Below are 144,179 nucleotides of genomic sequence, written 5' to 3'. Positions count from 1 at the left end.
GTTTCTGGCTCCCGGACCAGGGCAGCTTTTCCATCACAAACTCTGACCTCCTGGGGCAGCTCCCTGCCTTGCCTTTACTGAGCCCCCTGCCTTTCATCATCCCTAACACTCTGCCGCTGGTGAGCTCCTGCTGGAGCTGGCCCGGGTGACCGCTGAGGCCACGGTCCCAAGACCCCCGTTGCCCAAATGGAGCTTCTTCGAAGAACTCGGGAAGGGTCTCAGTTTAAATGACTTTCCTCCAAGCAGTAACTCCAGGAGAAGCTCCAGTCTCGGTTTGAGGGTTTCCACCACGCACCCCAGCCTCAGAGCTGTCCACCTGAGGACCTTGCGGTGGAGAAGGACAGAGCTGTGTGGCCTGTCCCCGTGTTGCTTCTATGACACGCGAAGAACTTCCTCCGATTCATCTCCGACCTGAGCCAGCCTACGGGGCTCTGGAGTCAGAAACCAACCCTCTCTGTCCTCAAATAAGGCAGCTTCTTTCACCCACGTCACCAAGGCAGCCCCCCACCACCAGCTTGGAAGGAGGTTCAGCAGCTTTGCTCTGGTATTTTATTATATCTACAGAAAAATGTGGGGACAGTTTATAAACCCGAAAGACTTAAATTGGGTTTTTAGAGATTCATTAGCTCGTGAAATCTTAGGTTATGTCAGTGTTGAATGAAAGCCAACGGAAAAGGATCGGAAATGTGCACCTCTGGTGACCACATGGTGTTTCATAGCGAGTCTCCTCTACAGCCAGAGGCCAGCAGATGGCCAGGTGGGGGAAGTTCCAGTGCTTATTTCTCTGTTTGCCAACAGCATACTCAGCTGTCCAGAATTCAGCTGGGAAGCGTCCCACCGGAATCTGGCAGTCACATCAGAGCGAGGGAATTTGTTCAGAGTGATCAGAATGGAAAGTTAGAGCAGGAACTTTCTAATATCACTAATTCACAACAGAGATTTGCACTCCTTGGGGGCTTACTAGGAAGGAAAGACATAAGGCTCAGTCAGAGGAATTTGGATCATCTCAGTACAACAGGATTTGAAGGCTGAAGGCATATCTGCCGTTGCAGCAACAAAAGAGAAGATGGGACCCTCAAGGCAGCCCAGGCAAACAGCAAGGCGATGAAATGACAACAAGGCGGCCGTCACCGTCCTCTGGCTCTGAATTCCCACCCCAATCAAACTTGCCATGGAGACACTGGAAGCAGGGTGTCCGTCTCCGGAGCCCGCATCTCCCACACCGCTTCACCTGACCACACAGTCAGGTCCCTGGACAGGTCATCTGCCCTTGACACTGAGTGGTATCAGGCGGTGGCCTAGAGGGACAGCTCAGAAGCAACTTCGCTTCGAACTCCAGAGCTCATGTTAAATTACGGTTCGCCTGCATTCCTCAGGCAAGTGCTGAAGGCTGATGCTGGAGTCTGAAAGGGCAGAAGAAGGGAAAGGAGGTGAGTCGGGGAAGGATGGGAAGTAAATGCGGGTGAACGTCTTACTGCGGTCTCCACTGTTTCCCAGCAAGTCTTTACGAGATGTAGCCATTGCGCAATAGATGTACCTTCTTGGCCACACAGAACATCTCTCTGCTCAGGCTATAAAGGGGGAAAAAATTCAGGACTGTCCATCAAGGGGAAAAGAGAGAGAGAATTTATCTACCTATCTCCAGTCTTATTGGCCAACATGCGCCCATGGCTTTGCTTCCCTGCGTTTCTGAGTTGTATCGAGTGGCCCCTGGTCCTGAGGAAGCCAGAGCCCCCCCTTGTGGTATGATGCTCACTCACGTCCAGGAATGCTGGGAGGAGGCAGAGACTCTGGGCATCAGAACCACCCAGCGCCGTGCCAGTCGATCCCTACTGAGACAGAGTAAGCAGCTGAGAATAAGGGACACCTGAGATGTGTCAGATAAAATGACACAATATTTGGTTAAAGGAAATCGTTACTCCTTACTCCTAATTTTCAACATAGTCGTCATCAATTCTGAATCCATGCCTGGCCTGGGCAGAAGCTGAGGCTAGGGAGCCTAGTGCGAAGCGAGGGGCTCTCTGCCCTCCGGGAGTGGAAGACGCCGCAGGTCCCACTGCCCCTGCTCCGAGACAGGCCTTCCCCTCTCCACCCACAAACATGTTATTGACCAGATGCAAACAGTTTGGGCCCATTGGGCAACTGTGGGACTCCTCGCTGGTTCTTGGTCTGATGAAGCACCTCAAGAAGCCAGCCCTGGCCGGTTTGGCTCGGGTTAGAGCATAGGCCTGCGGACCAATGAGTCACGGGTTCAATTCCGGTCAAAGGCATGTTCCTCAGTTGCGGTTCGTCCCTGGCCCTGGTCGTGTTGTGCGGGGGCAGCCGGTCGATGTGTCCCTGTGGCATCGATGTTTTTCTCGCTCTCTCTCCCTCCCCCCTGCTCTATCTGATGATTAAAAAGAAGAAGAAGGAGAAGCCAAAAAGAACTATGCATGCACTTTTCCATGTTTTGAAACAGCATAGCATCAAGCTGAGGGGTTTAGGTGGGGCTGTGGAGTCTGACTGCTTCATGTCACTGGGGCCACCCCATCCCCAGTTATGTAACCCCCTTTTCTCTGTTGTCTCATATGTAAAAATGGGCATAAAGTTAGAAACTCTTCACAGAGCTGCTGTGAGGACAGAAGACACTCACTGGCAAGTGCCTGGACGGTGCCCGGTACCTAGAAGTCATGGAATAGTCGCTACTAGTGGTAGTAAATAGAAGTTCTCTTGCCTTTTATTATACTAAACTTTTTGTCCTACCTGCCAAAAAGTTGGAAGGTACATTGCAATGCATTGTTTACAAACGTGTTTATTTCTCCTGCTCTGTTGTATTTGCACCGTCATGGGAACAGCCTCTGTAAGAAGCTGCATCTTCACGCCCTTTTCATCATGCTGTCCTCTTATATTTATTCATTTTTTCCTTCATTGATTTTAGAGAGAGAGGAAGTGAGAGGGAGAAAGAGATATAAACATCGATGAGAGAGAACATAGATTGGCCGCCTCCTGCATGCCCCCATTGGGGATTGGGCCCACAACCTGGGCATGTGCCCTGACTGGGAATCGAACCAGCGACCTCTTGCTGCACGGGTCGACGCTCAGCCACTGAGCCACACCAGCCAGACTCATGCTGCCCTCTTTTAACCAGCCCCCGCCCCTCCCCCCCCCCCCCCCCCCCCGCCAGTCCCCATGTCCCAGATAAAGAAACTGGCAGCTGGCTTGTGTCCTGTACCTAACACCCTTTCCAGGGTAGGGGCCTGGCTGCGCACTGACCCTTCGATGTTTTGTGTCTGGAAAGGGCTTCTCCCTCCATTAAAAGGTGGGAGCAGCCGGGCAGGATGCAGCTGCCACCATCTGGAGTGATAGGGACGGCGGAGCGCTGAGGAAGAGGAGCTGGAGTAAGAGTCCTTAAAACACACAAATTGCTCCTCAGACCGCTGCAGCCTCCCAGCCCATGGCCACCCCTGAGCTAGTGAGTGCCAGCCACCACTCCGGAGGTGTAGGGGCGCCCGCCCCATCTTCTCCTCCTCAAATGGTGCATTCTGTTTCCTGGAACAGCGAGCCTCTCGGGTACCGGACAATTTATTACTCGAGCTTTAAAACTCAAAGCTTCAAGATACAAACAACTGCTGTTTCCTCAAGGCCCCTACAGGTACAGATTGCTTCATAAATTCCTGGGGACCCCAGAGGTCACACTCACCTGTGTGATCCCTTCACGGCCATCAGAAGGTGACCACAGCTCTGGCCAGCGGTTTCCCTGCGCGGCAGCCTCCAGCACGGCCTTTCCTGCTGTCGCGAGGCAGAGGGATCCGACAAGGAGCTGGGAAAGGGGGGAGGTCACGGCTGCAGGGGATGCCTGTCACCCCGGCGCTCCGTGCTCCCTGAAACTCATCCCAGCTGTCTCCAAGCCTGACCACAGCATCAGCGGGAAGTTATGTGGGTGGGTGGCTAAAAGGTAAATAGTGGCAAGTGGCCCTGCCCTATGGAGTGGGAGAGAACCTCCTGTTCTTAGGAACTGCTGATGGGCGTCATGTCCCCAGGGCCTGGACAGGCATCATCATCTCGGGCCACAGGGCGCAGGCTGAGGGTGGGAGGTGAGCCCTGAAAGATGGAGGAAGAGTCACGGCAGACCACCCAGGCCCTCTGTGTCAGAAATCCCAGATGGACCAGGAGCACTGGGCTAAAATAAAGGGCCTGGTGGTTTCACAGTCCTGGGAAATCATTTAATTCAAAATAAAACAAGCAGCCCAGCCAGTGTAGCTCAATGGTTGAGCGTCAACCCATGCACCAAGAGGTCGCCGGTTTGATTCCCAGTCAGGGCACATGGCCAGGTTGTGGGCCTGATCCCCAGTGGGGTGCATGCAGGAGGCGGCCGATCAATGTTCTCTCTCATCGATGTTTCTCTCTCTCCCTCTCTCTTTCTCCCTCTGTAAAATCAATAAAGAAAAAAGAAAAACAAAAAAAAGAAAAGAAAATTCCATCACCATCCACTCTTGGTAACAACAGAACAAGGCCTGCTCATTTGTTTAGGCCCAGCTAAGCCCAACACAATATGAATAGCCATTAGAATTTTACCATCTCTGACTCGGACGGTCAAGATGCAACACTAATTTTATATAAGTCGATTTAATTTCTGTATCTGACCCCTATTCAGCTGATGGTAGCAAACTTGGTAAATTTAAATAAATGTCCATGCACACCAAACTTCCCCAGCCCCACTCCGGGCCTCGCTCCGCCTCTCCTTGCCCCTCCAGGGGGCACGGGCCTTTGCATGTCCTTTCTGTACCGAGATGGGGGCCAGGACGCCGGCAGGCTACCTCACAGGCCCCTGCTGTCCCCAGTTGCTGCGACCTCCCCTCTCTGTGGACCCCACACACAGTAACACAGTCACTCATGCTGTGGGGTCACCCACACTTATCTGAGATTTCTATCAACATCTCCCCAACCTGGTGCTTGGCTCTGGTGATTTGATCCTTTCTGTGAAATATTCCTGACATTAAATTTCATTTATCTCCTTTTATAACTAAAAAAAAAAAAAAAAAAAAAACCAAAGACACTCTCCAAAGCCAAGAAAAGTTTGCATTTGGCAGGAAAGATTGTTCTTGTTTAATTATTCATTCTTTCCAATTCTATTATTTATTAAGTCAACCTTATGTTCCTTCAGGTTTTTTTGACTTTGGGAACTCAAATAACAATAACAGCCATAATAATAATAACAATGATGATGATAATTTTTAAGAAACAACAACTTTTCTCCTCTTGGCAAGGAACTGTGGGCTTCCCGCCCGTGGCGTAGCCCGCGGAGCCGCACCACCCACATGGCCGGCTGAGGGAGCCTCCTCGGCCCAGGCGCTGCCCTGGGTGTTGAGCTAGAAAGAGCAAAGAAAGGAAGTGCTGTGCTTTTCAAATAAGCACTGTTTAGGACCCAGAGGAAGTAAAAACGTCTAACCCCAACCAGGTCTGTACAAGCACTGGTCCAACAAAAACAAACAGCCCCTGCCGTCCAAGGCTGTGGCTGTCCTGCCGTTGTCCCAAAGGGAAACGCCAGCTAACCATGGTGCCCTTCAACGGCCATCTGTCGACTACTCTCTGTCTTCTTTGTGAGATCCCTCAAACTGAAAAATAAAGGAAAGAAAATTGAGAAAGAAGTCCTGTAAGGATCACAGGACTATTTACTGGATCATAAAATTTGGAAACTTCGAGAGAAACATAGAGACTATTTTTGTGAGACATTCATTCATACATAATAAATGATATTTTATTTTTATTCTAATGTCATTTTCATTCTAATGTCTTTTTTCTTTATTGCACAAACTATGATTTCTAACATTGATGCACTACCATTACCATCTATAGTAAAATGTCCTCAGTCCCCTAATGCTGTCCTTCAGAGTCTGATTTCCCCAATATCCAGGATCCCATCCAGGACCACACGTTGCATTTAGTTGAAATGTCTCATTAATTTCCTTTACTCTAGTTCCCATTTTGTTTTTTATGACATTGGATTTTTTTAAGAATCCAGGCCAGTTGTTTTGCAGAATGTTCCCAGATCTGGATGCTTGATTGTCTCTGCTTGATGAGACTCAGGCTCAACATTCCTGGCAAGAGTCCCGCGCAGGTGGTGCTGTGTCCTCGTGCGTCACCTCAGGCCACTGTGTCCATCACATTCTCAGTGATGTTGTTGGACCACTAAGTCAAGGTAGTGTCTGCCAGAGTTCTCCATCACAAGAGGACCTTTTGAAATTAATAAGTAATCTAGGGGATGATACTTTGAAACTGTATAAATATTCTCTTCCCTCAAAACCTTCTACCCAGTGGTTTCGGCATTCATCTTACCTGAGCCCAGCTGGTGTGGCTCAGTGGTTGAATGTCGACCCATGCACCAAGAGGTCACCTGTTCGATTCCCAGTCAGGGCACATGCCCAGTGAGGGGCATGCAGGAGGCGGCCAATCGATGTTCTCTCTCATAGATGTTTCTATATCTCTCTCTCCCTCTCCCTTCCTCTCTCTCTAAAAATCAATAAAGAAAAAATAATTCTTACCTAACATGGACACTTGGCTGGGGAAGGCAGGAGGGGTGTGGGAATGGGGAGGAGGGGATCAATGGGGAAAAATAGGGGCCTCTGTAATACTTTCGACAATTTTAAAAAATTCTTATCTGAACTAATTATTACTACGGTGATTGAAAAATTATGGTTTTGTATCATTCCTTTGTGTTTATTAATTGGAATTCTTCTAAAAACAAAAAAACTTTTCCTTCTCCCCTTCCACTTTTATTTAGTATAAATGTAGACTGGTAGATTCTTTTTTAATGCAATGTGTTACTATTCATTGCTGTTATTAATTTTGATGCTCAAGTTGTCCCAAACTGGGTTAGGAGGGCCTCTTGAAACAAAGCCTGTGTCACTTTGACATGTCCCCTTTAGTTTTGAACACATTATGATGGTATTTAAAATGAAAGAAGGTGATTAAAGGAAATGTAGAAGAAGGAAGAACCATGAAGGACTGGACAAGAAGGTAGTCATGGTGACAATGGCAATATTTTTTTTACAACTAAAACAGAGACCTCGTTTTTGGCCAGAGCTTCCCATTGTCCACCACTGAGGTTCCAGCGTGTTCAGCAGGCTCAGGGACGGGCCTGCCAATAGTCCATGTGCAAGAAAAGTCTTTGGGGATAAACTCAAGATTTGCCCCCTGATGGGTCAACGATGTTGTTATGCCTGGCAAACAACCTGTTTTCAGAAGGGTGTAGAAAGGCAGGCCTCGTCCTAAAGGAGGGGCGGCCAGCACAAATCACTGGTCCTTGGTCGTCAAAGGAGAATAGAGGTCCTCAAGGTGAAAGTGTGGGGGCTATTACATGAATCCACTCCCAGCCAGTCCTGACTGTGAGAGAGAGGCAACTGAGACGGTTGTAAAACTGTCACCTTGGAGGCTCAGACAACACTGCTTTGGGCCCCTCCCAGCAGGTGGTAACACAGAGGTAAGGGAACCGCTCTTCCCTCTGGCAGTAGAGCCCCACATGGCACTGGTCTGCTCTGGCTGCGGGGTCATCTCTACCTGGCGTAGCAGAGCAGGCTCTGCAGGTGGAGACTTCTTCATGAGTATCTGGACACTGACCCCAGAAATCCTTCAAGTGGTAGAGAAGATGGACTATTTGGATAATTCTGCATGCTCACAAGAGGCCAAAGCCAGATTAATAGTCTAAATAAATATACCTGGATCGTAAACATGGAAATTATAATTATCCCTGTAAACAAAGATTCAGTAGGATTCTGCTGTCTCAAGGCCAACTAGCTAGATGGTGATATTTATAGAGCTTGACTTCCTAGTCCAAAATTCTTTGCAGCTAGCAGAAGGAAAATGAAGAATTCTAGAAGAATGGAAAGAAAAGAAAACAAATCACCATCGGGGGAGAAATGGAGATGAAAATGACCTAGAAAAAGCCATAGAATGATTGGTGTACAATAGCCCAACAGGCCAGCTCAGGAGGACACCATGGAAGGGAAGCAAAGGGTCAGGAACATGCCTTACCAGCCCTGCCTCAGATGAACAATGAACATGATTTAAAGAGAAAAGACGTGGAAAGCATGAAGGAGAAACTGAGCTGCAACAAACACAGAAATGATCACAAAGCAAACAGAAGACAAGAAGAACAATGAGAAAGAGTCCACGCTTAGTCTTGAGTCTCTTCCATTCCTTTGTTGGGCATTGCCCACTATCCAAACTACTCGTGACAGACTAAGATGCCTTCATGGAAACGTTTCAACAAAAGCATAACATCAACACCTCGAAGAGAATGGCAGCCAGTCCCTACTACAAACCTCTGCTTTTCTATTTTAAATCCCTGAGCATCATTTAGAAAAAAACACGCTCTTTCCTTCCAAGACCAAGTTTGCTTATATGCATTGTCTATTGCCTCCCCCTAGTGATGGCATATGTGATGTACACTAAGAATCCATTGCTACAGTTGGGAAATTGAATGACCCAATGAAAATTATAATAATAATGCCTCTTGATACTTGCACGGCATTGTACGTCCGCAAAGTGCTCTCCACGTGCACCGCTGTGTCCTGACAACAGCCCTGTGAAAAGCCGACATTGCTTTGGAGCCTATGAATCAAAACTGGAGAAAGAGAACAACCTAGAGGTTTGGAGTCAGACCTGTATTTGAAGCTTGGCGCCTTCAAGCATCCCTTTGCGATTTCCAACTGGTGGCTTCAAAGCTGTACCTCTCTTCCAGGGGAGTGAAATTGGGTTGAGACTGCGGGACAAACTCAGTGAGTACGAGCTCAGCTCTGTGCCTGGCGTGAGAGTTGTCGCTGCCACCGTTACTGTTGTTCATGGCATCTGTGAAGAGGGCTGGCCACTGCCTTAGAAACACAGTTATGGTTTCCAGACCTGCTAGAGGCATTTTTCCTTGTATCTAACTGAAAAACATGTTGCTATACCTACTTAAATCTACTTTCTTTTGTTCAGTGATCTTTGTCTTCCAGGCTTTTGACCTGTTGTCCAGTTCACTTCTGAAGGAGAACCTTGGCGTTACAAGAGAACCATCCTGCCGTCCCTCTGCTTGGGTCTCAAACCCAGAACACATGCAAACTCACAGGACGCCCTTCCCTGGGGCTTCCTTGGTTCCTAAGAGCCTCTCTGTCTACCCCCAAAACCCAGGGAGCTGAGCATGACCAAAAGAAAATGTTCACGACAGGCTCATTCAGAATGAATTCTCTTCCTCAGAGACTTTAATCCCCTGGTGGCTAAAGAGGAACTAGTGGTTATGAGGAAGGGCAGAAAAATCCATAGGGAGCTCCTTAAGACTTTAAATCAGACTTATTGTCCCTGAGCAAGCTTATAAAGTAGGTGCACACACACACACACACACACACACACGCATGCACATAAACCCACAGAGGTTCAAAGCAATTATAGATCATGAAATCTGGTTGGGGGAGGTGGGAAGGAATTCCTGTAGTCAGCCACCAAAAATAGCTCCAGCACCTGGAGCAAGCAGATGTCAGGATGAAGAGCAAGCAACTTGTTCCTGAGCAAACACCTTTGACACAACAGGAGTCACCCGGGCCACCCTTATGACAGGTGCTGGTCTCTGTCTTCACTTCATGGAGGAGTCAAGAATCAAAAACTCTGCCAGGGGCCTTTGGGGTCAAGAAAACAAATGAGGGAGAGGGCGAAAAGGGAAATCAGAGACTGCAGAAACTTTGTTATCCGGATGCCTCCACTGCACTGCTAAAGAAAACACCACCCTTGCCACCTCCGAGGTGCAGAGGACCGGAATTCTCTGCAGTGAAGACCTCGGACTCCAGTCCTGAAAAGGGTAGTCTCGTTCCTTCAGCCATGAAGTCCACACCAATGGCGACAGAACATAACAAACCAAGGACCCACTCTACAGACCCAACCCCAGGAGCCAGGGACACTTGGGAATCAGAGATCATCATATTCACACTTAATAAATGTCTGTTAATTGGACTGAAGGGTTCTATTCGCATGTATTGGAAAAAACCTAAGCTGCCTCCTAGTGTTAGGTGATGATGGATTAAGGATGCAGGACCAAGTTACAGCTCTTGCTTTGGGAGATGAACAATCACTGAGCACTAAGTGCCAGGCACTGTCAGATGTTTACCCTCATGTATCCTTAGACCTCACAATGATCCTTTGAAGAAGGAGCTAGGGTCCCTGCTTGAGAGATGCAAAGATCAGGGCTCTAAAATTTAGATCACTTACCCATGGCTGCACAGCTGAGGGACAGAACAAGGATTTAGAACCAAAGCCTGGTTACTTTGAAGTGATTTAATTACAGTGCTAACATCCAAAGAGGCAATAAATGTTGCTGTTGGTGAGAACTGTCACCCAAAAAGATGGTACACCCTGTCAAGAACAAGCTTGGCTAAGGCAGCATTTGATAGGCCAGCTGCGCACCTGGTCAGCCCAGTCTTGGCCGCAGCTGTTAGGTTGGGGGCCAAGCCGTTCAGAATCTTGGAGGGGATCTTTAACTTTATGAAGCCATGTAAAAGAACCAGATAAACTACATGCACACTAGAGAATGGAGCTAGGAACCTAGGCTCTGCCTCACAGTGCCTGGGCAAAACCTTGGTTGGGCCACTCAGTAGCTGTGTGATCCTGGGAAAGTCAATGAAAGTTAAATGAAATTATGTACTTAAAGTATTTAGCATAGCAGCTAAATAAATCATTCAATAAATTTTCACCACTATTATTACTAGTACAGTTCATGATCAGAATTACACACAGCAAAATATAAATACTCTACAATGGGGTGGACCCTGATATTAACTTCCAATCTCGCCTTGCTGGGAATTGATGGACAGCTTTAGTCAGGTATGGCTAGCAAGTGTCTTCTTTTTCTTCGGTTTTGCCTTTTATGCAGAGTCTGTGACACATGCCCCCCTCCTTCCCTCACCCCGAGCCTGGGGGAAGGCAGAGCTTCCAGACTGGTCAGTGGACACCAGTATGATCATCAGAACATTCCCAGGGGCTGCCATGGGGTCTGGTGGTAGTACCTCTGGGCTATGAGCAAGGGAGCCAACTGCCCTGCTATTCAATGCCTGGCCACTGGGACTTGTCCCTATCCTGGAGTCAGTCCTTAATACTAATGTAAGGAATAACTAATACAGGCTCCAAGTGCGCAGGGTACTACAGTATCCGTCAGGGTGACAGAGACACAGAACAAATAGGGAGTGTGTTTGTGTGTGTGCGTGTGTGTGTGTGGTGAGAGGGAGAGAGAGACAGATTATAAATAATTGGCTCACATGATTATGGAGGCTGACACGGCTCAAGAGTCAGCAAGCTGGAGACCCAGGAGCCTGATGGTATAGTTGCAGCTCAAAGTTCAGCAGGCTTGAGACCAGGAAGCGCTGATGCTTCAGTCCAAGTCTAAACACAGAAAAAAACCCATGTCCCAGCTCAAAGACAGTCACCTAAGAAGTGTGTATGACTGTTATCCCTATTTGTCCCAAGAGGTGACTAAGGCGCCAGCACGTCTGAGTAACTCGCCCAAAATCACAGAATGACCCCTGGCCAGTTTGGCTCAGCGGTTAGAGCGTCAGCCTGCGGTCCGGAGAGACCCGGGTTCGGTTCCCGCTAAGGTCCCCGGCCCTGGTTGGTCGTGCGGGTGGCAGCCACTCGATGTGTCCCTTCACGTCGATGTTTCTCTCTCTCCCTTCCTCTCTCTTCCTCCCACTCTATCTGTACAAAAAATGGAAAAATATCCTCGGGTGAGGATAAAAATAAATAAATAAATAAATAAATAAATAAATAAATAAATAATAATAAAATCACAGAATGAGTAGACGTCCACGCCCCCCACGCATTGACAAGCTCTCAGCCATCCTTGAGCCTTTCTTCTCCCTTCATCTCTTCTCCAAGCCCATACCAGGTCCTGTCCCTTCTGCCTCCTAATCCACCCCCAAATCCATCCCAAGCTCTCTTCTTTGTGGCCCTGCTTTAGCTCAGGCTCTCACCGCCTCTTGCCTGGATCCTCACAAAATGGTAAGATAGTCCCTGACCACAAGGGGCTCACAGTTTTGGGGAAGTCAGACAGACACACCAAAATAAATAAATACTCAGTGATAACGGAGTGGAAGACAGTGCAAAACCTAAGATGGAAACTCGGAGGAAGGAGTACAAGATTCTGTCTAGCATGGTGTAACCATTAGGATTGATTCTGGCTGCAAATCACTGTAAAGGTTTAAACAAAATTATAGGTTTGTTCATTTCATTGTCAGTTTCACATAACCATAATTTTGGAGGTGGGAAGTTGTAGAGGTAGATCAGTTACAATGATTTCAGGGCCTATTTTCCAGCGATTCATTTGGTTTGTCCTTCATGGTCACAAGATGGCTGCTCTACCTCCAGCCATCGTGTCTGTGTTCAAGGCAAGAAAAAGAGGAAAGGCAAAAGAGCTAGACCAACTCATGCATTCCTTTTCTTTTTTTTCTTTTTTAATCAAGAGAGCTTTCACTTTCCCAGAAGCCTCTCCTGTGCACTTCTGCCTAGGGTTCATAGCCCAAATCTGGGTTACATGGCCCCCTTTTGCTGCAAAGGAAGCTAAAAAAGTAAGTATTTGACTTTTCAGCTTCAATAGCAGGAGGCAGCAGAGGAGGCTGGTATGGCTTTTGAATAGCCAGGCCACACACAATCAAGGTTGCAAAGCAGAGATGATGCCTGCTATGGTTTGAATGTGTCCTCCCTAAATTCGTGTGTTGAAACCTAACCCCAACATGATGGTATTAGGAAGTGAGGACTTTGGGAGGTGATTATGAGGGATAATGCCCTTATAAAAAAGAACCTGAGAGAGCTTCCTTGTCCCCTTCTACCAGGTGAGAGATACAGGAAGTCTGCAGCCTGGAGGCGGGCCCTCCCCCCACCATGCTGGCACCCGGGTTTAGGGTTCCAGCCTGCAGAACTATGCAAAATAAATTTCTGTCGTTTATAAGCCCCCCAGCCTGTGGCACTTTGTTATAGTGACCTGCACACACTGAGACGTGCTGACGCTGAGTGCTGACTCCTAATCCCTCATCCATGAATGGGTGCCACGGCTGGTTTCCGTTCTTACTCAGAAACGCGGCGAGTGAAAGCCCATGTACAGCGCTGCAGTGCCACCATTGTCACACGCCTGCTCGACACACCTAACGTCACCCATCGCCCTCTCCTATACCTCCTTTCCACCCCTCCTCCCACTCTGCCCCTCAACACTTTGTTCTTTGCCTTCACCTCCCACCTCGGGCCTGAGCTTGGACGTTGTGTCCTCACAGGAGCCACTCCTCACTCAGTGCCCCTTTCACTGGACTTTCCGTGATCTGTACCCCCGCCCACGGACCCCGAGCCCTGTGGAGGCACCATCATGTCTCTTGTTCTCTGCTGTGTCCCAGCCCCAGACTTTGTGCCTGGCTGCTGGAAGATGTATGATAAAAACTTGTTGAATGAGTAAGAGTTATACATCCTCCAGAAACCGATTAGCATACCCGTATTTTTAGGGAAGGGCCTGTATTCCTAGCCAACAAGCAAACAAACAAAACCACCCTAGAAATGAAGTCCAGAAGGAATGGGCTTGACCTTGACACGGCCCAATACCAAGATGCTACTTCATGGTAGATCCATAGATAATTCTGATACTGGAACCCAAATTAGACAGAGTAAGACACACCAAGAAATTAGGCTGAGAGATGGTCCTCAAAGAGCCTAACTCGGCTTCCTGGCAACAAGGTCCCAGTTCCCCTGCCACAGACCCGCCTGGGCCACGTGCTGGCCCCCGGAGGGCTCGCCGCATGAGGCCGCTCTAGTTCCCCATGGGAGGAGTCACAGGAGCAGGGCTCGACAGGTGCCAGGCACGTCACATATGTCTTCTCATCTTTCTTACCATGGAAACATGCTAAAAGGCTGTAACATGCTGTGGCAACTGATGACCCCAGTGTGTGCTGTGGGCTGGGCACTGTCCTGCACAACTGTCCTCCCAGCAGAGACCCTGGGCCCTGAGCTCCTGGGCGTGGCTCCCCCAAGCCTGAGTCCTCCAGTCCCGGCTGGAGAGACCGCCCACCTGCACTTGCCTTAGGCGAGGACAGCTTTCTTCCAACCTCTGCTCACTCATTCCTGCACTCACAGGTGTCTCGTGGTACCTTCAGCTTTTATCTGTTGGGGTCTTGTCACCTCCTAGATGGTCCTTCTGGACAGAATCCAAGACAGTCCCACTGGCTTCCTCCTCACATGGCTCAGGTCCGGTCCATGGCAGACATCCACATGACCTTTCTTCTGAAGAGTTGGGGTAATGCGAGCCATCTCCCTCACCTGCCATCAAAGTGTCATCGCTCTCGGCCTCTGGATTCTCCAGGAGGGAGTCAGTCCCCAGTCCACTCTGTCTGCCAAATGCAGCGAAGGCCCTCCCAGCGAAGGCCCTCCCTCTTGACCCGAGATGGAAGATGTCCCTTTCTCCGCTTTGGTGGGGGTGGGACTCAGCACACAAGCAGCCACCTCTGAAAAGTCACGGTCCGGCCGGCCGCACGGCGGGAACGAAGAGCAGCTGCAGGGTCCTGCCTGTTCCAGAACCGCCTCGCGTGCAGTTTGGTCTCTTACACCGATTTGGAGCTCTTTGCCAAGCACGTGTGAAGGAGAAGGGGTAACAGAATTTAAGATATTCTGTTATGGGAGAAATGTAGAAACGACGGAACCAAGAGAAAGGGATAACATCAACAGATATTACACGTTTTTGTCAAAGGCCTAAAACCTCCATGAAAACGTACAACAGGAACAGTGGGACTTAGAGGCCGAGAGACATGGAATGATGGGAGATTGAATCAGAGCTTAGAACAGTGGAGAAAAAGGACCAGGGTTCAACATGTAGTATAAATGTGAAAGAGACAAAGGTCTTTGGAGTTGTAGTCGTCTGAATAATGGCCCCCCAAAGATAGCCACACACGGGTCCCTGCAACCTGTATGTCGTTACATGGCAAGGGGGACTTGCAGGTGTGATTTAAGGCCTTGAGACAAGGTTATTCAGGTGGGCCCCACATATAATCCCAAGGTCCCTGTAAGAGAGCGGCCAGAGGCCGAAGCAGGAGTTAGAAGTGATGAGGATGGAGTGAGAGAAGGGTCCGCCAGCCGAGGCAGGGAGGAGGCCTCCAGAAGCTAAACAGGCAACAGAACGGGTCCTCTTCCAGAGCCTCCAGGAGGAGTGAGTCCCTGACCCCTCATATTTAGTCTAGTAAGATGGGTCATGCGCTTCTGGCCTCCAGAACTGTAAGAGAATGAATGCGTGTTGTTATAAGCCACAAAGTTGGTGAGAGTTTGTTGCAACAGCTGTGAGAATCTCTGTGATCAAGGTCTAAATAGTGTGAGGCCAGAGTGCTGGGTGGGAGACCCAGACGTGAGTCACCTGTGCTGGTTGTGGACCGTGCACTGGGGAGAAAGCGCAAGGTGGCTGTCCTTTCTAACAAAGGCGAGGGGTGACTAGGAGGCATCTTGTTGGAGCAGAGGCAGTATTTCCAGATAGCAGGAGTGTCAGTGGAGGAGGGGTATGGGTTTCCCAAGGGACAGGGTTTTCAGAGGGAGGAGTGGAAAGGTTCAGGTGAAAAGAAAGCGAGGAGAGAGACTGAGTCCTGGTGAGGAAGCACAGGGCAGTGTGAGAATGGGAAGCTGGGATTCAAACAGGGGAAGTTTAATACAAAGAGTTATTCATTATAACAGGGGATGACCTGTAACAGGGTAAAAATGACCCTAAAGAATGCCGTAGGGCTGAGGGAAAGTTCCTAGGGAGGGACAGACTCAGGAGGGGCGGCGGTGTGGTCACAGCCCAGTGGCAGCTGTTCTCTGGGTTGCTTGCACCACCCACCGGTCTAGTGGCTGGAAAGCAGCCGGCCCATCCGGGTGCAGGGCATGGGAGTCAGGCAGGAGCAGTGGTCAGTTCCCAGGGCTGCCCAACAAATCACCACAAACTACTGGCTTCAAACAACACAAACGTATTCTCTTACAGTCCTGCAGGTCAGAAGTTTGACATGGGTCTCATTGTAGCAAATCTAGGTGTTTATCAAACCGGGCTCCTTCTGGAACCCAGAAAAGAGAATCCTTTTCTTTGCCTTTTTCAGCTTCTAGAACGTCTAGCCTTTGAGTTACCTAAAACTCCACTTGGCACTGGAAAACTCTGTAACAATCCCAAAGAATATACTCCCACAGCGATACATCTTTCTAGATAAACTTGGAGTCAGTAGTGAAATGAAATATGCACTCAAAACACTTAGCATGGTACCTAGAAAACAGTCCTCAGTAAATGTTTGCCGTTATTTTGATTCCCACTATTTTTTGTATTATTATTATCATTAATAAGATGACCCAAAGCACATGGTTCATTAGTTGCTTTATATATGGGCATCAGCCATAATCTAGTTAAAAGGTGGGTGAGGCCAGCATAATTCTAATTCCAAACCAGAAAAAGACACTTCAAAGAAAGAAAACTATAGGCCAATATCCCTGACAAACATAGATGCCAAAATCCTGAACAAAATACTAGCAAATCAGATCCAGCAATACATCAAAAAAATTATTCACCATGACCAAGTGGGATTCATCCCAGGAATGCAAGACTGGTACAATATTCGATTAATGTGATATACCACGTAAACAAAATGAAAGATAAAAACCACATGATCATATCAACAGATGCTGAAAAAGCATTCAACAAAATCCAGGACCCATTTCTGACAAAAACGCTCAGCAATGTGGGAATAGAGGGATCATATCTTGACATAATGAAGGCCATATATGAAAGACCTACAGCCAACATCATACTCAATGGGCAGAAACTAAAAGGATTTCCCTTAAGAACAAGAACAAGCCCTGGCCAGTTTGGCTCAGCAGTTAGAGTGTCGGCCTGCGGTCCGGAGAGACCCAGGTTCGGTTCCCACTAAGGGCATGTACCTCGGTTGCAGTTTGTCCCCGCACCTGGTTGGGTCGTGTGGGTGGCAGCCACTCGATGTGTCCCTTTCACGTCGATGTTTCTGTCTCTCTCTCTCTCCCTCCCACACTCTATCTGAACAAAAAATGGAAAAAATGTCCTCGGGTGAGGATACAAAAAAAAAAAAAAAAAAGAACAAGAACAAGACAGGAATGCCCACTTTCGCCACTCTTATTTAACATAGTACTGGAAGTCATAGCCACAGCAATCAGACATGAAGAAAAAATAAAAAGGATCCAAATTGGAAAGGAGAAAATGGAACTGTCATTATTCACAGATGACATGATATTATACGTAGAAAACCCTAAAGACGCCATCAAAAATCTTCTATACTTAATAAATGAATTTGGCAAAGTAGCAGGATACAAAATTAACATCAAGAAATCAACAGCATTCTTATACACCAATGATGAACTCACAGTTAGAGAAACTAAAAAACAATCCCATTTACCATCATGGCAAAAAAATTAAGATACCTAGGAATAAACTTAACCAAAGAAGTAAAGGATCTATTTGCCAAAAACTACAGGACATTGAAAAAAGAAATAGAGGAAGATATGAAAAAGTGGAAGCACTTGTTCATAGACAGGAAGAATTAACGTCATTAAAATGTCCATACTACCCAAAACAATCTATAGATTCAATGCAATCCCCATCAAAATACCAACGACAGCCCTGGCCGGTTTGGCTCAGCGGTTAGAGCGTCGGCCTGTGGTCCTGAGAGACCCGGGTTCGGTTCCCGCTAAGGGCACGTACCTCGGTTGCAGTTTGTCCCCGGCCCTGGTCGGTTGTGTGGGTGGCAGCCACTCGATGTGTTCCTTTCACATCGATGTTTCTCTCTCTCTCTGTTCTTCTCTCTCCCTCCCACTCTACCTGAACAAAAGATGGAAAAATGTCCTCGGGTGAGGATAAAAAAATAAATAAATAAATAAATAAAAAATACCAACGACATATTTCACAGAATTAGAACAAGTACTTCAAAAGTTCATATGGAGCCCTGACCGGTTTTGCTCAGTGGTTAGAGCATCAGCCTGCGGAACAGAAAGACATGGGTTCGGTTCCCGCTAAAAACACATACCTTGGTTACAGTTTGTCCCTAGCCTTGGTTGGGTCGTGCAAGAGGCAGCCACTTGATGTGTCCCTTTCACGTCGATGTTTCTCTCCCTCTCTTTCTCTCTTCTCTCTCTCCCTCCCACTCTATCTGAACAAAAAATAGAAAAATGTCCTAGTGTGAGGATAAAAGGGGAAAAAAAGTTCATATGGAACCAAAAAAGACCCTGAATAGCCACAGCATTCTTGAAAAAGAAGGACAAAGTTGATAACCTGATACAATACCGGGTATCAGGTTATACTACAAAGCTACTATAATCAAAACAGCCTAATACTGGCACAATAACAGGCATATAGACCAGTGGAACAGAACAGAGAACCCGGAAATTGACCCAAGACATTATGCTCAATTAATATTCAACAAAGGGGCAAAAGCATACAATGGAGTAAAGACAGCCTCTTTAATAAATGGTGTTGAAAAAATTGGACAGCTACATGCAAAAAAAAGAAACTAGACCATCAACTTACACCATACACAAGAATAAACTCAAAATGGATAAAAACTTAAATGTGACTCATGAATTCATAAAATCCTAGAAGAAACTGTAGGCAACAAAATTTCAGACATCATACGCAGCAGAATTTTCAATGATACATCACGTAAGGCAACAGAAACAAAGAAAATGAACACATGGGACTACATCAAACTCAAAAGCTTCTGCACAGCAAAAGATACAATCATCAAAATGGAAAGGGAACTCACTGTATGGGAGAGCATAATTGCCAATGACATATCAGATAAGGGGTTAATTTCCAAAATATATAGAGTGCTCATACAACTCAACAAAAGGGAGACAAAGAACCCAATTAAAAAATGGGCAGAGGAACTAAATAGACACCTCCCCAAACAGGACATACAAATAGCCAAGAGACATATAAAGAAATGTTCAACATCACTAATCATCAGAGAGATGCAAATTAAAACAATGAGGTATCACCTCACACCTGTCAGAATGGCTGCCATCAACAAATCATCAAACAACAAGTGTTGGCAAGGGTGTGGAGAAAAGGGGACTCTAGTACACTGCTGGTGGGAATGCAGACTGGTGCAGCCACTACGCAAACCACTAAGGTGTTACCACAAAAAATTAAAAATTGAACTGCCATTTGACCCAGTGATCCCACTTCTAGGAATATACCCTAAGAAGCCTGAAACACCAATCAGAAAGAATATATGTACCCCCATGTTCATAGAAGCACTATTTACAATACCTAAGATCTGGAAACAGCCCATGTACCCATCAGTAGACAAATGGATAAAAAAAAGCTGTGGTTTTTTTATAACCACAGTGGAGTATTATGCTATCCCAAGCAAAACAAGCCAAGCAGAGAAAGACAAATATCACATGATCTCACTTATTTGTAGAATATAATGAATATAACAGTCTGAGGAACAGGGAAGACCCAGAGATGTGGAAGTAGGATACAGACTGACAATCCTCAGAAGAAGGGGTGGTGGGGGGAGAGATAAATTACACAGTTTAGCCCTGGCCGGTTTGGCTCAGCGGTTAGAGCGTCGGCCTGCGGTCCTGAGAGACCCGGGTTCGGTTCCCGCTAAGGGCATGTACCTCGGTTGCAGTTTGTCCCCGGCCCTGGTCGGTTGTGCGGGTGGCAGCCACTCGGTGTGTCCCTTTCACGTCGATGTTTCTCTCTCTCTCTCTGTTCCTCTCTCTCCCTCCCACTCTACCTGAACAAAAAATGGAAAAATGTCCTCAGGTGAGGATAAAAAAAAAAAAGATTAAAACTACACAGTTTATATGCATGTATGCATAACCGATGGATGTAGACAACAAAGCTGGAGATGGGGTGGGGGAGCAATGGGGAAAAAAGGAAAAACATCTGTAACAAAAATAAATCAATAAAAAAAGTTGGGTGAGATATCCTAAGTCAGTATTATTCTAGGCTGTGGGGTGAGATATTCTAAGGTAATGAAACAGGTGACACTGCACTCCTAGCTGCCTGAGAACGATGAGAGGGAGGCCAGGTGTCTGTTAAAGCTACTTAAACACTCGAGCTAGGTGCTCAGCGCAAGTGAAAGGAAGTTTTGTATTTCTTGTGCAGATATGAGTAGGAAATGCAGCTAACTTCTTCAAAATAGGTATCAAGTTATGGGCAAAAAGTTACCAAGATTGGTTGTTAGGAAAACAAAAAAGATTGGTTGTTAGAAAAACCATGTTCCACCTGCCTGGACATGTTTGTCTAAACAAGGAGCAAGTCTGTAGACTGTCAGGTAAGGGAACCTGAAGCAGAGTTCGTAAGTCTTCATACCTGGGTTTTTATGCTGTCCGCACACTGATGAGTGCACACATCATCCTGCCCTTGGTATCAAAAGTGAGCAGAGCTTGTGTTTTTTTCCATCTGATTTTATCCCAACTATTCTTTCTTCAAGGGGACAAAAAATCGTAACATTGGTCAATGGGAGAATAGCATTCATGCATATCCAGGTGGGGGAGGGGGCATAAAGAAATCCACCAAAGAGGGGAAAAGCTTACGATAACCTTGGTTTGGTTTGTTTTGTTTTGAATACTCCTAATGGCATAACGGGAAATATCAAGAAACACAAAGAACACCAAGAAAACCACCAGTTAGCACTACTTTTTTTTTTTTGGTTTATTTTGGGAGAAGTTAGTTTTCAAGGAGTTAGTTTTCACACCTCTCTTTTCCGCCAAATCTGTAGAAGTTTCAGGAATGGTATAAAAATAATTAGTAAATATTAAGCAATCTTGAAAACCAGAATGGTTATTTAACAAGAAACTGAAGAAATTACAGAAGAAAAGCAAATTGAAAACCATATGCATGATTTTCAGTGTAGTCCTCAAGCATCCGCGCCCCTTTGAACTGGTTTTAACTGCAACTTCTTGAGCCCCACCCCAGGCCTAAGGAATCAGAAACACAGTTGGGAACTGTGGGAATGTATCAATTGACAAATTTGAATTAAACAACTATATAATATTCAATCTTTTCAATTGCTTGGAATATTTATAAATAGTGACCATGGACTTGGCAACGAAGAAATTGGTGAAGAAAACTCATTGTTGCATTTGGGTTGGTATTTGAGACACGTTCTCATTTTACTCAAATAGCTAACAAGAAGAAAAACTGAATGTAGGGGTCAGAAGAGCCTACACAATTTAGGTGGTGTCGAAACTTAAAACAATTCATCAAAATAAGTAAGCGAATTTCCGTTTTCTACAACTACAGTGTATGGTGTATTGATTAGATCTGTAATAATTATTTCAGATTTTTTTTTTATCCTTACCCGAGGACATTTCTGCATTTATCTTCAAACAGAGCTGGAGGGAGAGAGGGAGGAAGAGAGAGAAACATCGATGTGAGAAACACATCAAGTGGCGACACCCCAACCAGGGCCAGGGACAAAATGCAACAGAAGTATGCACCCCTAGCAGGAACCAAACCCGGGCCTCTCTACTCTGCGAGCCAACGCTCCAACCACTGAGCCAAACCAGCCAGGGCTACTTCAGATATTTTTTAATGACTACTATATTCAGTAGAAAAAACAGAAACCTTGTACTTGGCATTGAATGAAATCCCAAGAACTTTTGTATTGAATAATAGCTCAAGAAGAACCTGCTTGTAACTAAAAAACTTTTAACTTCCTAATTCTTCATATCAAAATAAACAATGCATTAAATGTATATGACACCTTTTCCCACCTGTTTGACTGTTTCCTAAGTTCTTTAATCACCAAAAATAAATATTCCCTATTTTCAAAAAAAGCAAATGATAAAAATTGAGTCAAAAAATAGAAAAACCTGCCAACCAGTTGGTAAAACAGCCTGGACTTGGTCTCATTCCCATCATCATGGTCTTCAACCACTCTGCAGCCATCCCCTCAAAGCACATCAAGAGCAGATCCCGTAGCTGCCCTTGAGTGAGTGGAGCCCAGTTTAATAACCCATCTCCCATCTCCTCCCAGTTCAGGCTTGACTACTGGCCTTAAGTGTCTGTTAACTCCTCCTTTGCCCTCTTTTCTCTGGGGACCCAGATGACAAAGGGGGTCAAGGAACAACTCTTTACTCAGCTGAGGTTACAACTACAACCCTTTCCTGGTAGTCACTTTTCCTATACACGCCAGCTAGGGAAGATCCCATGAATGGCAGGTGCCCATATGCAGTCTGTCCTGGGATGCAAGACATGTGGAAAATCCGGCCCTGGCTCAAACTTCAGGCAATACAGCTTCTGCCTACTGATGCACACCCTACAACCTCTTGCTGTTGGGGTGAACACCTGCAAGCCACTCCAGCCTGGGTGCTTTACACGTCACTGACCTCCAGGAAACTTACCAGTTTTGCCACACCAAACAAGGTCATAGCCCCTCACTCTTCTTTCAGCTCTCTCCATTCTGTTTTGGGGGAGCAACAAGTATGCTCCCAACTATACTGTCATTCTCCCTGTAGGTCCTTCCTAATCTGAGTACTTTTCTTAGGGCTTCCTGCCTCCGTCAGCTGCAGTCGTGGCAAGAGGAGCCACTAGAGACAGGATACATGGCTCCGTCTTAGTGTAGATGCTCCCTGTCTCTCCCAGTAAACTGCTTCCAGTACCCTGGGTAAAGGTGGGCAGTTGGAAATGGATGAGTAGGCTAGTGTGGTCTTTCATCATTCAGGGCAACCAAGAAACTGGGAGTACTTCACCTAGAGGGGAATGGACTTTGAGCAAGCACGGAGCTATCCTGGCATATCTGAAGATTAACTCAATGGGAGTGTGATAAGCTTTTCCTATTTGATTCTGGAGTAAGGAAGAACAACAACTGATGCAAGTAACAGGAACAGATTTTAATATAATTTAATAACTATTAACAATTACAACTGTCCTAATTGGAATAGGCAATGTTATGAACATCCTGCCACTGCAGAAGCAAAAAGATGAATATGTATTTTGGTTGGGATGTTGAGGAAGGGGACACAAATAAGACAATGGACTGAGTCCTCTGTCTCTTGCAATTATTTTATTTCTTAACCTGTTAACCGAGCGGGACGTATAAATGCGTCAAACGTTGCATACAGTGAGATACAAGACTTGCTGCATAATTAAAAAGGGAATTCCCCGGTTAACAGGTTAAAAATTCCAACATAGAGGGAGTTTGAAAAAAAATACAATTATACAATTCTTTTCAGGAACTAAGCTCTGACGAGAGAGAAGAGTAGTAATGAAAGGTTGTAAAATAGAAGATGGAAATGGTTTGTCTGTTTTTCAGGTGGCAAAGACATAAGTATCTTTACAGGCAAAACGGAGGGAAAAAAAGAAAGATGCTGATCCAATGTTCGGCCTTCAGATCAATTTCCCAATGGTTTGCCGAAAGCAGCCAGGTAAGGCCTGGGGAAGCCCAAATCCCCAGAGCAGACTCTTTACTTATCTATATACACCATAGAAATACCATTTGATACGTGTGCTGTGAGGTGAAAAGGTTGAGAGGCAACACACTAGATAATCTTTAAGCTATAAAAATAAATTTCATCAATTCACTGATTTAAATACTTGAGCACAATTGTCAAATACTTTCTCAGGGCTGGGGATAAAGCAAAGAACAAGAGATGATTTCTGCCTTCATGGAGCTTACTCTCTGGTGGGGGCCTGGGAGTGACCAAATATATACTTGAAGATTATCAACGTTATAGACAAAAACAGGTAGAGGCCAAGAAGGCAAGGGGATATTGATGATCAAGAAAGATCCAATGAGAAAGGTGGCATCTTAAACGGATCTCAAGATGGTGACAGAGCAAGCCAAGAAAAGAAAGTCTTATGCAGAGGGAACAGGAAGTGGAAAGGCTCCATGGTAAAAACATGACTGAAAGAGCAGGGAGGCCAGGCACTTTAATGCTGCAATACTCAATGGCACAGATATTTGTCAGTGGTTTTTTAGCATGTGAAGGGCTGTTTTTCATCCGGTTATTTTTTTTTTAAGTTTCTTCAACAACAATAAAAGATAACACATGACCCTGGCCAGGTGGCTCAGTTGGTTGAAGCATCAATCTGTACAACTAAGTGTTGCAGGTTCGATCCCTCTCATATCGATCTCTCCCTCTCTCCGTCTCTGTCCCCCACGCCCACCCCTCTGTCCCTTCCCCTCTCTCTAAAAAATCAATAAAAACATGCTCAAGTGAGGATTTAAAAAATAGATAACTCGCAAGCTGTAACACAGTACCTGGCAAGAAGGAAACTAAAAAGTTAATTATTATTACATAAAATAATAGTAACAGTAAAAATAAAGTAGAAGTGCTCAACCTGAAGTGGGAGTGGTTAAGTCTGAAACCCTAAATGTCTGCCTGTCCTGTCTGTCACCCACAGCTCTTCTGGACAAGACTATGTCACAAAGAACCACAGAGAAGACCAGAGCTCCAGCAGAGAGGTTGTATAAGCAACAATACCTATCTTATCTTGTTTGAAGGTTGAAATTACGAATTGTGTTCCATACTATGTTGGTCTGCAGTGCTAATAAAATCTGCTAAAGCTCAATGAAATTAGAACAAGTCTGAATAATAAGCATCCCTTTATTTGCTGACGCCATTACAAAAACCGATTACATTAGCAACAAAAAGTGTTTTTTTAAGTTGAAATCAGAGGCAGTTACTCCCCAAAATGTTAAGTAAAACAGTGCACAATATCAGTATTAAAATGTTAAATTTTACATTGTCTTTACCACTTTTGATCTTCCGAACAATTTTATTGAGCAAAATAAGATAAAAGATTACATGTTTATTTTATCTTCAGGAATGTAAAGGTGTAATTATTCAAACATTTTTTATTATAAAACTAAACTCTGAAGGTGTCTACAGAGTTGGCTTTTTTCTTTCTTTATATCAGTAGTCTAACAAGGATTAGAAAAGACAAAACTCTGTTCAGTGTTTCTGACGAAGTAGAAAGGGTGAAAACATAAATAAGGCTTTAGTTTGGCAAAATATAATACAATGCCTCCTGTTATCCATGAATGAATAGTTTCCCAATTACTTCACTCTGTAAAAGACCAGAAATAAATAAAGTCATTTTAAAACAAAGAAACAAAAGGCAATCAGAAACATTTGTCAAGCACCAGAACAGTCCACTTGATCTAGTATGGTCCTTTTGACTAGGATCAAAGCAAATAATATTAATGGTAATCTAAAACAAGAAAAAAAATCTCAGAATTCAGAAAAAGCTTGCTTTTAGATGGATTTTAAAATATGTGGCCCCAAACCTCAGACCAAACTGAAAGTAATGTAAGGATCTTAATATCCTATTAAAAAACATTTAAGAGAACAAAACTGAAAATCCACTTTTATTAGTTTTACTAAAGAGAATTATAAAGCTACTAAGGGGAGTGAATGGCAGTGAAGAGAGAGACCAATATTTACAACTCTCCACCCATAAGTAAACAGTGTCAGAGATTTTCTAAGGTCATATGAAGGTTTTCAAGTCAGATAAAGTGATTCAAGAAATTAAACTTCAAAGGACTTAACCAAATACAGCATGTGATTTTGACTGGATTCTGGTTTGGGAAAAATAAAAAGATATTTCGGGTAGAAGTGAGAGAATTTAAATATGGGTTTAATACTGGATGATATTCTAAAACTACTGTTTCATTTTTGGACTGTGATAATGATATGTGGATTTGTAAAGGAATGTCTTTGTTCTTAGGAGATGCATACTGAAGTGCTTAGGGATAAAATGTCAATATGAATCATGATACCTGAAAGGAACTTTCAGATGGTCTAACATCAACAAAACACATGTGCGCGCGCACACACACCCACACCCACACAGATAAAGTAGTTAAGGTGTGTGAAGGTACTAATCATTCAATACTTCTTTGTGTTAAATTTTTCAAAATAAAATGTTGAGGGAAAAAGCAGCAATTCAAAAGTTAAAAAGCAAAGTTATCAATGGCTATCATGTTCTCTAAAACAAGATTAACAACTTATCAGAAAAAGTCTACATTAAACTATGAAGTGCGAAGTAAACACATTACAGAAAATAAAAACATGATCCATATGATAGTCAAGTATAAAGTATAGAAATAAAAGCTAGTTTTTTTTGTTTGTTTGTTTTTTGGCATTGATTTATTTTCCATTTTATTTATTAATTTATTTTTATTAATTAATTTTTGTTACAGATGTTTCTCCTTTTCCCCCCACTGATTCCCCCCTCCCTCCCTGCCCTGTCCCCAGCTTTGTTGTCCTTCTCCATTGTTCATGCATACATGCATATAAGTTCTGTGGTTTATCTCTCCCCCACCACCCCTCTTCTGGGGATTGTCAGTCTGTACCCACTTCCACGTCTCTGAGACTACCCCATTGCTCAGACTACTATGTTCATTATATTCCACAAATAAGTGAGATCATATGATACTTGTCTTTCTCTGTTTGGCTTGTTTCACTTAGGATGATACTTTCCAGGTCCGTCCATGTCGTCTCAAAGGATAAGAGGTCTTTCTTTCTTACAGCTGCGTAGTACTCCATTGTGTATATGTACCACTGCTTTTTTATCTATTCGTCTACTGATGGACATTTGGGCTGTTTCCAGATCTTAGCTATTGTAAATAGAGCTGCTACAAACATGGGGGTACATATATTCTTCCTGATTGGTGTTTCAGGCTTCTTGGGGTATATTCCTAGAAGTGGGATTACTGGGTCAAATGGAAGTTCAATTTGTAATTTTTTTGGGTAACACCATATTGTTTTCCATAGTGGCTGCACCAGTCTGCATTCCCACCAGCAGTGTACTAGAGTCCCCTTTTTTCCACACCCTCGCCAACACTTGTTGTTTGATGATTTGTTGATGGCGGCCATTCCGACAGGTGTGAAGTGATACCTCATTGTTGACTTAATTTGCTTATCTCTGATGATTAGTGATGTTGAGCGTTTCATCATATGTCTATTGGCCATTTGTATGTTCTGTTCGGAGAGGTGTCTATTCAGCTCCTCTGGCCATTTTTTAATAGGGTTCTTTGTCTTCCGTTCATTGAGCTGTATGAGCACTCTATATATATTGGAAATTAACCCCTTCTCTGATATGTCATTGGCAATTATGCTCTCCAATACAGTGGGTAGCCTTTCCGTTTTGATGATTGTATGTGCAGAAGATTTTGAGTTTGATGTAGTCCCATGTGTTCATTTTCTCCTTTGTTTCTATTGCCTTAGATGACGTATCAGTGAAAATTCTGCTGCATATGACGTCTGAAATTTTGTTGCCTAGTTTCTTCTAGGATTTTTATGGATTCATGAGTCACATTTAAGTCTTTTATCCATTTTGAGTTTATTCTTCTGTAGGGTGTAAGTTGATGGTCTAGTTTCACTTTCTTGCAGTGATTGGAAGACTTAACATCTGTCCAATTTTCCCAACACCATTTTTTTTTTTTCCATCCTCACCCGAGGACATTTTTCCATTTTTTGTTCAGGTACAGTGGGAGGGAGAGAGAGGAACAGAGAGAGAGAGAAACATCGATGTGAAAGGAACACATCGAGTGGCTGCCACCCGCACGACCAACCAGGGCCGGGGACAAACTGCAACCGAGGTACGTGCCCCTAGCGGGAACCAAACCTGGGTCTCTCCGGACCGTAGGCCGACGCTCTAACCGCTGAGCCAAACCGGCCAGGGCCCAACACCATTTATTAAAGAGGCTGTCCCTACTCCACTGTATGCTCTTGCCACCTTTGTCAAATATTGAGCAAATTGCCTTGGTTCCATTTCTGGATTCTCTGTTCTGTTCCACTGGTCTATATGCCTGTTCTTGTGACAGTACCAAGCTGTTTTGATTAGAGTGGCTTTGTAGCATAACCTGAAATCTGGTAATGTGATCCCTCCAACTTTGTTCTTTTTCAAGATTGCTGTGGCTATTCGAGGTCTTTTTTGGTTCCATATGAACGTTTGAAGTACTTGTTCTATTCTGTGAAGTATGCCGTTGCTATTTTGATGGGAATTGTATTGAATCTATAGATTGCTTTAGGTAGTATGGACATTTTAATGATGTTAAGTCTTCCAATCCATGAACAAGGTATGTGCTTCCACTTTTTTATATCTTCCTCTATTTCTTTTTTCAATGACCTGTACTTTTCTGCGAATAGGTCCTTTATTTCTTTGGTTACGTTTATTCCTAGGTATCCTAATTTTTTTGCTGCAATGGTAAATGGGATTGTTTTTTTAGTTTCTCATTCTGTGAGTTCATCATTGGTGTATAAGAATGCCATTAATTTTTTGACGTTAATTTTGTATCCTGCTACTTTGCCAAATTCATTTATTGAGTCTAGTAAATTTTTGATGGAGTCTTTGGGGTTTTCTAAGTATAGTATCATGTCATCTGCAAATAGTGGCAGTTTCACTTCCTCCTTTCCAATTTGGATCCCTTTTATTTTTTCTTCCTGATTGCTGTGGCTAAGACTTCCAGTACTATGTTAAATAAGAGTGGCGAAATGAGAAAGTTGGCATCCTTGCCTTGTTCCTGTTCTTAAGGAAAATGCTTTTAGTTTTTGCCTATTGAGTATGATGTTGGCTGAAGATCTTTCATATATGGCCTTTATTATGTCGAGATATGATCCCTCTATTCCCACATTGCTGAGTGTTTTTATCAGAAATGGATGCTGGATTTTGTCAAATGCTTTTTCGGCATCTATTGATATGATTATGTGGTTTTTATTCTTCACTTTATTTATGTGGTGTATCACGTTTATTGATTTGCGAATATCGTACCAGCCTTGCATCCCTGGGATGAATCCCACTTGGTCATGGTGGATAATTTTTTTGGTGTATTGCTGGATCCAATTTGCTAGTATTTTGTTCAGGATTTTGGTGTCTGTTCATCAGGGATATTGGCCTATAGTTTTCTTTCTTTCTAGTGTCTTTATCTGGTTTTGGAATTAGAATTATGCTGGCTTAATAAAACGAGTTTGGAAGTCTTCCTTCTTCTTGAATTTTTTGAAATAGTTTGAGGAGAATGGGTGTTAGTTCTTCTTTGAATGTTTAGTAAAACTCCCCTGTGAAGCCATCTGGACCTGGGCTTTTGTTTGCTGGGAGAGTCTTGATTACCTCTTCAATTTCTTCTGTTGTTACTGGTCTGATCAAGTTTTCTATCTCTTCCTGGTCCAGTTCTGGGAAACTATGTGTTTCCGGAAATTTGTTTATTTCGCTTAGGTTGTCGAATTTGTTGCCATATAAGTGTTCATAGTAATTGTTAATGATATTTTGTATTTCTGTGGTGTCCGCTGTTACTTCTCTTTCATTTCTGATTTTGTGTATTTGGGTAAAAGCTAGTTTTATCTGAAATGTTAACTCTGTACTTCAGTAACACTAAAAACAAATTTTTTTCTTTCAGAAATGAGATAATAGCATCATAAAAGAATCTACTTGTCAACAGGATTAGGGAGAACACATACATACAAAACACATACACAAACCTTCACCTCAATATTTTCTGGATATTATTGAGAGCCTCTCCAATTCACTATTGATAAGCCAAATACCAACTTTAGGAAAAAGTCGGAACTGACCGGAGAAACTCTTAAGAAGCTGGCGACAAAGGATTCGACAAAATGAGGAGAAAAGAAAAAAATGTAAAAAGGGATCAAAGGACCCGGTGCCCAAATCAGAGAGAACAAAAATACTGATTAAGAGCATAGGCCCTGAGCCCAGACTACCTTGATTTAAATCCCAGCTCACCCAGTTACTAATTGTATGACTTGGGCAACTTACAAAACCATTTGGGGTCTGTTGTAAAACAGAAATTAGCCCTGGCCAGTTTGGCTCAGCGATTACAGCGTCGGCCTGCAGTCCAGAGAGACCCGGGTTCGGTTCCTGCTAAGGGCACGTACCTCGGTTGCAGTTTGTCCCCGGCCCTGGCTGGGTCGTTCGGGAGGCAGCCACTTGATGTGTCCCTTTCACATCGATGTTTCTCTCTCTGTCTCTTCCTCTCTCTCCCTCCCACTCTATCTGAATAAAAAATAGAAAATTGTCCTCGGGTGAGGATTAAAAAAAAAAACAGGAATTAAAAAATTAACAATACCTACCTTCCTACCTGCTGTGCTAGGTTGTTGTGAAGATGTAATGAATGACAATGACTACATGTCAGAAGCATGACTCATGCTTAGAGGCATACTCATGAAGTGTCAGATATTAAAATTATCACTCTCCCTCCACAGGTTTCCACAAACTCGTTCCAAGGTAAGGGAACCTGAGTGTTATGGTCTGCATGTTTGTGTCCATCTAAAATTCCTATGTTGAGATTCTAACTCCGAAAGTCAATGGTATTTGGAAGTGGAGCCTTTGGAAGACCCACTGTCATGAATGGGATCAGTGCCATTAAAAACAGGACCCAGAGACCTCCCTCACTCCTTCTGCCATGTGAAGACACAATGGGAAGATGGTCATCTTTAAACCAGGAAGCAGATTTCATCAGAAATAGCATCTTCTGGCACCTTGATATTGGACTCCCTGGCCTCCAGAACTGTGAGAAATAAATTGTTATTTAAGCCACTTAGTCTATGGATTTTTGTTATAGTGGTCCAAACAGATCAAAACACTGTGGTGATGAAGTTTTCTGATATGGTCAGGTGCACACTTAGAACACTAAGAAGGCAGGCAAATATGAAACAAGGAAAAGTAGGTATCTGGGAACAAAAAAGTATACTATAAACCATTAGTATGCCAATCCAAAGCTACAAGCAATTACCTTAATGTTTAAAAAAGCAAGGGGATGCCCTGGCCGGTTTGGCTCAGCAGTTAGAGCGCCTACCTGCAAACTAAAGAGTAGTGGGTTGGATTCCAGTCAAGGGCACATACCCTGGGGTCAGGGTCATGCAGGAGGCAACCAATTGATGAGTCTCTCTCACATCAATGTTTCTCTCTCTCTCTCTTTCTCTCCCTTCCATTCTATCTGAAGATAAATGGAAAAATATCTTCAGGTGAGGATTGAAAAAAAAAAAAGCAGGGGGTTGACAGCCTTCTTTTTTGGAGGTACAGGGGGGAGGGGATAAGAGATGGGTAGAAAGACTTCCAAATGAAAAGAAAGGTTAAGGTTTTACAAATTAAGGATATAAGATAAATATTCCTATCCCTACAGAAATGCTAAGTACTGTGCATTAGAAATTAGGAAACTAAATTATCACATATCCCCTCTCAAATTTTTGTCTTTTAAAAACAGCTTTTCCCATCCTGGCCTGTTTGGCTCAGTGGTTAGAGCGTCAGCATGCAGACCAGAGTCATGAGTTTGATTCTGGTCAAAGGCACATACCTCGGTTCAGTCCCAGGCCCTGGTCAGGGTTGTACAAGAGGCAACCAATCGACGTGTCTCTCTCACATCAATGTGCCCCCCCCCCCCCACGCTCTATCTGAAGACAAATGGAAGTATATCCTCAGGTGAGGATTTAAAAAATAATAATAAAAAAATAAAAATAGCTTTTCCCTTACTGATAATGTATAGCATTATATTAAACAATTCACATGTACTTACAGTTTATACTAAAAACAAGAAGTCTCTTGATATCAGATATTAACCTATTACCTACATCCTGATTATTTAAGTATATTTACAACTTAATCATCCAGTAGTTTTAAAAGATTCACGATGCCCTGGCCGGTTTGCCTCAGCGGTTGGAGCATTGGCCTGCGGTCTGGAGAGACCCGGGTTCGGTTCCCGCTAAGGGCACATACCTCAGTTGCAATTTGTCCCCGGCCCTGGTTGACCCTGGGGGGGGCAGCCACTCGATGTGTCCCTTTCACGTCGATGTTTCTCTCTCTCTGTTCCTCTCTCTCCCTCCCACTCTACCTGAACAAAAAATGGAAAAATGTCCTCAGGTGAGGATAAAAAAAAAAAAGAATGCTGTAGATTTCTTGATATTAATTTTGTATCCTGCTACTGTGCCAAATTTGTTGTTAAATCTAGTAGATTTTTGAGAGTCTTTACGGTTTTCTATGTACAATATCATGTTAAATGCGAATAATAAGTTTCACTTCCTCCTTTCCAATTAGGATCCCTTTTATTTTTTCTTCATGTCTAATTGCTGTGGCTAATACTTCCAGTACTATGTTAAGTAAGAGTGGCAAAAGTGGGCATCTCTGTCTTGTTCATGTTCTTAAGGGAAATGCTTTTAGTTTTTCTCACTGAGTATGTTGGCTATAGGTTTTTCATATATAGCCTTTATTATGTCAAGACATGATCCCTGTGTTCCAACACTGCTAAGCATGTTTATCAGAAATGGGTGCTGGATTTTGTCGAACGCTTTTTCAGCATCTATTGATATGATCATATTTTTTTATCTTTCACTTTATTTATGTGGTGTATCACATTAATTGGTTTGTGAATATTGTACCAGCTTTGCATCTTTTAAATGTATTGCTGGATCTGATTTGCTAGTATTTTGTTCAGGATTTTGGCATCTATGTTCATCAGGAATATTGGCCTGTAGTTTACCTTCTTTGTAGTGTCTTTATCTGGTTTTAGAATTAGAATTATGCTGGCCTCATAAAACAAGTATGGAAGTCTTCCTTCTTCTTGAATTTTTTGGAAAAGTTTGAGAAGAACGGGTGTTAATTCTTCTTTGAATGTTTGGTAAAAGTCCCTGGTGAAGCTGTCCAGGCTGGGGCTTTTGTTTGCTGGGAGATTCTTGATACGTCTTCAATTTCCTTAGTTGTTACTGGTCTGTTCAAGTTTTCTCTCTTCCTAGTTCAGCTTTGGGAAACTATGTGTTTCTAGAAATTTATTTCACATAGATTGTTCCATTTGTTGCTGTATAACTGTTCATAGCATTTGTTAATGATCTTTTGTATTTCTGTAGTGTCCGTTGTTACTTCTCCCCTTTCATTTCTGATTTTGTTTATTTGGGTCCTCTCTCTTTGTTTCTTGGTGAGTCTAGCTAAGTAAGGGTCCATCAATCTTGTTTATCTTTTCAAAGAACCAGCTCTTCATTTCATTGAACTTTTGAATTATACTTTTAGTCTCTATGTCATTTATTTCTACTCTGATCTTTACTATTTCTTTCCTTCTACTTGCTCTGGGTTTCTCTCTTGTTTGCTTTCTAGTTCTGTTTGTTTGTTTACTTTTTTAATCCTCACCCAAGGATATTTTGCTATTTATCTTCAGACAGAGTGGGAGAGAGAGAGAGGGAGAGAAAAGGAAAGAGAAACATCAGCGTGAGAGGGACACATTAACTGGTTGTCTCCTACACGACCCTGACCAGGGCTGGGGACAAACTGCAACCAAGGTATGTGCCCTTCACCAGAATCAAACCTGTGACTCTTTGGTTCGCAGGCCAATGCTCTACCGCTGAGCCAAACTGGCCAGGGCTGCTTCCTAGTTCTTTAATTTGTGAGGTTAGTCAATTAGAAAATTTTCCTGTTTCTTGAAGTAGGCCTGTAGTGCTATAAACTTCCCTCTCAGAACTGCTTTCACTGTGTCCCATAGATTTTGTGTTGTTGTGTGTTCATTTTCATTGGTTTCCACGAAGTTTTTAATTTCTCCCTTGACCTCCATGGTAACCCATTCATTGTTTAGTAACATGCTATTTAGCCTCCAGGTGTTTTTGCATGTTTTTGTTGTAATTGATTTCTAGTTTCATGCCACTGTGATCTGAGAAAATGCTTGATATGATTTCAATCTTCTTGAACTAGTCAAGACTTAGTTTGTGTCCTAACATGTGGTCTATCTTTAAGAATGTCCCATGTGCACTTAAGAATAATGTGAATGCTGCAGTTTGGGGTATAATTCTCTGTAGATATCTATTAAATCCATTTGATCAAGTTTATCATTTAGAGTCTCTTGCTCATTTTTTGTCTAGAGGATCTATCCAGTGATGTCAGCGGGGTGCTGAAGTCCCCTGCTATGATTGTATTGTTGTCGATTTCTCCTTTGAAGTCCTCCAGAAGTTTTTAAAGATATTTTGGTGTTCCTATATTGAATGCACATGTTTACCATGGTTATATCTTCCTGTTGGATACATTCTTTCAATATTATGTAGTGCCTTCTTTGTCTCTAGTTATAGCCTTCATTTTGAAGTCTATTTTATCAGGTATGAGTACTGCTACCCCAGCTCTTTTTTCCTTTCCGTTTGCTTGGAAGATTTTTTTTCTATCCTTTCATTATCAACCTCTGTGAATCTTTTGTTGTGAGGTGGGTCTCTCGTGAACAACATACATATGAGTCACGCTTTCTTATCCAATCAGCTACTCTATGTCTTTTGATTGGAGCAATCAATCCATTTACATTTAAGGTTATCATTGATTTGTACTTATTTATTGCCATTTTTACTTAGTGTGGTTATATTTTTTTCCCTATTTCTTCTACTAATTACAGTAGTTCTTTTTACATTTCTTGCAGTGCTGCTTTGGTGCTAATATATTCCCTTAGCTTTTTTTTGGTCTGGGAAGCTCTTTACTTCACCTTCTATTTTGAATGATAGCCTTGCTGGATAGTCTTGGATTCAGATCCTTATTTTTCATGACCTTGATTATTTCATGCCATTCCCTTCGGGCCTGTAGTGTTTCTGTTAAGAATCAGCTAATAGCCTTAGAGGGTTCCTTTGTAGGTAACCGGTTGCTTATCTCTTGCTGCCTTTAGGATTCAGTCTGTTTTTAATTTTTAGCACTTAAATTATGTGTTTTGGTGTGGGCCTCTTTGAGTTCCTCTTATTTTGAACTTTCTGTGCTTTGTTATACTTGTATGCCTTTTTCCTTCACCAAGTTAAGAAAGTTTTCTGTCACTATTTCTTCAAATATATTCTCTAACCCTTGCTCATTTTCTTCTTCTGGAACTCCTATGATGCAGATGTTGTTACGTTTTATGTTGTCCCACAGATCTCTTAAGCTGTCTTCCTGTGTTTTGGGGTTTTTTTAATCTTCACCCGAGGACATTTTTCCATATTTTGTTCAGATAGAGTAGGAGAAAGAGAGAGTGAGAGAAACATCGATGTGAAAGGGACACATCAAGTGGTTGCCACTCGCATGACCCAACCAGGGCCAGGGACAAACTACAATAGAGGTCCATGCCCCTAGCGGGAACCGAACCCTGGTCTCTCTGGACCGCAGGCCAACACTCTAACCGCTGAGAGCCAAACTGGCCAGGGCTCTTCCTGGTTTTCAATTGTTCTTTCTTTTTGGTTCACTGATTGGGTGATTTTTTTCTGCCTTATCTTCTAATTTACTGATCCGATCCTCGGCTTCCTCTACTCTGCTGGTTATTACTTCCAATATGTTCTTTATGTCTTCTATGTCATTCTTCATTTCTGCTTGGTGGCTTTTCATTTCCAATTGGTTTATTTTCAATGTTTCTATATCTTTACTCATGCTGTTAAGTTTCCTCATTATCATCACTCTGAACTCTACCTCTGATAACCTGCTTAACTGCATTTCATTTATCTCCTCTTACCCATAGAAAGACAGTAACTTAATTTCAGTTATTCTTACCTACTACAGGGCAGTGTTCTTTCTCCTTTGTGAGCTGTTGGTTTACTGCCTGAAGCAACTGTTGTAACTGTGTTACAGTCTGATTTAAACTTACAGACATTGTCTCCTTCTCAGAAGACTCCTAAAAAAAAAAAAAAGATGGAAGTAGTGAAAAATTCCAAACACAAGAAAAGGCCATTTGCAACCAAAAATAGAAAAATTTTGTTTTGTATACAACATAAAAAATCTGAAAATTGACATGAAAGTCAACAACAAAAACCAGAGAAAGAATGTTTGCTACCTCATGACACAAATTAGTCTGCAGCAAAGAAATCTGTCATAAATGTAATCACTGGGCCACAAAGAGAAAAACTTAAAATATATAAATTCATTTCTCCTCTCAGAACAAAATTTGCAGGCCATCAAAGAAGAGATCATTCATAACAACAATAAAAATAACAGAAAACATATATTGCATTCTTACTAAGATGGTAAGCACTGCTGTGTTAGTATTTTAAGTGTATAATATAGTAACTCATTCCTTTCAACAATCTTACAATATAGGTACCATTATCATTTAGTTGCCTTTTACAAATAGGACAACTAAACCAGAGAGAGACTTAGGAATTAGCCCAGTCACACAACTGCTAAGTAGCAGGACCATGATTCTAACATAGGCAGTCTAATAGTCTATAGTATTTTTTTTTCAATACGTTTTTATTGATTTTTTTTAGAGAGAAAGGATAGGAGAGAGATAGAAACAATGATGTGAGAGAAACATTGGTTGTAGTCTATACTCTTAAGCAGCATATCATAGTACCTCCCAACACAAACCTTAAAATTAACATAATATCTCACTAAGGTAAAGTGAAAACATACATTAATAAACACATTGCATTTCAGAGATAGAACGTCAGTTAAGAAAGCAACATGACTGATGGAAGCACATCACAAAGGCATTTTTTTAAATCCTCACCTGAGGATATGTTTGGTGGTGTGTTTTTCTTTAAATGATTTGGGGGCAGGGGGTGAAGGGAGGCAGAGAGAGAGAAAGAGACGGATCGGTAAGAGAGAAACATCAATTGGTTGCCTCCAGTGTACAGGCCCTGACCAGGGATCAAACCTATAACTTAGGTATGTGCCCTGACTGGGAATTGAACCTATAAACTTTTGTTTGTACAAGATGATGTGCTAACCAAATGAGCCACCCATCAAGCCAGGGCTACAAAGGCATTTTTTAAGTCATAAATGGATCTTGTACATGTTTTATTCTTCACATAATTTATAAGGTAATTAACCCAGAGATGTGAAGTTAAAGAAAATATAGTCCAGCCAGTGTTGCTCAGTGGCTGAGCATCAACCCATGCACCAAGAGGTTGCTGATTCAATTCCCAGTCAGGACACATGTTCAGGTTATGGGCCCAATCCCCAGTGGGGGACATGCAGGAGGCGGCCAATCAATGTTCTCTTTCATTGATGTTTCTATATCTCTCTCCCTCTTTTTCCCTCTCTAAAATCAATTAAAGGAAAAAAAAAATGTATAAAACAAAAATAAAGAAAGAAAAAAATGCATACCGTTTCTGGGGAAACATCACTATTCTCAATAACAGTAGTGTCTCCAGCAGCTTTTACTATTTTTGACTGGATAAGATCCAGAGACTGTTGAGCCTGTGAGGAAAGCAATATGGTAGCTTCACATAATACAACTGACAATTAAATATATATAAGAAAAAAAATGAGTGATTTTCTTACATCTTTTATACAAGAATAAAGGTCTTCTAAAAACACAATGTAAAAGCAATCTATTCAGTTTTTTCTCCAAAATAAAATCAGCTTCCTCCCCCACCAGATTATAAGAACACATGGCTCACTATCTTAAAAAGTTCAAACAATACACAATTGATATTTAGGTTAACATTAGTCCGGATTAGGGGATCAGCCAAGTCTGGCCACAGCCTGTTTTTGCACAGCTCACAAGCTAGAAATGGTATTCACATTTGTAAAGGGTTATATTAAACAAACAAAAAATAGTATGTGAGAGAAATCATAAATGGCCCACAAATCCTGCAATAGTTTGTGGTTTTGCAGACTTCTGGTCTAGATTTCTCTTCTGTACATATTAGGGCAAACATGGCATTATCCATTATCTATGAATACACCTGTTTCATGTCCTTAAAGTATGTTCTGAGAAACTAAATTGCCAGGCTAAAACTGCATGTTTTACATATCTGATCAAGAGGTCCAAAATTAAAATCACATATCAAAGTAAATTGGACTGCTCAGCCCCGACAATGTATCGTGTACCTAAGTTTTGAAGTCTAAAACAAACTTCCTAAGTTCACATTTTATCAACTGGTAATAATAACACCAAAATAATTTGAAACAATTCTGGATTCCTAGATTTTTGCATAACATCATACAGAACCAACAAAAACATTTCTTTCAACTTTTGAAAAAGTGACATATTTGTTTTACTAATGACTACATGTCCCATGAACACAATCATAGCTCTAAAACAGCTTTGATAATAAACACGTAAATTACACTTTGAAAAATATTTCAAAATTACAAATAACCTAATGCAAAGAATAAAAAACGTAGCCCTAAAAACTGCCTGTTTATGATATTAAGAAAAATGTATTTCTACAAAAAAATAAATGAAAGGAACAAAATTCTGAAACACAGAGGTCTATATACATCTTTTATATCCATGAAGATAAACAACTACATAAGGTAACCCCCGCAAATATATAGATGTAAACAAATTTTAAAAAAAGAACTTCAATTAAAGATTATTCTATACTGTATAAAGCAATTACACAAATGTGATGAAATGATGAAGCAAATTAAGAACAGAAAAACAAGCCATAGTTCCAAAAACTATATAATTTAAATTTATAAACAAATTAATGTAATAACGCAAAAAACAAATGCAGAATTAGCAGTATGCTTGCTTAAGATTCAAGGCACATCACATGATGATATAACATCTTCTGGACAAGCAGTGTCTTCCTTACCTTGTGCAAGTCACCAGCTACCTTCTGTCTTTCACTTTGTTCAGTTCTAAGTTTTGTGCGTGTTTCATTTAACTGTGTTTTTAACTGTAAAAATAAAGCAACACCATAATTAACTTTATTTTCATCCTTCTTTGATTATGTTTAGACCTCCAGGACCGAAGAATGAATAAGAAAGAATGGTATCTGTAACAGTTATTACGCACAGTGGGTTAGCCAAAATACTGCACCAGATGTATAGAAGCTAAGCATTGAAGGCTCCCATCTGTAAAGTTATATGTAAGAAAAGCTATAGAAACAAACTACCATTTAGAGGAGAAAACTGCAAATGTAAAAACAAAACCATCAAATTCTAGCCAAGGGCCTTTAAAAAGTATTACTATTCACTGTTCATAAAGTAGTTCGTTCATATTTTAGTTATTCCAAATCAAAAGGCAAGTAGTCAGAAATTTTACTAGTTTTTAAAGATTTTCTTGACTATACCGTTAAAAAAAAGTCAATGTGTAATATTTTAAAAGACACTGAACAGAAGATTACAAATCCAATAAAATGAAAACTTCAAAAACTTAAATGTTGATTATCCTTTAAGATGTCACTGAAGAGATCAGTGCAAGACCACACTGGCTTAATAATACCAAGAAGTAATGTCTTAAGATATACTTCTCAATAACCAACTTGGCAAAACAGTAATAAAGCTCTATAAAACTCTAGAGCCAATGTAGAATGCCTCTAGTCTTAATAACTGTTCTAATTAAATATGAATAAGGGAAATGGACTACACTGACAAAAAAATAACTTTCTTATTTAAACTCACCAAGTTAATTGATTTAGCCTCCCACCCATAGGCATGACATTCCAAATAGGTCTGGACACCCAAAAGGGGGAAATACAAGATGATGACATTTTGAACTGGAGGGAGAATCAGTGAGCAACATTCATTTGGAAATGTTATTTATAACATTCATTTAAATACTCAACTTCTTCAGTTTTTGCTCCTTTCCTTAACTCTGGTTTAACATACCAGAGAGATTATTCTTTTGGCCCAAGAACACACAATATATGTGCAGGCAAACATTGTGTTAATTTATCTTAAGATGTGGCAACAGTTCTCCTGAGCAAACAAACAGAAAAACTAAAATAAAAATTATAAACTCAAGACAAAAAAAAAAAACCCATGGCCAGTTTGGCTCAGCAGTTAGAGTGTCGGACCGTGAACCAGAAAGTCCCGGCTTCAGTTTAAGGGAACGCACATCAGTTGCAGTTTGTCCCGAGGTCCCGGTTGGGGTCGTGTGAGTGGCAACTACTCGATGTGTCTCTCTCACATCGATGTTTCTCTCTCTCTCTCTCCCTCCTGCTCTATCTGAGGATAAATGCAAAAAAAGAAAAAAAAATGTCCTTGGGTGAGGATTTAAAAAAAAAAAAAATTCAAAATGGCCTCCTGACTGATGTCAAGAAGCAAAAAGTACAAAGAGAACATCAGGCTGAATGAAGACTCAACCATAATCCTGTGGGTTTGATGCCACTGCTGGAGTCAGCCTCCAAGTGCCAAAGTAAAAAGTATTATCTCCAACAACTGTAGAAGTTAATGTCTAAAAACACATTATAGAGTAAGGCTTATAGCTGTGGCATACCACAGTCCTGATCTGTGCAATGTATAACAAACATATGTAATGAACTAGTCTTCCACTGCAGTGGGAATGATTCAATTAAGATAAAATGAAGGTAAATAAAACAAAAATTTTATTTAAAAACTAAAGATGTTGGGGGAAGGCTCTATGTGCATATTCCGTAGAGCCCAATTCGGAAAACTGATTTCCATAAATCACTACCATAACAATTCGGAAAACTGATTTCCATAAATCACTACCATAACACAGAAGACCAACCACAAATGAATGAGTTAATAAGTTTTCTCTGGTACATACAGCAGTACTAGTAAGAATATTCCAAACTGGGCAGGATTAACGTGGGGGGAAGGAGAAAACTTACTATCATCTTCCTAGAGTTTATTCAAGTACTTAAAATAAATCTCATCACATGCTATAACAATTTTTAAGTCATGGAAAAATGTAAGTTTAAGATAGTTATATTTATCTAACAACTAAGCCTGTCACAATCAGTATGCATTTCTGGAAATTTAAGAATGGGAATGAAGAATATTCTATGTCGTTATAGACATTTATCTAACTTTAGCTAAATCTTTAAGTCTATAGCTTTGTGATTACTATGCCCTAAATGATATATTGATGATGAAGAACTGCACAAGCTTTTTGTTATCTATAATCTATACAAAGACCAGCAAAATAAGAACCTGGATTGGATTATCCAGGTTAAATAATAAGAGGTCTAGTTAATCATGGTAACTCTGTGAAGGGAACCTTCACAACTCAGTCAGCCTTAATCAGCTTGTTTCATTTCTTTATTCATAATGCTGCTCAATAAATTAGGTTTTATAAAACACAGAAAATATTTTTGAGAAAGAGTTGCAAGCCAAACATGCCATTGTTAGCAGCTAAGAAAAGAAGTATCATTTTAGGAATCAAGAAAAGAAAGATCATTTTAGGAGTCATCAGAATATGAAGATGATCTTAAACTTACAAAAATGGCAAGCTAAAGATGTTAGCAAGGAGAAAAAGTTTTGATGGTTTCTCCACATGTCAACACAAGTGTTTTCAGAGCCTACTTGATACCCAGTGGAGAACAAGCTTCTTACCAAATTTAGCTCTTCATTCTGTCTTACTGCTTCAGAATATGAATCATCAAGTTTTTTCTGCAATTCAGTCAACAGATCTTTCAGCTGCAATGAAGTTTAGAGTTTAAGATTGATCTCCTTATGGTAGCCCATGTTATGTATGCTACTTGGAAGCTCTGCCACAAACAACTTATACTGAAATATTTTATCACTCTGTTATAAACTTAATTTAAATTGAGAAGCAAAGTTGAAAAAATTCTACTATAAGTACCTCTCTGACTTCTGTGACATAGGTAGATCGTTCAATTTCTGCCTTCTCTAGTTCCATTTCCAAATTCTCTCGTTCTCTTCTCAGCTAACAATGCAACAAAGAAAAAAAGTTAACAAACACATTTAAGATTTCCTTTCATGATGCTTCCCCACAGTGGAGAGTTATGACACTTACGAATATAAAACTATTATCATCTCAAAAACTATGAAAATATTCTTAAGCGCACAACTGCCATCATCAGTAAAGAAATCTTAAAACACAGATCTTAAGGAAAACCTTAATACTAAAATAGAGTCCATAGGTTCCAACTCAAACAATGAAATAACATACATTTTCAACATCTTTATTTTCTCTTCTTAATCGCTCTAGCTCTTGTTCCAAAGATGTAAATGACAACTGCATCTGAAATGTGAAACAATTATTTGGCCAAGTAAACCATCAAGAATACAGAGGCTTTTATCTTCTAGAATTTTAATCCATTAGATACTTCAGAGGTCTTGAAATGTATCTCATTTAAAGCCATATTGAATTTTAAAAGACCTTAAAAATTAGAGTGGCACACTTAACTTGATTTAAATTGCAGTCAAAATCCACCCTATTTGCATGCCATTACATTAGGCCCTGCTAGAAGTGCTTAAATTTTTAAACAACTGATAACTGGCTGTATTTAGTCCCCAAATGCATTAACATAGAATACCATCAGCATCCTTAATTCTGCGCAGGCTGGCCCAGGAAAACAAATGAGTAAGAGATGGCACTCTTTACCATACCCAAGTAAATGGGAGAAAAATTAAGATTGCACACAGAAATTCAGATCCATGAAGAAAAGTAGAACTTATTAAATTTTTTTTGAATACTATATCATGGGTCACAATACAATGTTTTAAAAGTCATTCTGTGTGGGAGACTTTTTGCATGGCATCCATTTTGTTAAAATCTGTTCTGCCATCTCCTGCCCCAAGGCAGAATATCTCTGCATACTATGTTTCTGCATTCCTTTAAGTAACCATTTACTCAGCCAGTTATACTCTGTTTATCTTTTGTTCCACCCCGTGATATTTACTTGAAATTGCTTCAGGGTGGTTACCACAAACTTATCATCGCTTGGCAACAAATGTTCTTGTTTTTCTGCTTCTTGCCCTATATATTGTGTGGATTTCCCCAGAATAAACAAGACTTGATCAGAGCCCTGTCTTGTCTCCATTTCTCGTGTCTCTTGTCCCTCCTCATCCTCACTCCCCCTCTAGAGTCCTCGTTGCTCGACCTGCAGGACGGGTCAAGTGGCGCCCAACGTGGGGCTCGAGAACAGGGGATCCAATGAAGGACACCATTCGAGTGGCCAGCAGAAAGGAAAAGAAAAGAGGGAACGACGTGGGAACCTGCTGCGTCTGCATCCCTCGGGTAAGTGAACAGCGATTATGGGTCAAGAAATGAGCCAACATAAGATTTCATTGAAGGACTAGGAAAGGCTCTCAAGGCACGAGGAGTAAAGGTAAAAATTAAGCATTTGTGTCAGTATTTTGATTATATTAAGGAAGTTTGCCCTTGGTTTCCTACAGAGGGAACTATAGATCAAAAACGATGGAAAATAATCGGTGATGCTCTTAAAGATTACTACAGGACTTATGGACCTGAGAAGGTCCCGGTAACTGCTTTTTCTTATTGGAATTTAATAGATGAAATTCTATCTCAGAGACATTCTGATCCCCTCATTGCCAATGTAGTAGAAAATGGTGAGGGTATATTAAAGAAAGAAAAAAAGGAAATAAAGAAAAAAAAGGGGAATGAAAATGAAAGTAAAGAATGTGAGGACTTCATGTCATTCGATAGTGATAATGAGGAAGAAAAAACCAGGAAACCCTTGGGAATCAAAAACCACCCATGAGGGGAGCCGCCCCAAAGATCCCTCCCCGCGCGCAGCCTGCACCGGAGCTAGATGATATAGAGGCTTTTCCAGTAACAGATACAGTGGACGCGCAAGGACAGGCTTGGCGCCACCACAGCGGGTTTGATTTTAAATTAATAAAGGCTCCGTAGCACAATACGGAGCCACAGCCCCGTATACTATGGCAATTTTAGAATCAGTAGCCGAGAATTGGCTTACGCCTGGGAATTGCCAGATGGCTACCAGAGCGTCTGGTTAAACAGATTGATCAAGTTAAAGGAATAACAGATATCCATATAGATAACTCCAGGGACGAAAATTCGCCCTGAGAGCCTTTTCCTGTTTTTTCTTTATTTCAGGAATGGACCGGGAGGCTGAAATCTTACTGCTAGGGATACTACTGCATCTTTGCCTGCTTGTGGAAGGAGGTTTTGGGCCTCCTCCAAACCCTGACGAGCTCCTGAGGGCCTTATTTGACCCCCATGCGACTGCCTTGCAGGAACGTTGCTGCTTCTATGCCAATAAGTCTGGTATCGTCAGAGACAAGATCAAGAGGTTACAGGAAAACCTAATAAAAAGAAGAAAAGAACTTTTCGATAACCCCCTTTGGAGCGGGCTATATGGGGTGCTGCCTTATCTTCTCCCTCTGTTGGGCCCCTTACTTGGCCTTTTACTGACTGTGTCACTAGGACCTTTCCTCTTCAATAAGGTGATGGCTTTCATCAAGCAGCAGATAGATGCCATTAAGATGCAATCTATACAGGTCCATTATCATAGACTTGAAATGGCCGACAGAGAAGCTCACTCTAGCTGTGAGTCGGTAAGCTATGACTATGCCCGAGATGGCAAACAGTGAGTCTCAAAAACCTTGTTACCTTGGTGCGCTGGACTGGATAGCCAGAGACGGGCAACTGGAACTCACACGCATCGCCAACCACCACCTAAGACAGGAACAAGGCTTTATGCTGCCTTGCTATTCCGATGACGGGTTCGGACAGGTTGGCACCGTGTGAAAGTTTCCTGACCTAAGACAGGCACAGTCCCCTCAAGGTATTATTTCGGCCTTAAAATTAAAGAAAAGGGGACCTGTGGGAGACTTTTTGCATGGCATCCATTTTGTTAAAATCTGCTCTGCCATCTCCTGCCCCAAGGCAGGATATATCTCTGCATACTATGTTGCTGCATTCCTTTAAGTAACCATTTACTCAGCCAGTTATACTCTGTTTATCTTTTGTTCCACCCATGATATTTACTTGAAATTGCTTCAGGGTGGTTACCACAAACTTATCACTTGGCAACAAATGTTCTTGTTTTTCTGCTTCTTGCCCTATATATAGTGTGGATCTCCCCAGAATAAATGAGACTTGATCAGAGCCCTGTCTTGTCTCCATTTCTCGTGTCTCTTGTCCCTCCTCATCCTCACTCCCCCTCTAGAGTCCTCGTTGCTACGGGTCAATTCTGAACTCCAAATTCTTTACTTCCAAAGTACTATACATTCTTTATCATTATCTTTTAGTTGTACTCTAAACCAGTGAGTCTCAATCTTGGGTGGGAATCATAATTGCTTGAGAAGCTCTTTAAAACAAACTGCTGGCCCCACAGAGCTTCAGATTCAGTGAGACCCAAGAATGCATTTTTAATAAGTTCCCAGGTGATACTAATGTTGCTGGTTCAGGGCACACATTTTGAGAATCACTGCTTTAAGCTCTTCCTTTTTAAATACCTGTTTAATAGTCTTTTGTGATTCATCGACCTTAACTTTCCATTTATTTTCTTCCTGCTCCACACTTCTCTGTAGCTTCTGTAAAATACCTTCCTATGGACAAAAGTATAGTTGTTTAAAAAAATAAAATAAAATACCATGTTCTTTTGCTAAAATAAACTAAGCTACTAAGGAATAAGTTAATGATTTTTAAATAAAACCAAAATGTAGATTAAAAATCATTTCCTACTGTTTCCGCAAGGACGGATTTATATTTTTCACACTCTAGCTGTAACAATGTGTGCATTTCATCAGCTTCTTTCAGCTTGTGCTCTAGAACCTGCAAAGAATGACAAAGAAAAATTCTCTAGTTTTACCAGAAAATTCTGTGCTTCAAACTTGTTTCAGTACTTACTGGTATATTATGACAAATGGTTTCTAACTGCTTTACAATGAAACACTACATTTCAACCTTCTTAAAGAACAATAAAGTTCAATGACCTTTTTGGTCATTTGGTTTTGCCAATAAAACTCTCCCAAGTCAGCTTACTATAAAATATATGACACAATTTTATAATAAATAGGCTTGTCTACTCTTTAGCAGGATGGTAAAATCAAAGCAAATCCTCACATGAAGTAAAGTCGTAACACCAAGCTACAAACGTGGAAAAGGGGATTTTAATTATGTCGCTTGACATACAAGGAAGAGTTAATCTCCCAAAGTTCAGCAGTCAAGGATAAAAACACATCTAGGTTCTGAACACTTCTAATGATGCATTTGGAGATACTTTAGCAAACCAGTCAGTTTCTACCTACCTACCTCAAATGAGCTTTACTTTTTAAACTAAGGCTAAAAAGAGAGTAAGAGATACTCAGTTTTAGAAATGAGCTGTAAAGAGTTAAAGAAATGGCAAACATTAATTTTGTATACAAATCAAATGTAAGGAAGACTTACACATTTTCACCAAAATGTACACAAAATGAAATCACTTCATATTTTCTCCAAAATCATTAGTCTACTCATAATACATCTTTTATCTTTACCAAGCTCATAAAGACAAATTCTGTTTACTTCTTTATTTAACTTCTTAGTTAAAATACAGATAACGTCACTTCTTAAACTAACCTTAACCTCCTCTGAACCAGGAGTTCCAGTCATACATTCTTTTGCCTTCTTTTCAAATCCACGCAACCATTCACTATAACTCTGTGGAGAAAAGTAAAAATAACTAATTTCCAAAAATATCTTAAGTAGGTAAAAAATTTTAAATAACTAAGTTAGATGGTTATAAATGAAAGCTACATAGATAAATACCAACCCTCTGGAAATTTCAAAAAAATATATAATGCATAAATTGTGCATAACAGCTCTGGCTGAGTGGCTCAGTTGGCCTGGAGCATCACCTTGTACACCAAAAGGTTGTGGGTTCAATTCCAGTTAGGGCATATACCAAGGTTGTGGGTTCAATCCTCAGTTGGGGCAAATATGAGAAGCAACCAATCAATGTTTTTCTCTCTAAAAAAAAAAAAATCAATCCGGCCAGTGTGGCTCAGTGCTTGAGTGTCAACCCATGCACCAAGAGGTCACCGGTTCAATTCCTGGTCAGGGCATATGCCCAGGTTGTGGGCCCGATCCCCAGTCTGGGGCATGCAGGAGGCATCAATGTTCTCTATCATTGATGTTTCCATCTCTCTCCCTTCCTCCTCTCTCTCTAAAATCAATAAAGAAAAAAAAATTTTTATAAATTGTACATAGCCAAGCCTTGAAAACAAACACTAAATATATACCTATGGGCGTGTGCTCTCCCTTCCAGGAGCACAAGCACTTTTCCCTTCCCCTTTTTCTTCTCCTACAGGTATGCATCTCCTAAACCCTAAGGGACCCCATGACACTTGCAATAAGGGAGCAATGGGCAGTGGCAGCTCATCCCAGGGTAACCCCCTGACCTTGTTCCCAAGGCCCCCTTTTCTCTGACTTTCCAGTGAGCCACAGCGGCCCAGCCTATACTCATTTTCCACCTAGTACCTCTCCTGTTGCTTCTTCTATCCTAGACCCTTCCTTGTTTCACTATCTCCAGCTTTAATAAACATCCTCTAAAATTGTTTTAATTACACACACACACACCTATGTACTACCATCAAAATTTAATTTCAATTGCCTGGCTGGTATGGCTCAGTGGATTGAACGTCACCCCATGGACTGAGAGGTCCCGGTTTAATTCCCAGTCAGGGCACATGCCCAGGTTGTGGGCTCGATGCCCAGAAGGGGGCATTCAGGAGGAAGCTGATTGATGTTTCTCTCTCACAGCAATGTTTCTATCGCTCTCCCTTCCTTTCTCTCTAAAACAAAATCAATAAAATCATATTTAAAAAAAATTAAATTTAAATTGTATCTACCCAGACCAAGAATATTTGCAAGTAAATTATAGATGTATAGGTAAAATATCTGAGCCCAAATCCAGCCTTCAACACTTATTAGCACCAGGACTAAGAAATTCAATCTTTGCCCTGGCCGGTTTGGCTCAGCGGTTAGAGCGTTGGCCTGCAGTCTGGAGAGACCGGGGTTCGGTTCCCGCTAAGGGCACGTACCTCGGTTGCAGTTTGTCCCCGGCCCTGGTTGGTCGTGCGGGTGGCAGCCACTCGATGTGTTCGAACACATCGATGTTTCTCTCTCTCTCCCTCCCACTCTACCTGAACAAAAAATGGAAAAATGTCCTCTGGTGAGGATAAAAAAAAAAAATTCAATCCTTAAAACACAGAAATACTAGAATGAATGACTTTTCAAAACATTTTTTTCAAGTAAACCATTTCCCAAAAACTAAGTATTCTGAATTTATAAACTAAGAGTTTAACTGAAGATACTCTATTCAGAGGATTACAAATTCTCTAAAGGTGCTCCAGGAATTTTGAAAATATTTCAAAATAAATATGTATTATGAAAGGCTTTTAAAATCATAAGAAATTATAAAAATACACAAACATTTACTTGTTTAAACCAACAAAAACTATTTGACAGGTTAGCTGATGCAAACAAAGGCATGTATTATAGTTTTAGTCATTATTCTAAATTTTAGAACAAGTCATTCTATATTTGTTATGTTTATCTAAATTTTATACTTTGATAGAGTATTTATTTGTTAGATACTTTAAGTCAAATTTACTCTTAGTCTTCTTTTAAGTCTTTGGTTTAGTTTAATCTAAGAAAAAGAGAACACAAATGAAATCTCTATTAACTGCTGTAATTTAAAGCTTTATTTATATGGCTGAATTAGGATTCTCTGTACTCTATCAAACAATAAAAAGTGGGGGGGAAATGGCATGCTGTGATCACCCCATAGTACAATAATAGTATACCCACATAGCATAAATTAGTAAAAAAAAAAAAAAAAAAAATTACATTCTCACATTATAAATTTTTACCAAGACTAAATGAATACTATTAAAATCCTCCTTAACTACAAATACTGGGATTCAATATAAATGACAGTCAGCTGAAAAAGTGATTTGGTTGTGTCAATATTGTAAACCTCCATCCAGCTCAGGTCTCTCCTATGCTGATCAAGTGCATGCACTGTCTAGGAAGTCATCTTGCCCCCACCCCATCCTACTCCCAAAGTATTGAGCCTGAATCTAATCGAGCCTCTACTAACTACCAATTAATGGAATACACAAAGGACAGAGAAACATTTTGGGATTCAAACTACAGGGATTCATTTTGTCAGCTAAATCCAGAGTGGGAAAATGCATATAAAACCATCAGGGTGTGTTTGTTTTTTTAAAAAGGGGTGAGAATTGGTTAACAAATAGAAGGGAACCAATGGAATAAAAAAGATCTAAGAGACATCTTAAACGAATCATATGTTGACCCTTACTTGGGTCCCAACTAAAACAAACTACAATAAGTAGTTATTATTTCATTAAAAAAGACAATTGATATGACAACTAGAGAGATATACTGAGACTAGACAGACATAAAATTAAGGGTTTTTTTTAAGATGTAATAGTTTTAATTTAAGAAATCCTTCTTTTATATATATGTATACTGAAATATTTACAGATGAGATGCTCTGATGTTTGACTTCCTTCAAAATAACCTAGGAAGTGCGGGGTAGGAGGTCAAACAAGATGGTATGTATTATCAATTCATGCCATGTACTAATAATTGTTGAAGTGTTATGTTGGGTACATCAGGTTCATTATGCTATTCTCTCTACTTCTGGGTATGTATACAATTCTCCATTAAAATAAAAAGGTCTACACCAACATTTTAGGAAACTATGTGCATTCAGTAGCTTTCTCTGCTCAAATATTCATTCTATTAATTCTCTGAATCAAAACTACTTTTCTCTCCCACTTAAAACATACACAACCTCAAATAAGGTTGTTCTATATATTTTCAAGACTTACTTGAAAATCTTAACAGATGACCAAAATCTTGAGTTTTGAAATAAAAAGAGCTTGGTTCACAGTACTAAATACATTTAATTAAAAAATAAAATGCTCCTGCCCAGCCGGTGTGGCTCAGTGGTTGAGCGTTGACCCATGCACCAGGAGGTCACCAGTTCAATTCCTGGTCAGGGCACATGCCCAGGTTGTGTGCCAAATCCCTAGTGGGGTGCAGGAGGTGGCCAATTGATGTTCTCTCTCATTGATGCTTCTATCTCTCTCCTCTCCCCTCCTCACTAAAATCAATAAAGAAAATAAATAAATAAATAGTTCCTAAATCTAAGAAGCAATCACTTAAAATTACGTTCTATTTTGAATAAAGCCATTAAGATTAATGGCTGATTAATCATAAGAAATCATTCTTTCCCAAATAATATTATGTTTATGATCTTCTAAATATGTCTCATATTTAAACTTTATAGAATACAACAAAAGTATCAGGTGAATAAATAGAAATGAGTTTTGAATCATGTAACTGATCTTCACTACTCAAAAGCACCCTAAGGTTAAAAATGGAAATGAACTGGTGCACTACTGAAATCAAGTACAGAGTGCAAATGCTGCTTATTCACAACTTCCTTGAATAGTAATAAAAATGTCATGTTTTTAAAAATAATAAATTAGGATAAAACAAAGAATGTGGGTCATTTCATTCTTTTTTTTTTTTTATCCTCACCCAAGGACATTTTTTTCCATTTTTTGTTCAGATAGAGTGGGAGGGAGAGAGAGGAAGAAAGAGACAGAGAGAGAAACATCGATGTGAAAGGGACACATTGAGTGGCTGCCACCCACGCAACCAACCAGAGCCAGGGACAAACTGCAACCAAGGTACGTGCCCTTAGCGGGAACTGAACCCAGGTGTCTCTGGACCGAAGGCCAACGCTCCAAACGCTAAGCCAAACCGGCCAGGGAGGTCATTTCATTCTTCGTTTTATTCTAAAGTCATGCTTTCTGGACCAACTTAATTACTTTCTCCCTACCCCTTCACTCTCCTCTCCCTTTCTCTCTGTTTCCCTTCCCCCACTTTCTACTTCATCCTCCATTTTTCCTCCCTCCCTCTGCCTTCCTTTCATTTAATAAATATTTTCTATGCACCTACTTGTTACCAGATATGTAATAGTAAAAATGACAGCCAATGTCTCTCCCTTCATGGTGCTTATATTAACTTTCCACAACAAAATGAAAGTTATAATTTCAGTAAATAAATAAATAAAATAAAAAATAAATCTTACCAAATTAGAAGGAACAGACACCTTTGGAAATAATTTTTTAAGAACTTCTTTAGCTTCCAATTCAATAGCTTCCACATGTTGTTGTCTTTCCTAAAGCAGAAGTTCAAATCAAACTTACAAGTTTATAGAATTAAAAAAAAGAAAAAAGCTACAATCTTTTAAGCTTTAAGGGAGGAAAAAGTCAAAGTATTTTTAAAAATTCATCTTAATACTAACAAATGTCCAAATTTTCCCACTTTAAAATGTCAAAATGCTTCCATAAAAAAATTTGCAAAATCTCTAAAGCATCCCAAATAACAAGTAATATCTTATATTAATAAAGCCAAGGCAGTATCTGACAATGTGGATATTTTCCTTGCCATTAGAAATCAAGTGATTTGCCCTTCCAGGAACACTTCAAAACCCAAAAAACAAAATATACTTCCTGTAGCTAAACCTTTAAACTCCATTTACAAAAAACACTTTCTATAGCTGAAACAAACTACATGCAAAAAGTATGCATGTGGGCAACATAATTGAGGCTTACTGTCTGGCACTTCTCTATAAAAAAACACATCACCAATGAACTATAATGCCAGGGGATTAAAATGCCAACTTTCATATTCCCAGCTGCAAGGTCAGGTGAAAATACTTATTCTAAACAAAGCAAAAGAAATAAATAAAAATTTGATGGGTGGTACACATGAGAAAAAGAGGACGAGGCAAAACTGATGTCATTATTACTTCACCAATGCCAAACATCAGGAAGACTAATCCTGACACTTGTGTATACTCTGTCAGCTATAAATTTAAAGTATTACAAATGCATGCCTAAGTCTGGTGAATTTAAATCCAAGTCTAATGGATATTAATTAACATAAAACCATGGTTTGTCAAAATTAGGGTAATGGCTTGATCACACACAAATAAAAATCTACAAAAGATAAAAAATGAGTTATAAAAATGCACATCTAAACCAAGCCAAGAAAATCAAAACATTTGTCAAGTTCAACAGGTGACAAAAATACAAGCAAGCTAGCAAGATCTCAACTCTACCCCCACCATTTAAATGTGATCTTTGAAATCTATTACAGATTTAAGATGTATAAATTTCAATTTAAGAAAATCTAATAACATAAAAATCTAAAGTCACACAATAGAAAGCTAGAGATTGCCCAGTCAGTGTGGCCAGGTTCAATTACTGGTCAGGGCACATGCTCGGATTGTGGGCCAAATCCCCAGTGGGGAGCATGCAGGAGGTGGCCAATCGATGTTTCATTCTCTCTCCCCCACCCCTTCTTCTCTAAAATCAATAAAGAAAAAAAAATGTTTAAGTTATTTAAAGAATATTAATCATATTCTCTATACCTATACACATAAAGCTATTACTTTATTCAGGATTAGTTGCAGGATTTTAAAAATAGAAGTTTTTATGGAATATTTTAAATAATTCAATAAAAATTGACTATTTTTCAGGAATACACTCACATAACTGCATAAAATAAGGTATATTCATTCAAGGAAAATGTTTAACTGGCAATTCAAAGACAATTAAAAAGTCATTTTTACCATCTGACCACAGAAATGGTAGAGCAATCTCTAAAGAAAATCACTTAGAAAAAGAGACACTGTGGAAGAGAAGTTTTTTGGAAAACTTCCCAAGAAGAAAAAAAATCTAAAAAAAATAAATAAGTGTGTAACTTTTAACCAAGAGGCATAAAGATAAGTTACTTTTAGTCTGTACTAACAATTTTAGCTAAAAAGTTTTCATTTGACAAAGTAGTTTGGTTGTGCATACAATTTCCATTCCTCTGTAACACCTGGAAAATATCCGATAATGGAAAGTTACACCATTTTAATTTCCTTACTATCTTTACCTAAGTGTACTATATATAATCTTTCATGTGAACCTAACATTTATAGTAACTCCTCAAGAATATATACTCCTTACAGCACAACTTGTGGTCCTAGGTCAATCAATATCACTTTACACTTATGCTATCTGAGGACTAGATTCCATTAAAATAGAGAAAGATTATAAATTCTATTCTCTGTACATTATTAGCTATGCAAGAAGCCATCATGCACTTGGTGGTGAGTTTGAAAACATGGATAAATTCTTATACTCACTCATCACCAAGCTCATGATGAAACATGCATAAACTCTAGCCAGAATGCCTATGACAGTAGCATATATAACTTCTTGCAAGATTAAGAGATTAGTACTTCGTGGATACCCAGTCTCATTACCAAAACAAAAGCTAAAAAGTAACTCTTAACAGTGAAAAGCAGTTATAAGAACAACCAGAAACTATGCCAGAAACAATGTCCTACCTGGCCTAGATTTTTCTATTCCCTGTACTAGATTTCTCTGGTCCCAATATCTGCCAAAAGTCTCTAGTTTAGGTTTTAGTGAAAATTAGGGCCAGGTGAATAAGTATATACATACATTTCCATTACACTAAAGAAAATATAAATACAAACATATACTTGGATTAAAATATTTGTAAAAACTTTACTAAAAAGAAGTCCTTTAAATGTCACTAAGATTTATATTTAAAAGTCAGCAGATTACCTTGGCACACAAAATACTTATAGAATGTTGAACTGAATAACATAAGTAATGAGTTTTATTAATAACCCATCTGTAAAATTCTATATTTGTTCCACATACTAGGAATTTTCAAAATGCCTGACTGAACTGGCACATTCCTTTCTCTCAGTCTTTAAAAACAACTTCTTATTTATAATTCATTAAAAATCTTCAAACCCGCCCTGGCCGGTTTGGCTCAGCGGTTGGAGCGTCGGCCTGCGGTACAGAGAGACCCGGGTTCGGTTCCCGCTAAGGGCACGTACCTCGGTTGCAGTTTGTCCCCGGCCCTGGTTGGTCGTGCGGGTGGCAGCCATTCAATGTTTCTCTCACGTCGATGTTTCTCTCTCTCTCTCTTCCTCTCTCTCCCTCCCGCTCTATCTGAACAAAAAATGGAGGAATGTCCTCGGGTGAGGATAAAAAAAAAAAAAAAATCTTCAAACCCATGGAACAACTTGAACTCAGGGAGAATATCCTTTATCACATTGAAGACAAGGAAGATATAAGTTTCCGGAGTACTGTACATACTCAGGTCATGAGAATTAGCCCTTATATTAATAGTCCACACTAAACATAACACATGCATTACTGTCCAGCCACTTCAAAACCTCAAGTTTAATTCTAATTTCACTTTTTCTAAGGAACCATCCCCAATTACACACCAAGAAGTGATCCCTTCCCTGCACTTCTTTAAGACTTACTATTTTCTACCTTGTCTGAGTTATCTTGGTGTGCCCCAAAGAACCTAGGAGAGTTCTCTGGGCACTGTAGGTACATCCTAGGTATTTAAATGTGTTTGTTAATTCAGTTAGATTTTTCTGGCTCAGGGTTTTCATCCAAGTTTTCTTAACCAACTCAAGAGGCACACACTGACTCACAAGAGCTTACATACATCTCCTGAGACTCTTAAGCTTAAAGCAGTCATCACCAAATCTCAAACAATCAGGTAATCACAACAAACCAGCAAGCCCAAAATTAAAGCTTCAAAGGAGTAGATGAAAAAAGCAGAGGTGGCAGAGATGATAAATGTGGATGGATAAGGAAATTTTTATATTTAAATTGCAGTATAATTAAATGCTTTAGTCTGATTTTAAGACAAGCTGCAGATTTTCTCTGTTCAGTGGATTGATTCTAGGAGTCAGCATTACAACCTTGGAAGTCTTGTTCACTTTGTCCTGCAGCATTTTTTCAGTTGATGCCAATGCTTCCATTGCTTCCCAGTTTTTCTCCCGAAGGTCCTAATCATTTTTAGAAAGAATGATTTCAGTTTATCCATTATTGAAAGATTTTTGCTTTTTACTTCATCAGTATTTTGCACTGCATTTAAATGCTGGTTACTGCAAAATTATCTCAATGGAAAAATATGTATATTAGCAAAAAATAAAAAGCAATGTTTAGAAATTTGAATGAGAAAATAAAGATGCCCACTTTGCATGTTTTAGTATACACGCCAAATATGCCAGCTTTAAAGTAATTACTGTGCACGTGTGACAAAGAAGAAAGCATTCGAAAGTAAACACACATACCAAGATTTTAAGTATGATATCAGGTACACTGAATATTAAAGGATTAAGGACAGAGCAAATACACAAGAATTGCAAAAAGCTTTACAGGTGATTTTTAAGCAAGGCCCAGTATCACTTGTGGGACTTTCCACTGAAGCATAACATTTTTTTCTCTAAATATGTTTTATTGAATTAACACATTTCAAGTCTACCTAGGAATGACATAGTAACTCACTGTGCTTCTGTATCTTTCTTGGCATGGTCAAATGTATATGCCATAAAGCAACCTGACATGAACTGTATGAGCTACTTGATCCAGGCAAACCAGGAGGCAGGAAGGCTATAAAACACATTCTCTTGGAAGAGAAACAGAGGTCATTGGAAACTGAACTCTGAAAGATCTATTTAACAGCATTTCATTAGCAAATACAAAAAAAGAACAATCTGCTATATTTCAGTCTTTGTTCAGATTTAGAAATCCAAACAGATGAAGAACAAAAAGCCAATAATCACCATTATTGAATGCTTACTTGTGTACCCCACACTGCGTTTGGCACTTCACATAAATTCTCATTAATCCTCACAACAACCCTAAGAAGTATTTATTCCCATTGTAAAGATGGGGGGGAATCCACAGCTCAGATAGGTTAAGAAATTTGGTCAGGTGAACACAGCAAATGAAGTGGCAGAACTAGCAATCTGCTTGCCTCTGTGTGGCTCTTTTCACACACATCAGTGCCTCCAGCGCTGGGCTGCTGCTGCTGCATTAGAATGGCATTTACTATGCCCTCCTTATCTCAGAATCCCGATAATAAAACACAGTTAGGGTGTTAGCAGTATAGTGGCAAATTCAACTCAGGTTTTGTGGCCAAGCGATGCTGATGCTGTTAGTAACATTACACAAACACATAAGGGCAGTTCACATACCTAATTTTGACAAACTCAGGGGTGCAGGAACATTTCAACTTGTTAAATTAACAAATTAATGCAAACTGAAAATTTTTACTTTCATTAGAAAACACATACTGATTTACTATCAATATCGCCTTAGATTTCAATAACATTTTTAACCTTGCTTAAGGCTTAGTTAGCAATCATACTTTTGTGTGCAAAAATTCCTTCTCTATCAAAATTTTTTTTTTCTCACAGGTGTCACCTGGTCAGAGAGAATTTAAGAAATTCATCTTAATTCATTATTTTTCTTTTTAATAAGAGTATCAGGATTTATATGTCTTAGGGCATACCATCCCTTCCCATTTTAGCACAAAAGTATTCAGGTCCTGAGAGACCTCTAACATGTTTAATTTCCAAAATTCAAACCACCTCAGTTAAAAAAGAGAGGTTCCAGAAGGCTTTGGAAGACCTTTCATTATTGAAAATACTTGGTTTGAATACTGGCATTACTTTTAGCTTACAAAGAGGTTAGCCCAATCAAAATAAGAGAAAAATACCTTTGATTTTAAAATGATGAACTGAAATTATAAGTTTCCCAAATAAAAGTTCATTTGAAAGTCAGCTGCATTTTATAATTTTAAAAAATGTGTTTCTATCTGAAGCTGTAATAATTATAGCTTCAGTATTTTAAATAATATTCACAAGTATACAAATTGGTCTTTTCATTTAAAGAAAATATTTTCTCCAATAAAATTACCCCAATAATTCTCCCCAAAAAGGCTACACAAAAATAGCACTTAAAAAGATTCAGAAAAAAATCTGAAAAGATTTTTTTTTTAAATTCTGAATCATGATATTTCAGTGAACTAATTAAGAAGAAAAGCTTTGCTCTGATAAAGATTTGCTTACATTGTTTTTCTTCCTCTGGTGTTCAACAGCATCCTTCAAAGAATCTATCTCATTCTGGAGACCAGTTATTTCCTTCTCTCTTTCTGAAATTCTAAACCAGAACATGAATACACAAAATATTTTAGGTAAACAATGAATATAATATTTGTTACAACAAAATAAAAACAGCAAGCAGAAGACACTTTAAAAATGCATTAACAGGCAAACTCATTAAGCTTAACTACTATTACCATAGAAGGCCTATCTATGAATTCTTACTTTCAGAAATCATTTTTAAAACGAATTTTTACAATATGACATGCTGACATTTGTGTTAAAGTGAAATAATCCCCTAAGAAACAGTTCATGAATATATAAACTGTTGCAGTCATTTCTATTTTTATCTAGGGTAGTGAAGTAGCAGTAAAACCTCGATATAACAGACTAATTTGGGCGAGAGGTGTCTGTTAAATCCAAAAGTCTGTTAATAAAGTAGGTTTTCCAAATTCTTATGTTAAATATTTGACAAATTAGTTTACCTGTTTTTACTTACAGACACACATTTGTGTAATTAAAATTAAGTATGTATAAAAGTTTAATTTCACAGAAAAGTTTTCTATATGTATTATTGTAATTTAAAATTTATACTGAACAGGTCTAGTTAATGGGTGCATTCACCTGTCACCTCGAGTAAACAAACGCACATAGCTGAAGCATGGCTTAGCTGCATACATGGTAACATTGGAGAGCCTGGTGGGTGTGGCTCAGTGAATTGAGTGTAGTCCCATGGACTGAGAGGTCCCGTTTGATTTCCAGTCAGGGCACATGCCTGGGTTTCAGGTTCAATTCCCCATAGGGGGTGTGCAAGAGGCAGCTGATCAATGTTTCTCTTTCTCTCTCCCTTCTCTCTCTAAAAAAAAAAAAAAAAAAATCAATAAAAACATATATATTTTTTAAATGCTGCAGAAAGTCATGCCAGGGACAACAGAACCAATTAGCAGCCATGATGCAGTGATCACGTGCTAATCATTCACCAACACTGTTTATAAGCAATGACTCTTGGGTTTATGTATGTAGACTATAGTTGTAAATATGTTTTATTTATTTATGTCAGCAAAATTACTACAGTGTTTTTTCCAACATATGGCCTATTCACTAAAATCTGTTAAAAATAATAGTGAATTAGCCCTGGCCCATTTTGTTCAGTGGTTAGAGCCTGTGGACCAATGAGTAGGGAGTTCGACTCTGGTCAAGGGGATGTACCTCAGTTGCGGTTCATCCCCGGCCCTGGTCGGGGTCATGCGGGAGGCAACAGGTGAATGTGTGTCTCTCTCTCTCTCTCTCCTTCTCTCTCCCTCCTTCCCACTCTATCTGAAGATAAACAGAAAAATATCCTTGGGTGAGGATTAAAGAATAAATAAATAATAGTGAATTAATAACAAAAATAGCCCGTTAATTTAGTTATAAGCAAATCTTGGTTGAAAGCATTTTAAAATTAACAGGGTATTAATTTTCACACATGACATATGTGTAGAAATGTCCATTAATCCGAAATCCATTAAATCAAGGTAAGCAAAATCGAGGGTTTACTGTATTTTCAGAAGAGTGAAATTGATGTAGAAGCACTCTCTTAAACTACTTTTTTCCAGAAGGTAATAAAATCAGTTGTGAGTTTCTTAAAGAGGCTAACCCACAATAAAAGCATGCCATTAAAGTAAAAAGACTGGTGGTTCCCTTGTAACTTTGTTAACAGTCTCAAGGTTTCTGTTTTTCTGGCTCTGTCTAATGAGTTAGTTATTTCCCAGAAATGTGGAAGCAATGACAAAGACTCACAATTCAATTGTTACAGTGGAGAGGAGCTTGAATAGAAAGTGAAATTACAAGTAGCTCTTACCTAAGAATACAGCTCTATATAAGGGGTTGCTAAACTAAGGCTCTGGGCCTGACCAACTGGTCTGGTATTGTATGGTCCTTAAGCCAAGAAATGCTTTTACATTTTAAAAGAATTGTTTAAAATATACATATGCATATATACATATATATGTGTGTATATATATATAGTGATTTTACATTTTAAAAGAATTATTTTATATATATATATATATATATATATATGTGAAACAGAGACCTATGTGGCCCACAGAGCCTAAAACATTCACCATCAGACCATTTATAGAAAAAGTGTGTCTACCTATGCTCTATATGGTCAAACTCAACTCAATTTGACAGTAAATAATTCTAAACTAGTAAACAAGTCATGACAGAATAACATTTAGATTACTTATAGCATGTAATAATTAACGTGGTTGACATTTAACCAGTTGAAGCATACCAACTTATCTGAAATGACCTTAAATGTAGCCTCTTAAAAATATAGGCCAGCAATAAAATAAAAGTTTCAGTTTAAAAAGAAAAGTCTTCTTAAAAAGAGAGCAACCATAAAGATTATGTTTTTTAAATGTATAAGCTAAACCAAAATTTTCATCATTCAATTCCACAATGATAGAATAAATGAGATAATATAAGTGAAATAAGTAAAGCCTTCAAAGTATCGTTTATTAGATGTTCTCTGAATGCTTAAAAAAACTAAAATAAAATAAAAATCTCCCTCAACAAAATGTTCAAAGAAATCCAAACACCGTAAAAAGGTACATAAGCTCAAAGGCACAACTAAACTACTGATCTGCAGTTCAAAAAATCCAAAAAGAACTGTAAAAATTTGATGACCATTTGCAGTTATTTTAAAATGCTTGTTTTAGAACTATTTAGCACATAAAAAGTTACCACTTCCCAAATTATGAAACATAATTTTTACTTACACTTTTAATAGTTCTTCATATGAGGAAAAAGAAGATGCCTATTAAAAGAGTTAAATGTTATTTCAAAACAAAGCTTTCCAGAGACTTTTAAAAATTACCTCTTCTCAAATATAAATTAAGATAACACCAAAGGTAAAAAATAACATATATTCTGTATGTCATTAAGTAATTTTAATAAAAACATACATATTTGTAAAATGTATTGAGTACTAAATAAACTCTTCATTGTCAGTACATACTTAAACTCTTCATTTAACAAGAATTTATCCACTTCCCACTAGGTACAAAATTTTCATGTTGTGTATTTCCTATTTGACTACACTAAGCTTCCAAAAGCAAAAATATACCATAATTGAAGTCAAAAGAAAAATTAGGAAGACAGTTAACTTGCATGTAACAAAAAGTTAATTTTACATAATATATAAAAGTATATAGCCCATTACATATAATATTTATTCCTCGATGACTACAATATCTCAAATTAAACTACTATAAGCTTCTGTCAACAGGAACTACTTTTTTGCCCCTGAAGACGTTCTAATTTTTCCATATATGTTCATCAATTAATTTAAAGGATATTTTGTTAACATTTTTCTTTTAATTTTTTATTTTATTTTAACCAAGCAGAATTATACCTTGAAAAAGAATTTAAGATAGTGGCAAACTATTACTTATAATACTACACATTTCTTAGTTTCTCTCCAATTATTGATGTTTTGTTTGGGGTAAGGGGTGGAAGGATATAAACATAAGTTAAAACTGACCTCATAGGATTTTAAATGACTTACTAAAAAAGGTATTCTAGAAGATCTAAAAACACACACACAGACACATAATAAAAGAGACAGGAGAGAATAATAGAATAATAGAGAACTAATCATAATGGGGTGCTAGCCATAGTTAAAGAAATGCTGAACATCCTTACTCCGTTAATCGTGATTGCTTTGTTCTGATTAAAGAAAGCCCATTCTGACCTGGCTGGGAGCTGTACGCCCTAGGAGTTTACCTTGGGAATGCTGTCCATTCTCCTTACCAGAGAACTGACCTCCCCTCATCATGGAAAGACTAACAACCTTGGAGTCTTGGAAGCGGTGCACTGGAGGCAGCTCACATTCCCCAGCTCCCATTACTTCCCCATGACTATAATCTATAACTGTTTTACCCATTGATATTCCTTTTTGCCTACTTCCCCATGTAATACCCAACATAAATGACAGGCTATGGAGGGAGTGGAGAGCAGATTTTTTGCAGGATGACCTGGCTGCTGGCAATATTGGAATAAACACTCATATATGATTCAACCTTTCTCTGCTTAATTGGCAAGTAGTGACAGGCTGCCCAGACCCACTGTTGTCCAGTTTCAGTAACAGATCTAAAATACAAATTAATAATATTTGTGTATACTTTATAAATTATAAGTTTTATCTTGGATATGGAATAGCAAACTGCTTTTTCAGGAAATTTGATAAACACTTATAAATAAAAATAAAACATACTTTATTCTCAATAAAAAGGCAAAATGGTAAGACTACTTTAGAGACCATTATGGGGCATATAATTTTTCATCATGTAAATAAATGGCAAGCCAACTAATAGTACCTACCTGTTGCTTAAGCTGCTCAATTTGGGATTTAAACAATTTGTTTTCATCTTGCACCTCCTATTTAAACAAAAATAAAACATCAATACCTGGACAGAGATTTTTATTTTCTGTACCAACTTTAAAAACGTATCGTACAAGCCAGGAAAATTATAAAACAGTAACTACTTTAAAGGGGTACAATAAGCACTAATTCTAAAATTAGAATACTTAAATTATTTAGTACTAGCCTGGAAATAAGTCTTAATGGAATAAATGGAATCCAGAAACAGACCCAAATACTTCTAGTATAAGGAGACATTTCAAACCAGTAGGATAGATCCTAGTGGTATTCTGGGCTAGCTATTATTTTGTCATGGGGGGCTGTCCCACATACTGTGGGATGTCTAGCAGTATCCATGGTCTCCATCCACTAGGTACAGTAGCAGGCCTCCACCAGCTGTGGCAACCAAAACTGTCTCCAGATATTGCTAAATGTCCCCTGGGGGACAGAACTACTGCAGTAAAATAATCATGGATTGTTTAATAATGTGGCTAACCTTCCTTTTTTTTTAACTTGAAATGTTATTCTCATAACTTACTCAAATAAAGCACATGTAAATAAAACATCTAAACAAAAATAAATGCATTACTAGAAACATATAAACCTATTTTTATGATCACAGCATGAGATATTTCATCTCAAAACTTAAAACTCAAAAAATTACTTATATTGGAATACATAAAAGTTTTCCACTTCCAAAAGACGGGCAAAAACACAAATGAAGTCAAAAGAAAAACTTAAGAAAACAAATCACATATGACAAGACTAATTTCCCTTATATGTTAAAAGGTATCTTATAAATTAGTAAGGAAAAAAATGGAGACAAAATGTGGGAAAAATTAAGGCCAATTCATATACAAAGGAAGAATGCTTAACTTCTCTCACAATCAAATGCAAATTAAAACAATCTGAACATCTACCAAGCACACCACCAAATGTTTTCATCTTTGTCAGCGCTGGAGAAGATGAAAAGAAAATGGCCCTCAGTTGGTGGAAATGTAAATCAGAAAAACATACTTTTGGAGGATGATTTAGCATTATCTAACAAATTTAAAGTGAATCTACTTGGGAAGGGGAGGGAACAGTGACAGAACCAACACTTGGAGAATGAAATGTGAACAAGAGTAATCAGAGACAATGCAGGAATCTAAAATTTGCTTTCACTTCAAATGAATGTTCTTATAAATACTTTCAATATTAACTACATAAAGGTAAAGATATACTGATTTTCTATTTGAACTAAGCCCTTCAAAACGGAAAGAAAAAAAAAACACACACATTTGTACATAAACCTCTGACCCCAAATTTCACTTCCAAGAATTTTAGGTACAGATATACTAGCAAAAGTATTGAAAATGTGTGTGCAAGTATATTCACCGTAGAATTGCAGTAACAAGAAACACAACTGTAAATAACCTAGGTATCCATAATCTAGGATGATACAACCATACAACAAAATACTGTGAAAGATAAAAAAAAGTGCTTATGTGAAAAGATCTCAAAAACATTATTAAATGAGGGGAGGGAGCAAAATACAAAAATATGTATAGTTAAATATAAAAAACAATTAAGTATACACACACACGCATAGGCACCTTCTCAAAAGATATACAAACAAATGATAGTCATCTTTGAGGAATGAGACCCAGTAACTGGGTGGGAGGGAAAGTCATTCTGTATTCTGTTTTCATTTGTAGTAATTAAAATTGTTTTAAAAACATGCAAAGACAATAATTCACACAATAATTAACTTTACGTAAATATATTCACCTGCAGCAGCTTTGTTTTGCTAGAAATATCACTCTCCCTCTCTTTTAGCACACTTTCCACTCTCTTCATTTCATTTTCCTTTTCTTTCAACCTAGAATTTTTACAAACACCTTATATTTAGTTATACACATAAAAAAGGACAACCAGACTCCAATATCATCTGTAAGATAAAAAAAGAAAGCAGAAACAATACCTATCAGCTTTCTTCCCATATTACACCAACTTATAAATTTGTTTTAAAAGACAATTATTTCCAGAATTATTCAACTCAAAGTCAAGTACATCCTAACACTGGTACAATTTATTTCATGCTTAACAGTTCTTAGGCAAGTATGGCTTTATGTAGGAGGAACATCTAAAATAAAAGCCATAATTAGTTGACTGTAAAACTTTACTCCCAACCCTTTATACTGAAAAGATGGTACCTATAATTTATCCCGATTCTCCCTAATCCAACATAGCTATGTCTTAATGTGGCAGGATAGTAAGAAGCTAGGAGAATTCCTGGACAAGTAGAATAGGGAAACTGAGACAAGAAAATTAAACAAGGTCAGTTTGGGCGGCTTGTAGCCAGCTTGTGAATCACAGGACGTTATCTTCCCCAACCAAGGACATTTGAGAGCAAATGGTTTATACCTCTCCTCCCTAACTGATACCATTATAACAACCTGATTATTAAATAACAGGAAAGGAGTAGAGGGGAGACTAGATAATATAGGCATGCCATTTATACAGCTTTGCCAGGAAGCTGCAGCACTCCTCCAGGTCTGTTCCCTGCAGATCAGTGAGGGAAGGGACTGGATAAAGGCAGTTTAGATGCATGCCTAGTTAAGGTCTGGGTGATGTGGAAAGATGCTTACCCGTCAACCACACCTGGAAACAGGTAATTGGCCAGAATGGGCGTGGCCTCCACAAGGGCATGGAATCTGAGATACACAAGCTCCTCAACAAAAGAAGTTCCCTCTCTTGGCTCTTGGCCCTCTTGCACTTCTGGCTTTCCTGTTGCAGGGGGCATGCTCCCCTACATTCAACCACACAATGGACTAATAGATTGTGATTAGCCTGATGCTACGCTGGACTCAGTTCCACCATAGAATGAAAACTCTGGACACTGGCCCTGCTTCTAGCTCTGCTAAGTTCCCAGCTGTACCTTTTCCAGGACTAGGCTAAGGGAAATGGGACTTTATGACCCAAGGAATGTAAGATATCAAGCAGGGAAATTTTGAAACCTATATGGGGACAGAGTATAAATCCCCTTGAACCCCCAACAGGTGCATGCTCAGACTAGCTAAGTTGCCCACTTGAGCTTTATGTCTAGTGTATTCTTAGTAAATTTGCTTGCTTTGCTTCAATGCTGCTGTGAAACCTTTCTTTCAAGATTGACAAGAGCCAAGGAGGGGAGAGGCACCCTCCTCTGACTTAGGGGGGCTGTCCAGTAACATTACTATATATAGTCCAAGTGAATCCCAACTGCCTTTGTCATCCTAAACAAAGATTTCTCTAGCATAACATTTATCACTATTAAATGATCTATTTAACTATGTATTTCCTCAAGGCAGAAACCCATTTTAGCCATTTCAGTATTCCTAGTGCTAGAAGGCACAATAATAGACTTTCAAATAGTTGCTGAGTTGAATGTTGTGGGGTTTTTTTATCCCACCTTAATAGAGAATTTCAACATGTTTATATAGGTCTATCTGAAAAATGACAAAAGAACATACTCAAAGAGTAAGATTAAAAACTGAAAAGAAATAGCAAGTCCTAAATACATATTACTAAGTGAAACAAGCCAATCTAAAAAAAAAAACTACATATTGCATGATGCAAATTATATGACATTTCTGGAAAAGGTGAAATTATGGAGACAGTAAAAAGATCAGTGGTTAACAAGAATTAGGGGGTGGGGAGGTGGGGAGGGAGGGAGGTATAGGTGGAGTGCTAAACTATTTTTTATGATACTGTAATGATGCATACATGTTATTATACATTTTTAACCACAGAATGTACAAGAGAAAGAATAAACCCTAATGGAAACTATTAACTTAGTTAATAACAATATATCAATATTGGTTCATCAATTATAACAAATGTAGCACACTAATACAAGATGTAATAAGGGATATGGGGGAGAACAGTATATTGGAAGCCTCAACTTTTCTCTCAATTTTTTATGTAAATCTAAAAGTGTTCCTCCTAAAAAATACTCTATTAATTTTTTTTTTAATTTTTAAATGTAAGGCAAAAATAAATAGAAAATCACATACTTTAATGACCTACATACCTACTACAAATAGGCAACAAGTGTGTCTCTAATCTTTCTATTAGCAAATGTGACAAAAGCACCTAGAGTTGCACAATACCCTCAAGATAAACAATTAGTTCTATAGATGAGCAATCTTAGTGCCAGGAATACAAATAGTACCTTTGTTTTCCTGAAGACAATGACCTAATATCCTCAATATCTTACTTTTAAAGACAGAGATTATTAGGCGACTTCTTAAACATCAATAAAGACTGGGGACATCACATCAAAGCAAAATCTCTTAAAGGAAATTCCATAGGGGACCAAAAAAATAAAGTTCTGATACTCTTCTCACCATTGTTAACTGATTTAGTTTAAGAGAAGAGACTTTATAGGATAAAAAATTTTCTAAGATAAACAGCTACAAAGACTGATACCTCCTATGCAAATCGGATTCAATATTTTTACTTCTCTGCACAACATAACTGACATGACAACAGATAAAATTTTCCCCAATAAGCAAGTTGCTTTTATAGAAAGAGTCAATATTCATTAGCAAGATTATGGTTAACATTATCATCTGGTTAGTTGAAATATATTACTCTTTCAAATAATAAAATAATTTTAATTTGAAATAATTCTGACCTCTCTTTATAATAATTGCATACTTTGTTTTTAAAAAATTTACTGAGAGCCAGTCTATATTAAATAGGAATTTGAAGGGTTTGGAAAGTCTCCAGGTATCCAAAAGTATTTAAAGGGCCCATGTTTTATTATACCAAACAAAGACTTTACTTATTTGCCTCTGAACTACAATTCCTACTTAATAAGAAAGTTAATGACTTAGAAGAAACTCATTATAATAGTCAAGCACATTCTGAAAAATGAGAACTTTTTCTTTAAAGTGTTGGCTAAAAGTACACTTACACAGTCTCAAGTTCTTCAAGTCGTGATGCAGAACATGCCTAAGAAACAGATCCACATTTTTAATTCTAACATCAAAAAGACCAGGCACAATGACATACGTATATATATGGAATACCTCACCAATATAATAAAAACAATTATATGCAGTAAATCTGAGATTGGGCCATTTATAAAACAAAGAATTAATTTTCTTTAACCTAATTGTTTTCTTTTTTCCCCTTAGGTTTTGCTTTTTCATTTTTTTTCAATTAACAGATTTTTAGAGTAGTTTTGTTTACAGAAAATATAATTAAAAATTACAAAGTTCTGCGCTGGCCGGTTTTGTTCAGTGGTTAGAACATCGGCCCGCAGACCAGAGAGGCCGGGTTCAGCTGCCGCTAAGGGCATGTACCTTGGTTGCAGTTTGTCCCTGGCCCCGGTTGGGGTCATGTGGGTGGCAACCACTCAATGTGTCTCTCTCACATCGATGTTTCTCTCTCTCTCTTCCTCCCTCTCTCCCTCCCCCTCTATCTGAAGATAAATGTAAAAATGTCCTTGAGTGAGGATTAAAAAAAAAAAATTACAAAGTTCTAACATAATTTTTAATACCCATTTCTTTAAAGGATTAGATTAATATACCAATTAAACAAACACTCAAGGATGAGCTTAAGAGTCCATCTAAAAATGTAAGGATAGAAATTCCTTTTAGGCTTAGGTTGACAAATCAGGCAGTAACAGACTTGACAGAGATAAAAGTTAACTTATTTTATCAGCAACAAAACTATGGTACAATAATAATTTTTGTTTAAGGGTTAAAAACACATCTTTATTAATCAATATTGAATTAAATAACATTCTGATTTCACATTAGTAATGTCATAAAGCCTACCAATTTTGTAAAAATTAAATTTACTGGGGCAACGTTGGTTAACAAGGTCATACAGGTTTTAAGTGTACATTCCTGTGTTACATGATCTGTATATTGTATTGTGTGCCCCCACTATCCAAAGTCAAACTTCTTCCGTCACCATATATTTGACCCCTTTACCCTTTACGACTCCCACCTCAGCTTTCCCTCTGGTAACTACCATATTGTTGTCTGTGTCTATGAGTTTTACAACAATAATTTTTAAAGCAAAGAAACTCAAAGAACATAATACCTTCTTTGCTTTCTAATGTAGTAAAAAAAAAAAATTCTTATTTTTTGTAATATGCTGATAATCTGTTTATACCTCTTTCAAGTTATGTTGTGCTACCTCCTCCTGAACATGAGCTTTCAAAGACTGATTTTCTTCCTGAAGATCCTGAAAAAGAATAGGTGTGAATTGAATTGATTTGTAAGTATTAAAAAAAAAAGGTGTTTACTTTGTCTTTATCTTCTCACCTGTAACCATTTCCCTCTATTGGCTAGATCTTTCTCATTCTCTTCTAAAACAGTCTTCATGGTATTCATCTGTTCCTCCTTTCCTTTTAATCTGGGTATAAATTAAGAACTATCAATGAAAATGTTACATGACTATACAAGGCAAAAATAATGGAGAATGGAAAAGTGTATTTTAGGTTGTATTTACAGCCCAAACTAATTTAAATAAATTAAAAATTAAATATTTTAAGTATAAAGGTATATAAAATTTTGGAGATTAAAAAAGCATAGAATGAGTAAATCAAGAAAAAAAGCATAGGATGGTTAAATTCATCTATCTCTGAAGATCCAGATACTGGCCCTGCCTGGTTTGGCTCAGTGGTTAGAGTGTCGGCCCATGGATTGAAGGGTTTCAGGTTTGATTGCCAGTCAAGGGCATGTACCTGGGTTGCAGGTTCAATCCCCAGCCCTGGACAGGGTCGGGAGGTAGGCAACCAATCAATGTGTCTCTCTCACTTCAATGTTTCTCTCTCTTTCTCTCTCTCTCTCACTCTCTCACTTTCCCTCCCTCCCACTCTCCCTCCCTTCCACTCTATCTATAAATCAATGGAAAAATATTCCTAGTGAGGATTAAAACAAAAACAAATCCAGATATTGGATAAATTAGGGTAGCTATACTCTCACTCCATATCATACTGTTTAAGTCAATACCAACAAATTTAGATGGTTTATTACAACTGGTTTGGGTATGAAATATATGGCCAGTTTCACTGTGGCTATGAAATGAGCAGAGCATCACCTTAATTTAAGGTCATATTCAGATTATAAATCATGAAAGAGAAAACTCACCACTCTATCCCTATTCCAATTTAAAAAGCCTATAGGTTAAATCCTAATGAAAGCTTAAGACCTTAAGGCCTTTATGAGGAATAATTTGATATTCCCTAAAATATTACTTGAAATCAAATAAAAAGAAGCTATGGTTTTTGTTATTTAAGTTGTTGAAAAGAAATATTAAAGGGAAATAAAAGAAATGGTACGTACAAGTTCTGAAGCTCCTGAACTTGAGAAGTGATAGACAGCTGAAATAACAAAGAAAAAAGCAGAGAAAAAGCATTCATAATCCTTTCAAGTTACCTTATTAAAAACTTTATGACAAACTTTAAAATAGATACATTCCAAATTACAAAGATCCTAGCTGAATTATTCATGCCAAAATGAGATGCATTTGATTTTATCATCTCTTGATTTGATGACACAGTAAGAATAACTAAGTAAAAGTATAAGGTAGGAGGACAGGTAGTGGCAAGGAATATAGTTATGAATAATAAATAAGTCTAAATAATGTGATACTTCTGTAATTGTGAAAATTAAAACATTAAACTGTCCACATCCCTCCCTACCATATCAGAGCTCTTCTTTCCCCGTCTTCAAGGCCAGCTACTCAGTAGCATTCTACAGTGTCCTTTAATCTCATTTTCTTATTATGCACAGTTCAATAATACCTTTCATACCCCATAGTCCCTTCAGATGTTTGCTTACATGTCAATTCCTCAGGAGGAAACTTTCCTGATCTCTCAATCTATATTTAGAGGAGTTTTATCTTTTCATCATACCCCATTTTGTTCAACACATCATCTTCAATTACTAACATACTGCTTTGACAAGTAGGAGGAACTCAAAAAATAGTGTTGAATGAATCCACTGGATGGATGAATGAATTATCTCTTCCATGCAATCTACCATTTTTTCAGTGAAGCCTAATCAGATTAAATTCACCAAAACTCATCTATTTCCAGTAACGATTTCTACCCCTGAAATATGAAATCTGTACTTTGTTCTAAAGGCAAAAGTTGAGCAATACATATTCTATAACAAAATATTACAGTCCATGCAGTTAAGAAAAAAGTTAAAAGATTTACCACAGTGTTTTGTGTCTTAAATTGGCAAACTAAAATGAAACATTAATACAGAAAACATCTTTTAAAAGAATTTTCAATAAATAAATTAATAAAATAAAAAACAATCTTCAACAATTCAAAGACATATCGATTAAAAGATCAAGAATGCTTTCTCAAATCAGGCAAAAAAATAAAAAGCACATGACCCAATATACTTACATCACACTACTAAACGTTTGTTTCCAAGTAACAAGAAAAAACCAAGTAGCTCATAAATACACATACACTAACAAATCTGTCATGCTATGGCTCTGGGATTTTTACCTGTTGAGCCTTTTCAAGCTGGGTATTTCCTATTTCTTCTTTTAGAGCCTCTATTTCCTGTTTCAAATCCTTGACAATGACAAAACAGACAAGATTGGACAATGGAAACACAGAAATTGACATAAAATGCAATGTACAGACAAACACATGAATTAAATGGTACTCACTACAGTTGATAAACAAAAAAAAAAACAGTTTTCTCTCTCCTAATACCTGAATAGTTTTCTCCTTATTAGTAACTTTGAGAAGTTCAGCTTCCAGAAGCTCTTCCACAGACTTGATCTTTCCATCTTTTTCATGGATTCTTAGATAAAGAAACATAATATTAAACTTGAACAGAAATCATCACCAATTAAGAACAGCACCAAATAAGCTCACCAAATGAACTCTCCCCATTTTACGTAAAATAGCAACATATCAGACAGAAGGGGAAATAATACTTAAAGCTTTTTCTAAATGAGAAATAATCAGTAAACTATCAGATGGCTGAATCCTATGCACACGAGGAGAAGCTAGTGACATGCTTCAAAAGGACACAGAGAATATAAAAGTTGTACCCTGAAGAACAGTAGGGAGAATCAAGCTCCTCGCAACAATATTGGCTTCTAGGGCTGCAAAAGCAGTGACAGAACTTATACACAATTATGGCATCAAACTTTATAGACATCTCATAAAGAGGATACAAGCAAGAAACTTATTTTGCCATCCAATAAAACCTATTCTATAATAGTTCCTACCACAGAAACAGAAAATTACCAATTCAATGCTATAGGTTAAGAAAATAAATGGAATCAATTATGGAACTGCATTTTTTTTTTTATCCTCACCAGAGGACATTTTTCCATTTTTGTTCAGATAGAGTGGGAGGGAGGGAGGGAGGGAGGGAGGGAGGGTGAGAGAGAGAGAGAGAGAAACATTGACATGAAAGGGACACATCTAGTGGCTGCCTCCCACATACCCCCAACCAGGCCTGGGACAAACTGCAACTGAGGTATGTGCCCTTAGCAGGAACCGAACCAAGGTCTCTCTGGACCACGGGCCAATGCTCTAACCACTAAGCCAAACAGGCCAGGGCATGGAAATACATTTTTAACAATCAATTGTACTGGGGAAATCACAGCTTATTCAATCAATGACAAATTATAGAGTGAAAGTTAAACTAACATACATCACTATCTCAATTGCACAATAAAACAAGATTTATCAGCACTAAGCAAATGGACCAAAAGAAGACAAGTTTAATCATGTCACCACTTACACTTTTTTAAGTTCTTCAACTAGAGATGCAAAAGAAACCTGGAAATAGGAAAGCATCCTAGTTAGTAATTTGCTCAAAATAAATGGGTCAAAAATAGAAAAGTATGTTATCCTTAAATTTTCTACTACACCAAAATACAAATGGGAAAAGTAAACCCAGTAATTATTTTTTTAGATCTTAATGTCATAATTATAAAAATGAAAAGCACTTTCAAAGTAAGCAGGTTTAAGGTTACTTATTATCATAAATGTAGGCCAAAAGAAAAATCAACACATAAATGTTAAAATTATTGAACTAATCATTCTAACCAGATAAAGAGAAAATACAACTAAAAATTACCTAATTTCACGTAATCCCTTCTACTATTATTTATAGTCTCACTTTCTATTTGTATACTCAAACCTTCTTTCACTGTCATAAAAAGCAATGTCCCTCCCCTATCTAGAGTACTCTACCTACTACTTGGGATACAGTCAGCATCCTCTACAGCATCCTCTACTGCTGATAATCAAGTCACTTATCATTCACAGATTAAAACTATAATTGACAAATTCAACTTTGGAGAAGAGAGGAAGAGACAAACAACAGACTTGCTATGTTTAAATGTAACAAGTTTGTCCATTGTTTAAAAGAAAATGGTTGCAGTATCTGCTAAATACATTACCTGATCATTATGTTTAGCCTTTAAGTCTTGAACTTCTTTCGTCAAAGATGAATTTTCTGTTCTTATTGCCTTTTTCAAAGACACATAAAGAGAACATACTTTTATTTGGGGGGAGGGGAAATAGCTAGCTTCAAAATAAACTAGCTTCTCACTTTTCTTTAGCTGATTCTTTTTCTCTGGAAGGCCCAGAAATCTCACTTTTTTCATATGTCTACAATCTATAACTTCTAGAGCTAGCCAAATAGATTTTAATGCAATTATCCCCAGGATTATTTCTGTTTCCACAACTACACAACTACATGACATAACCACTTGTCACCCTAAACTCAAAAACATCTTAAGTTACTTCCTCCAGCAACCCTATCTATCCTACTCAAGGTAGTTAATGATAATCATAAAATGGAACTGCAGTCTCTCCTTTCTCTGGCCTCCAATACTATTTCATGAATTTATGAAGTCTGGTAGTTATAATTTGAGCATGGGTGGAGGTGGGGAAGCATATTTTACAAACCATAACAACAGTATGCACTTCATTAAGGTAGTAAATGCTATAATCAACAATACATTTTATGTTTCTAATAAAATTTTAAATTTAATGAAAAAAATCATATGTCATAAAATATGGGTAACTCACATGCAGTTTAAAAGTTATCAGAAAAATCTTATACAAATTACAGTGAAACCCTTTCACTGAATAACCACAAGGAAAATAAATCTAAAAGTGCTTTACCACTCTGGCTGGTTTGGCTCTATGGTTAGAGCATTGGCCCCTGGACCAAAAGGATCAAGGATTCGATTTCCGGTCAAGGGCATGTACCTGGGTTGCAGGTTTGAACCCTGGCCCCAGTTGGGGTTATGAAGGAGGCAACCAGTGGATGTGCCTCTTTCACACTGATGTTTCTCTCTCTCTCTCTCTCTCTGTCCATCCCTCCCTCCCTCCATCTTCCTTCCACTCTATCTATAATAGAAAAAATATCCTTGGGTGAGGATTAACAAAAAATCAATGAATGAATGAATGAATGAATGAATGAATGAATGAATAAATAAATAAATAAATAAATAAATAGATAAATGTGCTTTACATTCAGTTCCTCTTCTTTAGTGGCCACCTGAATAAGTCCAGTTTCAAGTAATTCTTCCACTGTCTTCAACTTCTCTTCTTTCTCTTGAATGCTAAAATTATAAATTTAAAACATGTATGAACTATGTTTTAAAGTAAATGAATGATATCATTCCTAAATATTTTACATGGATTATCTCCTGGTCTAAGGGTAATTCTTCTTTACCAGTAAGTAAAATGTATTCAAGTAACACGTTTGCATGGTAGCCTAAACAAATAAATCATTGCCACACACAAGACCCACAAACCTAATGTAATCCCAAATCAAATCAATCAGTAGCATACCACACTCTTCCATTATGAAAAACCAAAATAATTTTGAGAATCTAGATTAATATAGTTAATAATTCTGTTATCTCAAATTTGGTAGAAGTGAGTTATTACAATATGGGGAAAAAATTAAACTCACCATTTTTCCATTTGTTCCACAACATCTTTATCGGGCTAAAATAAAAATCACCAAAAAGAGTTTAATTTACCAAGTTTGCATGAGGTAAAACTAGTTTAGAAACAGAATTCCAAGAAAATTGTTTAGTTTGAATTAAATCCAAAATTTAGGAAGATAATCCATATTAGAAGACTGCTAATAATTAAGGAGTTAATTTATCAAACACAAGACATAAGACAAGCAGCTACACAAGATGGAAAAAGATGAAAGTATAAATTGGCTAACAAAGTAAGTATTTTATGAATAATTGTTTAATTACTACAAAAGAAAATCTTAAGGATAAGAAGAGAATTTGCCTTAGTTCCTTTAATTAATTCAGTTCTTCATTTATTAAAAAAAAATCAATTCAGCCCTGGCAGGTTTGGCTCAGCGGTTAAAACGTCAGCCCCCAGTCCAGAGAGACCCAGGTTCAGTCCCCAAGGGCATGTAAGTCAGTTACAGTTTGTCCCTGACCCCGGTTGGGGTCTTGTGGGTGGCAGCCAGTCAATGTGTGTCTCTCACATCGATGTTTCTCTCTCTCTCTTTCTCCCTTCTTGCTCTATGAATGCAAAAAGTGTCCTCAGGTGAGGATTTAAAAAAAAATCAATTCAGTTCTTCATATATTGAAAAAAAAAAAAAAAGTCAAAGGTTCTAAGGCATCTTCCTTTTTATAAAGGATTTTTTTTTTTTAAACTAAGGTACAACATATTTATATGGGTAAGTTAAAAAAATCCTATGTAGAACTCAAGGAATTTTTAATACATAGATGTTATATAACTACCACCCAGACCAATATATAGAACTGATTATAAATTGCAGAAGTAACATATGAACATACTCTCCTTATAAAATATTAAAACATGATATGTAGACCTTGACTAGTGTGGCTCAGTTGATTGAGCATTGACCCATGCACCAAAAGGTCTCAGCTTTGATTCCCAGTCTGGGCACATACCCAGGTTGTGGGCTTGGTCCCCCAGTTGGGGTATGTGCGAGAGGCAACTGATGAATGTTTCTCTCTCACATTGATGTTTTTCTCTCCCTTTCCCTTCCCCTCTCTCTAAAATCAATTTTAAAAAAATATTTGAGAAAATAAAAAAAAAACATGACATGTAATGTGACCCCTGCCATGGGCCTTGCTCCTACCATCCCCCCATACACACAAAAGTCCCCGCGGTCATAATTTATTGTGTGTCCAGAAGCATCCCCAGGCCTTCAGACAGTTAGGCACCCTGACAAACAGGTTTAAGGTCTTTTTCCTTGAACACCATCTTCCACCCACCCCTACCTACTTTCACCTGATTTACCTAGTTTCTTAATTTTTTTGCAATGTTATTATAACCATTTTTCAAACAGTATTAATTTTTCCATTGCCAAATCCAAATCCTAAGATTCTACTTCTTACATGTTTCTAAAATTAACTCCCTTATCTTCTATGCCCTAGGTTAGGCTCTCAGCTTTACACATCTCAACTATCACAATACTCTAATTTCTCTCCCTGCCTCTAGTCCATAAGGATTATTCTGTGATGTATACAGGAAGAATTTCCAAACGGGAAAAATTTTTCCTAACATCAGAAAGGAGATAAGAGCTGTCAAAAGTATATTAAATCAGGTTTATAAACTGTGAAAACTAAATCATGCAATAAGTTAACAAATCTTTCATCAAGATGGTTTTTGTCCATCTTTATGTCTGATGAATACCATCACACATAAAGACTTAACACAAAATTTTAACTATGCATGATGATGGATACTAACAACACTTGTAGTGGTGATCATTTCACAATATACACAAATATCAAATCATTATGTTGGATATAACGTTAATGTCAACTAAAAAAAAAATAAGACAGCCCTGGCCGATGTAGCTCAGTTGGTTGGAATGTCATCCCGTGCGCTGACCTTAGGTCTGGAATTCTATTCCTGGGCAAGTGATCTCTCGTTGGGGTGCATACAGGAGGCCACCAATCAATGTTTCTCACATCAGTGATTCTCTCTCTCCCGCTCCCTTCCTCTCTCTCTAGAATCCATGAAACATATGTCCTTGGATGAGGATTAAAAAGAAAGAAAAAAAAAGACAACACTATTAAGTCCAAGTTATCTGAAACTTAGCCATTTAGTTTTATTTTACTTTTAGCCCTATATACTCCTCCCCTACATAACTTCAAACACCTCAATGTCAACAGAGTGATCTATCTAAAATACTAAACAAAACACTTATTTATTCTTACAGCACCTTTCAATGGCATACCTACATGCTAAATCAAGTTCATGGTCCTTTCACAGCATACAAAGTTCTTCATGATTAGGCCCTACTGACTCTCTACTCCTTACACTTCATACTTTGTACTTCTACAATATGCTCTAAATCTACCAATTTTATCGTATATTGTCATGACATTTAACACTGTATCCCCTCAGCCTGGATTGCTCCTTAGCTGTTTGGCAAATTCATGGCCATTTTTCAAAATCAGGTCTAGCTGTCCCCTTGTCTCATCTTTGTGCATCTTCACCCTCACTCTCCTTCCAGTGGAATTCATTATCTCTTCCTCCTAACCTGTACAAATAGTTCAAGAATTTTATTGACCACACTATTCTGTTATATATCTCTCTCCACACTAAACCATATTCTTGAGGACAGGAACCAAGTCTCATTCATCTCTGTAGCCTCAGCAAGTAGAAGAGTTCCTAGCATGTACTCAATTAGCAAATATTTAATAAAGTGAAATTTCCGTTAACAAGGTCACAGTTTAACAAGCACTCTTGGTCAATTGCTCTTTCAATATTCAGTTGCACAAAACTGACCCAGCTTAGCACCTATCCAACATTTTTACTTCATAATCATTGGTCTAATCTAATCCAATTTTTGTCCTCCATAGATGATTTTCAAAACTACATCTTATATAGTAATGAATTCTTCTGTAATACAACCAGGCAGTAGGGCAAGAAGAAAAAACTTTCTACTCCCATAGTTTTACTTAATAATCTTGATCACTGAATCTTAAAAATCTACTAAAAAGTCACGCTGTTCCTTTGCTAAAAAGTCAGTATGCTCCCCACAAAAAAATGACACCTAAGAACCCTTACCCCAAAATGTTTTATTTGATTCTGAATGAGATGTTGTAACTGACTTATTTGCATCATCTATCCACAGGCCAACATCCAAATGGAGCTTTCACTTCTTAGTGTATAAACAGGTTACCTTACCTGGTATTTGCTGTCTTTCTGCTTCCTACACCTTAAGAAACAACAACCTGGCACCATTGTTGGTTCTGCTTCAATAAGCTCAATCTTTTCCTCCACGATACAAATCCATGGGTCAAAAGGACTAAATTTTTTTTAAACAACTGAATTGTTTATCTCTCAACTGTCACTTGGAATTCTGACTGCTGGAGAGGAAGGGTTTCTTAAAGAAAGGTGAAAATGGGAAAAAAAAAAAAAAAACCTATACTAATCTGTATCTCTTCTTTTATTAGCAATAGCAAAGAAAAGACCAGAGAAAAAAGTCAAAGAGATGGTTCTTTGGTCTACCAAGAAATAGTTAAGTCAGAACTACAACTAAACACATAACACTGGTCATATGCTTTCTATGGTATTTTAAAAGAAAAAAGAAAGTGAGCTTTCAGAACAAGAGAAAAACTCTAAGAACCACCAAAGAGCAAATCTCAAGTTAGTACCATGAGTTTCCACTCTTAGCAAATATTTCTTTTAAATAAATTTAAAAATGTGAATATAAAATTTTGTTCTGTGTACCATTTATAAAATTTTGTAAAACTATTATTCATTAAATGAATCCATCTCATGCTGAAAGTTATTTTAACAATATCTAAAAGCACACAGAAACTTCACAATAGATAAAAGGCTTACTTAAATAAGGTAGACATTAGAAAAAAATTTTTTTTATTTTATTACTAACTTCCATACATGATAATTTACAAAAGATGTTAGAATGGCAGTTTCAGGCATAATATTATCTTTAAGAAAAAGAAAATTTAAGGCTCATGGTTTTACTCTTGTCTAATGACGAAGACTACCATTTTTATTTATTTTTTATTTATTTATTTATTTATTTTTATCCTCACCTGAGGACATTTTTCCATTTTTTGTACAGATAGAGTGGGAGGGAGAGAGAGGAAGAGAGAGAGAGAAACATCGATGTGAAAGGGACACATCGAGTGGCTGCCACCCGCACGACCAACCAGGGACGGGGACAAACTGCAACCGAGGCACATGCCCCTAAGCGGGAACCGAACCCGGGTCTCTCCGGACCGCAGGCCGACGCTCTAACCGCTGAGCCAAACTGGCCAGGGCAAGACTACCATTTTTAGTACAGAACAAAAGTTAAACGGTTTTTAAAAATTCAGGTTTTTTGCTTAAATCTAGGGAGGAGTTATCAGTACCTTTAATACTGAATTTCTAGGACAGATTCAGAAGTTCTGCGTATTTGTTTTTAACTCCCATGAATTTAGAAAGTTTAAAACTTTATATATTGAAATAGGTATTCTAGGATCTCTGATAACCAACTCACAAAAACTACATTCTGCTTTTCTAGTTAAGAATTAGCACAACCAATGGACACAGACATCTGGTTGGGAAAAGCAGGAGGGGGATGAGTGCAGGGAGGGGGTCAATGGGGAAAAAAAAGCGACATCTGCAATATTTTCAATAAAAAAAAGAAGAATTAACACAACCAAAAAATATCTATTGGCCCTGGCTGGGTGGCTCAGTTGGTTGAAGCATTGTCCAGTACAACAAAAAGGTTGCAGGTTCAATTCCCAGTCAGGGCATATACCTAAGGTTGTGGGTTTGATCCCTGGTCAGGGTGTATATGGAAGAAAACTGATCTTTCTCTCTCACATCGATTCCCCCCGCCCTTCCTCTTTCTCTGGAATCAGTAAAAAAAAAAAATATCCTTGGGTGATGATAAAAAATATATATAATCTAATCCAAGTCACTGATGTTGCATCTCACAACTGATATTTTATGTAGCACTAGTATTAAAAATGCTACCAACTAAACTGTAACCAAAGACTGTAAGATACAACCAGATTTCAGAGATGGATGATATATTAAGAAGTAGAAAAAAGCTTACAATTGATGAAGTTTCATATCTCGTATAAGCTATATTACAACAAAGTGAAATAAGAGTAAGATTTAAGACAAGATGTAAATACCACTTTAGGATTATAGAGGCATGAAGTAATATTCCTGCACTAAGTATCACCTGTTCAGAATTTTCTCGTCTATTAACTTTAGTTGGCAGAGGGATAAATATACAAAGTAATACAGATTAAACAAAGCACTTAATATACTGAAGGGAGAAGAAAATAAGTAGATTATCTCTTGGCAAATATATAGATGTTAACAAAATACTTCCAGAGTATTTAGCACAGCTACTTACACCAATTCAATACCTGCATAAATCTGAATTTTAAAATAAAAAAGAAAAGCATGAACCTGCTGAAAGAATTGCTATCATTTGCAATAACTTACATTTCAGCTTCTAATAAAAGTGTTCTAAAAATTTAACAGTATTAGAAACACATGCAAAGCTTCTATTTAATGTGTCATCTAATATCAACAGTTTCTAGACTTTTTTTTAAAACTGATATTTGAAGAGTTGTTTAGGAGAAGAGTATGAAGACAACTCAGGAACAGGCATAAAATGGATGTTGCCTGGGGCTCTAGTTTATGGAGCCATGTTTATTCAGGCTGCTATAGTTTTGATGGCTTGCTATAAATATAGAAAAAAGTATGATGGCAGTAGGGGATGGAAATGAGATGGAAAAAATAAATATTCTAAGGAAAAGATATTAAGGTTTAAAATGCCTGCTATATGCAAAGCACTATACATAAACTTCCCCATTTAAATTTACCAAGCTTATGATGTAAATAAAATGTGAAAGATTTGGAATAAGAGGTCTCAGAAAGGTTAAGCAATTTGATCAAAATCACTCTGCTTTAAGTGCTGGTATTAGGTTTCAAACCCATTCTCTGTTTAAGAAACCATGCTGCCTTAGAGAAAGCGGGGTTCCAAGTCTAAGGACTTTTATCCTGAGAACCAAATGTATCAAAATGACTTAAAAAGTTCTTTCTTTTGAGGGGAGGGGTGCTTATAAACATGTTAGCATTAACTTCCTTTCAAGAAGAAAAACTTATTTTCTTAGTTTAGATATCCGATAAGCACAAGAACAATAGAAATGCAATTAAAAGATATATCTATACCTAAGCAAAATTTTTCAAAATTAATGAGTTGGTTACTTACTATTTAAGAAGCAGCAGATTTTGTTCTATAATGGATATTTCTACCTTTAACTCATGAAAAGCCTTACCTGTTGAGAAACAAGAGTCTGTAGCTTCTGAACTTCTAATTGCAATGCTTTGTTTTGGTCACTTAAAATCTGGAAGAAAAAAATCTCAATTTAATATTTTATTAAGCAAAGATAACAAAGCAATAATTTGAATGGGTTTTTTGAAAAAAAAAACCAAACCCATATGATTGCTTTAAGTACTAACAAAGTGATTGGTACATTATATACTAATGTATGTAAGAATGCAAATCTCACATGGCTCCAATGAATACATTCCAGTGTATAGGAATACAGTATTAGTATAAAGTACATGTACAATAATACCTAAAACCAATTCTACAGAGCCTCTTAATTCAGTCATGCAGTTTATCCCAAAAAAGTGTTAACACTGTGGTTTAAACTGCTTTCATGTGTATTTCAAAGAGTTGAACAGTTTGTGCAAATGGGATCTGGGAAACCCTGTTTTCATAAGTGAGTACTAGTAATTAAAAGCTAAAAAAAAAAAAGCAAATTATACTACACAGAGATGTACCCTGGCAATCAGAATGCTTTGCGGCACTCAAGCTGGTTAGCCTGACCAGAAACTAGCACAATGCACCAACAACAGATAAATCATCATAAACTACCAACTGAAAACTGTAGAGAAAAGGCTGGGGCAAAACAAATTCAAAAGTCTATTGTAAGAAGAGATAAGATAATCTAGGCAAAAAGGTCTATGACAAAATTCATTGTTTGCGTAAGCCCCCAAATAAACTATATTCACTTCAACTGAAAACTATTACAAAGTGTTCATAAAAAGCTGAGATGACAGCCCTGACCAGATTGGCTCAGTGGGCCCGCAGACCAAAGGGTCCAAGGTTCAATTCCAGTCAAGGGCACGTACATTGGTTGCTGTTCCTGGCCCTGGTCAGGGGCGTGTGAAAGGCAACCAACTCATCTTTCTCTCCCCGCCTCCCCGCCTCCCCCCCTCCCCCCACTCTACCTGAAGATAAATGGAAAAATATCTTCGGGTGAGGATAAAAAAATAAAAGCTAAGATGACAAGCTTAATCACAAACCTTAAACTCTTCCATTTTGTTTGAAATTTCACACTGTAGCTGCTCTTCAAGCAGTCTTATTTTATCATCCTTAACATGAATACTATAAGAAAAAAAAAAAAACAATTAAAATAATTCACATATTCAGAAAATTTACATAAATTATGTGCACAAATATCCATTATAAGCAGAAATATTTTCTGTAATTATACTTGGACATAAATGTATGAATGGCTTCATGTACAACAATACATTAATTACCTTTTTTGCATTTTCTCCAGTTCATGTGCAGCAGCAGCCTATGTTTAGAATGAGATGAGAATTATACCATTTCTTGGGAAGCACTCTAAAATATTCGTTTACTTATTTTTACTTATTAAAAAATTTTATTTTCTTGAATTTGGAATAAAATTAAAGCAATATCACAGGTTTCTATAATACATTCTGCAATCCAATGTTTTGTACTTCTCACTGATCGACTTTTATTCTAATAAAAAGATATGTCCTTTCTTAATTAAATGGCAGAAGGCTAAAACAAATAAGCACATTAAGAGTATTTTAACTATTCCTCTGGTATCTCAAATGCAGTCAATTCTTTGGATTGAACATTAATTTCAACATGAAAGTAGTTACTATCTAGGTGGGTTATGAGAGTCACAGTCAAATAGAAGACACTTTCAACAACACAGCATGCAACCAGACAGGAGTAACTATTATATTTAATTACTATCCACATGAATAAAATTTGGGCTTGTAGTACCAATAAAAATAAGTATAGACAAACTAAAATTCTAAGGTAAATGCTCAAAAGCAGTAAAAATCTTACCTGTTCATTTGCCAGGGCCTGTAATTTTTGCACTTCAGCTTTTAATAAGAAATTCATATTCTGTATGTCCTAGAATAAAAAGGAAAAACAAAATTAGAAATATTTAATATAATTGACTTTGAACTTTGTAAAGCTCTTTTACTTAAGCAAAGGTCTCAAAGCAAAAATCTTAAATTACAATTTCTTAATTGAGAAAGAGAAACCATCAATTCCTGTTATTTAGCATATTTCCCAAATTACTGTAAATTATATATGTGAGAAAACCCTTTCAACTTTTCCTCTTAGAGGGCTAAAAAGGATTTGGTAGTTTAGAAAATAGATACTTTTCAAATGAATTCTAGATATTTTCCATTCTTCATAGACACATATACCGAGTACAAGATCGGAGTAACTCAATGCCTGTAAAAGTACTGCAGCCATTTATAATAATTACTGTACCTTAAGTTCCTCCTCTTTACTTGTTAAATGATCATGTTCATTTGCTAAAGAATCTTCGGTCTGTTTTATCTGCTTATCCTTTTCTGCAATCCTTTAACAGGAAATAGATTTGTACATTCAATAAACATTTAGAAGTTAAACCACAAATCAAACTAGTTTCTCATGTAACTGTACCTTTCGTTTTTATAGCCCCTTTCAATTTAGAAGTAACTGTCATATATGTATTACTACAGCTTCTTAAAATACCTACTCCTACTTTAAAACTTGAGGTCAAGCCCTGGCCGGTTTGGCTCAGCGGTTGGAGCGTCCGCCTGCGGTCTGGAGAGACCCGGGTTCGGTTCCCGCTAAGGGCATGTACCTCGGTTGCAGTTTGTCCCCGGCCCTGGTTGGTCGTGCGGGTGGCAGCCACTCGATGTGTCCCTTTCACATCGATGTTTCCCTCTCTCTCTCTTCCTTTCTCTCCCTCCCACTCTATCTGTACAAAAAATGGAAAAATGTCCACGGGTGAGGATAAAAAAAAACACACAAAAAAACTTGAGGTCAAAGAAGTAACTTTTTTAAATTCACAAGCCTGGCAATGTCAAAACCAGATTTTAGGGCTTCTGAACTCAATTATACCATACACACACAAAAAAAACACAGAATTTTGTTTTGGCCACACCATAGTTAGACACAGAGTACCTACAACTACTTAGTAGACAAAAATTAATTAACTTCCACTGATCTCAAATCATAATTCTGTTTTCCACATACTCAATTATACCATACACACACAAAAAAACACAGAATTTTGTTTTGGCCACACTATACAGTTAGACACAGAGTACCTACAACTACTTAGTAGACAAAAATTAATTAACTTCCACTGATCTCAAATCATAATTCTGTTTTCCACATAACTCTTTCCCCCAACTCTTTTTATGATGAAGACAAAAACACAGAATGTGTAAACTTTCATGAACCAAATCACTGAGGCAGCAAAAGTTGCTCCAAATTTAGTTGAGAGTATTTCCTGAACAAGTTAGAAGATTTAATCGTAAGTATTGAATCTAACAGGTATCAATTAATGGTGACTAAGCAATTATGAGAGATATATAGAAAGGCAGGCTTACACTTTATGTAATTCTTCTGCTAGAACTGAAGCAGAGGTCTAAGAAAGAAAAACAGTGTCAACATAAAAGCATTTAAGACAAGGTTTGAAAGTTTTACAATAATTATCACTACAGAGCTTTAAAAATTAAAAGAAATTAAGTATATAAAATTGTTAAAGTAGCATCTGACCCATGATGAGTGTTCAATAAATAGTAGCTATTATTTTGAAGGCAAATTTGATCACCAACAAGCAACAAAGCAACAAAACACAGGAAAAATAGCCACAAAGTACATTTCTCATCCCAGTATTTCTTTTTCTAAGTAACAATTTCTAATACTGAAATGATGCAGTTGGTGATTAAGGTAAGAATTAAGCTTTTTGGTAATACCTATGCTCATCTTCACTTTTAAAAAGATATTTATAGCATCCTCTAAGTACTTAGTCCCTGATAAATTTTCTAGAGCTAATAACTTGGATTTCAATCCAATATGAATTGATAATTTACATATATATACACATCCATAAACACACAAACACTGTTTCCCATATTAAACAATTTTTCCCAATTAATTTTAGATTCTAGTTTTTCAAAGAAAGCAATTGGAAAAAAAAAATTTTGCTATCTCAAACATTTAGGACTTTAAATTTGCCTCAACCTTAAAAACAAAGTTTTAATGTTAAAACTACTTTCTTACAGAAAGGTGATTTCTATTCTAAGCTAATACTTTTTCTACAAATAATTTTTAAAATTTTTAAGTTGAAGAATTAAAATTCACAGTATGTAGATTATGGAAACAGGTTAAGTACTTGAAGTTTTTCTCTTTTTTCTTAATATTGTATTATTCATATTCTAAAGACTACCTACCTATCAATCATGTTACATTAAAATGCTGCTAAAGAAAAACAGGTTTTATAATACCACTTACAAAACTTTGGAAAGTTTCTCCACTCACTTAACTGAAATAAAAATCTTAAAATGATCATTTTGCACATATAAATCTAAGAGTTATGGTTAGCATACTGCTACCACCTGAGGGCATATAAAATTTTCCCTTATAGCTAGTCAACATTAGTGAACACTTCTAATACAAAATGACTATACTTGACACCATTTGGCCAATTCCTCCTATTTCATTACAGAATTGTGGACATTTTTTCCTCCTATGGCAAAAGCTCTCAAATCCACCTCTCAATTAGCTGGATTTGGATTGCTTATTGTTTCCCCACAGCACTGTATATAACTATCAGAGTGTTTAGCACTCAGGATCATCAATGCTGATTCAATGACTAGTCTCCCAACTACTAATCCAGTGCTCAGTACTCAACAAGCATTCAGATGATTAATTACACAGCTAGGAAACTATCAATAATGATAAGCAATAAGAAAGCACCATTACCTGGGCTGCTATCTGGGAATGAAATTGTTGAATTTGAGCTTTCAAGGCCTCGTTCTGCTCCAAAATGTCCTTTCAAAAATAGCAATCAAAAAGGGGGGGGGGGGGGGAGTGTGCTGTTAACAAATATACCAATGCATATGAACAAAATAAGTTATAGGTACACGTGTTTATCTTTAAAAAGGCACTCTTAGATTCCAAAATACATCATTTTTAAACAACAATGATTAGACATTCTTTTTGGAGAGTTCATTTATAAGGTAGAAATTAATATGTACATTTCAAGTACATATTCTAACACACCATACTGTGACAAATGCTCAAAGATTAAACTTAAATTATTCATCACCATTCCAGAATTAGGATAAAGCAGACTATCTTCTCTCTTCTACATAGACACATCCAACGACTGCCCACCTCTATTTTTTAAGAAAGAGAAAACTAGATACCTGAACTTGCATCTGTAGAGACTCTTCTTTGTTCACCCTTTTTTGTTCCAATTCCATTAACTGCATTAGTCTTTGCTCCAACTGCTGTTTTGATACCAAGGTATCTGTAAGTTTACTATGCAGACTCTGTACTTCATTTTCTTTGGCCACAAATTTACTCTGTAAATCTGTAACAAAGCATTGCACTTTACAAAGTTCTCTTCCTTTCCTGGTCACTTTGATCTCTTCTAGAAAACCTTCCTTGCTCCCTCCTTCCTGCCTACATATGGATCCCCTTAACAGCCTATGCTTACTTTTAATCACAATAACAGCCACAGGTACTAATTCATCTCCTTTCCCGGATTTCTGAAATCAGAGATTACCTTTTCTGAATCCGGAGCTGTGACCAAAGAAGGCTTGGCAACCAGTTCACATTCAATAAGTACATGATACATGATGTTTAAAACTGTTACACTGTTTCTTTTTTTGTTTCTGATAGATTTTTTTATTTTTAAGAAAGAGAGGAAGGGTGGGGGGAAGCATTGACATGAAAACAAAACATCGATTGGCTGCCTCCAGCCTCCTGCTCGGCCCCTATGGGGATTGAGCCTGAAACCTGGGCATGTGCCCTGACTGGGAATCAAATTGATGACCTTTCGGTACACAGGATGACGCCCAACCAACTAAACCACACTGGCCAGGGCTATACCATTTCTTGAAGGCATTCTTTATTTCCCAAAGATGCCTTTAGTAAGTACTTCATTAAATTATTTATTAAGTTTCTTGTAAATTCCCTGTACTCTCCTACCCAAAAAACAGATAAAGATGCTGAAAGTTGACAAATGTCCTGGTGTAAGACGAAGTAAAACTTTTCTATCTGCTTCTCTTCTAATAACTCCAAAACAGAAGAGAAAAAAAGAGAGAGAGAGAAACAAACACAAACTATCCTTGGTGCAATCGGAAGCAAATGTAACTCCAAATACAAGAAATTAAGACAAAATGAATGGAGAGATCACTAACTTGGCAGAGACAAGGAACGGAAACGTGTTCCAGAAACCTAGAAAGGTTCAGGAAATTGTAATACCAGGCAGTATGAGAGCTGCCTCCTGGTCCCGAAACACAATCAAGTCTAAAACAGGGAGGAGGGATGACAGGGGCAGAACAAAGATGATTACCATCAAGAATAAAGAGGCAAATACGGGGAATAGGACATGTGTGTGTGTATGTGAGTATGTGTGTGTGTTAGGTATGTTTTAAGAAAAGTAAGATGTTTCTTCCACAAGAAGATACTAATATCAGAATGGAACACAATTCATAAAAGAGCTCCTGAAAATTAAACATATAAAGATAATGCCCACGTGTAAAACTCAGAAGAACATAATACTTCTTACCAGCAACAGTACAAGTTAAATCTTTGGTAAAACTATTTTCAACCCAGAACTCTAAATCTAGACAAACTACAAATCAAGCATGAAAGTAGAAAGTATTAAATATTTTCAGGTATACAAACAAATGTATTCATATTCTTGTGAAGCCACTAAAATGTGCTATTAAATGAGGGAGGAAAGCAAAGATTTCAGTGACACAGGACCCAGAAAACAGGTTAGAGAGACAAAAGGAATTTTCAGGAAGATAGCTATGTAGCAAACCTAGAAAGCAATGAGTCATCAAACAGAAAGACTGAGGACTCCAGAGAGAGATAGCTCCAGGAAAACTGATAGGTTCTCCATTATTTAAAATGTCCAGAGGCTAGGGGAAGGGAAAATGGTAAAAGGAGTTTAACCATAGGTAAAAATTTAAACAATAAAACAAAGATCAAGCAACTTAAAAACATAAAGCAATAATTAGCTCCAGACAATTAAAACAATGTTCAAGAAAAGAATTGCAGTTTTAATATTTATCTTGGTTCAACAGTGAGTACAGAGACATAATATGTAATCCTGACATGATCAAAAAGTATGTTTTATCATATCAGGAGGATGGGGGGAAGATGGGAGAAATAGTGTGAGAGTATTAAGCCCTCATTTCTGTGATAGAAAGTTAACTGATGCCTATAAAAAGACAGCAGTGTAAATATAAGTAATATGCTAATTTAGAAATATGATAGAATTGCAACCAAAAGAATAAAATACCTAGGAATAAACTTAACAAAGGATGTGAAAGACCGCTATACTAAAAACTACAAAGCATTATTAAAAGAGATTGAAAAACACACAATAAAATGGAAAGATATGCCATGTTCATGATTGAAAGAATCAACATAGTGAAAATGGCCATATTACCCAAAGCAATACACAGACTTAATGCAATCCCCATCAAAACCCCAATGTCATTTTTTAAAGAAATAAGACCAAAAAAAAAAATCACCAGATGTGTATGGAACCACTAAAGACCCCAAACAGCCAAAGCAATCCTGAGAAAAAAAAAAAATAAGCTGAAGGTATCACACTACCTGACTTCAAATAATACTGCAGAGCTACAATAACTAAAACAGTATGGTATTTGCAGAACAGAGACACACATACCAATGGAACAGAATTGAGAGCCCAGAAATAAAACCACAGGTATATGGGCAAATAACTTTTTTTTACAAAGGAGTCAAAAATACACAATGGAGAAAAGACAGCTTCTTCAATAAATGGTGCTGGGAAAATTGCAAAGTCACATGCAAAAGAATAAACCTAGGTTAATTTGTCTCCATGTATATAAATTAATTCAAAATGGATCAAAGACCTAAATATAAGATCTAAAACAATAAATTATATTGAAGAAAACACAGGCACTAAATTTACTGATCTTGATCATAGAGAACATTTTATGAATTTGACCCCAAAGACAAGGGAAGTAAAGGCTAAAGTAAATAAATGGGACTACATCAAACTAAAAAGTTTCTGCACAGCAATAAGAATCAACAACATGGGAGATATTATTTGCAAACAACAGCTCAGAAGGGGTTAATATCCAAAATATAAAGAACTCATAAAATTAGCCCTGGCCAGTTTGGCTCAGCGGTTAGAGCGTCGGCCTGCGGTCCGGAGAGACCCGGGTTCGGTTCCCGCTAAGGGCACGTACTTCGGTTGCAGTTTGTCCCCGGCCCTGGTTGGTCGTGCGGGTGGCAGCCACTCGATGTGTCCCTTCACATCGATGTTTCTCTCTCCCTCTCCCTTCCTCTCTCTCCCTCCCACTCTATCTGTACAAAAAATGGAAAAATATCCTCGGGTGAGGATAAAAAAAAAGAAAAAAAAAAGAACTCATAAAATTAAATACCAAATAATCAATACAATCAAAAAATGAGCGCCCTGGCCAGTTTGGCTCAGCGGTTAGAGCGTCAGCCTGCGGTCCAGAGAGACCCGGGTTCGGTTCCCGCTAAGGGCACATACTTCGGTTGCAGTTTGTCCCCGGCCCTGGTTGGTCGTGCGGGTGGCAGCCACTCGATGTGTCCCTTCACGTCGATGTTTCTCTCTCTCTGTCTCCCTTCCTCTCTCTCCCTCCTACTCTATCTGTACAAAAAGTGGAGGAATGGGTGAGGATTAAAAAAAAAAAAAAAAATGAGCAAAGTCCTGGCAGGTTTGGCTCAGCAGCTGGAGCATCAGCCCGTGGACCAAAGAGTCATGGGTTCAATTCCGATCAAGAGCTTGTACCTTGGTTGTGGTTCGATCCCCGGCCCTGAACAGAATAGTGCAGGAGGCAGCCAATTGATGTGTCTCTATCACATCAATGTCATGTCTCTCTCTCTCTGCCCCCCTCCTTCCCACTCTATCTGAAGATAAATGAAAAAAATATTGAGGACTTAAAAAAAAAATTAACAGATGACCTGAACAGATACCTCTCCCAAGAAGACATACAAATGGCCATCAGGTATATGAAAAGATGTTCAACTTCACTATCTATTAGGGAAATACAAATCAAAACTACAATGAGATACTAACTCACACCTGTTAGAATGGCTATCATCAACAAGACAGATAATAACAAATGTTGAAGAGTTTTGGAGAAAAATGAACCCTCATTTACTGCTGGTGGGAATGTAAACTGGTACAACCACTATGGAAAACCAATATTGTGGTTCCTTAAAAAACTAAAAATAGAGATACATAAGACCCAGCAATTCCACTTCTGGTTATCTAAACAAAGATATATGCACCCCTATGTTCACTGTAGCATTATTCACGGTGACCAAGACATAGAGGAAACCAAAGTGGCCTTTGATAGAGGAGTAGAAAAAAGAAGGCATGGTATGTATATATTAAGGAATACTATTCAGCCATAAGAAAAAATAAAATACTACCATTTGCAACAACATGGATGTACCTTGAGAATATTATGCTAAGTGAAATAAGTCAGTAAGAAAAACCTAAGAACAATATGATTTCACTTATATGTGGGATATAAAACTGCAACTCAGATACACAGAGATAACAGTATGGTGGGCGGTTACCAAAGGGAAGGGTGTAGGTGGTAGTAAAGGGTAAAGGGAACCAAATATATGGATAGAAGATTATTTGACTTTGGGTGGTGGGCATACAATGCAATATACAGATCATGTATCATAGTAACATACACTTAAAACCTATATAACCCTATTACCCAATGTCACCTCAATAAATTTAATTACTTCTCATTAAAAATCATTTATATGAACATAAAGATGTAATAGAAAACACTGAAAGCAAAAGGAACTGCTTCTGATCAGAATGAGTTTTTATTGTTTATAGTTATATAGTTTATAGTTTTAATCTACAGTTACAATTTTTTGGAAAAATTCATGTATGCTTTGTTAATATAAAATATTAATTTTAAAAATAAGCTATTGTATCCTCACCTGAGGACATTTTTCTATTTTTTTTTTTTTGTTCAGATAAGAGTAGGAGGGAGAGAGAGAGAAATATCAACATGAAAGGGACACATCGAGTGGCTGCCACCTGCACAATCCAACCAGGGCTGGGGACAAACTGCAACTGAGGTACATGCCCTTAGCGGGAACTGAACCTGGGTCTCTCCGGACTGCAGGTCAATGCTCTAACCGCTGAGCAAAACCAGCCAGGGCTATTACAGTGCTTTAAAAAAAAATCCTCACCCAAGGATATGCTCATAGATTTTAGAGAGAAGGAAGGGGAAAAAGAGAGAGAGGAACATCAATTTGCTTTCCCGTAAGTGCCCTGACTAGGAATCGAACCCACGACCATTCGATGTATGAGATGATGCTCCAACCAGCTGAGCCACATTGGCCAGGGCTAGAGTACTTATTTTTAAAACCCTAGGAAATGTTAAAGAAATAAAGGTACTCTAAAAGTTTAGAAGTTATTTTTATTGAGCTCTAGACAAAATGTCAAATTATACTTTCTCCACATATAGAAAAAGGAGGAAATTTCACCCAGAATTATATACTAAATTTACATGAATACCTTTTCCCCTTACCTTGCTGTGCTGCCTCATGCTCTGCTGTTCTCTTCCTGATATAACTTTGGACTTCTTCCCGCCTTCTCTCAGCTTCTTGTAGTTGAACCTAGAAAATGGATAAATCAGCACAAACACAGGATTGCATTTTTTTTTAAGTGTCCTCTACCTTTACTGTTGTATCAGAAAACTGCTTATTCCAACAACTAGTCTCCTACATTTTAATAAGATAGGCAGATATACCTAGCCTGATAATATACATGGATATTACCAGTCACAGCCATTCTATCCCTCAATATACAGAATTTATAGATTAGAAATTATTTCAGAAACAGTACCTGTGCTAGTGGATCAAGATAGCTATTACTATGTATATATCTAATCCACTTAGCTATAATCTGCTTTCCAATAATCTTCCTTGAGTTGATAGGCTTTCAAAAGACAGGATGTTATCTTTATTGCTAAATTTCAGTAGGTACCATAATTTGTCATGTGAGGTATAGAACAACACTTTTATCTTAGTGTCATTATCTACTTATCAATATCCACAGAAAGCAAGTTTCCGTATTTATAAATGCCAGCAGTAAACACATCAGCAAGACAAATATTGTATCAAAGAAAGGACAATTATATCAATCTCCCACAGGGATCCATAAAAACTTTAAGAAAAAAAAAAAAATTACACTATTTTCTACATTCAATTATTCCCAAAGCACTTTTAATTCTTACTACTCTGAAACTAGTACCAAAGTATGATGGTGTAAAATACCTAGGTAGACAATGGAGTAAAGACAGCCTCTTTAATAAATGGTGGTGGGAAAATTGGACAGCTACATGCAAAAAAATGAAACTAGACCATCAACTTACACCATACACAAGAATAAACTCAAAATAAATAAAAGACTTAAATGTGACTCGTGAATTCATAAAAATCCTAGAAGAAAATGTAGTCAACAAAATTTCAGACATCACACGCAGAATTTGCACGGATACACCACCTAAGGCAACAGAAACAAAGGAAAAAATGAACACATGAGACTACATCAAACTCAAAAGCTTCTGCACAGCAAAAGAAACAACCATCAAAATGGAAAGGCAACCCACTCTATGGAAGAGCATAATTGCCAATGATATATCTGATAAGGGGTTAATTTCCAAAATATAGAGTGCTCATACAGCTGAACAAAAGGAAGATAAAGAACACAATTAAAAAATGGGCAGAGGAACTAAATAGACACCTCTCCAAACAGGACATACAAATGACTAAGAGACATATGAAGAAATGCTCAATATCACTAATCATCAGAGAGATGCAAATTAAAACAACAATGAGGTATCACCTCACACCTGTCAGAATGACCGCCATCAACAAATCATCAAACAACAAGTGTTGGCAAGGGTGTGGAGAAAAGGGGACTCTAGTACACTGCTGGTGGGAATGCAGACTGGTGCAGCCACTATGGAAAACAATATGGTGTTACCTCAAAAAATTAAAAATGAACTTCCATTTCACCCAGTGATCCCACTTCTAGGAATATACCCTAAGAAGCCTGAAACACCAATCAGAAAGAATATATGTACCTCCATGTTCATAGCAACTATTTACAATAGCTAAGATCTGGAAACAGCCCAAATGTCCATCAGTAGACGATGGATAAAAAAGCTGTTGTACATATACACAATGGAGTACTATGCAGCTGTAGGAAAGAAAAGAGCTCTTATCCTTTGAGACGACATGGAGGGACCCTGAAAGTATTATCCTAAGTGAAAGAAGCCAAACAGAGAAAGACAAGTATCATATGATCTCACTTATTTGTAGAATATAATGAACATAACAGTCTGAGGAACAGGGTAGTCCCAGAGACGTGGAAGTAGAGTATAGACTGACAATCCCCAGAAGAGGGGGTGGGGGGATAAATCACAGAACTTACATGCATGTATGCATGACCAATGGACATGGACAACAAAGCTGGGGACAGGCTGGGAAGGGAAAGGGAAGAGGGTGTCAATCGGGGGGGAAAGGGAGAAACATCTGTAACAAAAATAAATAAGTAAAATAAAATACCTAGGCAGGAAATTAATACATTTAACTTAAACAAATTAAACTACACACTCAACAAATACTCTCAGTAAAAGAAAGACAATTCTACCCATCATTCTACTCAATGTGCATAGGCTATCAAGTTCAAGAGAAACAGATCTACTCTCTCAGACGGCCTCAGCAAACCCATGCATCTCTTCTCAGTATGAGCATTTCCACTTACCAAGTGTCTAAAGATAAAATTCTGGTGTCTAGGGAAACAGTGCATAATTTTTGTATACTATAGTTCAAGTAAAAGCTACTGGAGCATTACTTGGTCTTGTGCTCAGACTAGGGAAAATAATCTATTCCAATGCCAGAATAAAAATAGTCTTTGCTGAACTTACTAAGAAATCCAAGTTATGGTTAGTGATATGAAGGTAATTTTAACTATATGATTTTTGCCTTACACAGGTAGACTCTAACCTCCACATGTAAGATGAAATTCTACTGGTTATACCTGTCAATCAGTTAATATCATTTTTTATATCATCAAACAGTATTTATATTCAAACTTAGGCCTATATTCAATTCTTACATTAGTGTACATATTACTATATAGGCTGAGTACTACAGGTCCCATTAAGCCTTAAATTACATATCTCAAACCTTTATATACATTTAGGTCATTGAGCTGAATGTGTCCATTTTTAATAAAGTGATAAATAAAGGTAGAAATATATCACCTTCAGCTGAGTAATTGCTTGCTCAGCATTCTTCTTTTGGACTTCCTCCTGCTGCAGTTTTCCTGTTTTCTCAGTCAGTTCATTCACCAATCTAGCATAATCCTGGCGAAGTTTATTCAGTTCAGCAGACTGCCTGAAAATGGTAACTGGATTAGGAGCATTTCATTACTGCAAAGCCTATAAAGAATAAACAAAATAGCCCAGTCGATGTGGCTCAGTGGATTGAGCATCGTCCAATAGATTGAGAGGTCCTGGTTCTATTCCCAGTCAGGGCACATGCTTGGATTGCAGGCTCAATCCCCTGTAGGGGGCATGCAGAAGGCATCCAATGGAATGTTTCTATCTCTCTCTCCCTTCCTCTCTCTCTGGAAAAAAAAAAAAAATTAATAAAAACATATTTAAAAGGGAAAAAAAAATAAACAAAATATATTTTATATTAGTGTTGCTGAGTTAGTAATTCCACTAATAGCCAAGTGAAAAAAAGGAAGGCTATAAGTGACTAATAATAATAAAATTCAGTTGAGTGTAATCTCTGAATCATTCTGATGATAATTACACAAATTCTAAAATCACTATAATATAATCAAGAAAATAAATGACCACACTCATAAGCAGAATTAATAGTGTCACTCTCAAACTGATGTTCTGAAAATCAACCTGTTAGTGTTTAATCTGTGTAAGCTACTAGTTTTCTCTAGTACATTGTTTCTCAAAATATAGCCCACAACCAACTACATAAATATCACAGGAATGTGTCTTTAATATGTACTTTCCTGAGCTCTACCTCAGAGTCACTGAATCATCATTTTTTAGGGATAGGATTCAAGAATATGCTTTTTAAACTAACATGCTAGATACTCTTCAGAATAATGAAATTTGAGAACTACTGTTAAAGGGGATAGATGACTTAAAACTTGTAAATTCAGTTTCATTAATTTGTAGACTATTCCAATGGTGGCACAGTATTAATCATGCAATTTAACTGAACAGGTTCTTCATACAGCAAGAGAATTGTTTTTGAAAATTAACTGACTTTATAAACAAATGTAAAAAACAAAAGTATAACCATTCACTATCAAACATCATGATTCAAGAAAATACTCTGGCCCTGGCCGATTTTGCTCAGTGGTTAGAGCGTCGCCCCTTGGACCAAAGGGTCACGGGTTCAATTCCTGGTCAGTGGTACATATCTGGGTTGCAGGTTTGATTCCTAGACCCAGTAGGAGTCATGAAGGAGGCAGCCAATAGATGTTTCTCTCTCTCCCTCCCTCACTTCCACTATCTAAAAATCAATGCAGGAATGTCCTCAGGTGAGGATTAACAAAAAAAAGAGAAAGAGAGAGAGAAAGAGAAAGAGAAAGAGAAAGAGAAAGAGGGGGAGGGAGAAAGGGAGGGAAGAAGAGAGGGAGAGAGGAACATTCTGCTGCTCAATTAAAATACTCTGCCATTCAGTTAAAAATAAAGCATTTGGAAACATACTTGTTTTCTAGTTGGTTTGTAGTGTTGCTGACAGCATCTCTCAGTATGCCATTTTCCTGCTTCAAGTGAGCTATCTCTGCTTCCATCTGCTCACGAACTTGCTGGAACTAAAATTATTGAACAAACATAAGATTTAGAAAACAATGCTTGTCAAAGCTAACTTTTACAAGACACTATTACGATGAGAATGTAAAAAACATCACGAATGAAGTTTGCACCACACTTAAATATAAAAAAATTTAAAGGATAAATTACATTTTGATAGTGATGAATGGAAAGCAAATACTAGCTGTCACAGAACTCAAGAATACAAGTAAATGTTAGCTGCTATCATATTTGAAATGCAAAATAAATACAAAAAGATGCTGTTACAGAACTAAAAATGACTTGGAATTTTTTTCCTACTCAACAGACTCATATAGAATTAAGCCTGTCTCAATCCTATGTCAATTTTATGTATGTAATATTTTTAAAAGATGTAGTAATCAAGTTCTAAAGTTGAAAATATCTTCAATATATTTATATTAAATAACACCTGAGCCATAACCAAATAGATAGCAAATCCATTACACAAAAATCTACTTGCTAAAATATTCTGGTCTCTAATTTTTTATTTTACAATTATAAAATCAAAAGATAAAGACCACTGAATCTTATATCTCCATAAGGATGTCTTACTCTAATATGTGAAATAAAATCTAATAATTTTAAATGAACCTATTCAATTAAGAGAAATTTAAGTGTATGTTTCTATTTTTCAGAGAACTTATCACATGAAGTCTATATATCATGGCCTCTATAAGCAATCAAGTAAAAAATAAAATGATTCACTTCAATACCTTTCACCCTCAGTAAAAGATGATGTTATAAGTGCCTAGCTAATTTTCAAATAGAGGAATTAAGTAAAAGTAGGAATTAAGAAGAACAAAATATCACTTGAGACTGGAAAAAAATCAGTTCTTCTATTACCTGATTTATGAAAAAGAATATTTCAAGTGGCTGGGGGCTGGGAAGATAGAATATTGGGCCAAATGAAAGTATAAAAGCAGCAGTGGATAGGATAAAAACCTAACAGTCATTCACTTCTATTATACTATTAGTGTAATTCTATGGAAAACAGACTTTGATAGCAATGAAGGATTTCTTGGCTGGGAAGGTCCTCCCTGAGGACTGAGAGAGAGGTCCCCATCCCACACCAGGCACCCCGCTCAGGGTTCTAGTGCCAGGAAGAGAAGTCCCCATAACTTCTGGCTGAAAAAACCAGCAGGAACTGAGGCTCAGGGAGGCTGAAGAAGCTGGAGCCCCAGGCAGCTCCTTTTAAAGGGCCCACGAATGGACTTACTCGGACTTGCTCCCTCTAATCTTGGAGGGGAGGCAGCTCAAGAGACATACAGGGAAGAACTGAGCTGTTTGGCATTGAAGCAAGGGCTGGAGAGGGGGCTTTCTCCGGGACAAAGGTGCTGTAAGAGGCCTTTGTTCCTTTGGTGAGCCCTTCCTTCACAAGGCCAGCAGACAACCGGCCATATCTGGGACTCCAGCAATCTGGCTCACACTGGTAGCCCCGCCCTGCTGACTCCCTGAGGCCCCGCCCCACCCAACCCAACTTTCACGCCCACTTAAGCTGTTGCCAGTTGTTTAACTACAGGATTGGCCTGTCTTGGATCCTGCTTCAGGTTTTCCTAAATTCTTTCAAACAAGCAGCATCTGGTCTCAGCTAGCCCCATACCTCTCATTAAGTAATACACAGAAGCAAACACAGGGAGGCAGCCAAAATGAGGAGACAAGGAAACAGGTCCCAAATGAAAGAACAGAACAAAACCCCAAGAAAAGAACTAAGCGAAATGGAGATAAGCAACCTAACAGATGCTGAGTTCAAAACACTGCTTATAAGGATGCTCAATGAACTTACTGAGAACCTCAGCAAACTTAGTGAGGGCCTCAAGAGCATAAAAAAGGACCAGTCAGAAATGAAGGATGCACAGTCAGAACTGAAGGAGGCACTAACTGAAATAAAGAATAACTTACACAGATTCAATAGTAGAGTAGGTAAAGCCAAGAAGCAAAACCATCGATCTAGAATATAAGGAAGCAAAAAACACCCAATCAGAACAGCAAAAAGAAAAAAGAATCCAAAAAAAGGAGGATAGTGTAAGGAACCTCTGGGACAACTTCAAGCATGCCAACATTCACATCTTGGGCGTGCCAGAAGGAGAAGAGAGAGAACAAGAAATCAAAAACCTATTTGAAACAATAATGGCAGAAAACTTCCCTAACTTGGTGAAGGAAACAGAGAAACAGACACACAAGTCCAGGAAGCACAGAGAGTCCCAAACAAGATGAACCCCAAGAAGCCCACACCAAGACACATTATCATCAAAATGCAAAAGGTTCAAGAGAAAGACAGAATCTTAAAAGCAGCAAGAGAAAAGCAGTTAGTTACCTACAAGGGAGTTCCCATAAGACTGTCAGCTGATTTCTCAAAAGAAACTTTGCAGGCCAGAAGGAAGTGGCAAGAAATATTCAGAGTGATGAAAAGCAAGAACCTACAACCAAGATTACGCTATCCTGCAAAGGTTTCATTTAGAATTGATGGCCATATAAAGAGTTTCCCAGACAAGAAAAAGTTAAAGGAGTTCATAACCACCAAACCGTTACTATATGAAATGTTGATGGGTCTTTTTGAAGAAAAAGATAAAATATATGAACAAACAAAATGGCAATGAATACATATCTATCGACAATTGAATCTACAAACAAAATGAACAGGCAGAACAGAAACACTCTCATAGATACAGAGGACATTTTGTTGGTTGCCAGATGGGAGGGGGTTTGGGGGAATGGGTGAAAAAGGTGAAGGGATTAAGAAGTACAAATTCATTGCTAGACTGACAAACCTCAAAGGAAAGGGGGTTGGGGGATGAGAAGAAATAAACCAAAGAACTTACATGCATAACCAATGGACAAAGACAACAGTGTGGGAAAAGGCAGGAGGGTGGCGGAAGTGGAGAGGAGGGGGTCAATGGGGAAAAAAAAGGGGAACATCTGTAATACATTCAACAATATAGATTAAAAAAAAGAGAGAAACTGGTTTGAAAAAGGGCCTGGTCCTTCCCAAACATGAGATAATATAATCCAAGCTTAAAGACAAGGATTCTCTCTCTCTCTGTTTCTCTCTCTTGCCCCATATCAGGTGTTTGTTCATGTGCTCAATATGTTCTCTCTCCATAGCCGCCATGAGAGCCTAGCAGCCACCTGTTGGACTTCCAAGTGCAGAGCTCCAAGTGCCAGCCTGGATAAAGCAACAGCCTCAGATAGAGTGCAGCCAGGAAAAGAAAATGTGCTAGCTGGGCAAGGACAGAGGCTGAACAGCACTAAGCTTTGACCTGAACTAAGCCAATGGCACAGAATTTCTGGACACTGGCAGTTTTCTGGGGCTTGATGAAGACAAGTCTGACCTTTTCCCACAGCGATGAACGAGGATGAGATACCAGGAAAATGGGGGCAGCCTTCTATTTCTATCCCAGTAAACCTTACCACCACATCCCATCCTTCCATGCTTGGGTTTCCAGAAATGTTTTGCTTGCCAATCTGTGAAATAACCCCATTTCCACTGGCAACAGTATAAAATAATAAACCAAGGCAATGCTTAAGAATTAAATGCAAGAGTAACAAGAAATAAATTATCTTTAAGATTTAAGAATAAATTATAAACTGGGCAAAAAAGAAAAAAGTCAAAGGATTGAAGAGTAATAATAATAATGCTTTATGATCAAAAGCAAGAGTTTGATTTAGACATATGTTAAATATGAGGTGATGATAGGAGCTTGCAAATTGAAGCATCAGCCAGCAATGGAACTAATTTCGAAAAAATTCCTGGTTCAGAAAGTTCATCTGGGTGACTGGGGAGGAGGTATTATAAACCCACTTGACAAGTAAATATTTAAATCTAAAAAAAGAAAGAAAGAAAAAAGAAAACAAAAATCACTAGGCCAGCCCGGGCCATTTTGGCTCAGCAGTTAGAGCGTCAGCCCTAGGACCAAGGAGTCGCAGGTTCAATTCCACTCAAGGGCATGCACCTCGGTTGCAGTTCAATCCCTGGCCCTCCCTGGTTGGGGTCATGTGGAAGACAACCAATCAATGTTTCTCTCTCTCTCTCTCTTCTTCTCCTTCCCTTCCTCCCTCTCACTCTGTCTGAAAATCACTGGAAAAACATCCTCTGGTAAGAATTATGTAGAGGAAAAAAAAAAATCACTGGGCCAGACCTAACTGAAATCATGAAAATGGATACAGAGAAAAGATAGACAGTAAGAACTGAACCTTCTTAAATGCTAGAAGACAGGTGAAAGTAAGAACAAGAGACAGAACCAAAACCCAAAACCATAGGAGTTATCTTTCATTATCGTTTCTCTCTTCCGCTCTCCTCTACTCTTATCACCAAGTTCTATCTACTAACATTTCTTTTTTTAAGGAGGAGAGGGAAAGAGAAGAGAGAACCATCGATGAGAGAGAGAAACATCAATGAGAGAGAACATCGACTGGCCACCTCCTGCACGCCCCACACTGGGGATTGGGCCAACAACCTGGACATGTGCCCTGACTAGGAATTGAACTGGCGACCTCTTGGGGCACAGGTCGACACTCAACCACTGAGCCCAACTGCCGGGCTCTACTAACTCTTTTTGGTTCATTCAAACTTATCTTCTCATTGTCACCATCTGATTTTAGGCCTTTGTTCTCTTGGATTCCTGCAGAAACTTTCCAAAAGATCTATCCTTTGTTTCATTCTCCACAATGCTGCCAGAGTAATAACTTATTTATTCATTTATTCATTCATTCATTTATTTATTCATTCCTCACCCAAGGACATTTTTCCACTTATCTTCATATAGAGCAGAAGGGAGGGAGAAAGAGAGTGAGAGAAAGAAACATAGAGGTGACACACATCGATTGGTTGCCACCTGCACGACCCCAACCGGGACCAGGGACAAACCGTAACCGAGGTACATGCCTTTGGCCAGAATCAAACCCAGGACTCTTTGGTCCATGGGCCGACACTCTAACCACTGAGCCAAACTGGCCAGGGCTGCCAGAGTAATAATTTAAAATACTAATATAATCACACTGCTGGGTTGCTTAACTTTCACTGGATCTCCAGTCTTCAGTTATACAAAGCCCTTTAATAGAGGACCTATATTTACTTCTCTAGATCTTCTCATCTACATTCCCACCCTGACTCCCAAGTACCATAAGTCTTACTTTATTTCTTAAAAATTGTTATCTCTAGACAATCTGTATTGGAAACACTTGGGGTACACTCATTAAAAACCTCAATCTTAGGGCCTAAAACAGACCCAATGAACCGTCATCTCTAGAGATGTGACTAAGGAATCACACCAAGTAAAAAACTCTTATACCCAGTGCCCGCTCCTTCACCCTCTTATTTGACAATGCCTAATTGTTTCAAAAGATTCAACACAATCCACACATAATTTCTAACAAGCATTTCCTATCATTCCTTCTCTTCCCCACCTTCCATTTCTATTGTTCCAAAGCACCCCAATATTTACACCACTATTGTAATGGAGTATCTACTTATCAGCTTCCAGCCTCCCACCTAGAAAAGGTGTTTACTTAAGGAGGCAACCAGTTAAACAGCCATTGCACCATGGCCCAGCACAGGGCCGGTCTTACAAAAATTAGGCACTTAAAAGTTTGCAAATTAGCCCTGGCCAGTTTGGCTCAGCGGTTAGAGCGTCGGCCTGCGGTCCTGAGAGACCCGGGTTCGGTTCCCGCTAAGGGCATGTACCTCGGTTGCAGTTTGTCCCCGGCCCTGGTTGGTCATGCGGGTGGCAGCCACTCGATGTGTCCCTTCACATCGATGTTTCTCTCTCTCTCTCTTCCTCTCTCTCCTTCCCGCTCTAGCTGAACAAAAAATGGAAAAATGTCCTCGGGTGAGGATAAAAAAAAAAAAAAAAGTTTGCAAATTAAATAAATGCAAGGATTTCATTTTGTTCTCAAAGAATGAAGATATACCTTCATCTGCATCTGTTGAGTCTCTTGATAACTGACATGCATTTTGTTTTGAAATACATTATGTTCCTTTTCTAATGTTCCAATCCGATCTTTCATTCTTGCTATAACCACATTGCTTCTCTCTTTCTCTGTCATCATTTCCTAGAAGAGTAAAGCAGAAAAAAAAATTATGAAAAACTTATTAAAAAAATAAGTATGTAAGACTACATACTTATTACATAATAAGAAGAAAACATTTTTAACGTCAACAAAAATGTCATCAGTAAAATAATCACGAATTATGAAATAAGTACTTAAAATGCAAGGTCAGACAGAGGTTATAAAAACCATTGTCTTCTGCATCCTGGGTCAGGGCACACACAATGAATGCATAAATGGGTGGAACAATAAATCAATGTTTCTTACTTTCTCTCTCTCTCAAATAAATCAATACTTTTTTTTAAATTTAAAAGTAAAGGAAAAGAGTTAATTCTCTATAATTTGTAGGTACTAGCTCTCTTTTAGGGTACTAAAAAAAGGCCTGAAAAAAAAAATAGCACAGAAGTGTAAAAAAAAGAAGTATCTTTCCTAGGGAAAGAGACTGATATATTTATAGCAGAACAGAAGTTTGGAACAAAGGAAAAGTAAAAATCAGAAAGCAAAAGTTTATTATCTTCCCAAGTCAAATCTTAAAAGTGTGATTTTATTTTGTTTTGCAAATATTATGAACTTCTAGAACAAATATTAACTATCACAGTAAAAAGAAAGCCAAGCAACTTTAGTTATCCGCAGGTATGATCAACCCAGGCCCCTACTGTAAGAAACATACAAATTTAATATTTTTATGTAATTTATGGTTGCCCATAAGAGTTAATTCATTTACATTAGGAAATTGTTATACTGATGTATATAATGTACTTAGGAAAAAAATATACACATCTTAAGTGTACAGCTCAATGAATCACCGCAGAGTAGATAGTCACCTTTTTCAATTTTTAAAAGATAGTCAGAAAACTATAGCAACATAAAACTATACTAGTTTCTAATGTTAAGAAAACACTTGTTTTAGTAACAACTCTGATTAATCTTAATATAATTACAGTTTTTTTTTTTCGTTTTTTTTTCTTTATTGATTTTAGAGAGAGAGGAAGGGATAGGGAGAGAGAGATAGAAACATCAAAGAGAGAGAATACAGATTTGCCACCTCCTGCATGCCCCCCCACTGTTGATTTAGCCCACAACCTACACATGTGCCCTGACTGGGAATTGAACCAGCAACCTCTTGGTGCATGGGTCGACACTCAACCACTGAGCCACACCAGCCTGGCTCTCCTAGCATCTTTCAAACACACAATACAGTATTATTAACTACAGTCATCATGCTGTACCTTATAACTCAGGACTTAATTTACTTTATAACTGGACATATGTATCATCTGACAAGATTTCTACATGACTTTTTAAAGGTCTTTTAAAGGTCTCTCAGAGTAAAATTTCCAGGGCTTGAAGAACTTAAATATTTATCATTTTTAATCATTAATCACAAAAACCTTCAAAAATAAATTTTCTATATAGTAACTTTAATTTACCCTATACATTAGATTTAAAGTTTTGGCTTCTATAAAGAATAATTCTAAGTCAGATCCAACTGAACAACATTCCAAATGTCCAAATGCTTCTGTTATTCTGAAATTAGGATATCTACAAGTACTGTTATTTTAAATTCATAATTCAGCTGTAGGCTATAAATAACACAAAAGAGTAAGACACCCCCCACCACCACCAAACCTCTAAAAGAAAATTACTTTTAATGGGTATCACTTTTTGTACACAATTAACTCAGGAATTATGGACAATTTCTAAACTCCTTCATTGTTTCTGACTGACCTGGAGAGTATTATGCTAAGTGAAATAAGCCAGTCAGGGAAAGACAAGTTTCACATGATCTCACTTATATGTGGAATCTAATGAACAAATTAAACTGATGAACGAAACAGATCCAGAGACATAGACATAGGGAACAGACTGACAAACCTCAGAGGGAAGGGAGGTAGGGGAGCGGAAAGAGATAAATCAAAGAACTTATATGCATATATGCCTAACCAATGAACACAGACAATAGTGCAGAGAAAGGGGGGTGTCAATATGGGAAAAGAGGAACATCTGCAATACTTGCAACAATAAAGATAAATTTTATGTCCTTTAGCCCTGACTGGTGTGGCTTAGTTGAATGGAGCATCATCCTGTAGCAGGTTAGATTTCTGGTCAGGGCACATACCTGGGTTGCAGGTTTGATCTCTGGTCAGGTGTGTGCAGGAGGCAAATGACTGATGTTCCTCTCTCACATCAATGTCTCTCTCTCTCTCTCTCTCTCAAATCAATTTTTTAAAATAACTTTTGCTTTATAAGAAAAGCATAAAGCATATCATTTAAATGCAAGAATGTCTTCACCTGAGTTAACTGCTTACACCGATCCTTCATAGCAGTAGCATCTTCCTTCACAGCAGCAAGTAATTTGTCTTTTTCTTGAAGCTGATGTACAAGTGCAGTCACTTCTCCTTTACTTGACTACAATTGAGAAATCAATTCAGTATTAGTAATAGTTAACAAGGCTAATAAAAATTATGAAAATGAAGTATTTTCAAGTGTTCTTAGGCCAATGCAGGAGTTCACTAATGCATATAAAGTAGAATGGCTGCCAACTACTGGTCAGTAAAATATCATTCAGAAAAATCACTATATCATTATATATTCTGAAGCATATAACAGGATACATATTAATCAAAAAACAATTTTTACAAAGAATTATAGGTCTTCCAGTTTTAAACTCTGAGTCAAGATAGCAATCCCCCACTTCTCCCAGATGATCAAAATAATAGTATGAAACCAAAATGCAAAATGAACCAAAATTAAAGTCATCTGTAATGTCAAAGCATAGTATCAGGAAAAATTGCCAAAAGTAGTGGAAATCAAACACAGGTGCTCAGCAACTCTGTCAGAATACACCCAAACTACACAGGTGCCATGGATGCTTAGTTCTCTTAAGTTAACAGGCATATCCTGAGAAGTAAAATCGACAATTACCCCCATTTGACATCAGGAACAAGAGCAAAGATAGAAGGTATGAATTTTCTTAGAAGAATTAAAAAATGAAGAAGAAATCATATTAAACTTCACTCAGAGAGAGCAGCTATAGTGAGACAGTCAAGGGAGATTCTCTAGTGAAACTCTTCATAATGAAGCTTTTATCTGGGAAGAAGGAAAAGCTCAAAGAACTCAATTACACACACAGCCCACCAAGAACACCAGTTAGTCTTCATTGCTGCTCCCCGGTGGTCTAGTGGTTAGGATTCAGAGCTCTCACCAGTTAGCCTTGCTCCTTCATTATCAATCTCCAGGCACAGAGATGATCCAAGAGGAACCCCTCAGTGGAAGAGGAGTACTGATGAAAAAGAAATAAAACAGGGTCTATACAAGATACAAGAAAAAAAGAAAGGAAAATAATAAAAAACAAATGGCAAGTGAAGAAAAATCACCAGAAAAAGACTGTCAAAGAATAGACAAAAATTGTAATGAAAAAAATATCACTATGATTTTTAAAAATCTAATATAGTTGTCATTTCTGAAAGAAAAACAAGAGCAAAGAACAGAACTCACAGAAAGAGCTCAGAGAAAAGACCACAGAATGAAATAAAATATGAGCTGGCAAAACCCAAAGCAGAAGTAAAAGTAACACCATCTCAGAAATATCATCCAGATAGAAGCAACAAACAGAAAAGGACAGACTGCTAAAAATATAGTAAGAGACAGAGGGTACTGGGTAAAGTAAATATAAAGAAGCAAAAGTAAACCAAAAGCATTATTTTTTTAGGACTAAAATATGAAAGATAAAGACAACAGGCAAAGAAGATCCAATATATACTTAATTGATACCCATTATTTTGATTATTTTAAGGGACACTGAATCTCATTGAAAAGACATGCTTTAATCCCAAGTAATATTAATAGAGGAGTCAATGCCCAGACATATTATAGTCAAATTACAACTACACTTCAAAGAAGCTGAATCCCTGGATGTTTGTACAGTAGGATGGACACGGGCAAGGTCCAATAAATAACAGACGCTTAGTTGATTACCCAATGGATGTTTTTATTGTGAGGGTAGTGTGACAAAAATACATGAAAAGAGTGCAAAATTCAGGCTGGTTTCAGATCTCTGTCCAGCAATATGAATGTAGAGAATAGTAAAGCAAATATGAAAATTTCTCAAGGAAAGAAAGTGACATCCAGAAACATTATACTCCACCAAATTATCATTCAAGTATAAAGACGACAAAGAAGCATTTAACTTGCCAGAATTTGGGAAATATAGTTTCCATGAGCCCTTCTTGAAGAAATTCCAGGAAAAATAACTTCAGCCAACCAAGAGATGAATACAGAAGCTATGGCAAAAGAACTGGTATCAAGCTTTGAACCCACCATTAAACTACAGAATTAAGACTAAAACAAACATGAAAAGTATAGTCACAAATAACATTAAATATTAAAAGTATCTAATAAACAAATGCTATAATTAACTAAAGCAAAGAAGGAAGGAAGAGAGAAGGTAGGGGAAAACTTAAGTAAACAGACTTCCTCCTATTATGTAGCATGGGGCCAAAACAGTTAATAATCTAAAACTGAAAATTCATGTAATTGAAGCAAGTGTATTTAATGGTCAACACTACAAAATGAATAATCTATCAACTAAAATAATTAAATCTTTAAAATATTATTATAGTAATCACATTAACAGTTAACATTTTTTACGCAATTACTGTATGCTAGGAACTCTAAGCACCTACTATATATTGTCTCATTTAATTATCAAAACCTGATTATCATTCCCATTTCAGAGATGGAAAAACTGAGGCACTAAGGTTAAGTAACCTAAGTCACAAAGCTCAACGTGGCGGAGCCCAGATTTGAATGCAGGAAATGTGACACCAGGGCCCAGGATTTTAACCTACACTCTAAATGTAAAGCACAAGTGTCTTGTAGTTGAAACACAAGTCATGTGCCCACACACCTACAACATAACACCTCCTCTCTAACTATGCAACCCCTCTAGATTTTACTCTATTTCCCCCTTGAATCTAAGCTCATTACTGTCAGCTTTCCTATTTGTTCATCACTTATGTTTTCAATAAGGATACCAAATCTAGTTTTTCAAACCTTATCCTCCTTGATCTCTCTAAAGTATGTCCCTTTTGACTTTTCTCCCCCAATCCCTGAACTCTTGACCCTCCCTAAGCATCTGTGATTCTACTGTCTCCTGGTATTTCTCCTTCTCCCGCTTTGTAGTGGCTTCCCCTGCCTTTTAAATATGTTAATATTTCTCAGGGTTCATTCTTTAACTTTCTTATCCCTCTTCACATCCTCTCTGGTCTAATATACGTTCACCATATGTATTGGTGATAGTAGATCACTTGCCTAAATCACTCTCATTGAAATCATTTTTCAACTACAGAGAAATATACATATATTCAATTGTGAAATGATTGTATCCACTTCAATGACCCAAAGGGTACCTAAAACAACTTCCTAAAATTTTTCACAATCCTCTACTCTCACTTCCTCTGCAAGCGTTCACAAATACTATTGTCACCACAATCTATCCTGTTACTCATGATCAAAATAAACATTCATTCTAGACTCCTCTTTAGGTACCATATGTAATTAGTCAGCAAGTCCTCTAACTCTTCTATCTATATCCTATGCCTATGCAGGTACTCCTGCATTTATCTTCCCCCTTTCTCTCAAGTAGTCTTTATTAGATTGGGGATTCATTTACATCTAGGACCTTGAAATCCATTAAAAGGTCTGACCAAGACTGTTTCTCTAGCAGAAAAAAGGGAGAAATTAAACCTGCCTAGTCTTTCCCAGATACAGTGGATCTACAGGGCACTGAGTCCCTTTTGATGACAATAGAACCACTCCATGAGAAACCCAGAACAAGAAGAGTTTAGTCTAAAGCTCAACGTTCCAGGGAAAGGGAAAAATATGTGGTTTCAAAATACTCTATTTCAAAACGCTATCTTTAGCAGTCCCCAATTCCTCCTTGGCCTGACTAAAATACCTATCAAGGGGAATTTGATTTCCCATCTAGTCACTAGAGTTCAAAGCTCATAAAATGACTATTCTTTTCTTATATACTTACCCAATTAAAATAAAAAACATCAAATGAAAAATTCATCAATTAAGAATTCCAAGAATGTTCTTTGCAACAGAATAATCTAATTTTGTATCCAAAGTCACAGAGTTATCACCCTTACTTTGATAACCCTCAAACACTTTGCTTACTCTGGGCCACTGCTGGTACCACATGAAGACTGTCCAAACAAGCATACTACATTGTAAAATGCCATAGATCTATAAAACACGTTGTCAAAAAATACTTAAAAGTATGGAGAGACTTAAATAATGCTAAGTTACATGTTATGACAAAAAGTCCAGATAGTTATGAAAAACAACAGCAGGGAGAATTATTTAGACTGGGAATTCAAATTACCTTTATATGAGGAAAGGATATTTAAGTGGAAACTTGAAAGAGGAATTAGCCAAGGGAAGAAATTGGGGGGCTGAGGGAGTGGGAGGGTTTGGGACAGTCCAAAGAAACGAAAAGGCTTGGTATGCTCTTAGAGGAACCAAAAAAGACCTAGAATGGGCAAAATATAGTGACAGGATAGGGAAAATGCCATGAGATAAGGTTCTAGAGAGAGAGAGATCGGCAAAGACCTGCTAAGGAATTTGGATTATATTCTAAGTGCAAAGAGAAAGGCACCAAAAGGTTTTTAAAGCAATAATTTAACCTGATTGACCTCTTAAAGGTCACCTTGCCGTTGTATGAAAAAATAATTTAGAGGGCTAACAGGAAAGCAGAAACATCACCTAGGAGATTACTGAAGGTAATCAGGTGAGAGGTGATAGCTTGAACTGGGGGTAGAGGTGGGATCCTTTAAGAAAATATGAAAATCACTCAAGGTTTTAAAGTAGATAACTGGGTGTGGGTGGGTATGGGTGTGTGTATGTGTTTATTTAAAAGAACAATTAAGACCATCATCTAATAATGGCTAACAGACACCATGTCATCTTACGTTACACAAGTAACACTTGAAAACATATCACCTTTCCCAGTATGACATAGTACACATAATATAGTGAACAAGACCCATGAGAAATTAAATATTAACTCCACTTAGTTTTGTTTTGTCAGAATTTGTTTTTGGTTTTTTTACAAATTTTAGTCATAGCAATGATTCTACTATCCAAATCACTTATTTTACAAGGGTGATATTATACACATACACAGAAAACAAGAACAAGATTCTCAGGTTCTTTGAATGGTGCCATCTTCAGTCACAAAAATATTCCATCTATACTAATCAGAAATAACCTGTCATTGCTTTCAATACTTCCAATTAGAGGATAGCTAGATACAATTTAGCCAAAAGCCAAAAGAATTTAAAGTGAGATAAATCATCTTACTTATAAGCAATTTGCTTTTGTCAAAACATCAAATGACTCAGACACCTTACTAATCAAGTATATTGATTAGTAAGGGTATATGAAATCATTTCTGAGGGCATTCTAGAATTTTTAAATGTGACCATAAGCTTTAGGGTATGAAGGATGGAAGTAGATGATAATTTATTTTCTAACAGAAGTCTTGCTTGGTGAACTTCTAATCACTGCTTCCACATATGCCCATAACCAAAAATATGCTTACCTTCTTTAAAACATCCTGTATCACACCAGATTTCTCCTTCAGCAGGTCTACAACACAAAGAGCCTCATCTTCAGAAAATATCATAGTCTTCAAGGACAGAAGAAAATCTTTAAATTTCATTTCAGCATTTTCTAAAAACAAAGAAAAATAAACAGTTAGCATTTAAAAGACACAGTAATTTCAGCAAAGTAAAAAACAAGAATTCTCAATCCAGAAAAATCAATAACCAAGACAAAACAGACTTACATTGCAGGTTAAACAAAAATAAATACTCCAATCAAGAGAGAGAAAAATGTTTTATCATCTTTAATGTAATATTGAATAATTACATTAACTGACAATTTGCTCAAACTGTACAATACTGAGGGCAAACTGTACAATATACCTTCACTTTTTTTTCTAATATTTTTTTCTTTACTGATTTTAGAGAGAAGGGAGAAAGACCGAGGGAAACGTCAATGAAAGAACATCAACTTACCGCCTCCTGCAAGCCCCCAACTGGGAATTAAGCCCACAACCTGAGCATGTGTCCTGATTGGGAATTCAACTGGCAACCTCTTGGTGCATGGGTCGATACTCAATCAGTGAGCTACACCCAGCCGGGAGGTACATGCCCTTACTTTCAAAATAAAAATCATTCAAGTCTCTAGTATGTGATAGTATCTATACTAGATATGTTCACAAATATTCTCATTTAACCTTAAAACTCATGACATATAAACCAAATTTTACAGATAATAAGTTCAAAGATAATTATTAAAAGGAAATCTGGTTTTTCAAAAATCAAATACATAAAAGCAATTCCGACATTTTAAAAAGTCCATGTTGCCCTGGCCAGTTTGGCTCAGCGGTTAGAGCATTGGCCTGCAGTTCAGAGAGACCCGGGTTCGGTTCCCGCTGGGGGCACGTACCTCGGTTGCAGTTTGTCCCCGGCCCTGTTGGTTGTGTGGGTGGCATCCACTCTGTGTCCCTTTCACGTAAATGTTTCTCTCTCTCTCTTCCTCTCTCTCCTTCCCACTCTATCTGAACAAAAAATGGAGAAGTGTCCTCGGGTAAGGATTAAAAAATAAATAAAAAATAAATAAATAAATAAAAAGTCCATGTATCAGACATCTGACTCACCCACTTCAATTCCTCGAGTGCTCTCAGTATTACGCATCAACTTACTCTTTCTAAAAGCAACTGCTACCCGTTAAAGCCAAAAAAGCCCAAGACTTGATATTTCAGCTACATTATAAGTTTAAAAAGGCACTGTGTGCATGTGAGGGGACAAGGGGTATGTGAAAACTCGCTGTACTTTCCACTCAACTTTGCTGTGAACCTAAAACTGCTCTAAAAACTGGCCTATTAAAAAATAATTTTAAAAGGTAGTTGTGGCAAAGTAGCAGGACACAAAATTAACGTCAAGAAATTGACGGCATTCTTATACACCAATGACGAATGCACAGAAAGAGAAACTAAAAAAATGCCATTTACCATCACAGCAAAAAAATTAAGATACCTAGGAATAAACTTAACCAAAGAAGTAAAGGACCTATTTGCAGAAAACTACAGGTCACTGAAAAAAGAAAGAGAGAAAGAAAAAGTGGAAGCATATACCATGTTCATGGATTGGAAGAATTAACATCATCAAAATGTCTATACTACTCAAAACAATTTATAGATTCAATGAAATCCCCATCAAAATACCAACGACATATTTCACAGAACTAGAACAAATACTCTAAAAGTTTATATGGAAACAAACAAAAAAAACCACCTAAATAGCAACAGCAATCTTGAAAAAGAAGAACAAAGTAGGAGGGATCACAATACCAGATATCAGGATATATACAAAGCCACTGTAATCACAACAGCCTGGTATTGGCACAAGAACCAGCAGATAGATCAATGGAACAGAACAGAGAACCCAGAAATTGACCCAAGAAAATATGCTCAATTAATATTTGACAAAGGTGGCAAGAGCATACAGTAGAGTCAAGACAGCTTCTTCAATAAATGGTGCTGGGAAAATTGGACAGCTCCATGCAAAAAAAAATGAAGCTAGACCACCAACTTACACCATACACAAGAATAAACTCAAAAATGGATAAAAGACTTAATTAAATGTGACTCGTGAATCCATAAAAATCCTAGAAGAAAATGTAGGCAACAAAATTTCAGACATCATATGCAGCAGAATCTTTACTGATACAACACCTAAGGCAAAAGAAACAAAGGAAAAAATGAACACATGAGACTACATCAAACTAAAAAGCTTCTGCACAGCAAAAGAAACCACCATCAAAATGGAAAGGGAGACCATAATTGCCAATGATACATCAGATAGGGGTTAATCTCCACAATATATGGAGTACTCATACAACTCAACAAAAGAAAGACAAAGAACCCAATTAAAAAATGGGCAGAGGACCTAAAGAGACACCTCACCAAACAGGACATGCAAATGGCCAAGAGACATATGAAAAAATGTTCAACATCACTAATCATCAGAGAGCTGCAAATTAAAACAACAATGAGGTATCACATTGTCAGAATGGCCACCATCCACAACTAGTGCTGGCGAGGTGTGGAGAAAAGGGGACTCTAGTACACTGTTGGTGGGAATGCAGACTGGTGCAGCCACTATGGAAAACACTATGGTGCTACCTCAGAAAATTAAAGATTGAACTACCTTTTGACTCAGTGATCCCACTTCTAGGAATATACCCTAAGAAGCCTGAAACACCCATCAGAAAAAATATATGTACCCCTATGATCATAGCAGCACCATTTACAATAGCTAAGATCTGAAAACAGCCCTAGTGTCCATCAGTAGATGAATGGATCAAAAAGCTGTGGTACATATACACAATGGAATACTATGCAGCAGTAAGAAAGATAGATCTCTTATCCTTTGAGATGACATGGAGGGACCTAGAGAGTATTATGCTAAGCGAAACAAGCCAAGCAGAGAAAGACAAATATCACATGATCTCACTTATTTGTGGAATATAATGAACTAAACAAACTGATGATCAAAATAGACCCAGAGACATGGAAGAAGGGTACAGACTGGGGGGGGAGGGGGGGGAATAAACCACAGAACTTATACTCATGTATGCATAACCAATGGACATAGACAACAAAGCTGGGTATAGGGTGGGGAGGGGGAGAGGAGGAGGTTAATGGGGGGAAAAGGAGAAACATCTGTAACAAAAATAAATAAAAATAATTTTATAAAAAAAAGGTGGTTATGAATTAGCATATAAATCTTGCAAAATACAATCACAGGAGGGAAAAGATCACCAGATGGCAAAATAGCTGTGAGCCCTTATGCAAATCAAAGGGTTCCAGATCTACAAAATTGAGTTTGGACTAGAAAACTACCAATAATTCCTTTACTACAGTGTTCTATTAGTCTTTCGCAATTCATTATTTCTATGAGAAAATGTACTCAGCTCCATCAGAACTCAAAAATGTGTTTTTTCAATACAATAGACTGCTGCATTATGTTACCTTTGTCAGTTTCCATTCTTGGTTTTTTAGTCCCCATTTTCTGGATTCCTTCTACATGGTCAGGTTTAATCAGATCAATAACCTCTCTCTTATCCACTACAGGACTTGGGTCTGCATTATCCATCAAAGGAATATAAGTAGTTGCATGAATAAGAGGTTCATCTACCAAGACTGCAATTTAAATTCAACAAAATTATAATTACTCAGTTATTTTTATAACAGTAATTAAATAACATGCAAGCACATTTAAGTTTCATGATAAATGCAGTTATTTTCAAATCTCTAACACTAACTAAATTTGGCTTTAAATTCCTTTTATCATTTAACAAGTCAAAACACAGTACCAGTTCAGTATTATTTCATAGTACAGTAAACATTTAAATAATAAAAAAATCTGCAGCATATCTCTTTCTAATAGTATCTGGAAATTTCTTCTTAGACAGTACATCCTTTACATTTTAGTTCTCATTTTTCTCCTGTCTTAAGAATCCATTCACATTTAATTAGTACTCAAGAAAAACTTTTTATGTTGGTCATTTACTGAGTGCAATTGATAATTTTTTTTTTTTTGGTACATGCCCCTAGCGAGAACCAAACCCGGGACTCTCTGGTCCATAGGCCGATGCTCCAACAGCTGAGCCAAACCTTGAGCGCCTTTCACTTGCTAAGTACAAAAATCAGTCATTGTTCCTATCTTCTCACTTCTAACAGTTACACCTCTAATTTCTTGGCACATCTTACTACACTGGTTAAAACTTCCAGAACAACATTAAAACTGGAGGAAGGGAGCCTCCTTACTTTGTACCTAATTTTAATGGGAAGAACTTTAAGAGCATGAACATTAAAGTCTGGCTTCTGTTCGCCAGAGATACAAACTTCCACATCTGTATGGAAACCTCTCTATATTCTTACCTTTTTAAAAAAAACTTCTGGGCATGCATAATTCTTTTATTTAACACATAAAATTTAATGTTATAAAATATTTTTTGGTAATATTTTTCTATACCTAATTGCTTGATATGTTGTAATTTTAAAGTAAATAACAGAATTTCATTTTTCCTTTTCCAATTTTACTATTTTGTAGCACTAGTTGATACCACAGCCCATCATTACTTGAAAATCACTGTTTAAACTACATAAATTTCATAGTTAAGTTTCTCCTGGGTAATTGTGAACATATAAAAATTGCACCACCACATTTAATTGGATGCTTCTAGTATATACATGCAAATTATATTCAGGAAATAATTGGGAATGCAGAGTAATGACAGATCAAGCTAATGCACTCAAGCATAATCCTTAAGTGATAGTAAAAAGAATATTTCAGAAATATTTTTCTTCTAGAGTTTGTATGCTATTTACATTCTTAACAACTTAGTTACGAATGAGAATATTAATATTTAAGTTTCAAATACTTCATCACAAATTTATACCCTGCCCATCTGTCCAAGTACTACAAAGCTACAAGTCTAAAGAGAACTACGGACTTGCATTAGTATTAAGCTATTACAGTACACATTAATCTGGAAATTAAAGAGTATGTGAGGTCTCTAATGTCCTTAGCATAGAGTACTTCTCTACAATTAGTATTCATAAAATATATATCTACACATTTCACCATTTTCTGTCTTCTGCCTCTTTGATGAAACTTTCTTCTTCCCTGATGTACCTTCTTGTTTTGTCTCTTGGTGGAGGGGTAATGATTCTTGCTTTTTTGAAGGTGCCATAAGAGTTTCCACCTTTTTATCCTGATCATCTTTATTAAAAATAAATGAAAAATCACCATATTAAAATTAAATGAAAATAATGACATCAGAAAAGATACAATTAATAATTCTCTGAATGAATTCTCAGAAATTTTAAACTCATATATAACTTTCACTAATAACTTGTCATTGTAGCTTTCTTACTCTACACTTGTTCTTTAACTTCGTCAAGAATTCTAGTACTTGCTCCTTCTATTTTTAAATTTTTTCTTTTATTGACTTTAGAGAGAGAGGAAGGGAGAGAGAGAGAGAGAAACATACATCAATGAGAGAGAACATCAATTGGCCACCTCCTGCAAGCCCCCCGACTGGGGATTTGGCCCTCAACCCGGGCAAGAACCGTGACCAGGAATCAAACCGGCAACCTCTTGGTGCGTGGGTCGAAGCTCAACCACTGAGCCACAATGGCCAGGCCTTGCTCCTTCTTTTATATCCCATTTCTCAGCCATTCCTAATCTACCATTTCTTCTGTTATGACTATACTTCAGTCCTTCAACTTAACTTCGGAAAACAATAACCTCTTAATTAGTCTGTCTATATCAAATACTGTCCCATATAATTTGTACTCCATGTAATTTGTACTCCCAAGTTCAGCCAAAGGTATCTTTCTAAAACATAAATCTGACCATGTAAACTAACTTGCTTGAAAAATCTTTAACATTGGCTAAATGATAACAACCCAACTCCTTAGCACAAAAACCACCATGATCTAACCACTGTGTATCTTTTCAGCTTTGTTTCCTACCACTCTCTACACCTCATGGTTCAACAGTATACTGTGCTCTTACACCTTTGTGCCTTTACACATGATATTCTGCCAATGTGGAATGAGACCCCACCATTTGCTTGGTGATGTGATACACTCTGGAAGACCCAGCTTAGGCACTCCCTCCTCTGTAAAGCTTTTTGCCCCTGGTCCCCATAAGTAGTAGTTGTTAAGGCTCTGTACTTCTTCTATACTGTATATATCTCTTATATAAGTCACATTTTATTATTGGCTTATATGTCCTTCTCCCCTCTTCTTATAATACCCTATTCCCCCCCTTCCCTGTCATCCAAATAAACTAGCTAGTATTTACTCAACCTTTTCAATTAACTTCAGTCATTATATGATCTAATTTGCCAATACAGAACTCCTACACTGGTTTAGGTATACACAGATCATTATTCAAAACTTTTTATTTTATAATATTTGTTTGTGTCTACATATGCATACCTTGAAAATGCACTATTAATCTCTACAGTCCTAGCACCTAGTATAATAATGCTTACCATAAAACAGATGTATACTAAATGTTTTCAAAATCAATCAAGGGTGAAAAGAGATACCTGATTTATCTTTTCACAATTAGAAAGTAATGGTTGAAATCAATGAAAAAGTTTCTAACTGCTGGTACTTACAGGTCCCTAGTGGTGTTAGTAAAACAGTTTGATTTTATATATTTCTTTTAAAGGTCTTTCCAATATTTAAAACATGAAGTTTAATTTAAATGCTGTTTTATGATCAATACTAATTATGTCTCTCAGCAATTAGTGTTAATGAAAGCAAACACACAGTAAAAAGGTTAATGATCCTTGTTTCAGACTTAGCATTTTGTGTGCACACCTAATAAAGTATCTGATTTTCAAGCTCTAAAATTATTAAAACAAATACAATCATCTAATAAAGTTAAATAGATTATAGTACCGCTTCCATTTTTAGACTTCTTCTGCCCTGGTTTCTTCTTTGAGGCAGCTGCCTCAGAGGGGGGAGTGGGCTGTTTAGTAACTGGGACAGGTTCTACTTTCTTGCTTGGAATCTTTGATACATCACTTTCTTTGGTGATCTGCTCTTCTAGTACAGGCTTGTGTTTCTTTTCCTTCTTTTTTCTTTCTCTAATACTACTAGAAGTTTCAATCACATTCAGTGGAACAGGTACAAGTTGCTCATCTTCTACAGCCAAGGCATCAGATAATTTAAAGTCCCGGGGTACACTCTCAGAATCGGATTCATGGAGGTTCCCATTCTGGATTTCTTTCTTTTTATTCTTTTTCTTTTCTGCCTTCTTTTTATCTGTTTTGGTAGGAATAAGCTTTTGTTCTTTTTTCTGTTTTGCAAGAACTTCATCATATAACGTTTCTTTCATGAAAAGCCAGAAGAAGAGGAAAATTACTGTAATAACTACTGAAGGAATAAGAACAATAAAATATGTTGACTCATAAAACTCCATCATGCTTTTGCTAATGTGATCCTATAAAACCTAAATGGGAAAGGAAAAAAAAAAAAACCTTAGTCTTTTAAAAATTAAACACACAAAACCCCTGCTGTTTCAAGTGGTATCTCAGATCTAACCTGATCTACAAATCTAATCAGGTTACTTGTTTAAATCACATACTTGATTACTTTACCAACTACAGTTTAAATACACTATGAGAGAAAAATATGTAGTATTTAGAAAAGAGTAGAACATATCTTTCCAGTTTTCAATCATGTGAAAAGATCCTAATAAGAGGAAAATAACTTAGACATCCATTTCTCCCCCAAATATCCACTTTTGATAGTTTATTAGTGCTTATCTTTTCTTTTATTGTATAATGTTGATATTACTATATACAGAAATCAAGCAGCATTAACTATTACCAACACACTGTATATTCACTAAAAGTACCACTTCAAATCAGCAGAGGAAAGATTGAATCATTCAGATCAAAGAAAAACATCCATACAGATTAAAACTGTAAATATAAGACAAAGTACTTGAAGAAAACAAGAAAATGAGTAGACATGCCTTATTTTATACAGTTATATATGTTCAAAAGCTTACAAGCATATATCTGCAATAAGAAATTTTAAAATTTTTATTCTACAAATCAGTAAGAGAAAGACACAAATGAGAAAAACAAAGTATTAATCATTTCCTAAAACAACCATCAAAATATAAAAACTCAGGTCTAAATTTCCATTCTCTATTTAGTCACTACACCAAAAGTATAATGGCCCAAGTCCAAATACAATTATAAAATTATCTTTTAAAATAAGAAGGAAAAGATTCAAAATAATCAAAAGACAAGATAATCTAATAAATCAAACATTGTTGCCTGACATGGAAACTCAATTTACAACAGCTTTTCTAAAATTAACTTGAGAGAGACGACACTGAAATCTCAAAGCTGTGGTGCAATTTCTCCTTTTAAACTGCAACACATAGTTATTTCTATGACTCACATCTTATTACCACATTCTTTAAGATATTTCAGCAATAGCCATTCTATAGTAGTACTACTCCAATCTGAAACAAATTTAACTAATGCCAGAGATGACTAAAAATTTAATTTATCCATTGGGTATCAAGTCACAACACATGAAACTTTATTTTTTTTTAACCAAATTTATTTATCCTTTAAAAACAAAGATAAGTCAGCTTGAAGAGGTTCTCCAAGAAACTGAAATGATAGTTGCTGAAAGTTACACCAATATCTTGCACACTTTTGCTTTCCCATCCATCAAGCCCAAACAAGTCCTTTTCCACAAGAAAAGACATTACTTATTTAAAAACACTTTCACAGTAACCTTATTAACCAATGTCACCCCAATAAATTTAATTTTTTAAAGAAACTCCTCCACATGATATTTTCTGGTTAAAAATATATTCTGTAAAGAAATCAAACTTGTAATTTAATTAGACAAATTAAAAGTTTCAATACCAAAAACTTTACATACTTTATATACACAGCATTTCAAATCAATAAATAAAATCGGTTTCCAAAGAACATAAATCATTAAAATTATTGAAAAATTAACATCACAACCTGAAACCCACATGAATAATACAGTAACTATAAAACAGCTATACCAATACAGAAGACTTTTTCCCCCTAAAAAATCACAATCTTGACCTTGCTTTTCTTGTTCATAAGATTACTAGGTTGAAAGGGCCATTTAATCCTACTAGTCACCCAAAGATCAGACCCAGATGAATGGTCAGTGAGCCTCTACTTAAAAACCAGGGATGTGCACCCTTCCATAAGCCCCTTTTATATCTTCAGAAAATGTCAGAACATTCTTTATAGTTTTGCTCTAAAAACTTATCTCCCTGTAACTTCTCCCTGTGGCCCTGTATCTGTCCTAAGTTCAGCAAGTATGTCAATCCCACTACCACAAGGTAGTCCTAATAACTGGTGTCTGGTATCTGTTAAATTAACCAGCAAACAGAAAACCAACTTCAAAATGTGTCATCCCTTAGAAAAGTTTGGATAGGGTGTTAAAGTTGAACATAACAGGTTGATAAAAATAACTCTTAGATGCATCACTTTAGGTCACTCATCAATGAAAATACTAAAGGGATAAAATGTTATATTTATTCTTGCATATTCCCAGAATAGACATCATACTTAAAAACATCATTTCACATACTAAACATGAAATGGAAATGACAACACAAGAATGTAAAATACTATCCAAAAATTCTAAGGGAACTAATGAAAAATCTTCACTTATGAAACAAGAATTTTAAAACCTTACCCAAGAAGAGTCAAATAAACACAAAGAGAAATAGCCCCCAAACACATAAAACTTTAGCATATAATCAACAAGCCATTGCAAATAAATCAGTAAAAAGGAAAAGATTTAAGTAGTAGTACTGGCACAAATGACAGCTATTTGGGGGTGGGTGGGTGAGGAGTGGGGAATTAAGTCCCTCCCTCAATTATATATGAATCAAAGTCTTATTTTAAGCAAAAAATAAGTGCCCAGCAGGTGTAGCTAACTGGTTGAGCATTAACCCATGCAGAGTCGCCGGTTTGATTCCAGGTCGGGGCACATGCCCAGGTTGTTGGGCCCAATCTCCAGTTGGGGGCATGCAGGAAGCAGCCTGTCAATGTTCTCTCTCATCAATGTTTCTATCTCTCTCCCTCTCCCTTCCATTCTCTCTCTAAAAAAAATTTATAAGAAAAATATAAATAAATTAAAAGTAAGCAAAAAATTAGTGATTAACCTAAAAAAATGACGAAGGTAGTGGCCTTTACTTATAAATATCACTTATAATTTGAGAAAAAGATGAACCAAAGAGGACAATGGTTAAAGGACATGCTGAAAAAGTTTAACAGGCAACTTTAACCTGGCCAGTGTGTCATCCTATGGACTGAGAGGTCCCAGTTTGATTCCTGGTCAGGGCACATGCCTGGGTTGCAGGCTCAATCCCCAGTAGGGGGCGTGCAGGAGGCAGCTAATCAATGTTTCTCACGTGGATATTTCTATCTTATCCCCTTCCTTTCTCTTTAAAAAAAAAAGCAATAAAAACATGTTTTTAAAAATTTTTTCAGCTATGAGAAGCATAAAAAGAAATCGCACACAGAAAGAGAATAAAACACGCTTATAAAAGACCAGAGCAACTAAGAGTTGAACAAACTAAGTTGTGTGAGCATACATACACATATGCGCATACACAAATACAGAGCCATTAAAAACTAAATGGCGCCCTGGCCAGTTTGGCTCAACAGTTAGAGCGTAGACCCGCGGACCGGGAAGTCCGGGGTTCGATTCCTGCTAAGGGCACATTCCTCAGTTGCAGTTCCTCCTGGGCCCCGGTTGGGGTTGTGCGGGTGGCAACCAATCATGTGTGTCACTCACATTGATGTTTCTCTCTCTCTCTTCCTTCCTCTCTCCTTCCCACTCTATGTGAAGACAATTGCAAAAATATCCTTGGGTGAGAATTAAAAAAAAAAAACCTAAATGGAATGATTATCATACACAGTTGAAATATTATCAAACAGAAAGATCTGATTAAAAACTGACACTGCCACCGTGGCTAGTTTGGCTCAACGGTAAGAGCACCGGTCTATAAAGCAATGACACGTGTTCAATTCCAATCAAGGGCACGCACCTCAATTCTCCCTGGCCCTGGTCGGGATAGAGGTCCTGTGGGAGGCAACCAGCCAATGTGTCTCTTTCACATAGATGTCTCTCTCTCCCCCACCCCCATCCTCCTACTATATCTGAAGACAAATGAAAAAATATCCTCAGATGAGGATTAAAAAAAACTGACACTGCAGCACAAAATATGTTAGGGAAAACATAAAAGAAAAACTAACAGACATGAAGGAGAGAATGAGGTCCAACAAGTCAAATGGAAATTTGAGAACAGAAAAAGAACCAAGAAAGTTAATATTTGATGAGATAATGGATGAGAACTTTCAAAAACTGTTGAGAGATATGAATCTTCCAATTCCAGAAGGGCAAAAAAAATCCAGACATAATAAATGAAAAGAAACATATGTGTAGTAAAACTGTGTAACTCAAAAGATACAAATCAGCTCTTAAAAACAGCAGACAAAATTACCTACAAAGGAATGAAATTAGACTTACATATTACACAGCAATAGAAGCCAAAGGACAATGGAATAAAATCTCCATAGAAACAATGACTATTAACAGAACTCCAAATCCAGCTAAACATTGGAATATGCACTTTTCAGAATCAACAGTCTGTAAGTTATATGTAACAGAACTAATTGTAATGTTAGCAAAACAAACAAAAAAATTACTTTATCTGAACTTTAATAACCTAGAACATAGCTTCTGTAAATGAGTAATACTTCTTCCAACCAGATTATGATTGACTGTATTATAAAACTCTTTCATTAGGGATTAGAGCAGACCTTCTTCCTCATAAACTTTTCAGGAAGCCTGGGGGAAAACTGTTAGCAAAGAGTTTTCTCTTTCTGGCCCCTGAAATTACAGTGTTCAGAGCTTCCAAATGCAAAGCCATATAAAATTAGAACAAAACTGCACAGCATTTTAGTTAAGTATACCAATTCAATAACAGTAAAAGATTGATTATTTTTCTAAGACTAAGCAATCTATTCTGCTGTCGACATTTCAATTTATACATGTCGACAGTCTGCATTTCAATTTTTATTTTAATGTCATTTCACAATCAAATTCTTATTTGCTATGTAAGAGAAAACAAACAAAAAATTACAAAGTCTACACAAACTGCAAAACTGTAAATAAATAAATTGTAAATAAAAAAAAAAATCCTACACATATTCAAATTTCAAGTACATACAAATGAAAGAATTAAAATTGGGGAAAGAAGTACAAAATAGTAGTTACAAAATAATCATGGGGATGTGAGGTACAGCATAGGAAATATAGTCAATAGTGTTGTAGTGACTATGTGTAGTGCAAGATGGGTATTTGAGGTATCGGGGAAACACTTTGAAAGGTGTATGATTGTCTAGCCACTGTGGTGTACACCTGAAACTGACACAAAATAATACTGATTGTAAACTGCAAGTGAAAAATAAAAAAGGACAAAGAAATTACTTACATATTTTCCTTTTCATATTTTTCTGGAATATTACTCCTGTTAATAAGTTGATTATTAACCCATAGTCAAGTTAAAGAATCCTTTAAAACTAAGAAATTTTCCCATTCCCATTTACTGAAATTAAGTAGCATTTATGTTTATATTCACAATCTTATATGGACACCTTTCTCCGAAATTATACCTTGAGACCTATTGTTTAAAAAACATTCACTGCTTGGCTGGTGTGGCTCAATGGTTGAGCGTTGACCCATGCACCAAGAGGTCACCAGTTCGATTTCTGGTCAGGGCACATGCCGGGGTTGTGGGCCAAATCTTCAGTGGGGGGCATGCAGGAGGCAGCAAACTGATGTTCTCTCTCATTGATGTTTCTATCTCTCTCTCCCTTTCCCTTCCTCTAAGTAAAAAATCCATAAAGAAAAATATATATTTTTAATAAAAATAAAAAAAAATTCACTTAAAGTTTTTACTTCTTATACAAAGTTTACTTTATACTATTGAAAATTTAACATGCCAAATGAGTGACTTTCTTACTGGTCTGTATGTTCTCTACTATCTGTGTCCACACCGTGCTCAATGTATAGTACTGTCAAATTTAACAGACTAAAAGGCAACAAGCATAAGAATCTGAGAAGAAAAATAAAAGGTTTACTTCACAGCATAACCAAAACTTAAATAACTTTAGCCCTGGTCGGTTTGGCTCAGCAGTTAGAGCGTAGCCTGCAGTCCGGAGAGACCTGGGTTCGGTTCCCACTAAGGGCACGTACCTCGGTTGCAGTTTGTTCCCAGCCCTAGTTGGGTCGTGCGGGTGGCAACCACTCGATGTGTCCCTTTCACATCAATGTTTCTCTCTTTCTTTCTCTCTCTCTCTCTCTCTCTCTCTCTCTTTCTCTCTCTCCCTCTCCCCTCCCCATCTGAACAAAAAAATGGAAAAATGTCCTCAGGTGAAGATAAAAAAAAAAAAAAACTTAAATAACTTTATGCAAGAAGTTCTTACAAGTCCTTCCCTTTGGATTTTCAAAATAAACCTTCATAAATACAGTATAAATCAATCCTATCTGTGCTCACCAGTACTCAAACATAAATTCAAGGACATTTGATCACACTACGAACTTTATTACAATGTTCTTCAAGTTGCAAAAGGAATATATATCAGAAAAATAAAAAGCAAAAAGTCCAGATAAAATTAACATGAATTGGAAATTAAGTGCAACTTATGTATTTTAACCAATGTTTAACCCTACAATAGGTTTGTTTGTTTTGCTGTTGACTCCATTTTTCTGACATCTTTCCCAATAAGCAACCTAAGCAAAAAAACAGTGATCTAACTTATCTTACAAAGAACAATCTCCAAGAAAAAGTCATCTCTGGAATTTAAACAAATGAAGTCCCATTCTTAAAGTTGTTTTATAAATTATTTTGTTAATATAATTAAAACACTGTATACAGTTTACCTTCAAAATTGGTGATCACAAAGACTTTCTTTCAGATAAAAGATATATCACAAAGTTCAAAAGCAATCAGTTATCAGAAAACTAAAATATAACCATAAGAAAACAATTTCATTCATAACAGCACCAAAAACAACAATACTTATTAGGAATAAATGTAATAAAGGAGGTCAAAGATCTGTACACTGAAAACTATAAGACACTGCTGAAAGAAATTTAAGAAGACACAAATAAATGAAATAATATCACATGTTCATGAATTGGAAGCATTAATACTGTTAAAATGTCCATACTATCCAAAGCTATAGTCAATACAATCCCTACCAAAAATCCCAATGGCAATTTTTAAACAGAAATAGAAAAAAAAAAAAATCATAAAATTCATGTGGATCTACAAAAGAACCCACCAGATAGTCAAAGCAATCTTGAGAAAGAACAAAACTGCAGGCATCACATTTCCTGGTTTCAAACTATACTACAAAGCTATAGTAATCAAAACAGTATGGCAGTGGCATAAAAACAGACACACAGACCAATGAAACAGAATTCAGTCCACAGAAATAAACCCACACATATATGGTCAACTAATATTTAACAAGGGAGCAAAAATATTCAATGGGAAAAAGATTGTCTCTTCAATAAATGATGTTTGGAAAACTGGACAACCACATGCAAAAGAAAAAAAGTGAACCTCTACCTTGCAATACTCACAAAAATTAACTAGAAATGGATTAAATACTTAAATGTAAGACCAGAAACGATAAAATTCCTAAGGGGTAAAAGTACAGTAAAAATGCTTCTTTACAATGGTCTTGGAAAGATATTTTGGGTATAATGTAAAAAACATAAGCAACAAAAGCAAAAATCAACAAGTAGGACTACATCAAACTAAAAAGCTTATGCACAACAAAATAAAAAATCAAGAAAATGAAAAGGCGACCTACAGAATGGGAGAAAAATATTTGTAAACCATTAGGGGTTAGTATTCAAACTATATAATAAGGAAGTCATACAACTCAATAGCAAATAATAATAATAATAATCTGATTTAAAAATGGACAAAGGACCTGAATGGACATTCTTCCAAAGGAAATACACAAATAGCCAACAGGTACATGAAAAGGTGCTCAACATCACTAATCATCAGGAAAATGCAAATCCAAACCACAATGATGTATAGCCTTCCACCTATTAGAATGGCTATTATAAAAAAGACATGATATAACAAGTACTGGCTAGAATATGGGAAAAGAGAACCTTTGTGAACTATTGGTGGGAATGTAAATTGGTAGCCACTGTGGAAAACAGCATGGAGCAGGTTCCTCAAAAACTGAAAATACAACTATCATATAATCCAGCAATTCCACTTCTGGGTATATATCCAACAGAAATGAAATCACTATCTCAAAGAGATATATACACCCCCACATTCATTTCAGCATTATTTACAATAGCCAAGACATGTAAACAATCAATGTGTCCATCAATGGATGAATAAAGAAAATTACACACACTTACACACACACACACACACACACACACACACAATGTAATATTTGGCCATACAAAAGGTAATCTGCCATTTGCAACAACATGGATGGTACTTAAGGGTATTGTGCTAAGTGAAATAAATCAGAGAAAGACAAATACTACATGATCTCACTTATAGATGGGATCTAAAAAATTCCAGATTCATAGACAGACGGTAGATTGGTGGTTGCAGAAGGGAGTGGGAGGGATTGGTGAAAGAGGTCAAAGGGTACACACTTCCAATTATAAGATGAATAAGTTCTGAGGATCTAATGTATAGCATAGTGACTACAGTTAATAATACTGTATTATACACTTGAAAATTTGTTAATAATCTTAAAATTCTCACCACAAAAACAAAACAGTAATAATGTGAGGTGATAAATGTGTTAACTGACCTTACTGTGGTAATCATTTTGCAATATATACATATAGAAAATCATCACATTGCATTATTGTACACCTTAAACTTACACAATGTTACGTGTCAATTATATCTCAATAAAGCTGGAAAAAAATAAAATAAAATGTAGCTACAACTGGAAGTCCCTATCCTATGGCCATCCTGCTCTGGAGACTGTGCTTAGAAACCCTGTTTACACAACAACTTCAAGAGCCATGTACAGATAGATAATGCCTTCAACAGGCAGTACACAGCTGCCATGATCCTACATTTCAAGATCCATGAAAGGCCTCTACTTTCCCCACTATTAGAAGATGCCTGAAAAGATAAGAGATCTTTCTTTCTTACATCTGCATAGTACTCCACTGTGTATATGTACCACAGCTTTTTAATCCACTCTTCTACTGATGGACACTTGGGTTGTTTCCAGATCTTAGCTATTGTAAACAGTGTTGCTATGAACGTAGGGGTACATATATTCTTTCTGGTTGGTGTTTCAGGTTTCTTAGAATATATTCCTGGAAGTGGGATCACTGGGTCAAATGGGGATGGGGGAGGAGGGGAAGAAGGTGTCAATGGGGGAAAAATGAGAAACATCTGTAACAAAAACAAATTAATAAAAAAAAGAAGATGCCTGAAGAGTTTTTTTTGTTTTTTAAATCTGTCATGTACTAAAAATAGCACAAAATAATCAAACTAAAATTGATGAATTCATTGTGGGTAAATCCAGACAATGTCACTAACTAAAAAATTTAAAAGCATCAAAAGTCATTTACTATACACCAGGAATTCCAATGCCACTCTCTGTTTTTTAATAAAAGCTTACTAGGTGGTCAAGAAAACCCAATACACATTCTAGAATGTCTGATTTGGGCAGAACACTTGATAAAGCTATTCTTGGAGACAAGACAGAATGCTAAACATGGCTGAATAGTAGTAAAAATGGGGGAATATTCAAGGTTAAATGATCACATCCCAAAGTTGCCAACTAATGGATAATCAAAAGACTCTGCTCTTTGTCTGATCTTACTAACATTTTATTCAATTACCTGGATAATGATAAGACAAGCTTGTCAGTTTATAATGTGTTGAACACAAGGATATCTCAAAAAAGGAGAACAACCAACTAAATGTTTCACATAAAGTAAGATTTTTACTGTATCCTTTGCTACAAAACTCTTTCTGTTCCCCACCTGGAACAGCAGGAATTCCAATACAAAGGGATATCATGTTATTTCAATCTACATATTTAACTCACGTGTTCAGTTAATTGGTTTTCATTAAAATGGCTCTTGAAAAGAACTACCTTTCTAACAATGGCCTTTTTTGGTATTAGTGACTGTTCTCCTAAACACACAAAATAAATATTCTATAAAGAATGAAATTCCAGCACTGGCCAGTTTGGCTCAGTGGTTAGAGCGTCAGCCCACTGTCCAGAGATTCCAAGGGGTCCAAGCGGGTGGGAATGAGAATAAAATATGCACAGCTTGGGAGGGTGGGATAGAAGAAGGTGGAGAAAGTGGGAACGAGAAGGGGAAAGGAAGAGAGAGAAGATGTACCAAAAATAATTAGGCTGCAAACCTATTACCTAGAACTCTAGCATTATAGAAGCTGAGCCTGAAGAAGAAAGAGAACAAAACATCTGGTCTAACAGCAAATTTAAAGTTAACAATGCCTTAGCCAGTTTGGCTCAGCAGTTAGAATGTCAGCCCTCAGAGAAAAAAGTTGCAGGTTCGATTCCCAGTCAAGGGCACATACCTGGGTGGCAAGTTTGATCCCCAACCCAGTTGGGGTCCTGCTGGAAACAACCAACTCATGTGTCTCTCTCACATCAATGTTTCTCTCTCTCCATCCCCCCTCCCTCTCTTCCACTCTATTTAAAAATAAATGGAAAAATATTCCCAGGTGAGAATTAACAACAACAAAATGATAATAAAAAATAAAGTTAACAATAATTCCTTAATATCAAATATTATGCCAGCATTCACATTTCCCCAACCTCTTTGTAAATATTTATTTCATGTCTCTTTTCATACATCATCCTTCTATTTCTTTATTTTTTTTCAGATAGAGCAGGAGGGAGAGATGGGGAAGAGACAGAGAGAAACATCGATGTGAGAAAGACACTTCAAGTGGCTGCCACCCACACAACCCCAACCGGGGCCGGGGACAAACTGTAATCGAGGTATGTTGCCTTAGTGGGAACTGAACCCAGGACTCTGGTCCACAGGCCGATGCTCTAACCACTGAGCAAACCGGCCAGGGTCCTGTATTTCTTATTATTCAGTTTTTTACAATTTTTGGAATTCTGGATTGAAAAAATCAGAAAAGTGGGTCCTGTAAAGATTCCAAGTATGAATTTTGTTGATGGCATCCCCATAGTGTTTAACAATTTTTGTCTTTTATATTTCCTATGACTTGGTAAATTTAAAGACTAGATCAGATTCAGGATTATGACTTTAGTACAAGATTTCCAATACATGTCATTGGTTTTAGTACAGGACTTCCAACACAGGTCAATGAAAAGAGAACAAAAGATAACAGAAAACATACCTAGTCCGGCTGGTGGGGCTCAGTGGATTGGGCATCATCCCATGGACTGAGAGGTCCCAGTTCGATTTCCGGACAGGGCACATGCCTGGATTGCAGGCTCGATTCCCCATGGGAGCTTTGCAGCAGGCAGCCAATCGCTGTTTCTCTCTCATATCGATGTTTCTCTCTCTCCCTTCCTCTCTCTTTAAAGTATCAATGAAAACATATTTAAAAATAAATAAAGAGCTCAGAGAGAGCACTGGACCTCGGACCGAAGGGCTGTGGGTTTGATTCTGATCAAGGGAATGTACCTGGCTTGCAGGTTCGATTCCTGGCCCTGATCAGGGTTGTGCCTCCCTTCCACTCTATCTAAAAATCAATGGAAAAATATCATCAGGTAAGAATAAAAAAAAAAAAAGGATAATGTTTTTGAACTGGCTATTAGGTATAGTGCTGTCCATTGTGCCTTTATTTTTTACCTTACACATATTTGATAAATAACTATTTCATGTGCACTTAATTTTAAAGAAAAATATTAAATAAATGCTGAATGAAAGGTACACAGGTATTTGGAATACAGGTATTCATTTTATATTTGATCTTTAAACTGTACATTCTATATTCTCTTGTACACTTGAATCATTCAATATTAATTTTAATGTTCAACAAAGAGATAACAACTAAGTAGGAAGAGGTAAATGTTAAAAAACAGACAAGCAGCCCTAGTTTGGCTCAGTAGTTGGAGCACTGGCACACAGACCACAGAGTTGCAGGTTCAATTCCAGACAAGGGCACATACCTCAGTTGAGGTTCAGTCCCTGGCCCTGGTCAGGGTCGTGCAGAGGCCAGCCTGTCAATGTGTCTCTCTCATATTCACATTTCTCTCTCTCTCTCTCTCTCTCTCTCTCTCTCTCTCTCCCCCTCTCCCTGTCCCTATCCCTCTCCCTATCCCTATCCCTATCTCTCTCTCTCCCACCCTATCTGAAGATAAATGGAAAATGTCCTCAGGTGAGGATTTAAAAAAAAAAAAAAACAGACAAGCAAACAGGCATATATTTCCCTGCTTCTTAGATTTACATAATTACAATTATGAACAGTGCCAAATACCTCTAGAAAGTTGTACTTTGGAACAAATCCCTCCCACCCAAAATAAAAGCAAATGTTTTTTAAAAAGAAAGTATTCAAATCCAGCTGGTGTGGCTCAGTGCTTGAGCATCGATCCAAGCACCACGAGTTAATTCCCAGTCAAGGCACATGCCCACGTTGTGGGCCCGATTACCAGTGGGGGGCAGGCAGGAGGCAGCCAATCAATGTTCTCTCTCATCAATATTTCTATCTCTTTCCCTCTTCCTTCCTCTCTCTCTAAAATCAATAAAGGAAAAAAAAATTTTTTTTTAAAAGAACGTACTCAAATTTTACAGAAAATACCAGGATTTTCTTGACTTAGCAAAAAGCTACCTTAAGAAACCTACCCTAGTCGGTGTGACTCAACGGTTAGAGCGTCGACCCGCGGACCAGAAAGTCCCCGGTTCGGTTCCCGCTAAGGGCACATATCTCGGTTGCAGTTGTCCCTGGCACCGGTTGGGATCGTGTGGGTGGCAGCCAGTTGATGTGTCTCTCTCACGTCAATGTTTCTCTCTCTCTTCCTCTTTCCCTCCGGCTCTATCTGAAGATAAATGCAAAAATGTCCTCGGATGAGTATAAAAAAAAAATAAAAAAGAAACCAGATAGACATAGTATCAAAGAGTAATAACTAGCCCAGCCAGTGTGGTTCAGTGGTTGAGTGTCAACCCAAGCACCAAGAGGTCACCAGTTCAATTCCTGGTCAGGGCACATGCCCAGGTTATGGGCCAAATCCCCAGTAGGGGGCATGCAGGAGGCAGCCAATCGATGTTCTCTCTCATGATGTTTCTATCTCCCTCTCCCTTCCTCTCTCTCTAAAATCAATACAGAAAAATATTTTTTTTTAAAAAAAGAGTAATAGCCCTGGCCAGTTTGGCTCAGCGGTTAGAGAGTTGGCCTGCGGTCCGGAGAGACCCAGGTTCGGTTCCCGCTAAGGGCACGTACTTCGGTTGCAGTTTGTCCCCGGTCCTGGTTGGTCGTGCGGGTGGCAGCCACTCGATGTGTCCCTTCACATCGATGTTTCTCTCTCTCTCTCTCCCTCTCACTCTATCTGTACAAAAAATGGAAAAATATCCTCGGGTGAGGATATAAAAAATAAATAAATAAATAAAAAAGAGTAATAACTAAAACTTCTCTTTACACTAAAAGCACTATGTTATTTTAAATGCTGCTGGGACTTTTTGCTTAAATGAAGATAACATAACATTAAATGTACGTGGAATATAATTACCTAATTATACCAGGTAAATAAATGCTACAGGAGTGGGCAAAAATTCAGCCTTTCTCATTTTACAACTAATTTATATTTATAAAGTACTTCTTTTCTTCCCTTCTCTCATCAGACAAGGTAATTGCATGGGTTATACTTACATTTCAAGCTCAGAAATACTTCCTTCTTCAAGTTAAACTAAATGCAGTGTTTTGGAATCCCTCCCCCTCCCAAAAAAAATAACTAGGAAGCAAAAGAATTAAGTCATTTTTACAAAGGACCCAATTTAAACTTAAATTACAATTAACATCTAAGTCAAAGTGGAAGCCATTTAAGAAATTATTTCTATTTATCAGCAACAGTGTACCAACCACAACAATTAATACAACACAGTACCTAAAAATGTACCCAGAAATTCTCAAAATGATATGACAAGCTTGAGAAACCACCTCACAGAAATTACGACATTCAGCCAACTTCTGACATCCAGGTTATGAAAACTATGTAAAATAATTATGTACATTTCAAATGAACATGACTTCCCAATAAACTAAGCAAGTACAGGTCATAAGCACATAAATAAATTCAACCTGTGGGTATATATTAATGATTAAAGGAAACATCTTAAATGTTCAGCAACACAGCATTCAGAACACTGGGGAACTTGCAATGTAAACCTTGGCTTGTTCAAATGTATTTCAAAGATAACTAGATCTAAACACATGCAATCACTAAATTATTTATATATGTTTTTCACTCAAAACACTTACATTACTGATCAACAAGATTAACTGATACTAAGCACAGAAGTATTTTTGCTGAAATTCGTGTATTAAATTTTGTTTTCCATTCCACTTTCAAAAGTAAACCTGGAACGCTTATTCTTTTTTTGTTAATCCTCACCCAAGGATATTTTTTTCCATTGATTTTTAGAGAAGATGGAAGGAAGGGATAGAGGGAAGGAGGGAAGGAGAGAGAGAGAAACATCTATGTGAGACACACACCAATTGCTTGCCTCCCGCACACTGCAACCCAAGTATGTGCCCTTGAATGGGAACCGAACCCTTAACTCCATGAGAAGGCCAAAGCTCTAATCACTGAACACACCAGCCAGCGCTGAACCGCTTATTCTTGAAATCACACTTTACATGTCATTCCACATAAATCTAGACATCCTAATGGAGGACAATGGCACAAATGACAAGTAAAGCAGAAGTCTCAATGGTCCTATTTTCAAATATCGGGCAATTAATTCATTCATCAAATTCAGCACTCCCTAAATGCCAGAAATAGAGTTCACAGTGGTGAACAAAATTCCTGCCTTATAGTGCTTATATTCTTATAGATAAGACAGATATCAAGCATATAAATAAATGGGCATATATAATAATGTCAGGTAGTGATTCATAGTGCAATGAAGAAAAATAAAGCTAGGACAAAGAATGGAAAGGATATGCATTTTAGGCAGAATGATCCGGGTTGGCCTTCCTGAGGTAACCACTGAGAAATGCCTACAAGATCACAAGGCAGTAACTCATAATGCATATACATGAAAACTGAGACTAAAAAAAATTTTTGGAAACTAAAAGGATCATTGTCTCCTATTGCATTCTATACAAAACAATTTATAGCATTTGGTTTTAAGTAGCTTTAACTATTTTCTCCATTTGGAAAACTTCAAGTCTTCACATTTAAGTCACTAACTTTAAGAGTGAATCCTCTAACTCTGAGGGGAAAATGTTTATTACCTTAATGTAGCTTTCTGGCCCCTAACATCAGATAATTGCACATGGACAGTGCTTTATTATTTTTCAGAAAGCATTCTTACAAAATTGCTCAGCTGGTGAGAATGAGCTTTAGAGACAATATCTCACTTCAAATTCAGGTTCTTCCTCTTATTTACTCTATGACCTTGAATAAGTTATTTAACCTGCCTCTCCCTAACTTCCATCAAATAGTACCTATGTCATAAGGTTGAGAGAATTAAATATGATATTGTACCTAAAGTATTTACAGAGCCTTACAGCAAATAAGCACTCCTTCAGCCATCACTTATGTAGTAACTACTAAGATAATATAAGCAAGGCAAATGAGCCTCAGGCCTGTTAAGTAAGATAGATAAGTTCACACATACAGTTAAGTGGTAATAACTAGCAAAGCCAAATTCAAACTCAAGCTCTTCAGACTCCTTAGCACCTACGCTCTTTTCACTAAATCACACATTCTATAATTATAGAACTGAGCAATAAGAAACTTGCATAAAAATCTTAGAGTTGCCCTGGCCAGTTTGGCTCAGCGGTTGGAGCCTAGGCCTGCGGACGAGAGAGTCCCGGGTTCGAATCCCGCTAGGGGCACGTACAAAAAAAATCTTAGAGTTAATAAGGTCTAAGACCTTAGGTCTCCTAATTAATGACTTCCAGCTTATTATACCAAATCAGACTGTTCCCTTGACAACTTAAATGATTCATGTGCAAGAATAAATAATAACTGTCCCACATTTTCCAGTGAGCAGGTAGCAGAACATCAGGTCTCTTGATAGACAATGTATATGAAAATCATTTAAGGTCTGATAACGAATTAATTGCAGATGTTACTCAGAGTAAAACTAAAGAAACATAGATAAATGACATTCTCCTCTAGTAACAAAAGGCAGCTAGGATCTTATGGCCCCTATAAAGTCTATTCAACATGAAAGCCATTTTAAAGGACCTCTCACTGAATTAAATGACATTTCTCTCCTGGGTAAAAATACATGGACTGGTATCTACAGAAATCTAATGATTCTGGTTAGCAGTCTACTCTCCTGTGTACTCATTTATTTCTATAAATCCATTAAATATGAAAATATAAAGACAAAAGCTGTCATTGCTATGAAAACTAAGTTAAATCCTTTGGAATGTCTTAATAAATGAGTGGAAAAATCTAGAATGACTTTGAGCTTACAAAGTTTCTAGTGCCTACATTTTCATTCCCCTTTAAAGAAACCAACAGAAGAAATCATCAACAATGCTTTTAGCATCTGATTTATAGAAAAAAGATCAGGAGCCCTGGCCAGTTTGGCTCAGCGGTTAGAGCGTCGGCCTGCGGTCCGGAGAGACCCGGGTTCGGTTCCCGCTAAGGGCACGTACTTCGGTTGCAGTTTGTCCCCGGCCCTGGTTGGTTGTGCGGGTGGCAGCCACTCGATGTGTCCCTTCACGTCGATGTTTCTGTCTGTCTCTCCCTTCCTTGCTCTCCCTCCCACTCTATCTGTACAAAAAATGGAAAAATATCCTCAGGTGAGGATAAAAAAAAAAAAAAAAAAAGAAAAAAGATCAGGAGACCCCTCTCCCCTTCTCAAAGACAAGCGAATGATCCAAAGAACAAGACAGGGAAATAAAAGTAAATGTTTTAAGTTAAAACAAAACACTTAAGGCATACAGATACTTTCAGTTCTTGCTTTAACCAACCTTTTTAATTACCTAACCAATGGTCCTAATCACATGGGGCTGGTAAGAAGGTTCCACCACACTCTAACATCACTCCATCCACCAAGGGGTCCCCAACAGCTCCAGTGCCACTTTTCTCCTGTTCTGACTGTCACTAGGAAAGGAGCAAACTGAAAACTACATGTGTCCAAAAATTAGGTATCCATAAGGATTTCATTCATTTGTTATTAATAAATCTTTATTGAGCACAGGCTATGTGCCAAGCACTGCCCTAAATCCTCCATAAACAAAACAAAATAAACAATAAAATAAACAAAAAAGTCCTGCCCTCACAGAGGTTACATTATATGTGTGGTTGGGGGCAGAGAGAAGAAATAATAAACTCAACCAAACACAATTTATATAGTTTGTTGGAAGGTGACAAGTGCTATGGAGAAAATAGAGCAAGATACAGATTATAAGTAGGGGAATGTAGCTCTAAATAAAACATTAAAGTAAGATAGACCTTTTGAAAAACATTTGAAAAGCACAGATTTATAGGAGGCATGAGAGTCAGCCATGCAAATATCTTAAGGAAAAAGTGGTCCAAGGAGGGGCAGCAACCAGTATAAAGAACCTTAGACAGTCCCTGGATCTGGAGGGAATTAAGCAGAGACAGAGTAGCTGCTAAATTAAGAGAGGTAAGGGATGACAGGAAAGAAGTACCCAACTTCTGAAAGGCCTTGTGGGCCATAAGGAGTGCGGCTTTTACTCTGCATATGGAAAGTCACTGCAGGTTTTGAGAGATAAGTGGTATGATCTGGTTATTATGTTAAAAAAGACTATAGGGAGCTAGGATAGAAGCAGGGAGACCAGTTAGGAGACTAACTGCAGAAATCTAAGCAAGAGATAAGAATGACTTGGACCAGCCTAGTGAGCAGTGGAGGAGGTAGAAGTGATTTAATTCTGAATATATTTTCAAGATGAGACAGAGCCAAGAATGCCGGGTGTGAAAGAGGTAAGTCAGGGATGACTCCAACAGGTTTTTTGCCTGAATGTTGGTTGGAGCAGCCATCAGATGAGATAAATTAGACTGTATCTGAGGCAGGTTTAAAAAGGAAAATGGAAGTTTAGTTTAACTATAGTAACATATAACAGACTAATTTGGGCAAGGGGGTGTCTGCTGAAACCAAAAGTCCGTTATATAATTAGGATTTCCAAATGTGTATGTTAAAAAATTGACCAATTTGTTAACTGTTTTTACTTATGTAGACACATCTGTGTAATTAAAATTAAGTACGTATGAAAGTTTAATTCCACAGAAAAGTTTTCTACTTTTGGATGAGATCACTAGGGAAGTATTAGAGGAATTTTAAATGTATACTGAATAGGTCTAGCAAAGGATGTACTCACCATCACCTCGAGTAAACAAACACCCACAGCTGGGGCACAACTTAGTGAATGAGGGAACGTGGGTGACACAAGTTAAAACTGCTACAGAAAAGTCATGGCAAGAGACAAAAGAAGCAATTATCACCAGCGATGCAGTGAGATCACGTGTTAATCATTTGCCGAACACTGGAGTGACTCCTGGATTTAAATATGTAGACTATAATTGTAGATATGTAATATTTATTTATTTGGTGAAATTACTACAGTGTTTTTTCTAACATATGGCCTACTCACTAAAATTTGTTTAAAATAACAGTGAAATAATAACCAAAAAACAACAACAACAAAACCTGTTCACTTAATTTTGAGCAAATGTTGGTTAAAAGCATTTAAAAATGAACAGGGTATTGCCCTGGCCGGTTTGGCTCAGCGGTTGGAGCGTCGGCCTGCGGTACAGAGAAAAATGAACAGGGTATTAATTTTCACATATGATCTATAGATGCAAAATTTTGTCCATTAAATCCAAAGTCCATTATATTTAGGTCCACAAGATCAAGGATTTACTGTATTTAACATCCAAGTGGAAATGTCTAACAGATTGTCTAGAGTGTAGGAGGGAAGTTTGAACTGGAGATATAAATATGATAGCTATCAGCATATAGGTATTTAAAGCCAGGACATTAAATGAGATCACCAGGGAAGCATTAAAAAAAAAAAGTAAACCAAGTACTAAACATTTCAACCTCAAGAACAGAGGATGAATCATAAAGACAGTATGAGCAAAGCAATTAGTAAGAAGAGAAACCCAAAAAGCAATGCCCTGAAAGGAGTGGAGTATAAACAGTTAGTTGAACTTAGTGTACAAATCACTTTGCTGAAACCATATTTAGGTTAAGGAAAAAAATTCTTAATCAGCCCATAGTAATTAAGGTGTTATGTAAAATACTAAATCACAACTTTTTAAAGAGTTGAACATTTCTTACACATCTCCTAGGAATACTATATTTCCTATTGGAGTCTCTACTAAAAGTATTCTTAGTACTAAAAGTGTATTTTGCCTAGCTTATCTTTTAATATAAAACCAATTAAAAAAAATAGTCTAAATGATTCACACTACCATCACTCTCAAAGACCAAAAAAAATTTAAACACCAATTTAAAAGTCTGCCATGCAAACAGTTATAAATTGTCATTACTTCTCTTTTTCTAGAACTCAGATATATAAGGCTAAGTTAACTAAACTCTTTAGTTCATGGCACTCAAGGTTCCTCCTTTTCTGTTTAATTTTCTGTTTATAGAAAAAAAAAGGCTTATATTCTTATCTAAACCAACATGCTCACTGTGATTTTCACATAAACTACATTTTTAAGATCAGAACACCCAAAGTCATGTTCACAAAACTAAAAGAATGCAATGAAATTCAACTCTATGCATAAGAGTGATCACCCATGTCATTTCTAAAGAAACAGTTACTTGCTTATAGCCTCTATATACAGGCTGGATTTACCTTCAGAAAAACTAAAAACAAACAGTACACAGAACAAGCAGTTTATAAATTGTTATCTTCAAATAATTACAATGTTCTTATAAAGCATGGTCTGGCTACATTACCTTATAACATATTAGGTCAGATTCCTAGGAAACCCAAGCCTTCCATTGTTTAATTTTTATTAAAATTTAAATTTTTTACAAAGTACTGTGAAATCTTTTAGATTAAAACTTGTTTTGCTATAAAAAAAATAATACACATGCAATTATAAATACATCTTCGATATATTTCAAGTAAAATTCAAGTTAAGAACTTTATGATAGTAACAATCCTGAAACATTAGAAGCCAAGTGTTAAAAAAATCTTTCACTTAAGTCTTTTTGAAAAGCCATAGACTGTTATTTACCATCTAATTATTAAAATGTTCTCCCTACTAAAAGCAGATTAAAGCCTATAAACTAGGAGGTTTAGGATGAAAACCCCAAGAAAACACACCAAGCAGAAGAGATTACTGATGTTAAAGGGGGATATAGAAAAAATTAAATTGGAACCAAAATCATGTATTAATGGCTCTTCATAATGTTGACCCTGAGTCATCAAGGTTAAATACTACTCAAAATCCTTTATAATTTCAAAGTACTTGATACATTTAAGAAAATTTTTCATTAGGCTTTGTTATATTTTAAATTTCAGAATAAGTCTCAAAAAGGCAAAGTAAATAGATCACCTCATTCTCTAAGCTCACCTGAGAGTTAACTGTCGATGCTGCAAAATTAAAGAAACAATTCTAAAGTTAATGTTGGGAAAGGGAAGTAATTATTTTTTTCTTAGAACCTGCAAACAATAGGCCCTGCTATTTCTTGCTAAATCCTTGAACTAAAGGGGGTGGGGAGAGCCATTTCTGTCAGAGAACACAATATGAAAATCTATATAGCAAGGCATGTAGACTCAAAACATAGATCAAGAGTGTTCCACTGTTATTCTTGGGAGGATCATTCCAGTCTCATCAGCAACTGCTTTAGCCAAACTGGAGAGTGTTGCCAAGTGCCCACTAGGTGAGGTAGGGAGAACAAGTGCAATGTAATTAGAAAAGAACTCTAAACTCAAGTCAATTCCTACACAATTCAGTGTGTTTCGTTCACCATAAAGTGTTTATCTTTAGGAGGTTATGGGCGTCTAAAATTTTCAAAGCATCTTTAAAAAAATAAAAATAACAAACACAACTTTGAACAGTTAACTTCAACTGTAGCTTTTAAAGCAGTGCTTATTCTGATACCTGCTAAGGAATCCTTTTGTGGTACAGACCCATCTACCAACTTAGACCCCTTCCTCCCAGAAGCAATGGTTCAAGATTCAAAAGCCCAGCCTTTAACCTAATCAAGGTGCAGCTGGACGAGGTTGGGATGCCGCTGCCCGCGCCCGGGGCTGCCGGTCTCTGGTGCACACATGCTCCTTCCCGACCGACGTGCGGGGCTGGCTGCACAGCCCACGCCGGTATCTGATTACCAAAAGACTTTTCTAGGCGGCCAGCTAGGTTTTCTGCCCAGGTCCCCAACGCCAAAAATCTCATTGTTGAAAACCGAAGGGGGAGGGGGGACCCGTAAGGAAGACACACCCCTCAGGGAGAGGAAGGGATAACTTCCCCGGCCTCCAGGGCGGTCCACAGATTTTTCCAAACTCTCCCCTCCCGCGGCCCTCCCATCCACAACCGCCCCCCACCGAGACCCGGGACGCGCACAGGCGGTGGGAGGGGGCCCCGGGCCGGGGCGAGGGCCGGATCGCCAGTACCCGGGGGAGCGGCGAGGCCGAATTCCAGCATGGCGTAAGCGTGGCCCAGCTCCGGCCCAGGGACGCCGCCGGAGACGCGCTCCCTCCGTCCGCCCGCCGAGGAGGCGGTAATCCGCCTTCCCTCCCGGGGGCCCTGAGGCCCGGCTAAAAATAGGCGCCTGGGTCACCCCAGGGCCCTCTCCCGCCGACCTCGCTCTCCAGAGGCGTCCCCGGGGGAGTCCTCCGCCGAGCTCGGAGGCGCCGCGGCGATCTGGGGTCGGGCCCTGAGCGGCCCGCTGAGGCCGAGCGACCCTGGGAGCCCGCCCGCCGCGAAGTCCCTGCCGGAGCAAGAACCCGGCGGCGGGGACTCGGCGCCCGAGGCCTAACCGGCGGGCGGCTGCGGCGGGCGGTGTGCGGGCCCCGCGGCCGCGCCCCCCAACCGGTGCGGCCCTTCCGCCCGCCCTGGGACTCCGTGGCCGGCGCCGCCCTCGCCCCGCGGGCCCCGCGGCCGGCGCCCAAACCCGACACGGCCTGCTCGCCCTTACCCTGCGCGGCGGGAGAAGGAGACCGGGGAGACGCGGTGGCGCCGGCACTACAGCCCGAGCCGCCCGAGCCGCCCGATCCGAGGCGCTGCCGCCGCAGCAGTTGCTCAGGTGCCGTCGCACCGCCCGGCACGGGGCGGGGCGGCCCCGGCACGTCCCGGCGTCTGGGCTGGCGGTGCCCGGAGACCGGCCCCTTAAAGGGACAGGCACCCTCCGCCTCGGCCCCACGCGCTCCGGTAAGCCCCCGCGGCCGGCTGGCTCGGAATTCCGGGGCTTCCTCCCGAGATAACGTTCCGCAGCCAGGTGGAGGGGGACGCTCGAGAGCTGGAGGCTCGGCGGCACTTCCTCATTCACCAACCCTGCGCTCGCGCGCTCTGTCTCGTCTGTCTGTCTCTGTCTCTCCCTCGTCTGTCTGTCCGCTCTCTCTCTTTTCTTCCCCCGAAGCTGCTTTCGTCTTACAGGGCCCTCCCGCCAAAGCACCACCTGGCCCTCCACCCTGGATGATTTTTTTTTTTTTGTAACCTTAAGCAAAGGGTACTCAGTTTCACCTGCCCGCCCCCGATTCCTCTAATAGAAACCAAACCGAACCCTTCCTTTCCTCCGTCTGCAGAGTTTCTTTCTGAATTCTCCTTCAGGCAACCCTAGCTTCAAATGAAGAGAAAAAAAAGTTAAACCGGCCCAAATAAATTGTGTGCAAACATTATGGAGCTGTGTGTCTGCCAGCTGGTGGGCGTGCTTTCAGCAGAGGTAAGGAACTAGAGCTGCCGCGGGAAGGAAAGGTTGGCCCGCATCCATCCCTGCTTGCAAGTTAGCTCTTTGCTAAAGGATGGCAGCGATCTTCCAGGTCCACTGGTACATCAGATGTGTTGCTCAGCATTGCTTATGACTTGTCGGTCTCTCGCAGAATTCCAGGCACTGCCCTGGACGGTATACAAAACACTGCAAGGTCTCCTCAAAAGTTGTGAGAGCTCAAAATGATTCTAGTGCTTTGAGAGTGTGAAGAACTACATAAGATCAGAACTCATCACTAACAACACCTCCCCTTATATCCGGACAAAAAAGAAACAGGAGCAAATCTTTAAGGGATGAACAGCAGAGCAATTTCTACCCCAACATAGAATTTCATGTATAAGGACTGGCTAGGAGCTTACAATACATTTGTATTCTTATTATTGTCGTCATACTTTTGTAGAGCACCTCCAAAGTACAAAATGAAAACTGAACAGTTTGTGGTAGCCTGAGATGTTGAGAATTCTGCCAGTCTTCAGCCACTATTTTCTCCAAACATTCATTTTGTCTTATTTTAACTCCAGAGTGTCCTCTTTTTCCTTTCTCAGTAGGTTACACAGCAAATACCTCAGTGGTTCCAGTACCCTCAAAGCAATTTATCTCCAAACCACTGACTGTCTCCTGAGCACCTGCCAGAGGATCCAGCTTAATTGAAGAGCAATGCCATTAACCTCTTAATACAAAGAGAAAAACGTATCATTTCTATAATGGAGTTTAAGGACTCTTTGATTAGCTTACAAACATCTAATTTCCTCTGGTTAGTACTACAGCAGGTTTTAGGATTACAATAAAACTTTCTATCATTTTCCTGACTTCAGTAAAACTACAGTGATATTCTAGAGACTATAATATTTAGGTACATTAAGTGGAGTTTAGAGACATGTTTAGCCTAAATATACTATTTCTTATAGTCGGGGTTCACTTATTTTTCTGGTTGATTGAACTTTGACTTTTTGAAAAGGAAGTGATCTATTTATTTACATCAAAACAAAAGGATTTGCTAGAATTATTATATATGGTAAGACCTATTAGGAATTAAGACCAACCCTTTAAGTTTTGAAGTATAGTATAATATATCATTAGCTATAATTAATGTATATAATTAACCTAACATATAATTAACCTTGGTTGTTGCTTACTGCCCTCCAATGTTACTGAAACCAGCAACTAACTTAAGAGGATTAGCACTCCCAGAATCAGAGGTACCTCTAGTTGTAACAACTAAGAAATAAAAAAAATTTTGAAACTATAAAGTGTAACTCTATTACCTAAAGAGACTCTCTCTCTCTCTCTCTTTCTCTCTCCTCCCCCTCTCTTTTTTGATTATGTTTTTATTTATGTTTTTATTGATTTTTAGAGAAAGAGAAACATCGTGGGGTTGCCTCTCATGCGCTCCCCAGGGGGTCAAACAGCAACCTGGGCATGTGCCCTGACCAGGAATTGAATAAGCGGATGCTTACCCAACTGAGCCACACAAGCCAGGGCATCTTCTTTTTTGTCCCCCTGCCCCACCATGACCCTCGCTTTCAGCAACCATCACCTTGTTGTGTATATCTATGGGTCTGTTTCTGTGGAGTTTTTTTGTTTATTCATTTGTTTTGCTTTTTTAGAGTCCACATACAAGTGAAGCCATACAATATTAATCTCTCTGTGTCTGACTTATTTCACTTAGCATAATACTCTCCAGGTCCTTCCATCTTGTCACAAATGGCAAGATTTCATTCTGTTTTATTACTGAATAATATTCCATTGTATATATAGCACATCTTTATCCATTCATCTGTTAATGAACATCTAGTAATGGTGCAGTGAACATAGGGGTACATATATCTTTTCAAGTTAGAGTTTTTTGTTTTCTTTGGATAAATACCCAAAAGTGAAATTGCTGGATCATGTGGTAGATGTTTTTATTTTTTGAGGAATATCCATACTCTTTTCAATTTTGCACCAATTTGCAATCCCACCAACAGTGCATGAGGGGGTTCTCTTTCTCCACAGCCTCACCAGCACTTGTTAGTTGTTGATTTGTTAATGATAGCCATTCTGATAGGTGTGAGGTGATATCTCAGTGTGGTTTTAATTTACGTTTCCCTGATATTAGTGGTGGTCAGCATCTTTCTATATGTCTGTGGGCCATCTGTATGTCTGCTTTGGAGAAATGTCTATTCGGCCCTCTGCCCGTTTTTTAATCCGATTGTTTTTCAGCATTAATTTGTATGAGTTCCTTATATATTTTGGGTATTAACCCCTTACTGAATGTATCATTGGTGAATATATTCCCTCACTTGGTAGGTTGTCTTTTCATTTTGTTGATGGTTTTTTTTCTCTGTGCAAAAACTTTTTAGTTTGATATAGTCCCATTTATTTTTTTCTTTTGTTGGCCTGGCCTGAGGAGACATATCCAAATATCAATATCAATATCCAAAAAGATATAGCTAAGAGTAATGTCAAAGAGTTTTACGCTTATATTTTCTTCTAGGAGTTTCATGGTTTCTGGTCTTACAAGTAAGTCTTTAATCCATTTTGAGTTTATTGTGTATATGATGTAAGAAAGTGGTTCAATTTTATTCTTTTACATGTTATTTGTCTAGTTTTTCCAGCATCACTTACTGAAGAGACTGTGTTTATCCCATTGTATATCCTTGCCTCCATTGTTATAGATTACTTGACCATATAAAGTGAGGATTTATTTTGGGGCTCTCTATTCTATTCAGTTGATCTATATATCTGCTTTTATGCCAGTACCATACTGTGTTGATTATTGTAACTTTGTAATATAGTTTGATATCAGGGCACCTCATAACTCCTCAAGGTTCTTCCTCAAGAAGATTCCCTTGGCTAATTGAGGTCTTTTGTGGATCTGTATAAATTTTAGGATTAGTTCTAATTCTGAGAAGAATTCCTTTGATATTTTAAAAGGGATTTCATTGAATCTGCATATTTCTTTAGGTAGTAAGGACATTTTAACAGTATTGATCCTTCCAATCTATGACCAAGGTATGTCCTTCTTTTTATTTATATCTTCAGTTTCTTTCTTCAATGACTTACAGTTTTTGTAGTACAGGTCTTTCACCTCTTTGGTTAAATTTATTCCTAGGTATTTTATGCTTTTTTATTCAGTTGTACATGGGATAGTTTTCTTAATTTCTCCTTCTAATCATTTATTATGGTGTATAGAAATGCAACAGATTTCTGTAGATTGATTCTGTATCCTGCAACTTTACTGAATTTATTAGTTCCAATAGTTGTTTGTTTTGTTTCTTTGTGGAGTCTCCAGGGTTTACTATCTATAGTATCCTGCCAATTCTGAGAGTTTTACTTCTTCCTTTCAGATTTGAATGCCTTTTATCTATTTTTCTTGTCTGATTGCCATGGAGGGAACTTCCAGTTTACGTTGAATAGAAGTGGTGATAGTGGGCATGATTATCTTGTTCCTGATCTTAGAGGAAAGGCTTTTGGTTTTTTCCACCATTGAGTATGATGTTAGCTGTGGGTTTGTCATATATAGCCTTTAGTATATTGAGATATGTTCCCTCTATACCCACCATGTTAAAAGTTTTTATCATGAAAGAGTGTTGAATTTTGTCAATGTATAGTTGAATCTGGTTGGCTAATATTTTGTTAAGAATTTTCCACCTAAGGCCCTGGCCGGTTTGGCTCAGCAGTTGGAGCGTCGGCCAGCGGTACAGAGAGACCCGGGTTCGGTTCCCGCTAAGGGCACGTACCTCGGTTGCAGTTTGTCCCCGGCCCTGGTTGGTCGTGCGGGTGGCAGCCACTCGATGTGTCCCTTCACATCGATGTTTCTCTCTCTCTCTTCCTCTCTCTCCCTCCCGCTCTATCTGAACAAAAAATGGAAAAATGTCCTCGAGTGAGGATAAGAAAAAAAAAAAAAAGAATTTTCCACCTAAGTTCATCAAGGATATTGGCCTGTAATTTTTTTTTTTTTTTTTTTTTTTTTTTTATCCTCACCCGAGGACATTTTCCCATTTTTTTGTTCAGGTAGAGTGGGAGGGAGAGAGAGGAACAGAGAGAGAGAGAGAGAGAGAGAGAGAGAGAGATAAACATCGACATGAAAGGGACACATCGAGTGGTCGCCATCCACACGAACCAACCAGGGCCGGGGACAAACTGCAACCGAGGTACAGGCCCTTTACGGGAACCGAACCCGGGTCTCTCTGGACCGCAGGCCGACGCTCGAACCGCTGAGCCAAACCGGCCAAGGCATTTTTTAAATGTCTTTGTCTGATTTTGTTATCAGGTAATGCTGCTTCACAGAATGAGTTTGGAAAAGTTCCTTCCTCTTAAATTTTTTAAAATAGTTTAAGAAAAATAAGCATTAATTCTTCTTTGAATGCTTGGTAGAATTTACTTGTGAAGCCCTCTGGTCCTGGACTTCTATCTCTTGGGAGGTTGTGTATACACACACACACACACACACACACACACACTACTTCAATTAAATTGCGAGTAATCAATCTGTTCACATTTTGTATTTCTTCCTTGTTCAGTCTTGGAAGGATAGAAATTTATCCATGTCTTCCAGATTGCCCAACTTGTTGGCATATAATTGATTATAGTTAGTATTCTTCAGTGATTCTTTGTATTTCTGTGGTGACAGTTCTTTCATTTTTTAATTTTATTTATTTGGGTACTGTCTTTTTTTTCTTGATGCACTTGACTAAAGTTTTATCTATTTTATTTATCTTTCAAAGAACTGGCTCTTAGTTTTATTGATCTTTGCTATTTTTTTTTTAAATTTTTGTTTCATTTAATTCCACTCTAATCTTAACTATTTCCTTCCTTCTGTTTAATTTGGGTTTTGTTTGTGCTTTTTTTCTAGTTCCTTTAGGTATAAAATTTATATTATTTATTTAGGATTTTTCTTATTGCTTAAGGTAGTCCTGTTTAGCTATAAACTTCCCTCTTAGAACAGCTTTTGTTGTTTCCCATAAATTTTGAAAAGTTATCTTTTTTATTTTTATTTGTTTCAAGAGTTTTTACTTATTGTTTGATTTCCTCTTTGATCCATTTGTTGTTTAGTAGCATGTTGTTTAGTCTCCATGTATTTGTGTTTTTTCAAGTTTTCTTCCTGTAGTTGATTTCTAGTTTCATGCCATTGTAATTGGAAAAAATTCTTGATATGATTTCAACGTTCTTGAATTTATTGAGGCTTGTTTTGTAACCTAATATGTGATCTGTCCTGGAGAGTATTCCATGTGCACTTGAGAAAAAAATATATATTTTTTACCTAACCACTATGCTGTATACTTAAAACTAATTCAAAATATTATTGAGTGTTAGCCATAATTGAAAAAATAAATAAAATATGTATTCTGCAGCTTTTGAATAAAATGTTCTATAAATGTCAATTAAGTCGATCTGGTCTAATGTGACAATTAAGGCCATTATTTTCTTATTAATTTTCTGTCTGGATGATCTATTTGTTGATGTGAATGGGATATTAAAATCCCCTACTATTATTATATACTGTCGATTTCTCAACTTATACTCATTAATAATTACTCCTTCAAGACCACTGCCATCTTGGACCTCCTCTCTTTCCCTTTCTCTCTCTGTCTTTTAATCTACCAAAGAGAATTTACTGGAGACTGCCTTCTGACTTTTAGCCTTTAACAATTCTCTTTTTTCTGAATTTTGGAAATGAGTTAAAGACACATACACATCTCTCCAGCAGATAGAAAGAAACCTGGCTATTTTTGTTTTGTTCAGGGAAGACTTCCTAGAAGTGGTGAGTTATGTAGAGAGTTGAGTAATAGGTGAGTAACAGATTACATCTCCTGCACCATCAGGGATGGCAGAGATGGAAGTATAACAGAAACAGTTCACCGAACTGAAAGTAAAGGGAAGATTCCAGGTCCACCTTCTCCACCCAGAAAATGGAGTGGGAAAGTTCATAGAAATATCTGCAGCTGCAGGTCTAGAAATAATCAACTATTCTAACAATAACTATGCTTATTAGATAGAGGTCTACACTGTGCCCCCATTGACATGTAGTATCTTTAAGCATATGGCATTCTAGTACTTTCATTACAGACTAAAGCTAACCACAA

The 144,179-nt window shown here is 37.9% G+C and overlaps 1 protein-coding gene across 11 annotated transcripts; it reads right to left on the bottom strand.

Moving 5' to 3' along the window:
• Positions 1-24,553: 24,553 nt before the first annotated feature.
• Positions 24,554-137,412, bottom strand: KTN1 (kinectin 1). Of its 11 annotated transcripts, none has more exons than XM_036260633.1 (45): positions 137,323-137,412; positions 114,859-115,411; positions 113,024-113,161; positions 111,406-111,576; positions 107,908-108,038; positions 102,591-102,707; positions 100,161-100,301; positions 94,128-94,234; positions 92,649-92,781; positions 89,904-89,991; positions 84,507-84,673; positions 84,061-84,129; positions 82,683-82,720; positions 81,571-81,661; positions 81,133-81,201; positions 80,568-80,605; positions 80,328-80,409; positions 79,292-79,360; positions 72,940-72,974; positions 72,493-72,583; positions 71,411-71,479; positions 70,747-70,784; positions 69,702-69,792; positions 69,489-69,557; positions 68,308-68,345; positions 67,285-67,375; positions 67,133-67,204; positions 65,922-65,959; positions 62,753-62,843; positions 60,943-60,999; positions 59,340-59,377; positions 56,542-56,632; positions 54,385-54,471; positions 50,665-50,754; positions 46,113-46,193; positions 45,237-45,326; positions 45,008-45,100; positions 44,160-44,225; positions 41,730-41,801; positions 41,400-41,483; positions 41,150-41,233; positions 38,440-38,523; positions 36,998-37,090; positions 35,444-35,564; positions 24,576-25,033 (listed from the first exon to the last, which is right to left on the bottom strand). In XM_036260633.1, the coding sequence occupies exons 2-45, from the start codon at positions 115,382-115,384 to the stop codon at positions 25,029-25,031; spliced, it is 4,134 nt and encodes a 1,377-aa protein (XP_036116526.1). In that variant the 5' UTR covers positions 115,385-115,411; positions 137,323-137,412; the 3' UTR covers positions 24,576-25,028. The 11 variants fall into 11 exon arrangements, with proteins under 11 accessions (XP_036116573.1, XP_036116608.1, XP_036116526.1 ...); XM_036260662.1 differs by having other exon boundaries at positions 111,406-111,516; positions 137,323-137,411; XM_036260643.1 differs by having other exon boundaries at positions 113,075-113,161; positions 137,323-137,411.
• Positions 137,413-144,179: the final 6,767 nt, after the last annotated feature.

Source organism: Molossus molossus, unplaced genomic scaffold, assembly GCF_014108415.1.
Source record: "Molossus molossus isolate mMolMol1 unplaced genomic scaffold, mMolMol1.p scaffold_m16_p_1, whole genome shotgun sequence".
Lineage (NCBI taxonomy): Eukaryota > Metazoa > Chordata > Mammalia > Chiroptera > Molossidae > Molossus > Molossus molossus.
The sequence above is the reverse complement of the archived record's forward strand: the minus strand, read 5'-3'. Positions and strand labels throughout refer to the sequence as shown.

Coding starts and splice junctions, on each gene's coding strand:
- KTN1 (XM_036260633.1), bottom strand. CDS start 115,384: ATGATGGAGTTTTATGAGTCAACATATTTTATTGTTCTTATTCCTTCA. Junction 108,039..111,405: donor AAGAATGGAAACTGACAAAG/GTAACATAATGC, acceptor CTTTGTTTTTAG/AAAATGCTGAAATGAAATTT. Junction 80,410..80,567: donor CTGGAGAAAATGCAAAAAAG/GTAATTAATGTA, acceptor TTTTTCTTATAG/TATTCATGTTAAGGATGATA.